We start from the raw sequence: 144179 nt of genomic DNA, 5'->3' as shown, positions 1-144179 counted from the left end.
CAGACAGAGAAAGACATATGAGCTCTATCAGCTCATGTATATGTGAAATCTAAAAAAAATAAAAAATAAATAAAAATTCAAAAACCTCCAAACTCTAGAAACAGAAAACAAAGTGGTGGTAGCCTGAGGTAGGAAGCGGGGGCAGACAAAAATGGGTGAAGATGGTCAAGGATAGAAACTGCTAGTTATAAAACAAGTCCTAGGTAATGAATGTACAACCCAGTGACTACAGTTAATACTACAGTATTAGCAATGGAATACTACTCAGCCATTAGAAACGACAAATACCCACCATTTGCTTTGATGTGGATGGAACTGGAGGGTATTATGCTGAGGGAAGTAAGTCAGTCAGAGAAGGACAAACATTATATGGTCGCATTCATTTGGGGAATATAAAAATTAATGAAAGGGAATAAAGGGAAAGGAGAGAAAATGAGTGAAAATATCAGTAAGGGTGACAAAACATGAGAGACTCCTAACTCTGCGAAATGAATAAGGGGTAGTGGAAAGGGAGGTGGGCAGGGAGTTGGGGTGACTGGGTGATGGGCACTGAGGGGGGCACCTAGTGGGATGTTATACTATATGTTGGCAAATTGAACTCCAATAAAAAAATTAAGTAATTAATTAAAAATAATAATAACACAGTATTAGATATTTGAAAGTTGCTACAAGAGTAGATCTTAAAAGTTCTCATCCCATTCCAAGAAAAAAAATTGTAATGCATGGTAATGGACGTTTAAACTTACTGCAGTGAGTGTTTCACTATATGTATATATATTTCAATCACTATATATATACATATTTCAAATCAATTATGTTATACACCTGGAACTAATATAATGTTATATGTCTATTATATCTCAATTAAAAAGTGAAAAAGAAAGAAATAAAGGAAAAAAGAAAGTAAAGAGAGTGAAGCAGGGAGGAAGGAAGAGGTAGGGTCTATTTATTCTCCCCTTGAAGGAAGAGGACTGGACTCTCTGACCAGTAGAATTGAGCAGAAGTGATGCCATGTCAGAAGTAATTTCTGGCCTCAGCTTTAAGAAGACAGGCAGCTTCTACCCTGGTCTCTTGGAAGCCAGTAGCCACGTAAGAAGGGCAAACACTTGGGGAGTATCATTCCTGTGAGAAGCCTATAGAGAGGCTGTAAGGACAAGACACCACATAGAGAAGAGAGATCCGGGGCAGCATCAGGGTGCCATCTTCAGGTCCCCTTGCTGGTGACACCAGGTGGATCAAAACAAGCCACCCAGCTGAACCTCTCTCAATTCCTAACACCTACAAAACTGTCAGCAAAATAGATTGGTCATTTAAAACTACTGAGTTTGGGGATGGTTTGTTATGCAGCAATAGATCACTGGGATAGTACTAATTTACCAAAAATGCTTATCTTGAACTTGGTATGCTTGTTCCCACATGACAGCCAGCTTTTCCTTCCGTCTGAGTTGTTGTTCTCCTAGGCCTTTGCCTAACCAGATCCTTCCAATTGAGGTTATAGAACAAAACCTCCAGCTTGGAAAGTCCTTACCTAACCATTCTATCTAAAGTGTGTTTCCCAAATATGCACACCTAAGTCACGCTTTATCCTATGGCCCTCCTAAAATTCCCTTTTTGTTCATTTTTTTACTAGTTGATAATGGGTCCCTCACCCCTTCAGGATATGGAGTTTTGACGTCTCTGCTTATTGTCTTATTTCAGTCACCCAGAACAGTGCATGGCATACATTAGATACTCAAGAAATATTTGTCTAAGACAAATTTCTTTTAAAATCTAACATTTCTTTTTAAAAAGAACAAGAAGAAGAAAAAGAAGAGGAAATGAGCATGTTACCAGAATAGTTGAGAAAACAAAATGTATCTCCAAGAGAAAAAGTTGTAAATTGTGATAACATGATGTTATAATAAAGCAAATAAAAGCTTTTCTCCCTTACTTGCCTGGTTCTTATGCTTCTTATGTTTCCAAATTAAGAATGTAAAGGAATGATTTAAAATTTTCCTTCCTGATTCTCCAGAGTAAGAAACTGGACATTAAAATATCATTTACAGAAGACATTACTCCATTATCGAGCAACGCTTCCCTCTTAAATGTAACCCATTTTTCTTACCTTAAGACTTCAGTTTGAAAGGTACACTAAGGTGATATTTTTGTTATGCGGAAACCCTGAAATCAAAGATACTACCACAGTGCCACCTGGTGACTGATTCTGATTCTGCGCATATTTTTCTATTGACATAAGGTGGGAAGAAAGGTATCTTGCACCTCAGGTTATGATATACATAATCTTGTTTGAGATACAATGATTCTGAAGTCGGTGATATTATTCTCATGTGATGGAGGACGAAGGGGGGGGACTGACAAACGTTCACAGATACCTAATATGTGCTGTATTAGGCAAGGCTTTTTCAATAATTTTTCTCATTTAATACTTAAAATAACCATGGGACACTGATAACCACCCTCATTTTTGTAAGTGAGCAGACTTGCACATAGTAATGTTCAATGTCTTGTCCAACATCTAGTAGATGGGATTTGGACCCAGGAATGCTGGCCTCCGAGCCTGTTTTCACTGTACTGGATAGCAGGATTAAACATCCTCGCCAAGGATGCTGAGCCTGTAAACTTCAGAGAGGAAACTCAAGGCCCAAATTTCTGAATCCAAAGTTCGTATAGTACTTTCTTTAAAAAAATAAAAAGATTTTATTTATTTATTTGAGAAAGAGAGAGAGAGAGCAGGAGCAGTGGAGAAGGGCAGAGGAGGGGAAAAGCAGACTCCCCTGCTGAGCCCCACATGAAGCTCAGGCCCAGGACCCTGGGATCATGACTTGAGTCAAAGGCAGATGCTTAACCGACTGAACCACCCAGGCTCCCTTGTGTAGTACTTTCAATGTCCAAAATACTTTTACATTCATATTATGTTTACTCTTCCCCTGAATGAAGTATATAGTTACTCTTGCATTCCAGAAGAAAGGGAAGACCCAAAAGGCAAGTGACTCGTCCACATTACATTAGTCCTCCTACATTAGCAGGTAGCCCACACCACACTTTTATCCAATCCCAATCCAATTATCTTCTCACTATGCTTCTTCATTTTAAATGACAGTGTAACTTAATCCCTGGTTACTGCTGACTTACCAGATTGCAGTCAGCAAGGAATCATCTGACACCTAAATCAAAATTAATTCTAATTTTCATATTATTAATGTTCTTATCCCTCTGCGTAACAATTTTGTTGAACTTAGTTCATTGGCCAGCAATACTTTGGTTAATATCCTCGTCTCAAAAACAGATACCTGTCTCGTGTTTTCGTAGCTCAATTGGGGAATTTAATCAATGAATCAATTCAAACTAGGTTAAGTAATTTGTTTCCACTGACTTGCTCGATTCTTTAATTGATTTTTATCAAATTGACCCGTTACATGAGTTGAGAAGATATAACGGGATAATTCAATTAATTTTAAATTTAGTAGGAGAGTGGGATTGGAGGGAGTAAACACCACCATTTGCTATTCTGTAGAAGAAAATTACACCAGTGGTAAATTCTCCAAAAGAGCTCCAAAAAAAAGGCAAATCCTGGCATTTGTTCATTCATCATTCATTCATTTTTTTTCTTTTGATCATTCAGTTAACATTAATTTTGTACATACTAAGTGCCAGACCTGTGCCAAGTAGATGGTAAAGAGGTGGTTAAGAGGAAGGTACAATACAAGAATACACCAGCTATCAATTTATTGCCTTTTTCAGATCCAAATCATCTTTTACTGACAGCTCAAGGAAAATATTTTTTGAAGACGGTGTAATGCCCAATTGTACCTATAGAGGTCGATGCAGAGACACTGCAGGAAGGAGGAGCTGCTTTTGTTCTTAAGCCTTTACAAGTGCTGCTTCTTCTGGTTCCTACCAAGAGCTGTTGTCAGCAGTGTGCTTGCGGGGTGCACAGGGACACGTTCCCATCAGCTCCAGCAACACCCCCAGGATGGGTATCCAGTGAATTACAGGAACCCTGCAGTCACTTCACCTGCATCGGGAAGGGGTGTTTCCTGCTTGCTGGTCTCTGCCTCCCTTCCAGTTGCTTCCTGCTTACCTAGCAGCTATACACCAGCCCCAGCCCAGAGTGACGGAGAAAATGCCTCCACAGAGTGCACTGCAGAGAAACCCTGCTTCACAGTAAATTTTTCTTCCTGAAATTACTATGTGGTTTCTTTCTTCTCATTGCAGCCTGACTGACAAAGAGGGTGGGAAAGAAACAAAGGCAGATAAATTAAATTAGACCTTGGTAGCTTTCATCGCCAGGTTTTTGTCTTAGCAGCTCTGTATTGTCTAAAGAATCCTGCTTTTCATTAATATTTGATATTGCTGATGGACTCAGGAAAAACACAAATGCTGGGAGCTAAAAAGAGAAACCCAGGTAAATTTTTAAAATTTAGCTTGGCACGGAATTCCTTATTGATGAATGGGGAACACATACTTCACGTACAACAAATGCTACACCCTGCCAAACGGGTGGGTAAGGGCATCATGAGATGGCAGCTCATGTACTCATTAACAAAGAAAATTTAACATGAAATACTAGAAAATGATAAATTCAAGAAATCTAAAATATAATCCAAAATCACCTCCCTAGAGTGAGAAGGGCCTTAAAAGACCACCAATCCAATGTTACCCAACTTAGGAGGAAAATCTGAGTCATCTGGGGATTTTATGAGGAATACAGCATCAGGGCCCTATCATGTAATGATATAATTGAAGTTTCTGAGAGGCAACAGAGCCCAACTCCTTCATGTTAGACAGGCCCATTGCTGACCTTTATGAAAGGCACCCTCTGCACCAGGCACATGATTTGGCAGGTGGAAAATCTAGGTTTTAATCTCCTCCTGCCCCCTCAACCAAGTTCACTTGTGCAGTGTGCAACCTGCAAAACTATACATGGGAGCCCTAATTTGCAAAACAAAAAAATTGAGGCCAACAAGATTCAATTTCATCCTTGTGCTAATTTATTCTCTGACCCATTCATTCACTCAACCATCATTTATTGAGTATTTGATATGTCAACTCTGTGGAAATAAGATAAACAAGACACGGTCCTGTCCTTAGAGAATGTGCCATGCATCTAGAAGATAACTTTAACAAAAATGCTCTGTTTATGCTATGGCATCTGATCTTCCAACAATGTGGAGAGGTAGGTACTACTAGTAATATTCCTGTTTTACAGATTGAGAAACAGAGGATAAAAGACATATTCAAAATAACATGCAAAATCCAGTCCTGAGATGCAATCAGAGCCCAAGCCCTCAAACCCCAGCACAGTTTGTTCCTTGATATAATATTGCCTGTTCTAGGAAGCCACAGTGGTGCCCTGTACCCCAGCCTCAAATGCAGCCTATCCCCCAAATTTGGACTATTGAAAGTCATTTTCGGGGCATCTGGGTGGCTCAGTCAGTTAAGTGTCTGCCTTTGGCTCAGGTCATGATCCCAGGGTTCTGGGATCGAGCCCCACATCTGGCTCCCTGCTCAGTGGGGATCCTGCTTTTCTCTCTCCCCTTCACTCCTCCCTGCTTATTCACTCTCTCTCTCTCTCTCTCTCTCTCTCTCTCTCAAATAAATAAATAAAATCTTCAAAACAAAACAAAAAAGAGCCATTTTCTTCCCTATTCCACATCCTTGGGCTTTCTTCCTGACTGGGGATACCTGTGTAATGGGCATCATTGAATGCAGAAGGCCTCTCAGTTCCAATTGACCACATTTAAGAATGAATGAGAAATTTCAGGGCAAGGTGGGAATAAATGGAAGTAATAAATGTGTGTCCTGCTCATGAGAAACATACCCAGTATTAATCTGTCCTCTAGCAAAAATTTTCTTTCTTCATAACACTAATCACTAGATGACTAATTCTGTGGATTGGCTTTTATCACTAAAATGTCAGCTCTTTGAGGGTTGCTATTTGCCTGTTTTGTTCAGTTCTGTACTCCCGGAAGGAGGACAGTGTCTGGTTCATAGCAAGTAATGGCTGAATAAATGAAGGAATGAAGGAACAGACACATTTTATAGAACCTATGCAGTCAGGTCAACCAAACCATTTTCTGATTTAGGAGAAAAGCCAAAAGCAATAGCAGTATGTAAATTTCAACAACAAGCCCATAAAATGCTCTAGTTTTAATAATGCAAACTTATTTGTCAGGAAACATGAGCATTTTCTTTCCAAACCTATATTTTTATAGTTAAGACATTTTTTGTTTCACTGTCAATAAAGGAAATTTCTTGCAGTGACACAACCGAGTTTATGGTCTGTTTCTTTTTATGTGGATGGTAAAAAAAAAAAAACAAAAAAGCAAAACATAAGCCACCACCATCTCATCATTTTGTACCATTCCGGTGGTCCAGAATAAACCATCCAAATCAAATGTGGACAGGATGAACATCATGCTAGTGATGCCTCACAGAGTCACAAATAATAAAGCTGGCAAAAATCATAAAGTATGTGTGTCAGTCTCATATTCTTAAATATGCGAGGAACTACAAGCCAGATTAGTGAAGGAAGTCACTGAAAACCACATGGCAAGTTAGCGTCGTGGCTGGGACCAGATCACATTTCTCAACAAAGATTCATTTCCTCTGTCGAGGTGCTCAGAACTAGAAACAGTATTGGGTATCAGTGGCACAAACCCACAGGAATGTGCTTGCATGGAACACTGAGGAAGAACAAGTGTGGCTCTAATTCATCTGCCCCTAATGAGCGTGCCCCTAGTCTCACGACTCAACTCTGGGATGAACCCATGTGACTCGAAGCTAAGTGCATCAGGTAGGTTTTGTTGCATAACTGCCAACCACCTCAAAAGTTAATGGCTTAAAGCAATAAACATGAATTTAATGCATGGTGCTGAGAGTCGGCAACTTGGGTTGGGTGCAGCTGGGAGATTCTTCTGGTCTCAGTTCGCGAGGGCATCAGCAGTCAGCTGCTGGTGAACAGGAAGCTCCATGTCTGAAGCTGGCTGGTATTCCAGCTGGGGTGATGGGAAAGATTAGGCCACATGCCTGTTACCCTCTGGCAAGCTCCCTGGGCTTGTATACATGGCAGTGGCAGCATTATGACAAGACAAGCAGCGCACGGCCTGGGCTGAAACTGGCACATCACCCCTTCCATAGCATTCCATGCTAGTCTACACTCAAGGAACAAAAGAAGGGATCCTATGTCAGTGGGATGAGCTTAAAGTCACACTCCAAGGGCATGGGAACAAGGCAGGAAAGAATGTGTGACCATTTCTGCAATCGCTCACATACCCTTGGCCCCTTGGCCCTCGGGTCTAGCATGCCTTCTGCAGGACTCTCAGCCAATCTGTGAGGATACGCATTCGCAGCTTTATTAGGTATAAGCTTGTGCCCAAATTAAGAGACCTTAAGAAGGCAGGATATTTAGAATGGAGAGAATCACCAACCCAATAGGGGAAGAGGGGTATGCAGAGTCACCCTAAAGAGTTATGTTGTAAACAGGAAGACCATACAGTAAAGTGCATGAGTCCTGGAGTCAGCCTGCCCAGGTTTGAATCTCAGAGTGAGATGCACCAACTACGTGACCCCACACAAATTGCTTAACCTCTGTAGACCTCAGTTCCCCTGTTGCAAAACGCAACGACCACAACAGTATCATTTTTATTTTTTTTTTTTCACAACATTATTATTAAATAGTGCGCAGGCTTCATACACAGGAGGAAGTAAATAAACATCAGTGACTATCAGCTTAGTATGATTACAATAAAAGAATGAGAGAAGTATTTTCCCTTCTATCCCCCCAGCATTTTTTTAAATTTTTAAAATTTAACTCTTAAAATATTTATTTATTTATTTATTTATTTATTTATTTACTTATTTATTTATTTGAAAGACAGAGTGAAAGAACACGTGCACCCACGCGCATGAGTGGGGGACAGGGCAGAGGGAAAGGGAGAAGCAGACTCCCCACTGATTGTGGAGCCTGACCCGGGGGTCCCTCCCAGGACCTCGAGATCATGGCCTGAGCCAAAGTCAGATGCTTATCTGACCGAGCCACCCAGACACCCGACCACCCCCAGCATTTCTGTCCTTCGAATCGGGGCAAAATCTGTTGTCTTGTGGCTATTGTCCACAAAAGGGAGAGCCCCACGGAGAGGACAGGTCAGTGGCCCAGTGAGGAGAGCAGTCAGAAATCCCAAAAGCAGAGAGTGGAGGAGAAAGTAGCACTTAGCCTCTCTTCCTTGGAGCAACCCTGGAGGTGGCAGGACCACCCAAGAACATATAAGTAGAAACAGGGGGCTCAACCGTAAGCCCTATGGCATCCAAACTTTCAGAAAGGGGCCTAGGAAAACCCAGCCCCCCAGAGGCTCAAAGGGACCACGATGAGCTATACCCAAGGCAGCCCTTTCCCCAGCTTCCCAACCTTGTGAATTCTGTGGGCTTCCCACACAACCCGGGGATGGGGCAGGGCTGCCCTGAAACATAAACCAAGCTACATTTCTTGCCCTTTCTGACAAGAGGGGAATGTGGCAAGCAAGATTTATTGATTTAGAGACACAGAGAAATGTAGATTGTTCCTTGCCCCACTGCTTCTTTACGATATTGGCCCATGAGTGCAATGCACCTTCCCACAAGAGCACAAGATCAGCTAACAAACCCCCAGGCTGGAGCACTGGCTAAGGGCCGTGGCGAGGTCCCAAGGCATCTGGATGTCCTCTGCCAGGACTGTGGCTGTGCTACATCCAACACAGGAAGACATAGCCACAGCCCATTCAATAGTCCTGCTCCAGGGGGCAGCCTTCTCAGGCTAGCCTGGAGATAGGGAAGCTGGGGAAGAACTGAGGGGTCCCCTAGAAGACATGGGTATAGGGACAAGTAAGCTCAAACCTTAGCTCAGCCACTTGCCTCATCTGCCTCCTCTCTGTGCCTCGGTTTCCTCTTCTGTTCAACCAAGATTGTATCCACCCTGCAGGACCATCATAACCAAGATCATGTACATAAAGACCATGGTGCATATGGGTTTGTGATCAATATTACCGATACCGTGAACAGTTTACAGGATTTCTCTAAGTAGACATGACATCTCAGTGCTGATCTCAGCAGACATAGATCTCTGCAGAGTCCAATGCACTCTTCCCACAGAAAACGAGAGCCATCCCTGTCACCTTTACTCCTTGGCTTCCAGACCCATCTTCCCAATGACCTGAGCTCTACAGCAGGCAGCTTCTCAGGCCTGGTTGTACTAGGTGCTCAGTAACAGTTTAAAAAGGGAACAAATGTTGATTTGTCAGTCCAGGATTTAAAGTTCACTGTCCCACAACCGGACAGAAAACTTTTATGTGGGGATCAGTACCACCAATCTCATAGGGTTGTTGTGATGGTCAAAAGAGATGATGTCCAGAATAAACTGCGTTACAGCCCTTGGTACCTCAGAATTTCCCCATAAATGATAGCCATTATTATCAATTATTAATAATTAATTTGTAATATAATTATTAATATTGTCATTAGTCATATCAATTGCTCCCCCCGATTCCCTCCCTTTGTCATCTTACCCCCACCCCTTTTGTGAACATTGTTAACCTCATGTCCTAGTGTTCAGTACATATAGATGCATCTTAGGTACATAGAGGTCAAGCAAGATTGATCCACAGGCCCTTGTACCTCAGTTTCCTTATCTAGAAAATAGAGATGATAAATCGTTGGAAAGATTAGTCATGGGAGTACCTAGCACAGCACTTAGAACAAGTTCACCATCGGCATTTTGATGATTCCTTTTAATAATTTCAACTCCTCCATCAGGTAATGCATCCCATGACCCTCTTTTTCACTCAAAGGCAAGCCCTCCTTCGTGGGCCTGTGAATCCTTCTATGATTCCCTGTTGCCCTTTATTTTGCCCCTATATTACAAAAACAAGTCATGCTTGGTTGCCAAATAAAACCCAACCATCACACATGATCTATTGCGACCCTTGCAGGATCCAGGCCAGGCATGGAACAGGACTGAAGTTGCTGAGATCCATGGGGTCAGCTCTGGAGACAGCAACTACGGACCCATTCTAGGTGTCCCCGAGAGGCACCCTGAGTCAGGCCAGGAGCCACCTGGGAAGGCGCATACCCAAGAAAAAGAAAACAGATGTACTAAATTGGAAATAGTCATTTCTGGAAAAGTCTCAGGCTGATGTGACTTCTCTATTTTGCCTGAAGCATCTTTCTGGCCTGGGGCAGTTTTGCAAGCCCTTGAAGGCATGTCTAAGCTTTCCTTTGCTTACAGCTTCTAATAGCGTTTCATTAGATTCTCTCAAGATCACCGGTGTGACTTTTCCTTTAACTCCAGCTCCGATTTTTGTCTTCCAGGCTTGAGTATGAGTTATGCTCCCTTCTACACCTGGACTAATCAGCTCCTTGAGTCCCCTCCCCCACGTAGCCAGCCCTCGTGCTGAAGGACCCACTAAAGGTATAAGCGTGTCAAGGGCCCTCTGCTAAGGGGGGAGCAGCTTTTCACAAGAACTAAATTAAGGTATAACATCCTTTTCCAAAATGAGAAAATCCTTATTAACCAAATACACACCCTAGGTTTTAATTTTCACTCTTAATTGTGAATTTGTTCATGTTAATTGCTCAATAAAATAAAGTACAATGGGTCACAGGATGTAGAATTCCTCTCTTCCTAGGCCTGCAACATCTAATTATTCCATTTGATATTAAAATCACAGCCTCTGCACTCAAGATTCCAAAACCCACCAGACTAAGCTAACATAAGACACTGGCATCCCCTAGATTCAGTTCCTGAAATTACATGTTTATTTTATGAAGGATAATTAAACATTTAACAATTACATTGTTCTTTTCTATATGCTTTAAATGCTTTACAAGCCCTGTAATCCTTGTAATAACCCTATGAAATAGGTATTATTAGCCACGTTTTGCAGATGAGGATAGGAAAGCACATAGAGATGGGGTCACTTGTCCAAGGCCACACCACTACTCAGTGGTAGAACAGGATTCAAATGCAGGTCGGCTGGCTGGCTACAGTGTCTATCAGCATAGCCATGACACTATATTGAAACTAGAACTTGGGTAGAACTCCAAGGTACTTGGGAAAATGTGAATTCCACCAGGACACAGAGTGAAATCCACCATCTCAAAACATGGAGTTTCATTGACCCCTGCTGGCCACCCTGACAGCGCAATCTGAGTTAGGTTTAGCCTTGAACCTTGGCGGGTAGGTCCCACCTGTTCTTAATCTTGGCTGAGTTTCTTCACCTCTCTAAATCTCAGCTTGCTGCAATGAGGATTGAAAGGGTAGTACTTGCAAAGCCTTAAAAGTAGTGCTTGGCACACTCTAAGAGTTCAATAAATATTAGCCCCCCCCCCCCGTTATTATTATCACTTTGCCGATGAGAACACTGAGAGAAGCAAAGGACTCCCCAGAGCAAAGCCACACTGCCGGCTGCATCAAGCAGGTTCTGCTAGAGCAGGTGTGACTATATCTTGCCATGTGCCCTTCCTGCCCTACCAGCTGGGACATGTATGCATTCTAGTAGCACACACATCAGGGCTCCCGGCCCCCAAGGAGCCCCTGAAGCCCATCAGAAAACAAGAGATTTGGAATTCCAGCCGTGCCCCCCAAGCCCATCGCCAGGCAGCATGTCATGAAAGCACACAGGTTTGCGGTCACCCATCGTGCCGTGTGCTGAATCGGTGTTTATTTCGAGGCAGCTCTGGTGCTGTGATGGTTGGAGAAAGCAAATGCCAACCAACAAGGGAGCGATGGCCACGAAGGCAAACGAACAGCCAGCAATCGATATAATTAATCTGTTGGAAAGCCAGGCACCAAACTCAAGTGGGTTTGCTGCCAGTTTGAAGCATTTATCTTAAAGGCTGAGACGCATTGAGTCTGCTGAGAGAACAAGTTTGCATTTCAAAGATGCCTTGAGGAGAAGTGGTACCCCGGCCTGCAAACAAGGTCTTTGAAGGTTTGTAATTCCTCAGCATCTGGCAAAACAATCGATCCATAAAGGCAGCTTAACTCTGTCAGAGGTATCCCCAGTGTGAGACGGGGCATCTTTTCACATTTGCCACCAGAGACCCCAGGAGTCTCCACCCACACGTTTGAGACAGGCAAGTGGATCAACCCAACAGGAGATTAGTGTAAGGACGAGACAAGGCAGTTCCCTTTCCCTCCTGCGTATATTTCTCCAGGGCTAACATCTTTAGACACAAGAGCCTCTGCCTAGGGCCCACAGCAATGCATTTAGAAGACCTTGAACATGTTTTAAATCTTTTTAAAAGAAAGGGACACCTGGGTGGCTCAGTCCGTTAAGCATCTGCGTTTGGCTCAGGTCGTTATCCAGGGGTCCTGGGATCAAGCTGGTGTCTGGCTCCCTGCTCAGCGGGGAGCCTGCTTCTCCCCCCCACACACACACACACCACCATTCACCTGCTTGTGTGGGTTCTCTCTCTCTCTCTCTCTCTCAAATAAATAAATACAATCTTGAGAAAATATATAAAAATGAACTTTTAGGTTGTTGAAAATACTTAACTACATGATGTTAGTATATGTATGTATGTTAATATATTTGTCTTTAGACCAACATAGTTGGAATGTGTGTGTGTGTGTGTGTGTGTGTGTGTGTGTGTGTTTGGTTTTTTTCTCAATGGAGAAAGGTGCCAGTGAAGGCAAAAGTGCTAAGGTCCCATGACCCAAGTTTCTCCAAAGGCCAAATGGACATATAAGAAAGGATAGCTATAATGGAGAAAGTCTTCAGTTTTAAAATGTTAAAATGAACAGAAAACAGTAAAGAGAGAGAGTGAGAGAGAAATGGCCCTTGGCTACTCAGGCTCAGGGCACCTGCACTGTGTGATGCCCACAGCCACCCCCAGAGACTCTGGCCCCTAAGGTGCATATTCCTAAATGAGGAGAATTCAGGAAACTCATAACGTTTTGACCCCCATTCTTTTTGGGGTCTCCTAAAGCAGATGCTGTCAGGATACCATCCATAACCTTACACCTTTCTATGGGCCCCTGCTGGTCTCTAACTGCTAGATGCTGAGTCTCTGTGCTAGAGGACTTTCTTTTTCTAGAACTATAGACAGTCTAGTTGCCAGTGTACCCAGCAGGCCAGAAATGCAGAGGAATTAGCACTCCTGCAGTAGCTCTCCTACAGGGACTCTCAGAAGTCAGTGTATAAATCCCCCAAATCCCTTACCCTTCAGGTAGGATCATTGTAAGGTATGTGTTTGGCAGTAGTTCCCAACTGAGCTTCAATCATGCATTGCCATTGCGGGTTTTAAGAGTGCACTCGAGGGATTAATATTAAAAATATATGAAGAACTCATACAACTCAATAGCAAAAAACCAAACCAATTAAACAATGGGAAGAGGATCTAAATAGACATCCCCCCCCCAAAAAAAGCTAACAGTTGGCCAACAGGTATATGAAAAGATGCTCAATATCACTAATCAGCAAGGAAATGCAAATCAAAACCACCGTGAGATATCACCTCACACTTTTAGAATGGCTATTATCAAAAAGACAAGAAATAATAGTGTTGGCTGAGGATGTGAAGAAAAGAAAACCCTAATTTACTGTTGGTGGGAATGTAAATTAGTACAGCCACTATAGAAAACAGTACAGAGGTTCCTCAAAATATAAAAAATAGAATCACCATATTATCCAGCATTTTCACTTCTGGATATTTATCCAAAGAAAATGAAGACTGTAACTTAAAAGATAATCTGTATCCCCACGTTCATTATACATTATTTAAAATAGTCAAGAGGTGGAAGCAACTGAAGTGTCTATTGATGGGTGAATGAATAAAGAAAATGTGGTACCCACATGTAATATTATTCAGTCATAAAAAATATATATGAATTATTGACATCTGTGACATGAATGGATCCTGAGGGCATTATGCTAAGTAAAGTAAGTCAGATAAAGACAAATACCATATAATCTCACTTGTAGTGGATTCTCACTTATTTATTTATTTATTCATAGAGACACAGGCAGAGTGAAAAGCAGGCTCTGTGCAGGGAGCCTGACTCGGGACTCGATCCCAGGACACGGGATCAAGACCTGAGCCAAAGGCAGACGCCCAACCACTAAGCCATGCAGGTGCCCCTCACTTATAGTGGATTCTAAAACAAAACAAAACAAAACAAAAACTACTAAGTTCATTGAGACAGAGAACAGACTGGTGGTTGCCAGAGGTGAGGAGTTGGGGGGAGGGGTGGTGGGAGAAATGGGTGAAGAGAGTCAAAAGGTACAAACTTCGAGTTATAAAATACATAAGTCATAGGAACATAACGTACAGCGTGGCAACTATAGTTAATAATGCTGTGGTGGCTTATTTGAAAGTTGTTGAGAGAGCAGATTTTAAGTTGTCAGACAAGAAAAAAATTTTTTCGACAATATATGGTGACAGAGGTGAGCTAACCTCTTTTGGAGATTATTTTCCAACATATGCAAATGTCAGATCATGATGCTGTACGCCTGCAACTAATATAATGTTATGTGTCAATTACATATCATAAAAAAGAAAATGGCACGATTAATTGGTTCACCCCTTCCCTGCATCATATCTCCACTGCTGCTACACCTCCTTCCTACATCCCAGATAAAAACTTGAACTCGAGTCCCCAGTTCAGTGTCTGCTTCTGAGAGAATCCAAAAACATCCCCCCTCAGCAATCAGCCAGTTTATGCTCAAGGCAATGTGACCCACAGGGAAGCCCACAGGAAGAAGACAGAGCTCACCCACTCATTCAGTTGTGGTTCACAGCCACACCTAAATGTCTCTTGAAACAGCCTGTCGGGGGGTTACCGCACCACCCATCCTCAACACTCAACTCAGGAGGATAACAGAGTTTGGGGTCTTAGGGAACAGAATGGCATTGTCTGAGGCCTGGGATCTTAGAATCATCAGCATGTTAGTAGGTCTCATGTCACCCTCGTCTCATGTCAAAGATGACTTAGCAGGACACCTGATTGGCTGAGTCGGAAGAGCATGCAATTCTAGATCTTGGTGTCATTAAGTTCAAGCCCCACATTGGGTGTAAAGATTACTGAAAAAAAAAATTAGTAAAAAAATATTACTTAGCACTAGTAAGATAAACAACCTATTCTTTGCAAACACAAGCTTTCCAAGTACTCAACATCTAAACAAGAGGGCATTCAAATATCTTCCTGAGAAAAGTCACTGTCTCACATATAAGAAAGCCCACTTTCCTTCCTCCCTTATGACCGTGGTGGTCAGCTGACTCCTTGTGTGGCAGACTTCTAAACTGATTATGTTTTCTTATTTTCTGTATTCTTGATGCTCTGGCATTTGAAACCTTTATCCTAGCATTTCCCAGGGTTAGCTAGTTGCTGGGGAGAGAAAAACAACTCTCCATAAGTGTAAGTGCCTTAGATACGCACTGTCAACTAATCCCAAGCCTATTCCCAACCATCTCCTTTATCAAATTCTCACACATCACGTCAATATTACCCCTGCCCCAAATCACCCAGGGCCAGGTACTCCATAACTGGGGACCACCACCATACTATCTAGTCCTCAGCTTACTCAGAGTACCTATCCTGCACCTCCCTATTTCTCCCAGTGAAAACCTCAGTAAAAGCTCCGAATCTTTCCTTCTCTCCTGCCTCCTGGCAGACCTGAGCATCTTCCCACGTGATGCTGCATGGCTTGCTGAGCCTCCTGTTCCCAGACATCTGTGACTTTAAACTTCCTTCTTGACAATCATGCCCACATCTGTACCACACCTGATGAAAGCAAATCTCTAGTACAATTTTTAGAACAACCCCGTTCGATGTCAACCTTTAAAACGGAGAATTGGCACAAGCAGCTGACAGTGCTGAGCCAAGTTAGGAAAACTCCCACACTCAAGTGGATTTTTTTTTAAAGCTTATTTTCCAAAAACTTTCCCTGATTTAATATGACAGGACAATTTATTGAGATGGTACGGGTTTTTTCCTTCTTTCGCTTTTTCTCCTATCTACCCAATTCTCATGTGTATTTCCTTGACTTGGAGAAATTTGGAAGAAAGCAGACTCTGCTTAAAGTCAACAGCTTTTGCCCTACTTTGTAAAAATTTAATCAATCGTCATTATTATGCTAGATGTCCCCAAGGGGGAAGGAAGGAGCCAGAATTCTGTCTTGAGAGTAGCAAGAAAGATGAAAGAGAAGCTCCTAGATGTTACGAGAGTTGCAACACCCCAGAGGTGACAGGGCACCAGTAGCACCCAACCTCTAGACCCAGCCCCAAGCTTGACAGCAGAGTCCTCAGACCATTAGACCAGTGAGCTGAGATGCAGAACCACTGTAGAGTAACCAGCATGGACGTGTGTTTTGGAACTGCCCAAGACCCTCCTGTCACTCAGGACCTTAGAAAGACCTCATGGTAGAAGCCACAATAATCATGAGATAAAACACACCTGTACCCCATGCAGTGGAAGTTTGGAGGGTAATTTAGATTAACTAAATAAAAAAAAGAAATTTGATAGGACATGCCAGAAGGACCGAAGAGCTGTGGCAAGCAAAATAAAGGCCCCCACAAAGATATCCAGGCTGTAATCTCCAGAACCTGTGAGTATGTTACATTACAGGCAAAGGGACTTTGCAAGTGTGATGGAGTTAGATCTTGAGATAGGGGGTATGACAGATTTAATTGTGCCCCTCCTCAAAATTCATATGTTGAAGCCTTAACCCTCAATGTGTCTCTATTTGGAGAAAGAGGCTATAAGGAGGAATTAAGGTTAAATTAGGTAATTAAAGTTAAATTAGGCAGGGCTCTGATGTGATAGGATTAGTGCCTATAGAAAAGATACCAGGAGGGAGTTCCCATTCTCTCTCTCTCTCTGCCATCGGAGGATACAGCAAGAAGGTAGCCATCCACAAGCCAAGAAAGCACTCTCATCAGGAACCAAATCACCTAGCACTTTGATCTAACTTCTAGCTTCCAGAAGTGTTAGAAAATAAATATTCATTGTTTCAGGCACCAGTCTGGTATTTTATGATGGCAGCTGGAATAGACTAAACCAGAGAGGCTATCCCGGATTATCCAGATGGGCCCAATGCAACCCAAGGCTCCTTATACATGAAAGAGGAAGCTCTTGCTTCCTAGGTCAGAGCCATGGAAAGAAGCAGAGGCCCGAGATATGGGATTGCTGGCTTTGAAGATGGAAGGAGACTGTGAGCCAAGGGATGTGGGCAGTCTCTAGACTCTGCAAAAGGCAAGGCTAGGGATTTCCCCCACAGCTTCCAGAAAGGACTATAGGCGGCCAACTTGGTACTAGCCCAATAAGGCCCCTTTTGGACTTTTGACCTCTAGAACTATAAATTAATAATAACCTGTGTCATTTTAAGCCATCAAGTCTGTGGTAATTTGTTACAAAAGCCATAGGAAATTAATACAAGAGTCAACCTGAAAGAGCTCTTAATGGCCAAACACGTAACAATTTGAACAAAAAAATAAATTGCGTGGTAATGGATTACAATTCAAAGAATAAAATAAATATATGAATTACAAGAGTCCATACTGGTATAAACAACTGAATAAATCAAATAAATGGGAAGAAGGGGTAAATCTTTCTTTACAGACTAATTCCAAATAATAGAAGTAGATAATTCTCTCTCCAGGTGGTGGACTTTAACCAAGTCCCTCTGGTAAGTGAGGACTCCATTCACTACTGGCTTCCAAAGAACATGTACGGAAAGGGAAAAAACAGAGACCTGGCAATATTACCCTCACAACATTCAAGGTGATCATTCTTGTGACTTAATCATGAGAAATGTCAAGCAATCCCACATGGAGGGAAATCCTACAAAACATCTGAGCAGCAGTACTCTTTGAAACTGTCAAAGTCGTGAAAAACAGGAAACGCTGAAAAATTCAGAGCACAGGAGACTAAGGAGGCACCCGGCTGAATGCAATGTGATCATCTGGATTGGATCCCAGGACACAAGAAGGCATTTGTGTAAAAATGGGCAACATCTAAATAAGGTCTGTAGCTTCATGAACAGAAAGGGAAGGGAAGGGAAGGGAAGGGAAGAGAAGGGAAGGGAAGGGAAGGGAAGGGAAGGGAAGGGAAGGGAAGGGAAGGGAAGAGAGAGATGTGTCAAACCTGAGTTTGTGGTTACAAAGCTCTACCAGCCACATAAACAGGAGTGAGAATGAGGTGGATGTTATAGTTTACTTTAAAGTACCACTTACAGGGAATCCCTGGGTGGCTCAGCAGTTTAGCGCGTGCCTTTGGCCTGGGGCATGATCCTGGAGTCCCGGGATCATGTCCCGGGATCGAGTCCTAAGTCCCCCATCGGGCTCCCTGCATGTAGCCTGCTTCTCCCTCTGCCTGTGTCTCTGCCTCTCTCTCTCTCTCTCTCTCTCTCTCTCATTAATAAATAAAATATTTTAAAAAAATAAAGTACTACTTACAAACTAACAGAGAGAAAGCTATGGACATAAGTATGCAAGTTATATTTTGTCTCCCCTAGGGACAGTCTATTAGCATTTAAAATGACCTAATCAGGAATCCACACCCCAGGGTGGGTGGGGTGGTTAGCATCTGATGGACTCTAATCAGAGATCCAAACTCTAGAAGCTGCCAGCTCAAGTGCTTCAAACATTTCTATTTACATCTGCTCTAGAGGATCATTAATTAGCAGATGAGATGTGAGAAAAACTTCTTCACTGATTAAATGAGTAAAGCACAGAGTATGTGGGAGGCTGGAAACACCATGAGACCCTCCATCCTTGGTAAACACAGGAGAAGCATCTGTTGAACCAGGCAGCTGAATGGTGTCTTGTGTCTGGAATCCCACTGGTCCTGTCTGTCTGTGTCCCACCTTTGCCTTCTGGTCTTTCTTGTTTGTGGCTGGATCTGATTAGAAAGTCTAGCTCCCCAATGGTCCTTTCACACAGGGGCTTGTCAAAGCACCTAAAAGCACAGCAGGCTGCAGGAAGCTCCCAGGACAGTGGAAGGCTGGTTTCATGGCCTCTTGCTTAGTAACAAGTGTGGCAGAGTTTAGAGGGGACATAATTAACCATCCAGAATTGAGGCAGTGAGAGGGAGACCTAGAGCCTCCACTTGCCTCTAATAATTGGACGCTCCAGATGGTCACCAAAAAGAGCAGGACAAGTGACTGATAAAATCAGTTGTTTGCCCAATAGGGATACGAGGGAGAAAGCAAGGGAAGAGGGAGAGAGAAGAGAAAGGGAATGAAGCTGGAAATGGAGAAAAAAGAGAGAAAGAAAAGGAGGCATGGAGAGGAGAAGAGGAGAGGAAAGATGGAGGGAAGGAAGGAGGAAGAGGGCATGTGGAGGATGAGCCTGGGAGAGAAGCACGTTGAGAAGGGATACTGACATGGCTACAGACTGGCCTCAATTCTTGCCCAGCCAGGGGGGATGCATCATGTTTGCTGAGCAGCTTTTGCACCCCTGCTTACTGCTGCTTGCTCCAGCTTTCTGTTTCCCAGGCACTGCTGGCTGCAGGAGGGAAAATTCAGGCCCATGATAAATCACCCTAGGCAGGAGTGCTAAGACTGACCAATGTTAACTGAGAAGAGCTTAATGGGGCAAAAATAGCACACTCCTGTCCCTACCAAGACCTAGAGTAGGGAGGGAGATGGAGGGCCCAGCAACAGCACAAGGGAGTCTTCAATCTTAGGGCCTGAGATATCCAGGCACTTGCCTCCTTAGGGGCACAACCAACCAGGGCCCCTTCCTGCCTAGGCCACTGAGCACCGAGAATCTTAACAGCAGAGAAGAAGACTATCCACCTCCTTCTAGTTTTTCAGAAAACAGCAGCTGGATTCTCTCCTCCTCCAGGAAGACCTCCTGGAATGTCCCTCCTTAGTAAATTTGCTCCAGCGCCTCACACAATTTGCCTTCTATGCTGCTTACGTAAAACACTTTCGGGCACTGAGAAAAGCAGGGATTTGGAAATAATAGCAAAATACTACTACTACTAACAACAATAATAGGTGATATGCTGCATATTAAGCACTCACTATGTGCCACACTCCATGACAAGCCCTGTCCACATACTGTCCCAGTCAATTTTCCCAACTTAGGAACCTAAGTATTATGAAAATCCTCACATTAGAGCTGAGGAAAACTAAAGGAACTGAGGTACCACACAACAAGGATGTTTCCCAAGGTCATGACTATGGGTAATGAAGCCATGATTCACACTCTAAGTCAGATCCTAGTTGACCCACTCCCTCCCAGGGTCACCTGGGACAAGGGACTTCAGATCTTTACACCTGGGTTTCCTCACTGGTCAAGCATGAGTAATCTATCCACCCAACTTGACTGTAAAGAATGACAAAAATAATAATAATAATAATAATAATAATAATAATAATAACAACATGTACAATGGGCCTGGTTGACCACCTGGGATGTGACAGCTCCTTAATAAAAAGTTGTCAAATAATGGGGATCCCTGAGTGGCTCAGCAATTTAGTGCCTGCCTTCAGCCCAGGGTGTGATCCTGGAGACCCAGGATCGAGTCCCTCATCAGGCTCCCTGCCTGCTTCTCTCCCTCTGCCTGTGTCTCTGCCGCTGTGTGTGTGTGTGTGTGTGTGTGTGTGTGTGTCATGAATAAATAAATAAAATCTTTACAAACAAACAAATAAATAAATAAAAATAAATAAATAAATAAATAAATAAAAAGTTGTCAAATAAGTAAATACACATATAGTGGCCACTGGTTACCCAAATTGCCTTGTGACATCTCCTAAAGTCTTCTCACCACATTAATTTTTCCAATCCTCATCGCTGTGGGGGGCATTAGTTGGGCTGCTGCTCAAGACACATTTCCTCAGTGGCCATCATCATGCTATGTCTTTGAGGGAAGTGATTCTTAACCTCCATGTCCAGGTGTTTTGGGGTAGAGGGAAGGGTGGTTTCTACCTAGCTCCGCCAGACCAACCAGAGCCCTCTCTTGAGATTTTTTTGGGCAAAATCTAGAGAAGATAAGCTTTCTGCTCTGACTAAGGAATTCTCATGATGAGAGCAGAGGCCTGCTGACAGCCATTTCCCCACTGTGCAGAAGGAGCCTGCACTCAGAAAGCGAATATAAAGCCCTCTTGCAGAGAGAGGCATGGAGAAACCTGCCAGCCTGTCACTAAAGTCATCACTAAAGCCAGCCCCAACCCATCCTCATTGTAGTTTGAGCCAACACAGACCCCTCTTGGACTAAACTAATTTAAGTTGCATCCTTGTTATTTCCAAACAAAAGAAAGTCAACTAATACAATCACTGAGCTCACTATTCATTCATTTATTCATTCATCCAACAGGTGTTCACTGAATGCTAAAAATAAGCCACACACTGTGGATGCCATGCAGACCTTGGAAGAGACACAGTGAAAGAAGTAAAGGACACAGGCTGTTTCAGCTAAATGCAAGAACACATGCTGAGCACATGCATATGTAATGCCTCATTTACGTGTGACAAGAACTCTGCCAAGGAGGTACTTTTGTCCCAGTTTTACAGATAATAAAACTAAAGTACAAAGAACGTATTCACTCTTGTGATAACAATAATTTTTTATCATTAGTTGAGTGTTTACTACATGGCAGGTGTTGTGCTAAATGCTCATATTTATTGATCCACTATATTTCACTGATTCTAAGGTGTCATCACTTATAAGAGACATTAACTGAAAAAAAAATTTTTAAATGTTAGACACTTGTTACAGATAAATTGTGTGTTTCCAAAATTCACAATTCACAATGTACTGAAGCTCTAACCTCAAAATATGACCTAATTTGGAAACAGGGTGACTTCAGATGTAATCAGTGAAGTTAACATGAGGTCACACTGGGGTGTGATGGGCCTCTGATCCAATATAACTGGTGTCCAAAGAAGAATGCCCCGTGAAGAGACAGACATACACACAGGGAGAACCCAGTGTGAAGGTTGGAGGTAGGTTACTACAAGCCAAAGAACTCTCAGAAGCTAAGAGAGATTGTTGGAACAGATCCTTCCCTGTAGCCTTCAGAGGGAGCATGGCCTTGCCAGTACATCGGTCTCAGATCTCTTAGCCTCCAGAACCATGACAGAATGAATTTCTGTTGTTTCAGCCACTCAATTTTTTGGACTTTGTTACAGCAGCCCCAACAAACTAATACCACAGTGTTGCTTAGAAGATGCCCTTGAATTATAAGATGTTAAAATGTCAGTCATCCAATCATGAAACAAGGTAGTTTGGTCTTCTCAACAAACCTACAATCTATCCCTATTTTACAGGTGGAGAAAATGAGGTGCTAGATATCTTACCCAAGATTCACAATATGCATTGGGAGAGCCAGGACTGAATGCAATGCTAGGTTTTTAAACAATGCCCTGTGCTACCCATCAGAGGTTCCCATAACCACACGTATGTGTACTAACACGTACATGTGCGTGCACACACACACACACACACACACACCACCCCTTCCTTATATCTAGGTACTCAACTCATAGACCATTTAGAACTACTGACAAAGTTACATCTCCAAAGAAGGATGACCATTTTCCCAAGAGGACCGTTCACTAACTATTCTTTTTCTAACTTCTGTAGCCAAAACCAATCCAGACTTTGCTCTTTGCTCAGACCGGATCTGTGTCTGCCAGTGTACACTCTTCCTTGAGTTCCAGGCCACATGATGTATCAGATCAGCACGGAGGACTCCTCAAGGGACCCAGCAGGAATGCTGATAGAGGCCACAGCTTGCCCCCTCTGTACAAAGAGTGGGACACAAAGTCCCCAAAAGGTTTCTAAAGGCTCCCAGATGGCTTAGGGGCCATTTGGGTCATGGTCTGGCAACCCCGTTAAATTCTGGCATGCCTTCCATCCCCTTCATCACATTTCCTGTGTTCTTTTAGTTCTCAAAGGCATCTTGTGGAAAAGGCATTTGTAACCCTCTTCAGAGATACTCTGTTTGGTGAGGAATGGAGAAAATGTAAGGACAAATTATTCCAGAATTTTTGTTTAAGAGTTCATTATAGGGACGTCTGGGTGGCTCAGTGGCTGAGTGTCTGCCTTCAGCTCAGGGTGTGATCCCAGGGTCCTGGCATCGAGTCCCACATCAGGCTATCTGCGGGGAGCCTGCTTCTCCCTCTGCCTCTGTGTCTCATGAATAAATAAATAAAATCTTTTTTTTAAAGAGTTCATTATAAAGTGCCATGGCTCCATGCAGACAAGTCAGGTCAGAAATTCGGTGACAGCAGGAAGGTGGGGTTGGCTTCCTTTGTTCCCCACCATATCCCTGGGGCCTGGTGTAAAGCTTTGCACACAGCAAGCACTCAATAAACCTCACAGAATTAACAAAAAAAGAAGGATCAAGGATATAAGAAAATAGAAGTCTAACCCGAGAAGCAGGACACAAAAATAAGTATTCATGAAGCACCTACTACACGATAGGGACTTTCCAAGGAGCTTCCCTACTTTTAAGGTAACCAACCATTCTGGCTTTCCCTGGCCTGATTGGGTTCCCAGGATGTAGGACTTTCAGGGCTAAAATCAGGGAAGCCCCAGGCAAACAGGGGCAAGTTGGTCATTCTACTTACATCATTTCCTTTAAACCTCACAGTAGTCCTATGATATAGATACTAGAAGCCCTAATTTACAGATCAGGAAACTGAGACTCAGGAAGGTAAACTATTGTCTAAAGCTATATGGAAGGTTGGCCATTTCGGCAAGATTTAAATCAAGATAGGTCTGATTTCAGAGACCAAGCTTACCCAATCAAACCATGACACAGGATTCAACCAACTTCATGACTTATTCAAATATCACCCTAGGCTCCAACTATGACAAAGGCAGTAAGTCTTAGCTTGCCAAACTTTAAGAACTTGCTAGAATAGGATAGAGCTGGGTTCCACACCTCACACTGTGCTAGTCTTCAATAAATACCTGTTGAATGAATGAACAATCAGTTGGGAAATCTGGGTCCATCTCCTTCCTCCCTGCACTCTACCACTGCACTGTAATCTGCTCTCAGGCCTCAGTTTCCCCAAGGCTTTCTGAAATGGAAAGATTTGGAGCCAGACTTTCAAAGGTGGTTGACTTCAGGCCAGAAGGAAAGAAGGAAACAGAATTCCAAGAGGTTAGAATGTCATGAACCAAGGCAGGAAGAACAAACAGATGGAACATATTCAGGAAGTGTGAATAAAAAAGAGAATTTGCCAGACTTTCAAAGGTGGTTGACTTCGGGCCAGAAGGAAAGAAGGAAACAGAATTCCAAGAGGTTAGAATGTCATGAACCAAGGCAGGAAGAACAGACAGATGGAACATATTCAGGAAGTGTGAATAAAAAAGAGAATTTGGGGATCCCTGGGTGGTGCAGCGGTTTGGTGCCTGCCTTTGGCCCAGGGCGCGATCCTGGAGACCCGGGATCGAGTCCCACGTCAGGCTCCCGGTGCATGGGGCCTGCTTCTCCCTCTGCCTGTGTCTCTGCCTCTCTCTCTCTCTCTCTCTCTCTCTGTGTGACTATCATAAATAAATTTTAAAAAAAAGAGAGAGAATTTGTATAAGAGCAATGGGCCCAAATGGCAGAAGATTCCAGGTGTCAGGAGGATGTAGATGATTCCCTGAAGCATAAGAGGACAGTGTTAGACTTTTCTCATTACTAAAATTTGTTTCTTGGGGCACCTGGATGGCTCAGTGGTTGGGCATGTGCCTTTGGCTCAGGTTGTGATCCTGGGGTCCCGGGATCAAGTCCCACATTGGGCTCCCCGTGGGAAGCCTGCTTCTCCCTCTGCCTATGTCTCTGTCTCTCGGTGTCTGTCACAAATAAATAAATAAAATCTTAAAAAAAATTTTTTTGTCTACTTTTTAATGAAAACAACATATTACTGAAGCAGGACATATACAATTTGTAAGTAACATACAAATACTGAAAGTTCTCAGGGCTTTTGCAATTGAAGCACAGTTAAAAAAACCTGGAATCACTGATTTGCCTAAGGGGAGTTTATTATTTTTTAAAAGCAGGGAAAATGAAATGGTCAAAGTTTCTACTATACTTCCTATTATCTTAAGCTTTACACCCCCAAAATTCCGTTGCACTTTTTCTCCAACTATCCAGTTACTCACTTTGCTATAATGTCTTAAGTTGAACTAGCCATAGATTTATGTTCATTCTGATTATGTACACAGTACAGTCAGTTGGGGTTTAATTTGAAAGGTGCTAGGCCAGTGGGAGCTGGCCTAGTACTGATCCCAAAATATTACCCAGCACCAAGGGCACTGATATTTTCTGCATTTACGATTCTTTTTATGTTTGACCCTGGAAAATGATATTAAAATAAGCTGTTATTTAGAACATGCTGTGTGCCAGTTGTGTGTTAGCACCTGGAATACAAATGAGAAAGAGAGAATGAAGAGAAAGAAGAGGGTGGATGAAGGTAGGGAGGTAGACTTCACTGTTTATGGGAGACACAGGCATGTGAATCTATTACTTACAATTCAATGTAATGAGTGCCTGATATGTAGTGGGTTTTTAGAAAACAGGATTGACTGAATGAGTAGGTGAAAAATTAGTTGAAATAAAGAGAAATAAGAAATATCTTAAAAGCCCAGAGGAGCAGGGCCTGGCTTGGCCTGGGCAGAGCAGGAGTGATTCATGGAGCTGGTGGCTGAGGGTGATCCATGAAGAATGACTCTGCCCTTGGGACACCTGGGTGGCTCAGTAGTTAAGCGTCTGCCTTCAGCTCAGGGCATGATCCTGGAGTCCCAGGATCAAGTCCCATGTCAGGTTCTCTGCGTGGAGCCTGCTTCTCCCTCTGCCTATGTCTCTGCCTCTCCATTTCCCTCCATCTCTCTGTGTCTCTCATGAATAAATAAATAAAATCTTAAAAAAAAAAAAAAAAAAGAATGACTCTGCCATGTAGAGGTGATCAGGGGACTTCAGGCAGAGGGAACTGTCACTCATCATCTGGCACTAAAAACTTAATTCCAGTCATCCCGGCAGGAGAAGGCCTGGGACAGGACCCATTTTAGGATTGACTGCTGGGGCATGTTGGAGGGCTGATGTTGCCTGGCTCCAGAGAGATGGAGGAACAGAGACACTAAGGTGGCAGACCTGGGAGAGGGGTGCAGCTTTGGGGAAATTCAGAGGGAGGGATGGGGAACGTAGATCCAGAAAGGAAGAACAAATCTGAGGCTTTGTTTTCTTTTTTAAAGATTTATTTATTTATTTATTTATTTATTTATTTATTTATTTATGATGGGGAGAGAGAGAGAGAGAGGCAGAGACACAGGAGGAGGGAGAAGCAGGCTCCATGCTAGGAGTCCAACGTGGGACTTGATCCCCGGTCTCCAGGATCGCGCCCTGGGCCAAAGGCAGGTGCTAAACCGCTGAGCCATCCAGGGATCCCTCCTTTAAAAAAAAAAAAAGATTTATTTATTTATTTATTTATTTACTTATTTACTTATTTATGATGGACAGAGAGAGAGAGAGAGAGAGAGAAATCTGAGGCTTTGCATTCAGCTTTGACAACTACCATCGAACCACTAGATGTCACCAAATGCAAAACCCACTGGAGACTCAAGAAGAACAAAGCCAGGAATCTTAATCCTTAAGAATTCCTCAGCTCAGCCCTGGGAAAGTCATAAAGCTAAGGAATGCTACACCCAGATCACTGTAGGTCAAGGATGACTAATTTTCATAAATGTCACCAAAGGAGATGCCACAACCTGGTGTCCCAGCATCTCTATCTCAGGCACACAGTATCTCAGAGAACCCCCAGGACAGCCCAGAGGGGCAGTACCACTAATCACCCCAATTTACAGGTGAGAACACAGACAGCCTGACAGTCTCCTACCTACTGAAGTTCACATAGCTAGGAAGTGGCTGAACTGGGACTGAACCCAAGTCTCTTGCATCTGAGCTTGTTCACCTACACTATGACATACTTCCCAAGACATGACAGGCTGTCACTAGCACAGTGACTCCGGCATGAGGCTCAAAAAGGCACACTGGAGCAATTCTTCAATTCATTGACTCCATGATTCTAATATAACTCTCTTCCCTTGGCTTTACAACAGCTAATTAGAACCAGTAGAATGGAATGATAGCCTGAATTACCCCAAACAGAACTTTTTGTGTTTTTTTTTTTTAACTTTTGACATATATTGTAATGTTGCACTTCATTTGTAGGAGGAGGGAGATGTTTTGTGTTTTTGAGCAGCCTATTCAGCGTCTCAATGCTGTTTGGTGTGGGATACCACTCATGTGAGGGTATATGTTGTTTGACACAGGAAATGTGTGAAAATGTAGATTGATAGAGAGAAGTAGCATATTAGGAAGCCTACCACCCAACCGTCAAAAGTCGAAGGACAAGAAGAGTTTGGAATGAAGTGTGGCCCTGCTTGTACCAGAAGAGAAACTGGAACATCCCGACACCAAAGAAGTTTTCAGCGTGCTCGTTTCCTCATTCAAACACTTCCTGGGAGCTCCAAAAGTGGTCAAGCCATGCCATTGCCTTTACGGCCAGTCCCCACAGGGGAGAAGAACTTCAAGTGAATAATAACAATACAACACATCCAGTACTGTATTTGAGACACAAAGTGCTAGTGGAGGGGGAAAAGGACAGAGGAGAGAAAAGGCATAAAGGACAATGACTTTACAAACCACTTCATCTACAAAAGATGAAGAGAAATTCGGGTACAGAAGGGAATGCCAATCAACAAGAAGGGCAGGTGCAAAGGCACAGGGGCACAAAGATATAAAAAGTTCACAGGATGGCAGAAGTTCTGGTGTGCCTGGTGGACTGGCAAACTTGGGGAGAGTGGGAAGCTGGAATGGAAGGAGGCTACAGGGGTATGTACGCAAGGGCTACATTTGGTGCCACTAGCCACTAAGCCCTTGAAGTGGGACTGGTCCAAATGGAAATGTGCCACAAGCATAAAATACATAGCAGATTTTGAAGATTTGGTCAAAACAAATAAAGTAAAATACCTTAATATTTTTACATTGTTTTCTTGTTGAAATGATAATATTTGGGATATATTGAGCTAAAAATGTATTAATATTAATATGCTCATTTTTAATTTTTTAATGTGGCTACTAGAAATTTTAAGACAGTATATGTGGCTGGCATCGTAACTCCACCAGTCAGTGCAGGGCTCATTCAAGCATGAGAGCATCGAGTGGCACCATAAGGAACATGGACCTCATCTTGCAGCAGGAGAGGTTTGCAGCAGAGAACTCAGTTCCATGAGGGTTTAGAAACACCCTGGGTGGGCATAGATGGGAGGGGTAAAGCCGGGAGGGCACTCGGTGCCATTATAATTTGCTAAATCAAAAATGTTTAGGTCTGAATGAGACGGAGAAAGGAAACTTGGGAGAGCTATTTAAGAGGAAGAAAAATACCTGGCAGGTTCAATTTAGATTACTGCCCTGCAAAAAGACAGTCCTTTTCGGGGGAAATTCCTACTCCTCACCAAATCACAAAACCAAACTCCCTAGAGCACAAAGCTGAAAAGATAGCTTTCAGGGCACAGGAAAATACAGTGGGAATGCTTAAGAGAAAGACTTACTCCTCTTTCCTTGTTAGGGATCCAAGAGAAAAATCCAGCCTCATTAGGCTCCAGACAGCAATACTCAACAGTGTGTTCTTTTATGCATCCCTTCAAGGCTGCTGACAGGAAAGACTGTTGCCATGGAAACAGGCCCAGCCTGGAAGCATAGCGGGGCAAACACAGACAGTCTCATAGCCTGCTGTGTCCACAGAGCTGACCAGTTGGTAAATATTACACCAGGCACATACCGGAGACACAAAGCAAACAGTAAGTCATCCCAATGCTGTGCTGGAATCATTCCACGAGGAAATGTTGAACTTGGAAACTGTGTGGCTTGGTTCCCATGTTACACAAAGGACCATCTCCCAGTACAACAGGGCTGACAACGGGGCGTCTCAACATTTTGCCATGGCTATAATGAGTATCTTGCAGCATGTAGCCTTCCCAGGCCATAGGCACCAGCGGCAAGAAAGATGTCGAGTTATTCTGGGGAGAAGTAGAAAATCAGTGGGCAAGTTACCTCCCTCTTTCTAGGAGTCTCAATTATATTTACCTTTAAAATGGGTATTATCTACATGTTACAGGGTCATTGTGAGCATTCAATGAGATCAAACAGGTTAACAAGTAACTGCGTAGGGATGCCTGGGTGCCTCAGTGGTTGAGCGTCTGTCTGCCTTTGGCTCAGAGCGTGATCCCATGGTCCTCAGATTGAGTCTCGCCTCAGGCTCTCCACAGGGAACCTGCTTCTCCCTCTGCCTATGTCTCTGCCTCTCTGTGTGTCTCTCATGAATAAATAAATTTTTAAAAATAATAAAAAAATAAGTAACACTGTAACTGGTATACAGTAGGTGCTTAATAAATGTTAGTTTCACTTCCCACTGAAATGTATCCATATGTGTGACATCTAGAACTAAAGATATTCTAGCCATGGCCTGAACACCATATATAACCATATATGCTATCCATATGTGGAACCATATAACTATCATCTCCTCGTTTTAGGCACATCAAGATTTCTGTCAAGTAAGCCTAAGCTGCCTTGACTTTTTCCGTACCTACCACTGAATAAAACTACACTGACTTTTTTTTTCCTTGTTATTTTTTACATTAACTGCAGCTGAACCACATCTCCTACATTATTTACCAAATGTAACTGATGAACTGGATTCATGTTCTGGACTTGTCAACCACCCCAGTTAATCTCATTTTATTAGACTGATGCCATAGCTCTAGTCTAGCAAGATGATTTGAAAGGTGTCCTCTGTCCTTAGAGATCTTACCGTCTGGAACAGTGTTTTCCAAAATGTAATCTCTTAACCCCCTGAATTAGAATTTAAAATTCAGGTTCTAAGTGGTAAATGAATTTTATCTATACTAATAAAATTGGGTATTATCTTTAAAAATAATAAAATGTAGGTTCCTAGGCCTCATCCTAGATTTATTCTGTGTGAACATCTGGAAGTTCCCATTTTAGCAAACTTCTTAGGTGATATTCATGACCAATATGGCTTGAAAATCAACTCTCCTTCCATTCTTTTTGTATTCCTTAATCAGTTCTTGGACCACTTGTCTTGAAATCTTCTGGATGCCTGTTAAAGATGTGGTTTATGAACATCACCCACATGTAGGAGTCAACCTCTGGACCCAGGAACCAGCAGATGTAACAAGGTCTCCAGATGATTCTTATCAACACCAAGGGTTGAAAACCATTGGCCTGATGAATGATAAAGCAGCATGCATAAGAACTGTCTGGAGAGCTTATTAAATCCTGAGCCCACTTTTAGAGAATCTCAATTCAATAGGTCTGGAGAGGGACCCAAGAATTTATATTTCTAACTATCTCCCAGTGGTACAGATGCTGCCAATATACAGATCACACTTTGAATAACATTGTGTAAAACAGATATTATTCTATGTATTTAAAAATATACTTATCCATAGGGGCACCTGGGTGGCTTAGTCAGTTAAATATCTGAATTCAGCTCAGACCATGACCTCAGGGTCCTGAGACTGAGCCCTGCATTAGGCTTCCCACTCATCAAGGAGTCTGCTTGTCCCTCTCCCAATACCCCTCCCCCTGCTATTGCTCTCTCTCAAATACATAAATTAAAATATATATATACCTATTAAAAATCTATAAAAATTCTATGGAAACAAAAATGGCCAAGCCTTTAAGTTGTTAACGTCTTTTAAATCTCTTTTAATCTAGAAAAATGGCCGCCAACATGGATGTTTTGGGGTTGTGTGTTAAATACACATAACTTGACCATTTTAATCATTTTCAAGTACATAGTTCAATGGGTGTTTAGTACATTGACAATATTGTGCATTAGTCACCACTATCTAGTTCCAGAATGGTTTTATTTCCACAAAAGGAAACCCCGTACTTATTGAATAATCACTTCCCATTCCCACGTCCTTTGAGTCCCTGATGACCACTCATCTACTTTTTGTCTCTATGGATTTGTCTATTGTGGACATTTAATATAAATGGAATCACACAATATGAAACATTTTGTGTTTGGCTTCTTTCATTTAGCAGAATATTTTCAAGCTTCATCCCATTATAGCATGTATCAGTACTTTATTCCTTATTTTGGCTGAGTAATATTGCATGGTATCGATATACCACATTTTATTTATCCATTCATCAGTGAGTGGATATTTCTATTGTTTCTACTTTGGGCTAGTATGAATAGTGCTGCTATAAATGCATATGTACAGGTTTTTGTTTGAATGTTTGTTATCAATTCTTTTGAGTTTATATATATAAGTGAAATTGCTGGGTCATATGATAATTCTATGTTTAACTTTCTGAGGAACTGTGAAATTGTCTTCCATAGGATACATCATTCTCCATTTCAACCAGCAAGTATAAGAGTTTCGATTTCTCCACATCCCACCAATACTTGTTTTCCTCTTTCTGTTTTGTTTTCTTATGGCCATTGGGCACGAACTGTTCTCTCATTGCGGTTTTGATTTGATATTTCCCAAACAACTAATGACATTGAGCATCTTCTCATGTGCTTACCACCATTTGTGTATATTCTTTGGAGAAATGTCTATCGAGTCCCTTGCCCATGTTTCAATTGGTTGTCTTTTTTTGTTGAGTTGTAAGAGTTATATATTCTTGATATTAGATCCTAACCAAATACATGATTTTTTTTTTTTTTTTTTTTTAGAGAGAGAGAGGTCGGGAGGGGGAGAGGGAAAGAGAATCTTAAAGCAGACTCCACACCCAGTGCAGAGCCCAGTGCTGAGCCCAGTGCAGGGCTTGATTCCACAACCCTGAGATCATGATCTGAGCAGAAATCAAGAGTCAGATAGTTAACTGACTGAGCCACTCAGATGCTCCCAGATAGATCATTATCAAATATTGTATCCCATTGTGTTGGTTGACTTTTTAATCTCTTGATAGGCCATACCCTTTCAAAGATTAATTAAATTTCAAGGTGATAGCAGTACTATAGAAGTTAATAACAGACAAGGGTTTGGAATGTATCTAATCAAAAGCTTTCCAAAGAAACTGAAGTCCAGAGAGCTACAGTGGCTGTTCTAAGGTCTTGTAGAAACTTACCAGTACTGGAAATTACTTAAGGAATATTCAGTCCACTCTCCCAAATTCAAAATACACATGCAAACACATGCACACACATATGATACCATTTTACATCTAAGATATTAACATCCAACATGCACATGCAAACACATAGACACACAAATGATATCATTTTATGTCTGGGATATAAGGGGCACTACAATATACCCATAACATATTACCTCTTCTCAAAAGTGAATTTCCCATTAAAATGGACAATTTTCCATTAAAATTCTGGGGAAAGCTTGTAAAGAGAAGTAAAATAAGTACTCATTCAGTGGGAATCTGGGATGACTTTATTTTGAACGCTTCTTATAATTTAGGAACTATTTTTGTTTTTATAAATGTGTTACCTACTGGGGAAATGGGTTAATAACCATAAAGCAGGTGTATCAACTGCAAATAACCACAAGCACCAAACATGTAGCATAAAATTTTGAACCCAAAGGAGTAAAAGGTGAAAGAGCTAACCTGCTTATTGTACAACCAAATGTAACTCCTGCCTTTTTGTGATGCCTCTTAAAATACCAGGCATACTGGGCACCGGGGTGGTTCAGTGGTTGAGCATCTGCCTTTGGCTCAGGTCATGATTCTGGGGTCCTGAGATCGAGTTCCACATCAGGCTCCCAATAGGGAGCCTGCTTCTCCCTGTCTATGTCCCAGACATATGTCTATGTCCCTGCCTATGTCTCTGCTTCTCTGTGTGGGTCTCTCATGAATAAATAAACAAAATCTTAAAAAAAAAAAAAAAAAAAAAACACTAGCCATACCAAACAAAAGGATAGGATGAAATAACTCCATTGACTGTGACAACCCTCACCCAAGCCACTGGTTTATGATTCCTATGTAAAATATTCCTTCCTTCATTTTGAAATAAACTAAATATCTTGGTACCTAATCCTCTAAAATCCAAGAACCAAAGATGAAGAAAACAAAGGAAAACAACCAAGTACTAAATGAGTGTCTATTAGTTTCCAGAGCTGGTCCATTTACTAACTTCAATGGTGCAAAAGTGGGGAAAGGGTAGAATTAGAAAGTACAATGCTAAGATGCTTAGCACAGTATCATCAACCCCAGAGGAGCAACAACTAGCTAAAATTATGTATTCATTCATTTCCCACTTCTTTCTCAAAAGGATTTTGGGGAAGCCTCCAACAAAGAGTTTAACAAAGTTACTAAAATAAGTACTTAAATAAGTACTAATAAGTACCATGGCAAATCTATATAAAGGAAAGGGGGGAAGAAGCAATATGAAACACAGTAGTTCAGATAACAAAAATCTATGAGCAGCATCGAATTTGGCTGTGAACTTCCTGGCAGACAGGGGGGTGGGTGAAGGAAACACTACATAATTTTTAGCAATTGGGACTAGTAATTTTTCATGAATCCTTAAGAAAGAAAAGGTTTTTCTTAGTGGCAAATCCCCAACATTCTTAAATAGTTAAAATGTTTCCTAAAGGTTTAAACATAAGGATTTGATAAGTGCTTCTAAAAACTTCCAGTCTACCGTTAGTCCTTTCCCCTAATACTTTGTGGTAGTGAAGCTGATGCAAAACAGACAAACACACACAATAGAAAACTGCATTTTGTAAGAGAAGACCACATCCTGGGAGTCTTGTGGGAGGACTTGCAGGGCTTACATGTTTAGTCACACATACCCATCCCCAGTAGGGCCAGCCTCAAATATCAAGAACAGTCTACACTATACATCTCTGGGAGTTAAGTAATTCCAGAATCTTAGATAGCTTCCCAGGAAAACAGAATGGATAGTCTCCAAGTCAAAAAAAAAAGAAAGAAGGAAGGAAAAGAAGAAAGGGAGAAAGGAGGGGAAAGGCAACTCCTTTTTTGGAGAGGCAGAGCTGTGGCTGAAACACAGAAAACATAAACCCTTGGAAACAATCCAGTTATATATGTTTCCTAATAAGATGATGTCTCTTGAAGAAATAGGCTATTCTGTCGCCAATGCTTGGTGAACTAGCAAAGGAAGAGGGATTCTTCAGAGGGAATTGCTGATCATGTTAGCTAATAAATCCAACAAACCCTGGAAGATTGTCACACAAATGTATGTGAAAGTGGGAAAGAGGGAGAAAGTGAAGGTTTAGCAGCAAGAAACGACCATGGTCAAGTGGAGTTCTCCATTCTGTGTCTGCCTTCTAATTCTTGGCTTAGAGTTACCAAGTCATCAACTCTAAGGGATTAACCACAATAATCATTGAGGGTCCTTTACCAGAGGCAGAAAAAAAAAAAAATTCAAGTTAGCTTAAGCAGACAAGGAATTTCCTGATAAATAGAAATCAAAGGAAAATGGGGAGAAACCAAAAGGCCCCAGGAAGACAGAAACCAAGGCATCTATGATCATTCAGGTGCAAGAAGTCAGGCCCAGTCTCCTGTGTGCCTTTGCCTCATCATCGCTCAGCTAGAGTGAAATTCCTGGGTGAGAGAGTCTGGGTCAAACATCCATCCACTGGCCAGGAAAACCAGATCACTCTGACCCCTGGTTCTCTCTGTGTGACGGTAGGGGGTATTTTCCCCTCTGTAGACATTTGGCACTGTCTAGAGATATTTTGGGGCATCCAGAGATTATCACAACTAGGGACACTGCTAAATATTGAACAATGCACAGGAAAGCGCCTTCTGACAAAGAATCCTCCTGCCCCAAATGCTAATAGTATCAAAGTGGAAAAGCCTTGATCTTGACTGATGGGCCCGACAGGAATGCAAAAGGGATATTTTCTTAACAGAAAGTTTAGGTGTATAGAGGACATGACCACTGCTCCATCCAGATTCCCCTGAATCCCTTTGGCCAGCTCCCTTTTCCCCTTCCCAAGCTTTGCTTTTCTAGCTCCTACCTGCATCTTCCTTCATAGGACAGTCCTTGGGCTGCTGGAGCCACTTGTGAGCCAGACAGCTGGAGTGCCTGGGAATTTATATCTCTCATTTACTGGGGCTGGTGAGTAGGAAAACTCAGCTCTCTTGCTTCAAGTGCCATCTACAGTCCAGAACTCCCCTGGGACCAGGCTGAGGCTGGGACTTTGCTGAGATTGTACATTTGCTTGGCATGTCCTCCTGCTCCAGACCTACTTCCCACTACCTTAATGAGTTCTCCTGGGAACACTTTCTTAATAACTCATTTGTACCCAAATCCCCTCTCAGGGTCTGCCAAAAGGGGAACCTATCCTAAGATAAGGTGCTATTACCAAAAGAAATGGGCGTAGCGGAGATTGCTAGACAGTCAAAAGCAAAAGAGACCCACCATAATGATGCAAACTTCTCCTGGGTTTCCAGCTTTCCCCTCACTACAGAACAGATTACTGGGTGGCCCAAGTGCATGGGCTTTGCAGTCAAGCCTGGGTTTTGAAACTTCCATGTGCCTTTGGGTGAATCATTTCCACAGTTTTCTCTCTTTTCATCTGTAAAATGTGCATAATGTTAGGACCTACCTCACAGGGTGGTCTTAAAGATTAACAGGAAAGAAGAAGTATTTATTCTGGCATGGAGTCCTTTATGAATACTCATCAAAGACAAAATTTGTAAAGTAGTGAGCACCTTCACTGTTTTTATTTTAAAAGCACATGGTAACCTTTTGAAAATCAATAATAATGAGTGAGAGAGAGAGTGCGAGCCCCAACTTAGATGGAATTCCATCTAGGGTGCTTTGTAGGCCACCTGTGATTAGAATTACATCTTCACAAGCAGAAGCAGAGATTTAAGGCTCCCAGGTACCTTCTAATCATTAACAGGCTGACGTGTTGTAATCATTACTAGTATCTATAGCAAAATGATCACTGCAGCACAGCATCAGGCATAGTACACATGGATGGCTGGAGAAGCAGCCAACCCACCCAGGTAGGAAGAGAATATTATGTAGAGAGAGAATTATTATGCTTCACCACAAAAATAAGATGGAGAAAGGTACAGGATAAACCAAAATGTAGAACGCTGGGGAGGTGAATTGCCAGTTCTTTGTGTAAATTAAAGCAGCTATAGTGTAAGGTTTAGATGAATGCCTTATGAATGAATATATAAGAGATTACTAGTCTGCAAATAACAAAATTAGATGTTTGCAAGCAGCAGAGAAGAGCAGAGAAGAGTAAGCAGTCTTCACAGATCTGCAAGCAAAGTCTTTCCAGTGCATTGAAACCAAACAAAAGATATTAACAGCACCCTGGAATGGGGTCAGAAAACTGGACTCAGGTTGGGCAGGGAAGAGGAGCTCAAACAACTTGTTTCTCTGCCTTCTCTGTTGTTTGTCTGGAAGTGACATTAAGGGCTCACAATGAGGTTAAGGAGATGCATTCTTCTAAGGTTATGGAACTGCCTGGTGCACAGCCACTAGCCACATGTAGCTATTTAAATTTAAATGACCCAAAATTAAGCAAACTTAAAAATCAGATCTTCTGTTCTATTGGCTTCCTTTTTTTTAATTTTTAAGTAATCCCTATGTGCAACATGGGGCTCAAACTCACAATCCCATGATCAAGAGTCGTATGTTCTACAGGCTGAGCCAACCAGGTGCCATCCTCCCCACCCACCCACTCCCCTGCCCCAAAACTCCCCACTCCAATCATTGGCTTCTAATCCCAGCTCAATGACCTGTTTAGATAAATCACAACCCCTCCCTCCACCACCTCAGAATCTCCTTAGGTAAATAAGAGGAGCTGACAAGGTTTGTGAGATCTCTCGTAGCAACTGTATTGTCTGTTCTTACAGTCTGTCTTGGAAGAACAACTCAGAAGGAATTATCTTTTAAGTGATGGATAGAGCTTATATATCTGAACATTTGAAAGCCATGTCTGCCTTCAGAGTAGAATTTCTTGCCTCTCTTGGCTCTTGGGGTCCTGCCTCAGCTGTCCCATTCAAAGTCATGGTCTTCTGGGAGCAGCCCATATCCAGTGACTGAGGGAGGTGGGATAGAAGAGCCTGGCCATTTCTATACTACACAGGACAGCTCCAATAGGCAGTACTCACTCCTGAGCTCCCCTGGGTTGAGGAGACTTTCTAGAGCCTACAGGGCAGTTCAGCTTCTTTCTCTGTCCAATCCCATCGCTCCCCATCCTTTGGTGTTGACTTCTAACAAACATCATGTATACCAATAAACGTCTCAGGGTCTGCTACCAGAAACCGTGCTCTGTATCAACATGGTATATCAGAAGGGTTAGGCCGATGGTCAATGTGGACAAGTAGAATGAACAGATTGTGTGGAGATTTTATGATATAATAATAGCAATTAATATCAATTGTAATAGCTGTCCAGAAATCGCCCCACCCAACCCCACTTAAGTTTCTGTGTCTCTTTTTCTACCATCAAAGATGTAAAAACATATAAAGAGACAGGATGTGTTAAGATCTGTCTCTCCCTTATACACACACACACACACACACACACACACACACACAATGTGAAGTGGGACTTTCTCTGATTTAGCACTTAAAATGTACTAAGAGCTTTATATCTGTTCAATTTTAACCTTCACAACAAATGTGGAAACCAAGGCTCAGATAGGTGAAGTCACTTTCTCAAGGTCACAAAGTCCGTAAGTATCAGAGTGAGGATTTACACACAGGTAAACCCCAACATCTGTGCTCTTGGTCTCTGATGGCTCAGAGGCATCAAGGATCCTCACCACTGGTGCTTATTCAAAGTAAACAGGTTCTCTCCAGTCAGCACCCCCACTCCCAGCCATACTGTAAAGATGCAAGAGATTAAAGGTGTTGTTAGAGAAGGAGAGAGGGGGAGGGAGAAAGGGCAAAGGAGAAAGACAAGTAGGGAAAGATAGACAGAGATGGCTGGAGTTGCCAGTCAGTGGTGCCTACAAGTAAGGGGAGTACAACCTCTGGATTTCTAGGTTGACACCTGCTCAGGAAATGGCTAAGTCACTCCTTCCTTTGGCAGGGAGAACAGAGAATGGAAGAGGGAGACTAGGCTGGAAGACAAATGTAAGTGAGTTTCCTGCTGGTTAGGAGCACACCAGTCTCTGCTAGAAGCACTTTTGACCTGAACTAACTCATTTAATGCCCTCAACAGTCGTATGAGATAGGCACTTTCTAATTCCCATTTTGCAGGTGAGAAAAGTAAGGTACAGAAGGGTTAAATGATTCACCCACAGTCACACAGCAAGTCAGTGTTCCTTGAAGTTTCCTCCTGAACCAGTAATTACCTTAAGTTCCCGTGACTAGGAATTACCATAGTAGCACATAGTGCAGTCATGTTAGTACATAGAGGAATGAAAGGAGCATTGTATTAGGAGTTAGGAGACCTGGTTTTTTATCTCACCTCTGGCCCTAGCAAATTCTGATCTTGGGCAGGTTGTTTTTATCTCTCAGCCTACATTTCCCATTTATAAAGTGAAATAATTGCTATAAATGATGAGCTCATACAGCAGTTGTAATAGTAGAAGTAGTAGTAGTAGTAGCAATATTAAAGTAGAAATTGTAGTTGTAGTAACAGAAAAAGTAATCACAGATGCAGTGGTATTAGAAGTAGTAATAGTAATTGAAGTAACGGTGGTGGGACATCTGGGGGGCTCAGGGTATGATCCCAGGGTCCTGAGATCGAGTCCTGCAACAGGCTCCCCATGGGGAGCTTGATTATCCCTCTGCCTATGTCTCTGCCTCTCTTTCTGTGTCTCTCATGAATAAATAAGTTTTTTTAAAAAAATAAGTAATGGTGGTAATAAAAGTAGTAATAGTAGTAACGGTAGTAAAATAGTAGAAATCATAGTAGTAATAGAAAGAGGAGGAAAAAAGGAGGAGGAAGAGGGAAAGAAAGAAATAGTAGTAGTAGTAATAAAAGAACTAATACTACTGAAGAAACTACAATACTAACAGTAGTCTAAGGTAGTAGTAATAGAGTAAAAGAAAAATAGGGGTAACAGAAGTCATAGTAATAGAAGTAGCAGTAGTAATAAAAGGAGTAATAATAGTTATAGAAATATTAGGCAGTAGTAATGGAATAGTCACTGAGGAAGAAGAGGAAGGGTGGAGGAGGAGGGATAAACCCTCAGTGATGACCTCCCATATGCAAGGCACTGTGCCAGGTATGCCGTGTGCACTCACCCCTCACACCTCTCTTGTTATATGGCTATGTGTTGTGAAGCCCACACACAGATGGAAAAACTGAGATTTGGAGACATCAACCTGTGCAAAGTGGAAGAAGAGTTTGGACCGTGCTAAGTGCCCCCCATCAACCAGGCTGCCTCCGTAGGGCCTCCCATGTACTTCTCCAGAGATTTTCAGCTTTTACAGCCCTCATTCCCAAAGTCTTGTTACGTCTAATGATCTGAACCTCCTGTCCTCTGATTTAGAAGGAAACGTAGTGCTAACTTCCTTTAGATAAGGTTCTTTATAAATATTTTCCATGAAATGCCCTTTTTGCTTTGTTTGAAAGATCAGCATGAGACTGGTTGTCACCCAATATTCTGTTGACATTTCCTTTTTAAAGAACATAACATACATTCTTGGGCTGGACTCAAACATTCTTACATTTTAGGGTTTTTTTAATACTATTTATGGAAAAACATAATCATTGGAAATGCTAGGTGGAAGCCCTGAGTTCTTTCTTCCTCTATGATGAAGGGCATAAAACGTCAGCCCTCTACAATGCTAGAATTACTCATGTCTCCATCCCCAGCCCTCAGGACTGGCATAAAGCTCCATAATAATCACAATTGAGAACGTGATTGAGCACCTACTATATTATGGATGCTGAGTAAAGCATTTTATCTGCATTTGTTTCTATTAATTCTCACCATAACCTCATGATATAGGGTGTTGCCATCAGCCCCATGTTGCAGATGATAAAACTAAAGCTCCCAAGCATTCAGAAAATCTCCCAAGGTCACAAGTAAGTGAAAGAGGAGAGATCTTAAACACAGATCTGTTTGAATCCAAACCAGGACTCCTAGGCTGACTAGGAATAACTAGAAATAACCAGCTAATGGGGACTTAAGTAACTACAGAGAAACTGAACACTTATTCAGCAAGTGACCCACAAAAAAAAAAAAAAAAAAAAAAAAAAAAAAAAAACATTCTGAAAGGCCATTGGCAGTACTCATCTAAGTAAGATGGGGGAAGAGGGCTCCATGAATATCTTCACAGTCATTCATTGTTTATTCAATAAACATATACTGACCATCTGGAACATAGAGCAAAACCCTAGGAACTGAGGATACAATGGGAATCAATATGGGACTCTCCTGGGAGCTCATAGTTGAGAAGGAGGCAGCAAGTCAATAGCCAATTACAATGGGAGAAATGAAATGCTTAGGCTAACCCAAGGAACCCTAGTAATCTGCAAGGGTACTCTGATACAGCCTCCTAGGAGGAGGGTAAGTATAGTCAAGGATGGTTTCCTGGAGGAGATGACACTAAATTGATATTAAAAAGACAAACACGGGGTGCCTGAGTGGCTCAGTTGGTTAAGTATCTGACTCTTGATTTCTACTCAGGTCATGATCTCCCGCTCATGAGATCAAGCCCCATGTCAGGCTCCATGCTGAGCATGGAGCATGCTTTAGATTTTTATTGTCCCTCTGCCTCTCCCCTCCACCATGTCCCTTATTCCTGCATGCATATATACTCACTGTCTAACAAAGAAAAAGAAGAAGAAGAACAAAACAAGTCAGCCAGGGGACTGAGGTTGGCTACGGAAACAGCAGAGAGAATAAGCAGAGAGAATGCATCAGTATTTACTGAGCAACTGCATCTGTTAGAATCCTTTTGATTGTGAACAACAGAAAACCCAATCCAAAGTCTTAACTAATAAGGGAATTTATTATTTCACTCATGAGGAAGTTCAGAGGACCCATATTGAGTTAATTCAGTAGCTCAATGATGTCACCAAGTACCAGATTTTTTTTCCTGTTTTTGTTCTGCCATTTTCTTGCTACAGTTCCCGGTGTCTCATACAGAAATAATATCCATCAGAAGAAAAGGGGCTTTTCTAGTCCTGTTTTTATTCCTAAAAATGCCTCCTCCTCCAGAAGATTTCCCTTCACACATCACTGAACAGAAATTGGTGACATGCCCCTTATAATTAGGCTAAAATGTGGTTTAAAAAAAGAAAAGGAAAAGAGAATTGCTTGGACTAGATCCACCATGGGGAATGGAAAAAGTGTCACCATGCCTGACCCACAGCTCTATGGGGAAGGGCAAATGTAAACTATTAGGAGTTCTGCCTGCCAGGAAAAGTGGGGGTAGTGAGAAATGGATATGGGTCATTGGTACCATGGTGATATGTCTGGCACACAGTAGGGGCTCAATAAATGTCTTCTGAATGAGGAAAAGGAAAAACCAAGTTGGGATGGTTACAAGAGTTGGAGCAATAGAGTGGCTATGAATACATATTCAACACAACTCTTTCAGTTGCAAGAAATAGATATCCAGTTCAACCTAGTTTTAGAGAAGAATAAATTATATTTACTGGTCACAGAACTGAGAAATCTGGGATTATACTGGCTTCAGGACATGGATGGATCTAGATATTCAAGTAATATTTTCAGGAATCTGTCTCAATTCCTCTCTTGACTAGGTTTTTAGCAGATGGACAACAGGAGCCGCAAGCCCAAATGCTCCCAGCTCAATAGCCCCATGAGAAAGAGGGTTCCTTCCCCCCCGCCCCCCATCTTTCAACACCAGTCCCTGATTTGATGCTCAGTGACCTGGCTCAGATCTCATGTCCATCCCTGACCCAATTCCTGTGGCTGTGAGGGGGCTGATTGTCAGTTCCAGGTCACATGACCACCCTATGGGAAAGGAGGAGGAGTGTGGGTAGTCAGAAGTAAGGAGCAGAAGAGGACATGGAGGCAGAGCAGACACAGGACAAGGGAGGGGATAGAGGCTGGGAAAAGGATATGACTTGGCTCCCTTTCTATTGTTCCCTCACAGCTTCTACCTGCTTTTTCTTGGATAAATAAGAAACAAATGGACAGTCTGTACATTTCAACACTCTCCTCTTCCTGCTAAACAACAAAAATTACTTCCAAGAAACATTCCAAACCAAGAATGAGGTAGGTAGATAGGAAAAGAAGTTCATGTTTAATTAATGGGAACAGTCTTCAAATGATCTCAGTGGTAAAACCTCATTTCATGTAGGTTTAGAAAGGGAACATTCTGGAGATTATTAATGGAGTTTTGTTTTTCATGGCTACAGTGAAAATAAAGGGGGAAGCATAATTGGTGCCATTCGGTTAAAATTTGGCAATTTCCTCACTGGCAGATTTGTTCAGATGTGAAAGGGTGGGGACAGGGCCAGGTCAGGACACGACAAACACAACTTATCCATTTGGGAAGGACTTGGGTTGAACACGTGAGTGGTTTCTATGTAATTTGGAACCCACAATACATGCACTAATTTTAGGAAGATTTCCAACATGGGGCCCTCCTGCATGAGCCTCTAGGAAGCAAACATCACAGCCACCGGGAGTGATCACATGACAAACATAAGCACACAATGCAATGTAGGTTTGGTTGTGATATATTCTTTGGCCCAATTTTCTCACCATAGGCCTTTGTCCTTGCTTATCTCCCTACCCGGAATGCCCTTCCCTATGGCTCAAGGTTGGTCTTCAGATATCAACTTAAAGGTCACCTCATCAGAAGGATCTGATCTATGATCTATTTCTTGTGGTACTCTTTAAATTTTCAGCATCTCACTAGCTAATACACATGTGGTTTGTTGAAATATCCGTAGACTCATTTATGTTCTGGCTCAAGGATAGCCTCATATAGCTAGGGTCCCTGTCCAATTTTGGCTGCCAGTATATAGCTAGTGACTCCACCAGAGACTGGCACAACATTAACACTCAAATATTTGTTAAAAACATGAAATGGTTATCCCTGGCCCCTCCCTCCAACACTTAACCTAGATAAGGGCCATAGCAGACTCCCTGCTACTTTATCCTTTTATGCCTCCAAACCTTTGCAGAGTTTCCTTCTAGTGGAGTCATGCCCTTCTCCATTGTCATACCCTTGGACAACCTAATGAACTCCATTCATTCTTCGGGGCTTCAACCAGTGTTACCTTCTTTCTGTAGCTTGCCTCAGCCCCAACCTCAGCCTGTGACTAGAGTAGACTTTGCTCCTATCCCACCTGCACCATCGGTGCTCCTGCTCCCCTCTGGTCTCACTGAAAAAGGTGAGGTTATAGAAAGAGCACAGACTCAGAATCAGACAGTTTGAATACTGGCTCCAATACTTACTGGCTATGAATGGATGCTTAGGAAAATGTTTAGCTTTTCTGGGCCTCAGTTTCCTCATGTGAAAAATAGAGATCATAATAGCATCAATTAACACAATATCTGAGAAAACTAAATGAGGTCACATACATAGACAATGTCCAGTCCGAGTACTTCACATCGTTTTAGAGTTCTAGAAGTAATCACAGCTATTTGTGGATCTGTGCATATCATAGGTTGTGAATTCATCAGAGGAGGGATGACATGCTGCTGTTCTTTGTAATTTTTTTTGTCCTTCATGTTGCCTTGAACATAGTAGATGCTCACTCAATGTTTGCCCAATTAAATTAGATGCCATTCCAACAGGACCAGACCCAGATATTCGAGTGGCTTCTGTACCCCTTTTCCTTGATCTGCAGCTATCCAGAGAAAGCAACCCCATATGCCTTATGTGTTAGGCAAAACTTTAAGAAAAAAATATCACCAACCATGAGAAAATAGTTGTACCCCACATTCCCACACCAAACAGAATTGTTTTCAATCAACTATCTAGTCTGCACTCTGCCCTTCTAACCCATGTTTATTAGTATGAGCAATCAAGAAGTTACTAAGAGAAATTGCACGGAACAAGCAGGAAGTAACATTTGGTTGTTATGAGTGTCTCTAAAATGGATGCCTCTTCACACTCACTTCTTGAGTGGAGGTTGTTTCCCTCCAAAAGTTCAGAAAACACAAGATTTACCATCCTAACCTTTTGCTGCCTAAAATTGCCAATCCTTCCCTTGTTCAACTTCAGGGACTATGTTAACTTTAAGATCCTGCCCACAGGGCCACAGAGGAGCCAGACATGCCAACAAAATATTATTTGCTTCCCTGGTTTCTGGTGCATTCGACAGGAGCCTTTAGCTCCCAGAGTCCCAAGACTGCAAATTCCTGTCCCAACCCATAACTTCACTACTTACCCTGGCACCAATCATTTTCTCAGACACGTAAGGTGGCTCCAGGACCTCATTCCAAGTTCTGACTATGCTTTCTTTTTTCCAATATTGTGAATGTGCTTCTTTTTTTAAAACATATTTTTCTTGGAAATATCTGTATGTCCTATTACCGTCTTTCATACTTTGCTGGAGCATAATACACCCCTTGGAAAGTCAACCACAACTGATTAAATGGTTTTAATATATATATTTAACAGGAAGGCAATTAGCTATGCTATATAGTTCAAAGATGGTAGCAGTGTTGGGAGGGAAAGGCAGTGATGTGTGTGAGGTCACAGATGTGCCATCTGGGACCATTCTTCATTCAGCAAGTTGTCATTTACTTGGAACATTTCCTCCATTCCATAGATTTTAGGCATGCTTTCTGTTCAATGGGAAAATGGAAGGAATAGGTCATTGAGACCTTTCATTTTTCTCATTCTTGTCATATAAACATGAAGAAACTGCCCTCTCTAAAAATGCTGCTAAGTTAGGGCAGCCCAAGGATATTTCAAGCCTACATTCTGGCCATTTCTCTGTTTTATGTGGCTTCCTGCTCTCACATCTGATGAAAATAGTTCTTTCCATGGCAACACCACATAGAGAGATATGGTAGGGTCTTTTTTTAAAGCAATACTGTTTATCTTGAAACTGAACAGAATTCTCCTTTTTCTCTCACTCCACAATCACACCAGTGTTGGCAGGCTCTCTTGAGGGCATGTGAGGACAGCTTAGCCATCTTTACCAAGGATTGCAGTTCTTTCTCTAGTCCTCCATAGGACATTAATCCTGTATACCTGTAAATAGTTTTTAACTTTGAGTGCTAAAGTCCAAGTTCTTAGTTTGATGTTCAAGGCCATTTTCACAACTGGCTCTGTCTGCCTGCTTCTACATTTTCATATCCTAACACTGACTACATTTTATTTCACATACTAACAATACTGAGGTGCTAACCTGGAACCCAAATGCACCTGAACTTTCATGGTCAGCCTGCCATTATATCACAATCAAGTACAACAACATATCACCTCCTCCCAACATGCACAAACTTACACACACATATACATAAATACATAGACACTCAAATCTCTTCCTTACAACATTCAAACAGTAAAGCTGAATTATACTTAAGGTCTGTACAGAAATATTGAAAAGGGGATTACCCTGTATCTTTTGGCCCTTAAAATTCCTTTCAAAATATTTCCTCAAAAAAAATTCCTTAAAATTCCTTTCCCCATTGTAACTATCAACAGTATCTCTACTTTATGCAAAAACTGAATTTTGAAAACAAAAACCGTTCTCCAACTGAAGTTAATTCTTTCTCCTCAACCTATACTCAGCTCGTATACCTACTGAATAAAACAAAAACCAGGCAGCTAGATGAGAGGTTTCAGTGATGTCAGATCATTAGGCAAATCCTGATAACCCAGCATCCTGGGTGAGTCTCAGAATGGAAACACTGGGTGCTTGCTGATGCCTAATTCATTCACTGTATAGAGTTCACAAATGAACTGTGCAGCTCTGAATCCCGGATTGCATATGCTGCTCACCTTTCTTCGAATGCCCTTCCCACATTGCCTATCTGATGAACTCCCTAAGGCCTTAAGACTCAAGTCAAGAATCTTTACTTATGAGAAATCTTGGTGATTCCAGACATGTTTCCTCATACAAAGGAAAAAATGGAAGTCCCAAACTGACCAACCTGACTTAGCACTGTTATATGATCCCTGGGTTTTGTACTTGCTGGCATATCTCTTTGTCCTATTATACCATAAATTCCTTAAAGGGGAAGTCTTCCTGTCTGAATCTCAGTTCAGCACAGTGCCTAGCACATAGTATAAAAAGTACCAGTAAATGTTTGCCAGATGAAATTTTATTTTTACCATACACCTGAGATTGATGTGGAGTGGGTGTATATATTAATAGGTATTACAGGGGAAACTCCTTTTGTTTTCTGAACCACTAGGTGTGTTGCATGTGTGTTCTAACAACTTTCTGTGCATTAATTTGATCATCATAAGAATCCTATGAAGTAATTTTACTATCATCATCTGCATTTTTCAGATACTGAAGTTTAAATTTCCCTTCAGTAGACTGTATTGTTCAAAATAGTTGTCTTCTATACTACAGTGCCCTCCCTGTAGGTGAGTTGTATGCTCAGGCATGGCTATGTTGCTTGCTTTGTCCTATGAAACATAAGAAGTGATGTGTGTCATTTCCAAAGCTTTAAGAACTAGTACATAGTTTGCTTCATCTCTTTTCCCTCTGCCCTATGAGTAGCTTCTGTTCCATCACCCTGAGTCCTAGAGTAAACATGATATGGAAGAGAAATGCAGCTAACCTGTATGCCTATAGATCACAAGCAATAAATAAAACTTTGTTCTTATAAGAGGCTGAGATTTGAGGGTCATTTGATTACCTCAGAATAACCTAGGCTAAGCTGACTAATGAAATCCCCAAACCTGGTCGTTTTTTATGTTCTCATGGTAGTGAATGAGATTAACCTCCATCTATCTGCACAACCATGAATCTGGAAGTCATCTCTGGCACCTCCTGTCTTTTCCACCAAAAGAGTAAAATTAAAATTTTTAAAAATCCCAAGTCCTGCCAATTGACCTTCCTAAATCTCCCTGGAATGGTGTTGCCTCCAGTTCTCTCTTCATCTGCAATATCATCATCTTAGGTCAAGCCACCATCATCTCTCCCCTGACAGTTTAAATGATATACCTGAACTCAGTCCCACGTGCAACCTGCCTTTTCCTCCCTCCATTCTTTCCTCCACAGATGCTCTGTTACAATGACAACATCGATCACATTACTATGGTGCTTAAAAATCTTCAGCGCTTTCCCACTGTTCTCAGAAAACTGAGCAATATCTTAATTTGGCATCAAGTCCCTCCATGATCTCTTTCTTTCTCAGCTCCCCAGTCCCATTCTATTCTACCCTCACTTAAACTTAATGATCCAGCTACTCTGATCTTCTTTCCACTCTTTTTTTTTAAATATTTTATTTATTTATTCATAGAGACACACACAGAAAGAGACAGACAAGCAGAGGGAGAAACAGGCTCCACGCAGGGAGCCCAACGTGGGACTCGATCCCAGGTATCCAGGATCACGCCCTGGACTGAAGGCGTCACTAAGCTGCTGAGCCACCCGGGCTGCCCTCTTTCCACTCTTAAACCATGTTATCTTCAACCTTAAGGCCTTACATATGCTGTTCCTTCTACCTTGAGTTCTCTCTCTACTACCCACCATCACTTTCCATCTCACTACTCAAATGCCACTTTCCTGGGGAAGCCTGCCATGACTCCAATAGTTTGAGTCAAGCCCCTTAATTAAATGCTTTCATTGGTCCCTGTACTTCCATAATATTTTTCACAGTTGCAATTTTAAATAGTATTGTTTTATGAAGCTGCCTCTCCAACTAGACCATAGGCTTTGCATTAATAAGAATCATGCCCAACTGATGTTTTAACCTGGACACTCAACAATTCCTGAAACATGGCAGATGACCAAACAATATTTGATGAATGAAGTAATGAATGAATAAGTGAATAAAGTCCTTTTTCATTTGGATATTCTAGGGCTCCCAGTAATGCTTGAGAAATACATTGGTTTGCTATGCCCTCTAGCAGGAATTAAAAACAATCCTCCCCATTCAATTGTTTGGGTTAGAAAACTCAAGGTAACAGAATAGTAATATTTTTGTCAGTGTTTACAAAGGTAACATATAATCTCATCACTTGGGCTCCCTGATCATGTAGATAAAAAGCTAAATTCAGAATTTCTCTGGATTCAGGCCCCGGACCTAAAGCAAATAAGATGAACATGAGTACTGACAAATAGGGTTAGGACTCTACAGTCTCAAAGTTAAGTTGGTCATCAGCTAAAATGGACTGTTTGTCTCTTGGAATGTGTACAGATGGTGACCAGAACGGAGCACTGGCTGATATTTTCCCTTTACAACTGGCCAGGGCTTTGGGCATCCCAGGGGCATGGTCTGAGCAGTTTCATATAAACAGTACCAGAGGCCCATAGGAAGGCCCCTGTGTTTTTCTAGGCCACTGATCATGACACTGGCTGTGCCACTGCCTTACTGATGGTGGTCAGAGGGAGAAGGGCTGGGCCAGCTGACAAGAGATGCTCTGTGACCGGCTAGGCTCTGTTTGTTATTTCACAGAGTTCCAACTTGCGTTCTAGAAAACAGCCTTATTGACATTCACAGGACAGGGGAGTCCAGGTATGAGCAGCATGGTACAATGGAAAGAAACCAAGTGTGGCTCATTCTCTTGGTTTCAAATCCCAGCGGAACTACTTACTAATGATTTAAAATTGGGCGAGCCACCACATTGCTCTGAGTCTCAACATCTTCATCTGTCAAATGAGGAGCAGAGGAGGGATAATTCTTTTGCATATGAAGCACCTAGTGTATAGTAAGTACTCAACAAACATCCACATCTTCTCTTGATCACTAATCTTTCCTTCAAGTACGTTCAGAGTCATATCCTCAACTTTTATCTTAATAAACTAAGAGTGATTCTCTGAACCTCATAGTCCCATCCTTGCTTTAATGAAAAGGACAAAATATTTTACCTCCTTTAGAAGTATGACAATTGGGGGTAAACTGTGTGAAAACCAATGGAACATTATATAACATTATATGTAAATACTAGGAAACATTTTTCTATTGCAGAAGCAGTAATATCAATCTCTGCCTCTTCTTGGGTGCCTCTTAGGAGCCAGGCACTGAACTGAGTGATTTGTAACCCTGCTAGTCATGTGAGCTTGGGCAAATTATCTAGCCATACCTCAACTGTATCTACTGTAGAATAAGAATAATATTAACACCTCCATCATAGAGTTGCTTTGAAGATTAAGTTAAATACTCTATTCCACTTTGAATAACTTGTGACTGTATGCATATTACATGGTAAATACTGCTTTCATTCATGAGCCTGCTGGAGCCAATCATACTGTCTCTCAAGAGCAGATTGTGTGCATTTTCTTCCCAACTCTGTGCTTAGTGACATCACATAAATAGTTTGAATCAGTTATAGTGAACATATTTAAAATAAGGTCACTGGAAAACACTACAAATAACGGCTTTTTATTTTCAGTTTTAGTTATTATCTATCTACCAGCATGCCACTCCTATCATTCTTTCTATTTTACTCGTGTAGGACATGATGCTCCTGGAGAGGTTAAGTGATTTACCCAAGGCCATGAAGCTATTAAATAGCAGAGTTAGGAGTTAAATCATGTCCATCTGACACCAAACCCCATGGTCTTTTCCACAATAAATATGTTGTCATTTAAAGTAAAGGAAGAGAAAACAATGCTGATTTTTAATGGGTTCCTTACATATCATGAGGTCCTTAAAATAAAATTTTCTGACCTATTGTTTCTAAGTTATCAAACATCTTTTTTTTTAAGATTTTATTTATTTATTCATGAGAGACACAGAGAGAGAGAGGCAGAGACACAGGGAGAGGGAGAAGCAGGCTCCATGCAGGGAGCCCGAGGTGGGACTCCATCCCGGGTCTCCAGGATCAGGCGCTGGGCCGAAGGCAGCGCTAAACCGCTGAGCCACCCGGGCTGCCCCAGTTATCAAACATCTTTATGGCATTTACTTTTATTCTCTACTAGCACTACACAACTGTTAATTCATTAAATCCTAGTAACAGCCTATTAGGTTGCTTTTATTGCCATCCAACTTTACATCTGAGGTAATAACTGAGGCAGAGGGGAGTTAAACAACTTGCTCAGGGTCATGCAGCAAAACAGATTCAACTGCAAATACGCTACCTGTAATCTATGTCCTTCTCTATGATGCTAGACTGTACCTCTATGTTAACAAGAAGCATTTACTTCACAAAATCTACTTCACTCCTTTGCCCTGGGAACTTGGTAGAATTTTTTTTTTCTCCTTGAATCACAGAGAAAATATTTATGGATGCCCTACAATCACACCATGGGGGCAGAAGTCATTTTGCATGAGTGGCCTAGCATGTGGAATTCTTCAGCTAACAAAATTCTAACTATTTCATGAAGCTCCACTTTGGAGCAATCCTTTATGCTGCTGAGAGTTGTTGGCTAAAGGCCCTGAGAGAGGAGCCTGAGGTGGTACATCAGAAATACCTATATTACCTTTTTAATTTTTTACTATAGAAATTTTCAAACATTTGCAAAGCAAAAGAAATGGATCCTTGACCCAAGGACTGATTTCTTTCCCTAGTGAACAACTAGAGAGGGTTCAACTCCCATGTTTAGGAGGTAAATGAAGTAAATCCATTTATGTTCCAATTCCAGTCACTTCTCCCCAAGCCCACTGCTGTGACCTTAGCTCAAACTGATGGCGTCATAGCCTAGAAAACTGTGGCAGACTCCTGATGGGTCTCCTCATTTCCACCTGTGCTGCCTTAAACTCTATTCTCCATAAAGCAATCATAGTGAGCCTCATAAAGTATAAATTACACTATGTAACATCCCTATGAAGCCCTCCCACCACCCAGTAGCTGCCCATCACATAAAAATCAAACCCAAACTCCTTGCCATGACCCAGAAGACCCTGCAAATCAGCCCTCAGCCTATTTCTTAACCTCATCTCCTACTATCTCTAGCCAATGAGCTTTCCTACAGTTGCTCAAATAGGCCAAATTCTTTTTAACCTCAGGGCCTTTGCATGTGCTGTTCCCCTACTTTGAGGGTTTTTTTCTTCCCAGATGATAATATGGTTGCCTCCTTGCCATCACTCCAGGCTCAACTCAATACCACTTCCTCAGAAAGGCTTCTTTGATTGCCCTGTTTAAACCACTGTTCTATCACTCTCTGTCCACATCTTATTTCCTTCATAAAATCTATCACTAGCCTATGCATTTCTTTATTTCATTATTATTATCTCTCTTTCAGCTAAAATGTAAACTGCATGAGAGCAAGGACTCTGTCAAGTCCACTACTGTTTCTCCAGTGCCTAAAACAGTGCCCATGACCTGAGAGGTGTTTGTTCGGCCAATATTTGTTGAGTGAACTAATAATAAGTGATGAAAATGAATTATGCAATGATGATGACCATCACTCAGTGTCAGACAGTTTTGGAGTTCCTTTCCCAAAAGGGAAGATTGTTGGAAAAATACCTTGTGGTGACAGAAACAAATAGAGGAAGAGGTTTCCAGAACTGAATGACATCCCATCGGAGGTCCTCAGAAAAGCAAAGTGATTTCAAAGACCAAGAGGTACCTATCATTCTGCCCATACTATATCTTCAGGTTGGAAAGAGAGTGTGAAAGAGAGATGCTCCTGCTAGTCCTTGTGGTGGGACATGGAACTTGCTTCTAACCAACTGAATATGGCAAGGGCAAGGGGGTCTTTGATCCTCTTTCTGATGTGTCATCAGAAAGTTAATAGCAGCCTAATGCTACATCACCTACGCCATTCACTTCATCATGTAAGCATTTTACCAGCTCATATCATCACAAGAAGAAGAATAAGTATAATACAAGATAATGTGAGAGAAAAAGAGACCACAGTCACATAGCTCTTATCACAGTAGGTTGTTATAACTGCTCTACTGTATTATGAGTTATTGTTGCAAATCTCTTTCTGGGCCTAATTTATTAATTAAACTTTATCACTTATCACAAGTATATATGTATAGGAAAAAACATAGTATTGAACCCTACATCTACTCTCTGCAGTTTCAGGCACCCCCTGGGGGGTTTGGAACACATGCCCAGCAGATAAGGAAGGACTACTACTGTCTATTTTAAGAGAGATCAGTTTGGGGGGAAGAGAGCTCTCCACTTCTCTCAAGCCAACTGTGAGCAGGGCTGCCCTACGATACTACAAAGATCAGACAATGAGAGAGACACAGAGGACAGGATGTTCCAAAACAAGATAGAAAGGACAGACAAGAACAAGTTTGAACGGACAAGAGACATCAAATTAGAAGAGAAGGAAGTAACTGGCAATAAGCATCATGTTGTATCCTCACTATCTCTGACCCCCAAAGAGTACCTGCAAGTCTTGGCTCCAGGCAAACCTATCTTCACTCACTCCTGCTTCTGATCCTGCTGCCCTGTTGTGTGCTTCTCACTTACAAGCCTGAGTGGCAGCAGCGCCAGGATGAGAAGCAGCATCCTCTCTGTGGGAGGCAGCTGGGGACTGTTTGTATTGAGTGGATCATTCACTCTAGAAGCTGAGTACTTCCCCCCTGCCCCCCAGACTCTCAAACTGCAATTAATTATCCCTAGAGTGCTCTTCTAGGTGGGGTCACGGCAGTGAAATGCCACCCAGGCTCTGCCCTCAGACACTGAGAGAGGCAGCTTGTATAACATGCTAGCTGCCATGGTGCAGCCCGGGCCACGCAGGGAAAGCTGAGGTTACCCTGGCCATTGGCACACAGCTTCCCTTTGTGGAGGATGACACTTGCTACAGGCATGACAGAAGCATTTGTTCTACATGTCAAATCCTGTCAAAAGGGGAAATAATGTAATGAGTGCTTTCTGGGTACTCAACATTGGGGATCTGGCAGTTTTCAGCACTGAATGAGTGTCTGTTGTGAAATACCCTCTTTTCTCAACCCCAGTGAATTCAGCTGGCTTGCACCATAACAGCATCGGCACCCCTCCCCTGTGCAGGGATGTAGGCTGGCCCGAGCTTCCGTGCCCTGACTGAGCACTTGCTTTATGCCAGATGTTGTACCAAGTGGTTTATAAAAATCACCTTAATTCACCTACTAACTCTGCAAGGTGGTCTCCTCATCCTCATTTTGCAGATAAGAATAGTAAACCCAGGGAGTCCAGTTCACATAGTTGTTAAGTAGACAGTCAGGGTTGGAATCCAGACTCAGAAGCCAACATTTGCATTCTTGCTGTAAACACGATGGAGGCTTGTTCATTCTATTAATTGTCACTTTATTATTAACCTCCTGAGGATAAAGACTAGGTCTGTTCTCTCCCTGGGTGAAGTTTACTTGCGTTGTATCATCTAGTCCTCTCAATGTTAATGTTATCCTCATTTTACAGATAAAAAAAGTAAAGCTCAGAGAGGTTAAGGAACTTGCCTAAGATCACACAGCTAATAAGCAGTAGAGCCAAGTTTGAACACAAGTCTGATTCTAGAGTCTGACTCCCTAACCAGGTGCCCATTCCTTAGGTTATGGGTATCTATATATCCAACCATGCCAGCTGAGAGGTGGTTACCAGTCAGGAAAAGAGCTCTCTAAAGAACATAGATTTCTCAAAGTCACAGGAGACACCCTGGATCTCTTTGAGACATGTGACTTTGCTAGCATCTGTATCCATGGCAACCCCGAAGCTTTAAAAACACTTTGGTCATGAACTCTAACCCCTCATAGAACTGTCCTGACCCAGCCTTTGGAGCTCACCTTTGGAAACATCACGAATGAAAACCATGACAACAGTGGATTCTGAATGAGCGCCTATAAAAGTAAGTCACTTCTTGGATGAGAAACAATATTAAAAATGTATTCCAAAGGGTCACATTTCCCCAGCCTGAAAATATCCAAAAATGGAGATAAGAGAGATAAATCGGAAGAAACAGAAAGATCGTATTCTATGATAGTTTTCCCTTCATTAATCCTAATTCTTCATGAGCTTGGAGAGATAGAGAAGTTTCCATGTGGATATATCAGGGGCTCCCTACCTTAACTCGTATCCCAATAAGCCATTTTTTTATTTCTAAAAACCTGTTTTTTCCTTTTTGGTTTGGTTCTGTATGCCTAGCATCTATTCTCTCTTCTGAGAGCATCATTCCAATGTTCTTGGAGGGGAACTACCATCTCTCACGTGTGTTCCAGGGTGCAGGAGAGGAGAACTCTAGTCCCAGTCCCAAGGGCATCTGATGTACATAACCCCACTCTCACCAATGGGCATGTTTTGTTGCCCTGGCCACAGGGAATTGGTTCAGGACCTGCTCACAGCTCAGTCTTGGCCACAAAGAGAGCCTGCGGTTTCTGGGGGAACTACTGGGAAGGGCAGCTCTCCCTTCCCCTGCGTGTCCACAGCTGCAGGACACAGGGGCAGGCTGTGACAAGGACCCTGCCTGAGAGGGAAGCTCTAAGGTAGGATGGTGGGTGTGTGTGTGCGGGGGGAGACTCCTGACTCTTTGAACCTCTTTTACCAGAGGAACAGGTGTAACCTCAGCTTTCCCTGTGTGGCCAGACTGGTGCCGTAAAAAAAAAAAAAAAAAAAAAACATAGTTTGGTTCTTTGAAAATGGCTACCGAAAAATCCTAATCCTAATATTAATATTAATGAGTAGAATCCAGGAGAGAGGCACAAATGGCCACTCCCTATCCTAGGGCACTGGACAAGGAGTCTAATACTAACCATGTTCCTCCTATGTCCTACACTCTGGGCCAACACTTCTCTTATTCTGAGGGCAACTATACTTGCTTGCTTCTACCCAAGGAGTCCTTCTTCCTGGAATAAATCTCTCTGCTCATTTCTATTAAGTGCCCTCCTACCCATCCTGCAAAACTCTCCATTTCCTCCTCCTCTAGAGTTAGGAGTTGCCTCCTCTGGGCTCTAAGAGCACCAGCCCACATTTCTGCAGTCACCTCTACCATATTTTCTTGTTTTGTATCTGCCCATATGGTGATTTTTTTCTTTATTATCAAATTAAGAGATGTCCAATGTTTAAAAAAAAAAATCCTAACAACACATGAGGGAATGAGATAAAAAGTGAGATAAATTCCAGTGTCTCTCCCTTGAGGTAAACATCATGAACACTCATGAATCCATTCAGACAATTCCGATTGTACTACAATAAAATGTTGGTCCCAGGACATGTGAACTCTCTCTCCTAGGACAGGGATTCAGCTCCACTCCTTCTGCAGTGGTACTGTGGGACCATTCAGCCTGCGTTCTAGCCCTGGCTCAAACATTTACTAGCCTGTGACTTGGGACAAGTTAATTACACTCCCTGCACCTCACTTTTCTCATCTGTAAAATGAGATTTATAGTTGTCACCTATCTCACCAGGTTCTTGTGAGCATTAAGTGAGTTAATATATTTAAAGCACTTAGAACAGGGCCTGGCACATGGTGAGTGCTATGCAAATGTGTACCACTTCTACTGTTGATCTCTATCTGCAGTGTCTAGCTCTAAACAAAAAGTTCTGAGTACAGATGCATTTCTCTGCCGTAGGCATGTAGTTAGATGGACTCCATTGTTCCTCAGGGAGACTTCTGGCACTTTCTCACTGATATTTCCTCCCCATCGTAGGATCCACCCTCATCACCACCCCTATTTATTGAGTTTGCATCATGGGTCAGGGTGTATCTTATCGCATTTTACCCTCCTGATATTCCTATAAAAAAGTACTCATAAGTATTCATAATAGCATTATTCACTATGGCCAAAAACATGGAAGCAACCCAAAATGTGGAAAAACTTGGATAAAGTTCCCACAACTAGTAAAAGGCATTGAACTCAAGCATGTTTGATACCTTAGCACACTATCTGCCCAGTGTGCCTGGTGCATTGTAAGTGTTTAATAAATACTCGTTGGGTGGACAAGATAATAGAAAGCTATTGTAACGATATCCTTAATTTTCCCTCTGCTATGTTTAATCATGGCTTCCTGGAGACAGAGATGGCAAATGATAATTAAGAAAGAGTGAGAAAGATGTTAGTACTATCCTTGTTCACTCCTGGCCCCCCAAGTCCCAAAGCAAGCAAAATCCTTGGAGCTGCCAGTCAGACACAATGTTCTGAGACCACGCACACCACACTGTGGACTGTACAAAGTGGAGTGCAGGCAAGTAGGGGACAGTCCCTCCCCAGCACATCAGCCACATGGGTTCTTAAAAGCAATAGGAATCAAAAAAAGATGGAGGGGTGTCTGGGTGGCTCAGTTGGTTGAACATCTGACTCTTGGCTTCAGCTCAGGTCAAAATCCTGAGCTGGTCATGAGATGAAGGTCATGAGATGAAGCCCAGCGTCAGGCTCCACATTCAGCGGCGTGTCTGCTTGAGATTCTCTCTCCCTCTGCCTCTCCCCTCCCCTCAAATAAGCAAATCTTTAAAAAAAATGATGGAGATAGTCTGACGAAAAGCTGCAAGATAAGCTGTCACTACAGATGAAGAAAGTGAAGCCCACGACACAGGGACTAATTCAATGCCCTCCAGCCCATTGGTGGTATAGCAGGGACTAGAACCAGACCTCACATTTCAGGTCCACATACTCAGCAGCAGGAAGACAGTGTAGCCCTGGAATCCTCAATATATACAAGGTTAAATCAGTCCTCCATGAATAGCTGCGTGGTCTTGAGCAAGTCACTTACTCTCTAGGGCACTCAGTTTCTCCACTGATAAAATGCAGATATTAAGTCTTTTATTTGGATTAATAACAAGAACATTAAAAAAATTTAGTAAGCAAAATACAGCTAATGCAATAGAAAAAGTAGGCAAAAGAAACAGTTCACAAAGAGGAAACACAGAGCCAACAAAGATATATGAATTGATATTCAGTATCATTGGTGATCAAGGAAATGCAAATCAGAGCCACAATGGGAGATAAATTTTTATGTCTATTAGCTCAGAAAAAATTTTAAACCTGACAGTTCCAAACATTGCATTGGGCATAATCTGAAGGTTCTCTTATACATTGCCAGGAAGTGTGCAAATTGGTGCAACCATTCAGAAAAACTGAGACACATAAGATTGTTCAAAGGTCACACTGTTAACAAGAGCAGAAGTCTAGCAACCACCTAAAAACTCATGAGTAGAAAAGTGAATGAATAAACTATGGGATATTCCCACCGTGTGATCTTCCAGAGCCATCACTATGGATAAACTACACAGAAGTATTCAGTTTGATGGATCTCAGCAAGGTATCACATTGAAATTGTGTCTAGCCTGGTAAGTAGCCTTTTATATAAAGCTAAAACAATTAAAATGAAATGTATGCATGTATCTTTATAACACACATAGATAGAATTATATGGAGAAAAGCCAGAGGGTGATAGAAATGGGGCTCAGGAAAATGGTGGCCTCTGGGATGAAATGAGAGAGGAAGCTGTACACACACATGTGAGTCCGTGTTAATGTCTGAGCTTTCGTTCTAAGCCCAGGGTCATGGGTGTTCATGGCATTATTAAAATATGTGATTCTGAGCATGTGTCATGAATCCAGAGTCACTGTCCATTTAATTCTGGGAAGCTAAAGAGCAATGGTGACAAGGATTCCTTCTTGGTGGAGTTGCTGTGAGGATTCAGAATGGATGGCCCGGCTTCTGGGCACCTGCACAGTAACATCCAGCTCCTAGGTGGTGGTGGTTATATGTACTTGTGGCTCAAAGCAGCTTCAAGTGAGCTAAAGAAAACAAAATTCCTTTCACTCCGACTCCCTCTGCCTCATGGCTCCCCTGATTTTGTGTATCAGTGCAATCTTTCCACCCTCTTGGGCGTCTTGCTTTTTCAGATCACACAGCTCTTGTCTGGTAAATAATAACCACTTAACTTCCAAAATCTTCAGCCAATGTTCTTTGAAGAGTAACCTCTTCAGAGCGCTGGGACATGCTTGCACTACCTTCCCTTCAGAAGGAACTCTCATAGCTGGGTCTCTGACACTGGCGTCTTGAAGGATTTCACATGGCCTGGACTTAGGTTTAAAAGAAAAACTGGCTTTCAGTAGAGGTGGGGGGAGGTGAGTACCTTGTTGACACTGCTCCCTCACCCGGCTGTAGGTAAGAGTTTTCTTTTTCCTCCCACACAACACAAGGAACAGAGAAGTCATTTAAGCCTTATAAATACTGGCAGGCTCAAAAAGCAAGTCGCCAGTCTTAAAAACAAGTCTCTGTTTCCTTTGGCTAATCTGCAAATCCAGTCATATTTTCAGATAAGAAGGTAAACAGAGGGTGGAGGAGATTAAGGAGGCCTGTCTTAGGCTAGTATCTTTATAGAGAGACTGCGAGAAGAAATGTTACTGGAGTCTTTCCCTTTCAGGGAAAAGGTTAGTAGCCAAGCCCAGAATAACCCCCAAACCTAGGAGGGTAGTAGAAATAGGCACTTCTCTCTCTACCTTCAAGACAAAACCAGAACACCAATGAATGAGGTGCCAGACACACTGGTGCCAGAGCCCAGTCTCAGGGTTTAGAGGCAAGGAATAGGGTGGAAAAGAAAATTGGTAGAGTCTGTAGTCTGTAGAACTGCCTCTACCCACTATTTAGATGGAATGGCTGCCTGGAGGGGTAACAAGTCCCCCATCTCTTAAAAAAAAAAAAAAAGAAAGAAAAGAAAAGAAAATCCATGCCTTGTGGTAAGCCTCTCTTAGCAAGGATGCTGAGGAATGTTCTCCAGATGGTAGAACCAGATCAGAAGGTTGAAGCTGGAGAGGTAGGGAGGACAGGATGGAAACCCTCTGAAACTAAAGGCAGAAGCCAGCAGAACTCAAGAGGTGATAAGTTCATGGCTTTATGGCTTCTATAATATTCTCAAAGAAACATGTGACCCTAAGAAAAATAACGAACCAATAGACAAGGTGATCTTTAAGGTTTCTCCCCTAAACCCCAGGATCTAGGATCCCTTAGATCTCAGAATTCAGAGTAGGGTACAAAGATATTCTCTAAGATTTAAAGACGGATCCCTATGTGGCATGTGAGGTCCATGAAGGCAAGGATTTCTATGAGTTTCCTTCACTGTTTTGTACCACCAGCATGTACAGCAGTGGCTGCCATGTAGTTGGGAAACATTTGTTGATTAATGTGCATGAATGAACCCTAGTCAAAGCCTCTACTTCTTTTCCTTAGGGACCCCTGAACAAATGAGGTCTCATCTGGCTGGCAGTGGTGATCCCTGGGCCTCAGCAAATGCTCATCTTTGTACCTTATCTGTACAAATTCAGAGTCTCCCTCATAATTCTAGTGATAATCTCATCGGAAATCTAATGTCAGCTCCTGATTACTCAGTCTGATGGGGTCACCCTGAAAACCCCCACCCCAGCTCCCACTCCTAGACTAGAGATAGAGAGAAAGGTGTTCGCTGTGGCCCTGGATGCCAGCTTCATAAAAGGCTTCTGCTGCCCTTGACTTCAAGCCTCCCCATGTTGCTGATACCGCAACCTCATTGTGTTGATACTGGTCTCTAAGGTAAAGAAAGCTTTTCAGGGGAAATGTTTGGACCTGGAGATTCCTGTTTGCTCCAGGTGTGGGCTAATAGCCAGAATAATGAGCATTTTCATTCATTTCCTTTTAAAGAGCCACTGATAATGTAGCTAAGTGGACAGCTCCAAACCATTCCTACTGGTCAATTACCAAAACAAGTTTCTGAAATACAACTGATACTTCCTACCTCTGTGGAATTTCACCTAGAGGAAATGCCAAGAGCTATATCCTTTTGAAGGCCCCAAGGTCTTGAGGGGAAGAGCAAGGAGAGAAGGAGAAGAGGAGTAGGGTAGGTGAGAAGGGAAGAGAGTGACAAACAGCAGAGGCTAATCTGAATTGTAATGTCCACTTTTATAATGGCCTGCCACAAAGTTAAGCCTGTTAAGTACATTAGTTCATTAAGCCCTTTTGACAGCCCTGCGCGAAAGATTTTATTTATCCCATTTTAATTTTTTCTAAAGATATTTTATGTATTTGAGAAAGAGTGAGAGAGAATGTGTGTGCAAGCACTGGGTGGGGTAGTGGGGAGGGGCATAGTGAGAGAGAATCTCAAGCAGACCCAGCACTGAGCACTAGCCCACTGCAGAACTTAATCCCACAACCCTGAGATCATGACCTGAGCCAAAATCAAGACTCAGATCCTTAAATGACTAAATCACCCAGGCACCCCTATTTACACCATTTTAAAGAGGAGAAAACTGAGGCCCAGAGACTTGTCCAAGGTCACCCAGCTGAGCTATGACCGAGCTGGATTTATACTAAAGCCTGTGCTCTTAAGCACCATTTTGCACTGCCTCTCTTTATGTCACAATTCTGCTCCTTCTACTCTTTACCATATGTGTATCCTTCATCATTATGTGAGGATGGTTTGAGTTATACTGTGACTCAGACCTGGAGAGAAGAGAAAGCAAGCCTATGACACAAGGACCTCATGGTGGTTCTATATCAGTGGATTGTAGATTGTAAAAGTTAGAGATGGAGGTGGAACTTTGGGTAGGCCAGTGTGCTTGACCAGGGCCAGGGCAGGGTTTGAAGTGGGGGAAGACCATGCCATGACTATGTGTTGGAAACAGCATGCCAGTTGTGGCATGCCAACCCCCAACAAGACGGACTCTGCTGTGTTAAGGAAACCGTCTGGCCCATGGCATTCCCGGAAGGGGCAAGCCTGGCAAATCTCAACCTTGTAACCCAGTCTGGGAAGCTGGCCCCTGTTGGGTTTGGCAAGGAGGCATTTATGACCTCAGCAGGAGAGAATGAAGAGTGTCACTGGTTTGGAAAGGAAGAATCTATTGCACCAAGATGACAGCTGGGCCATCGCACAGAAGGGCTTGGCAGTGTGTCTGGGCTACCTTTGTTTCTGACACATGTGGTATAACCAAACTGGAGTCAGGCTCATCCATGGCATATTGGGGCTTAAAGCTCTGAAAATGATCCCTATGAATCTTATTACTCTAAGTGTGGTCCACAGCCCTAGGAGCTCGTCATCCACCCGGATGGAATCTCAGACTCCACTTGGACCTGCTGAATTAGAACCTTTAAAGTCTGAGAAGCACTGTCTTAGAGTCTGCCCTGACCTAGGATCAGAATCTCTGGAGCCACATTTCTCAAATCTAACTGACATAGAAACTCCCTGGGTCAATCAGATACAGGCTGAAGTCTGAGAACAAATACAGGAAACCTTTGAAATGTCATAAGGACATCAATGGGGCATTTTTAAAAATATTTTATTTACTTGAGAAAGAGAGAGAGCATGCACAGAGGGAGAAGCAGACTCCCCACTCAGCAGGGAGCCCAATGCAGGCTCGATCCCAGAACCCTAAGATCATGACGTGATCCGAAGGTAGATGTTTAACCAACTGAGCCACCCAGATGCCCCTCAAATGGAGTATTTAAACCACAGCTTTCAGGTGCTTCTCCAACCCAGTAAATTCCCTTTGAGACAGCATGGAAATTATCATCTCCTGATTTGTGGTCCACCTACTTCTAAAAAAGGATTCATGACTGATTATGAACGGAGCAGGTGGTCAGCAAAGCAGCGTAACAAAATGGATTGCAGGGAAACTCCATAAGCCCACAACCCACTAAACCCTTTTCTCCACATCTGGGGTATTATAGAGCCTAAAATCCCACTGCTGGGTTATCCTTGTGCTTCTTTTTAAAATTACAAGTTTCTCTTGGTGGAAAAGGCATATTTACATTAAATTGTTGATGACTTTTCAAAGCCTGCTTTCCTGATGGCAATCTGTCAGTAAGTCCTGGCATTCTATCTCCAAAGAAAATCTCAAGTGTGCTACTTCTTTCCACCTCTGCTGAGCCATTGTGTCTCATTTGCATGCCTGCCAACAACTTCCCAGCTGGTCTCTCTATTCCTACTTCTGTCCCCTCTGATCTCTGTTCCACACAGCTCTCAAAGCGGTCACTGAAGGATGGAAATCTCATCATGTCATATCCCAGCCTAAAGCCAAAAACTGCCTGTATCAGTTTCCTTTGGCTTCTGTAACAAATTGCCACAAAAGTGGTGGCTTAAAACAACAAAATTTATTATCTCACAGTTCTGGACTGGAAGTCCAAAATCTGTATCACTGGGTTGAAATCAGCACATCAGCAGGACCATGCTCCCTCTGGAGGCTTTAGAGGACAATGTGTTCTTTGCCTCCTCCAGCTCGGGGAGGCTGCCAACCTTCTTCAGCTTGTGGCCACATCACTCCAGTCTCTGCCTCCGTGGTCACAGTGCCTTGTCCTCTTCTGTCTGTCCACTCTCCTGCCACCTCCTTTTTATAGGGATACATGGGATGGCACCTCCCCATCTCAAGATCCTGAATTTAATCATATCTGTACAGTCTTTTTTGGTCATATTAGAAAACATGGATAGTTCCCACACTAGGATGGGCTATCTCTGGGGATCATCAATCCACTGCACTTAATAAAATCCAAAATCTGTACCGTGGCCACTAAAGTCCCATGTGACCTGGTCCCTACCCAACTTTTAGAGCCTATTCTACTCCTCTTTCCTCATTTTTCTGGCCCACCCCTCCAGTCTGCTTTTAGATCTTCAAGTATGTGCCTACCACGGAGACTTTGCTCTTGTTATTTCTTTTGCCTGCAGTGCTACCTCTCTTGGCCTCATTTGCTGAATGAATGAATAGATGAATGAATGGATGGATGGATGAATGGATGGATAAATGAAAAAGTGTCTTTTTCCTAAAAACTCAGGAAACAAGATGGTGGGGAAAGTAGAGACAGCAGCATGGGTAGAAATTAACTTCATCTACATCTCAGTTTTGCCTAGAAAGTTGTTTGGCTAAAGATGCTTCCACCTACTCTTTTTTCAATTGCCAAATACCTCAAAATACCCACAGCTCTTAGGCACTTGGAAGCTTCCTAGAAAGGAGTAGCTTTAAATGGTTGTAGCCAAGTTAGAAAGTTGGAACTGGGTATTGATAGGAATAATGTCACATGGAAACATCCCCTCTCTCTCCTTGTTCTGAAGAAACAAGACAGTCCTAGGTATACAAAGCTATTTTGACTTCCAGCAATGATTTTGATGGGGTTTCTTCTTCTAGTGGTCAATGAATATTCATTGTTGATTTTAGTAGCAATTTTACAAAGGCCACCGCTAATGGCTGCATCCTGCCCTGGAGACAGTATGCCTGCCAGTGGTTAAATGACCTTTAATTATCTCCTGCCTCTGAGAGAAGGTCTATCATTAAATGGAATTTCTTGCACACTATTATGATGAAAATGTAAATAGAAGTTCTTTCTGCCCCAGAAAGGAGTCTGAGTTCTGTATAGTTATATAAATTAACAACAGTCACTACATTAAATGTAGTAGGTGGTCTAGAGTGATCAACACACTTTCTTCCAGTTTTCCTGGGTCTTTCTCCACTAGCGCAGTAAATCTTGAATCACAGGAAACCCCTTAGTCTCAGATACACTAGGACTACTGGTTGCCCAAGTGGTAGCTAAAAAGCCTATCCCTAACATTTGAAGGAGCCAGGGTAAAAAGATACTAGTAAAGGCCCATGAGTTATGTATCTAAATATATAGAAGTTATAAATCAAACTAAAACACTGCCCAATAAAAATGTTCTATCCTCCTATCATGACAAATATCCCCAAAACAACCCGGAAGGCTGGGTTTGAGTTCCAAGCTCTTAGACTCCCCTCTGGCTTCTGGTCTGTCTCCACCTTCCCTTCCTACTCCTAGCTCTACCCCTTACCCCAAGAGGTCTTGCTCCATCCTATAAGGAACTACTTCTTGGTTTCCCCCTGGGGCCTAGAAGTAAACTGTGACAAGGCCATTCTTGGAGGAAGAATGGCCTTAGGGCAGAGGACCACCCAGTTCTAGAAATGGGATTGGAGCCATTTAAGAAGAGAATTCTGAGGTCATAGAACCTAAGCCTAGCCTAGAAGGGATAGGTGGCCAGAAGAAGGAAAAGAGTGGAATCTACAGGACAGGAGTCACTCTTTCCGGAGTCTAAAAACCATACTGGAAGTCACCACTCTCTAGAGTGTCCATGAAATTAGAATATGTTGGATAATTTCCAATTTCCAATTACACCACCAGGTCCTTGTGGGCAGAAGGCTAGAGTTGTTCAACCCAGAGAAATAATGTCTGAACAAAATGTTATGGATGCCCTGAGACTGTTCCTAGAAAGAACTGAGGACCTCACTAGAGAAAACAAAATTACAGTACAGTACAGCAGAGAAAAGAAGTCACGTAGCAAAGAGGAAGAACTACTTAAATAATGGCTCTCTTACCTGGAGACTGATAAGAAAAGTATCTGCCAGAGAGAAGAGACTGGGAGCTTGAATGTCATCCTTCTGAGACCATGCTAAGGCAAGATTTCTGTTTTCCTTCAGGGGATTTACTTTGATTGATGATGCAGATTGTGGTCCAAGTATCAGTAGGTAACAAGTATTGCAAGCTAAAAATGACTTGTGTGCTCTTGTAGTTTTGTTCATATGAGCATAGTGAATAGCAGGCAGCCAATATTACATAATTAACAGCACAGAGGTGATATGATGATATGAGATGGCAAAAAAAGATCATGAAAGTAGAAAATACTGATGTCCTGTTTAAAAGTATCATGTCAGATAAGTTAGGTTTAGATAATATCTCTGCAATTTACTAACAGTGAGACCATAGGTGAGTTACTTCACATATTTGAGCCTTGGTTTTAATTCCTAAGCAAAATTGGGATCTAAATACTACATGCAGGAGGTCTGGGGGGCTCAGTCGGTTAAGCATCTGCTTTTGGCTCAGGTCATGATCCTAGGATCCTGGGGTCAAGCCCTGCATCAGGGCTCCCTGCTCGGCAGGGAGTCTGCTTCTCCCTCTTTCTCTGCCCTTCCCCTTACTTGTGCTCTCTTTCTCTCTCAAATAAATAAATGAAATCTTTAAAAATAATAAATACTACATGTGACTAGTATGAGGAATAATTGAGATAAAGCAAATAAGGAACCCAACCAGTGTTTGTAACATTTTGAGTATTCCAAAATACTACTTCCTAAGGGGAAGAAAAAAGATGGTAGTGGTGGTGCTGATGGTAGTTGCAGTATTACACTAGTAGAGCACTACTACTTGATGTCAAGAAGAAGTAATACCATTGTATACCAATATGGGATATAGGCAGATTAGCTGGATTCTGAAGCTCCTGGTTCTTAAGTCTAAAAAGGAGATTCTTTGATGATAATTAAGACATCGGGCAAAAGAATCCCTTTGAATAAGGAGGTGATACATGGACTAGACCTGTGGTGATTGCAGAACACCAAAAAGAACTGACAGGGAGACACATGGAAACATGACTCACTCGTGGCTTCATTGAGAATACATGGCAAAACTCAGCAAGTGCCAATGAGCACAGAATCATCTCCAACCACGTGGGAGACACCAAGAGAAGCTGCTGAGGGAGCTAACCATCGTACTCACAGTTGCACAGACTCAAGCTGAGTCATCACAGCAATTCAGTAACATCTCAAGTGATAGAAGACGGATCACTCACGGGCAAGCCTGAATCACCACCACTACAAGCAACTATTCTCATCCCCAGCCAAACTTAGGTACTACTCAATGTGTATATGAATCATTTCTAAATTAAGCATGAAGATTTCCAAATTATCTCAACATGATCTAACATCTGGACAGGAGATATTTATTATTGAGTTGGAGGAGGGGACATGAGGAGAGAGAAAAAATAGAGAGAAGGCTATGTTCTCTAAGAAAACTATTTTCTTTTGAAATATGGAACTATTTTTGCAAAAAAGACTGACTCATTTTATTTTTTTAATCACCAAAAAGGAAATAGAGTGTGTGTAATAGACTGCTTTACACTAAATAAAGACATCATGTGGACATGAGGCTTTCTAATTTGGTTTTATATTATTCTAACTGCATTAAAAATGTACACATGAATATAAGATTGATTCATTTCTGGGTTGGATTGCCTAAGGTCTTTCTGCTGTTACAAATAACTTCCCGCAAAGCTTTCTCATGCCTTCTGGGATGTAGGAACGTAGTTCACCCCATGATGCTCTCTGACCTGGTCACCCCAAGTTCTTGTTCTTTTTCCCATGGGCTGTGAGGCTCACTGAAGAGCTCTTGATTCTTCGGGAGGACACCAGGTAGATCCAAAGGCTCTCCTCACCCTGACTTCTCAATGTCTTTTGTTACAGGTTTTCTACTTCCTGGGCTCAAGAATGTTCTTGGTTATTACCGTGAGCTGTAGAATCAGACAGACCAGGATTCAACTCTTTGCTCTGCCACTTCACCCTATGTGACCACAGACAAGCTGTTTATCCTTTTTGAGCCTCAACTTCCCTGTCTGTGAAATGGGGATACTAAGTCCTTAACTCAGGAAAGATTAAGTGTGACCATCTTTGTAAAGGACTTGGCTCAGTGGCTGGCTACATGGCAAGAGCTCCCACAAATGTTAGCTCTTATTCTTTCTTACAGATGAGTGCTAGGAATTATGTATTTAGACATCCAGGACCTGGAATCTGATGCTTTAGGCAATAGAAAACTGTAATCTCTAGCCAAACTGAACTTCTTTTGCTTTGGGGCCCATGCTTTTCCTATCATAATGCTCCCCATTCATCACCTTTTGTTATAATTGCTTGTTTAACATCTGTTTTTTCCAGGAGAGTAGATTCTGTGAATCTTTTTTCACTGCTACACGTCTGATACCCAGCCCAGCTCTTGGTATAGAAAAAGATGTCCAAAAAATATTCATTGAATGACTGAAAGACTGAACAGCCAATGGACCAATGAAGTAACAGACCAAATAATTGCTAGAACCACAGACCAAACGATGAATGACCAACTGAGTGATTCAATGAATGAAGGAATGAACATATGAACGAATGATGGAGACTGGTCATGTAAATTCAACTGGATATGAAAATATTGTCCTAGCATGACAACAGATGAGACTACTAAATATAGGATTTTAACTTGGAAAATGTAAGGTCTTTAGGGGGATATATAATACTTGTTTTTGAATATCTTAGAATTCAGTTCTTCCTCCACCCCCATCAATGATAGGATGGGTGATAATACACTACTGGAAAACATTACTCATTCCACACTCACATGGCCCTCAAATTGCACATCCCTCCCACTCTCCATCATGAACCAGAATCTGCTTGACAGTTTCTGGCCTCAGCGTGTCTATCTATGTCAGATGACATCATGGCCCAACCATGTGTCTTGGGCTGTGAGAACAACTTGGGGAAATCAACAAGAAGTCCCAGATCTTTTGATGCCTAATTTCTGATAACTAAGAATCTTTCCTGAAATCTCCCATCCACCCCTTTCTTCTTGGTGAGCTCATCTTGTCTTTCCAGAAAGGCTGATCAGTGGCAAGGCATTGCTGGACTTCGTCAGGGGGATTTGGTGTCTTCATACCTTGTTCATCAGCCACAGGACACACTCATCTTTCAAGAGTTCTGGAATTCTGCCCATGAATGTCTGAACATTCTGCTGCAATCCCAAAGGACCTCTTAGAATGTACATGTTTAGTCACAGAAGATCCAAGCTGTTTTTAAATTAAAACCTGCCTCGAATGAACATAAAATGACCAGTGAGCTGTATTTTGACTATCCTCCTAAGAACCTTGTGACTGTAACAACACAAATGGAACAGTCGTTAATGCCATTTTCCTGGTGTAAGGGAAGGGGAGAGACTACCAAATGCAGGCTAATGAAAACCATAAAGGTCACTAGGAAGATTTTCTAAAAGAACCAAGTGTGATGGCTACTTGCCTGGAAATTAGTAAATAACAATTATGCAGTTACGACATCTTTTCTATGTCAGGCAAGAGACTGCATACTTTCCATACATCAGCACATTTAATCTGCCTGGAAGTACTATGATATTGGTATTAATGCTTCTATTTTACAGGTAGGTAAGTTGAGTTTCCAAATAGGTGCCCATGCAGGGATGAGAACCAAATGTGCCTGACTTCAAACCTGATGCTCCTACCCCTCCAACAGGCTGCAACACAGCACCTGAGATAAGGAAGGCATGACTGCTGACAAAGTGGAATGGAACTGTAGAATATAACTTAGGCAGGATAAAACAGTACTTGAAGTCTAGAGGGGAAAAGACCTTGTGAACACATGACCAACAGTTTTCCAATAGATCAACTGTCATCCTATAAGAAAGGGAGAGCCCTTCCAATAGATCACAAAGGCTGGAAGGAACAGGTAGGGTCTAGGAAGACAGATGGAAGCCAAGGTGACACAGAACTTTGTAACAGTGAGAGATGTTCACAACTGAGAGAATGAGTTCTTGAACACGGGAAGTGTCCAAGCAGAGGGTAGGTGCCAAAACAGTGGGTGGTATACCTTTGAGGTCCTGGCCCTCTGTCTGCATTGGGTAGATGTCCACTAACCATCTGAGAAGTTTACCCCTGTTTGTGCCCAATCACCATCTGCCACAAGCATGCAAGTAAAACCATGTCTGCAGAAACAGTCTAACACAAGTTTTATCTCCCTGAGGCTACAGGAGGGAATCGTGGGAACTGCTACTCTGAATCTCTTTGTGATAAACAAGGAAGAACTGGGGGACATTGGAAGGGAGAGAAATCTTGGGAGAGGAAGGAAACCATGGGTATTACTTTGTGCCAAGCCATGGGTTGGGTGCTTCACACTTGCTCCCTCATAAAGCGGGGTGCTGCCGTTTGAAAGTAGGCCTGATCATTTCCATCCTATATGGCTAATAAATAGGATATAACCAAGGCTCAAACTCAGATATGCCTGACTTCAAAACCCTCATTCTTTTCTCAATGGTTTGCTGCCAAACCCAGTGAGGGAGTTTGGGTAGGATATTGAGAGAAGGTGCTTAGGACAGGTGGATTTGGATGAGCAGAAGAAGAAGAAGAAGGCTGCAGAACGCAGTAAAACACAAGAGAGTAGGTCAGAATTTGATGCTCAGGCAATTTAATCACTGAGCAAAGCAGGCAACAGAGAGGAAATGGATCAAGCCAGACATCATCTCCTTCACAATGCATTCTACTTTTGACCTTGAACCCAAGCCATAGAACTGGTTCCAAATTATGAGTGATACAAGTTCTTAAATAGGACCTCAGACATTTTAATCTGAACAAAACCCACATATGTCAACTTTGCCCCTAAGGGTAATATACAGAATATACATTTTTCCCCAGAGTATCCCATGATTTCAATATCCCATAAAGAAATGTTACCAGGTAACATAGGTTCATAAGGCTTTGGAAAATTAAGATGCCAAGATGGTAAACAGAATGGAAAGTGTGATAATGAGAAAAGATGATAATAATGGCTTTAACTGTATTGATTTTTATCTCCTGTCTCCTGGGAAACAGGGGTGCTACAATGCTCCCTTCAATCCCTGGCTGTTGGGGTTGAATAGAACTAATTTTCTTCCATTATCTAGCAAATACAAAGTTATTCCAAAATAGAATTTTATTCTAAATGGTCCCCATTATTAGATTGTTGAGGGACACCTACAATTAGACCACAGGTGTTAAGTGTGTATGTGTGTGTAGTCGAGGGGCATGGAGGGAGGTTTATTTCTATCATAGGGATCCAGACCCTATGCTGTGGGAATTAAGTGTCCTTAGCATATCCTGGCATGTGGCGAAATGAGCCATTCCTAGGGCTCAGTCTGCTGTTCTATAAAATGGGAATAAGACCACTTGCCTCAGGAAGATGCCCAGAGGATGCAATAAAATTGTCCTCAGGCAGTCATGTTGGTGTTAGCTCAGAAATGGCACTTGGTACCACTCATCCTCAGCATGTCCCTTGAAGCTGGGGAATTCCTCCTTTGATAGGCCAGCATCAACCCACCACCCAACCTATCCAAGCTAGCCCACCTGTCTCCCAATCCTCCTCCCCCAAAGATCAAAATCATTCTTACACTGGGAATTTAGAGCTGCAATAATGCCCCTTTATCCTGTCCAAGAGATTTTCTCTTTAGTAAGTCATACCAACACCTCACTCCCAGTGGAACACAACAAGTATTCTGATATACCTTGGCTGCAAAGTACATGCAGGTCAGCAAATTAAAATGATTCAAGAAGGCCCACATCAGCAAATTGCTCCAAATTCTCCAGTGTCTCACATTCAAGCCTCATACCCAAAGATGCAAAACTAGATCAATGTTAGCTGGAACCCTGGCATGGGAACAGAACATTTGGAAGGGCCATCAGGCTTAAAACAAACGTTTGCATATGACCCCACATTCATTCCTCACAATGAGCCCTATTTTGACACAGGAGAATACCAAGGCACAAGGGAGTTATATACCTAAAGTCACTGTCAGTGGTCAAAGAATTCTATGGTCAGCCTTCTCCTCATGACACAAGAGCAGCCAGCAGACTTGCCCTAGTAAAGGTCCCCAAATTTCTGTCTTGTTTCTCCTAGCACCTCTAACTGATTTTCCCATTCTAATTAATTGCCAAACTCAAATCATTTTAACAACTTCACATGCAAGAAGCAGAAGAGACTACAAGAGAAACCCACAGGGCGCTCTATATCTCAACAACCCAGCAAACGCCACACTGAGATCATCTCTAAAACCCACCTTGCTTCTGTATGGGTCAGGGTGCTGGCTAGAAATACTTGAAGGGGTAACCACAGGAAGTTTAATCAAGGCACTATCAACGAAGAAGAAAACAGGGTTCAATGAAGCCATGTGAGAAGATGCACCCTGAGGCCAGTGACAGCAAGAGGCGAGACCACCCCAAGGCCTAAAGGGGCCATGGGAGAGAGCTGTCCCCAGGTTCACAGCAGCTGTGACTGGAGGTAGAACAACATGACCACCACCTCCAAAACCCAGGCCAATAGGGAGGAAGAGGAAAGATTAAATGTGCTCCTCCCTGATCTCCTACCAGTCTCCTGCTCCTAGGAAGACAGCACAGATGCTTAAGCAGGAAGTCCGTGCATCAGCCTACCAGGAACAGAGCTGGAGGAGGAAAGTAAAGAGCAGATCTGGAGAGAAACATGGAAAACATCCAGAGAAATCCTGAAAGGTGAGGAGCCCTGTCTCCCACCTTTGTCCAAGCTAAGCCCTATTGTAAAGCCAGGCATCTCATGAGTGATCCCAGTGATCCCTAACTAAGGAGCAGCTTAGATAACCCAGCAGAGGGGATGCCTGGGTGGCTCAGCAGTTTGGCGCCTGCCTTCAGCCCAGGGCATGATCCTGGAGTCCCGGGATTGAGTCCAACGTTGGGCTCCCTGCATGGAGCCTACTTCTCCCTCTGCCTGTGTCTCTGCCTCTCTCCCTGTATCTCTCATTAATAAATGATTTTTTAAAAATCTAAAAAAAAAAAAAAAAAAACCCAGTAGAGCTTCATTCTCTTATCTGCAAATATGCAAATAGGAATAATAATATCTACCACCTGGGGTTGTGTCAAGGCTTAAATACATAAAGTTACTGCCTGCAAATAGAAAATACCAGGTATTTTGTTCACTGCCTTCCTGGTACCCAGAACGAACACACACACACACACGCACACACACGCACACACACACACACACACACACAATGGATAGGCTGAATGTAGCATTAAATATTACACATATGGAAATGAAATGTGTAATATGGCTCCTTGGTAAGAGTAGGTGCTGCTTTAAAAATGACACATGCAATACAGGTGACTTACTGCCCCAGGAAGGTTTAAGAATTGAAGGGAGCAAAAGTATTTCTTTTCAAAAAGGGAATGTTGATAGAATTCATTTCCTCACCAGTGTGAAACTTGGTAAGCTTCCTTCTTTAAAGCTAGTAGGACAGAGGCAGAGGCAGAGATTTCTCTCTGACTTCTAGTCACTGTTGTAAAGAGCTCGCCAGACTGGGTCAGGCCCACTCAGGAATAGTCTATCTTTGGATTAACCTGTTAGAGACCTTAATGACATCAGCAAAATCCCTTCACTTTGAACATAAGACACAACATACTCATGGGAGAGAAGCCCCACCACCTTTGCGACGTCCTGTTGGCTAGAAGCAAGTTACAGGGACCTCTCATTCTCCTAGGGATTGTTACACGAGGGCCTGGGTCATTGAGGGGACATCTTAGAATTCTGTCCACCACAGATGAGCATGTGGATGTACTTTGAAAGGGAGCAGGAATAAAGATTATTATCCTGATTTTTCAGAAACTCAGGGACTCTTAAAGACATTGCCCAAATCCCTGAGCTCACCCCTGTGACAGAGCTGAAACACATGCAGAGATTTTTCTGGGTCTAAATCTTGTGCTCTTTACATTCTCTTGTTGACCTGGCAAAGAAGGGAATGGCTCCATTGCAGAGTCAACTATGATATATATCTGATACTCAGAGAAAATGTATCACTTGCTCCTACTAAATAATAATACATTTGAGTTGCAAGTGGCCTTAGAGATGATGGCCAGCCACAACATTTTAGCAGAGCTAGGATCAAAATGTAGGGCTCTGGACTCCTGAATGGATAGATTCTCATTGTGTCCTTCATAGTCTCTGTCAAAGCTGGGCTATAAGGCAAGAGAATGCTTGAATTCAACAACCATGTTTTGTTTTTATCCAGATGTTTTGGTCTCATAAGCAAAGCCTTTCTTGATCTAGGAAGCCCACCCAAAAATCTGAAGAAAATTAGATAGTCATTCTAAAATTAAAGTCACTGTAAGAATGACAGGAAAGACAAAAATTTAAGTTGTGAACAATTCACATATACATGGTATAAATGTTGGGTCAAATTGATACAAACCAAAACATATAAGCATATCAGGGCATATTTAGGTCAATTAATATACATTAAAATATACTATATGGTTCGGGGATTGTTTGTATCAATTAATACACACCAAAATATACTAGGTGATTCATGGATTATACCTACTTTTAAGTGTTGAGTGTTTTAATATCTAAAAAAATCATAATCAAATAGAAGCCATCACTCATGTTTGCATACTAAAACAACTAAGCCGCACTTGCTACAATGTAACAATAAAAGTATCATCATTGGAAGCCATGATTATGGGAGATTTCCTAAAGTGTCTGATGTGAAGCCAAAAGTTCTTAGTTCATGGTTTGCTTGGTTTCTTTCTAGCTTTGTGACTTTAGGCAAATCATTTGTCTTTCCCAGTGCAGTGCTTGAAACAAAGTAGACCAGACATGCAGTTAGTGGTTCTCAGACCCTCAGTCTTTCCACTTGATCATGAGAGGTTGTTAGTTATGAGCTAGGTCTCTGTTAATACCCCCTTGGGTGTCCTTGCTGTGAATTAAACAGTAAATCAGATACTGTCAGCCCCCGGTAGAACCCTACAACTGCTCTGTCCAATACTGTAGCCACTGGCCACAAGTGACTACTACGCATTTGCAATGTGGTTGATCTCAATGGAAGTGTACTGCAAGTGTAACTCGTACACCAGGTTTCAAAGATACAGCACCAAAAAAAGAATGTAAAACATGTCAGAATGGGAATCAATCACAGGCAGAAATGACATTGGGGATACATTGGGTTAGGTAAGATGTATTATAAATAGTTTACCTGTTTCCTTCTACTTTTTTAAAATGTGGCTATTAGAAATTTTTAAATTATATACTTGGCACACATTATGCCTCACTGGAAAGTACTGATCTATAATTCCCCCACTGTTCTCAGAAAAGAATTTAGCCTCGGTAGCAGGGTGTGATCCAGTCACTGCCTACTTCTCTGGTCCCCTTATGCTTTCTCCCTGTCCCTCATTACCCTCCAGCCACAGAAACTTTATGATCTCTCATAAGGGGATCATAGAAAGGGACACAGAAAGTCTGTACCCACCTTAGGGTCTTTGCACTCAGGATTCCATTCTTGTGAAATGTTCTTTCCATGGCAACTCTACTCATAGCTGACTCATTCTCCCTTTTCAGGTCCTCAGCTCATATGACCTCTTTAGTCAGGCTTTCTGGACTACCTGATATGAATGGACCACATATCCAGTGAATCTCTGCTCCCTTTACTTCCTCTAAGGCACTCACTTCCATCCTCCATATCCTTATCTAATTATCTGTTCACCTATTTAATGCCTGTCTCCCTCCACTAGAATCGAAGCTGCGTGAAGACAGGAAGCTTTCCAGTCTTATTCATGGTCTATCATAGCCTCAGCTCAGGGTCTCCTAACCCACTGTAGTTCTCAGTTCAATGTTTGTTGAATGAGTGAATGAATGAATGAATGAACAGTGAAAAGGGCATGTAAAGGAGTCAAAAGTCCCAGTTAGGATAAACCCATTGATAATGACAATGACAACAATACCATCTTCCTTCAAGTGCTTACTTTTCTCCCTATAGTCAATCCTTAAGATTCATTTGGGAGGTAGTATGGTATAATTGAAAGGGCCACTTACTGGCTGTGTGACCTTGGATAGAGCCCTAGACTGTTCCCAAATCTCTACCTTCTCCCAGAAAAATAATTAGAATTATTTTGGAATAATTAGAATTATCCTGTGATGTCTTGACATTCAATTAAAAAAAAAAAAAAAGGAGAAGAAGAGGCCCAGAGAGCCCCAGTGACATTTATTAGACCAAGACATTCCTTAAGGGAAATGATTCCTTTATTTATCTGAGGGGGCCCCCAGCACCCAAGACTCTGACTACAGGTCCTCTGGAACATCTGGCTCAAGAGTAGGGTTCAAAGAGTCCGCATCTTTGGCCAGGAAAAGAATAAGTACTAGCAGGGACTGGGGGGTGCCTTTCTGCCCACAACAGGTTATTCTCCAGAAAAAAAGAGACTGGGCCACCCCAAGCAGTAGCTCCTGATTCTCACATTCTGAAAAGAGTCACTATATCTGCCTCCTTAATTGACACTGGTGCCAAGGGTAACAATAAGGAGGGGAAGGAGGTCATGAGTTTCAAGCTATACGATGTTAAAGTTAATAAAATTAGAATTATTCCATGGAACCATAATTTCTCAAGATGGGGCAAGAAGGGTGGCTGGAAAAGGAGTGAGAAATGACTTCACTGGGAAGGCTTCTGCGCAGTTTGCAAGGGATAAAGCATGTCTTTGTTATTCTTCTGGCTTCTGTTCCTATACCTCTGAAATATGAAGGCTTCTGGCATGACATCCCAGTTCATCACCATTGTTCCAAGGGTTTGCTACTGAATGGGCTATTCACATGGAAACCTCTTGGAGGCCAGGCTTCTGTTGGCCACAGTTTATTTACACCCTGGTTTAATGTGCAGCACACCTTGGAAGTTTGGACAAACTAGACCACGGTACAGCATTGCACCATCTCTTCCTAGTCCTGCCTGCCTGCTCACTGCTGATTAAAAGCCAGAACCCCACCCTCATTCATTCAGCACACACGTTCTAAGTGTCTATCACATGCGAGGTGTTGGGGCTACAGCTGGGAGCAAGCAAAACAAACGCCAATGACAGCAGATCCATGAAAGAAGAAAAGGGGAATCACAACTGGAAAGCCCTTTCCAGGAATGTGAAGAAAAGGAATCAAGATTTGGGTTCATTGATCAAGAGTTGGGATTGCTGGGGATGATGGTGTGTCAAGAACTGGGGATCTCTGGGTGACTCAGCAGTTGAGCGCCTGACTTCAGCCTGGGGCATGATCCTGGAGTCCCAGGATCCAGTCCCAGTTGGGCTCCCTACATGGAGCCTGCTTCTCTCTCTGCCTGTGTCTCTGCCTCTCTCTCTGTATGTGTCTCTCATGAATAAGTAAACATAATCTTTAAAAAAAAAAAATGGAGGAGGCTTTAAGAAGGAAAGAACCTCTGATAAGAGACAGAGTCCTAGAGGGACACCTGGGTGGTTCAGTGGTGGAGAGTCTGCCTTCGGCTCAGGGAGTGATCCTGGAGTTCTGGGACTGAGTCCCACATCGGGCTCCCTATAGGGAGCCTGCTTCTCCCTCTGCGTGTGTCTCTGTCTCCCTCTCTCTCTGTCTGTCTGTCTCTGTGTCTCTCATGAATAAGTAAATAAAATCTTTTAAAAAGAGAGAGGAAGGAAGCCCTAGAATGTGGCCTGCAGTTCTTCCATCCCCCCAAATCAGTCACATGAAGTACTCTGGGACCCCACCCCTCCTTCAGTCTCCCTGCAACCTAGTTTTATGGTAGGCCCCCTGAGCCCTGCTTTCTGGCAGGGGGTGCTGCCAACATGAGTTTTAGGACCGAAAACCTCAGGAGAGAGCAATATTCCCCCAGGATAAAAAGTGGGGCTTGGTTCTCCACCTAGGCAGGGAAAAGCACCCCCGGGGACCCCATGTCTGGCTCAACAGAGACGTGGCTGTATAGGTACACAACACTGTGAAGGAAGATCTTGCTGAGACTGTCTTAGGGGACTTGTTATGTGAGATGTTGTCAGACCCTTCACCCCAAGGAGGTGAAAAATCCACAGATGGAATCCCGCTTGTCCAGATCTCGACAGCCTCATCTATCGAGTTTAACCAGAATTTCCTGGCTTATGGCTTCTTGTAATGCTGTGCCTCTTCTCCCTGGGGAAGTTCTCACTCTCATCCACGAACTAAGATTGATTGATTGATGGAAAGATTTTATGTATTTATTCATGAGAGACACACACACAGAGAAAGAGAGGCAGAGACACAGGCAGAGGGAGAAGCAGGCTCCATGCAGGGAGCCTGACGTGGGACTCCATCCTGGGACCCCAGGATCATGCCCTGGAACAAAGGCAGATGCTCAACCGCTGAGCCACCCAGGCTGCCCAGAACGAAGATTTAAAGCCTTGCTGAAGAGCTCAACTTTGGACCAGTTACCCTCTCTGAGCCTAAATCCTCATGTGCCAAATGCAATGGAGTATCAGCATCAGCATCATCATCATCAGGGTCCCAGTAACACCGGAGGTCATTATGCAACTGGAGAGAAGACGCATATCTCAGCGCTTAACAAACCAGGACTGTGTTCTCCTCGCTGAATTGGGAGAATTTACACGAAACCAAGGTATGCGAGGCAGATCAATAATCCACAAGTATTAATTAATTGAAAAAAAAAAAGATCCTAAGTCAGTGGACTCTGCCCTCCCGGCTGGTGACCGGAGGACCTGGTCGGTGCGGGCTGCACAGCACCTGCCTCCCCTCCCCCTCGCCCCGCCCCCCAGCACAAGGCAGCAAGAGTGGGAAGGGGAACGCGGCTCAGCATTTATTTTTGGAGCCAGCTCACTAAAAATACCCCCGCCTCCCGGTCTGATCACTCTCCCTTTTGACCTGAATGGATGGCGGGAGCCCGGCGGGCCTCCCCACCCTCTGCCCGATGCCCTTTAAAGGAGAAGGGCGGGGGCGCGGATTCCTGCGGCTCCCTCGACGGGCGCAGGCGAGCCGCGGCCGCGCGGGCCGCACCGGGCAGGGCAGGGCAGGGCAGGGCAGGGGCCGCACTGACGTCAGGGCAGCGCTCGGGCCGCCGCGGCAGCCCGGCCCGGACCACGCCCCCGGGGCGGAGAGCCGCGCGCTGCCATTGGCCGGCCGAGCGCGAGCGCCCGCGGCGATTGGCTGGCGCCGTTTGCGAGGGAGTCCCGCTCTCCAATTAAAGGGCCCCGCGGCGCCGGGCTGCGCGCAGAGCTCCCCCTGGGCGCGAACTCGGCCCGAGCCCGCGCTGTGCCCGCGCTGTGCCCGCGCTGTGCCCGCGCCCCTGCCCGAGGAGCCGGGCGCTCGCCGCTGCTGCCCGCGGGAGATGGCGAAGGTGGCCAAGGACCTCAACCCGGGAGTTCAGAAGGTGAGCTGCGCTGTCCGTCCGCATTGCCCACGTCCTTGCTTTTCCCCGCGTCCCTCCCGCAGGCTCGGCCGCGACTTACCTAGACGGAAGGAGCAGGAAACGCGCTAAATTCCAAGACTTCCCGAGAAAACAGAACACTCGGGAATACAGACTTGAGCTAACAGGCGCACCCACCCCAAAACTTACTCTTAAAAGCCCTCGTGTAGAATTTGCAAAGGATCTCAGTGCTGCCGTGATGCTAATGACAATGTTACTTGAATTTTCTTTTTGCGCTTGTTTTTATTGAAGTCCGATTTGCCAACATATAGTATAACACCCCGTGCTCATCCCATCAAGTGCCCTCCTTCCTCGGTGCCAGTCACCCAGCTGCCCCTTTCCCCCTTCCCCACACCTCCCCTTTCCCAACCCTTTGTTTGTTTCCCAGAGTTAGGAGTCGCTCATGGTTTGTCCCCCTCTCTAGTTACAATTTACATAAAGTAAAACTATTAAAGAAAATAGTAATCCTGTTGTCTGTAGGGAGAGGGAAAAAAAAAAAAAAACTCCCTTCTCCTCTTCCTTCCCCCTCCCAGGATTGAGGTGGAGAGTAAATATTTACTCACAAGGAATCTCCCCTCTTGCTGTCATCCTGTTTTGTATTTTGCGCTCACACACACACACACACACACACACACTCTCTCTCTCTCTCTCTCTCACACACACACACACACACACCAGTTTCTTTAGTTGGTGATGTTGGCCATGGCAGCAGTTCCAGCACGAGGGAACTAATTTCTGTCCCCAGGGTCTGCACGTTTCCCTTTCAGGAAGGGCTGGCCAGGAGCCCAGAAGGTCATGGGTGAATTACTGCAGGAGGGGCCTGTGGCTTCAACACCCACCGGCTACTTACCTTGATGCAGTCGGGAGAGGGCACAGGCCAGAGGCATAGAGGACAAGTGAGCTGGAAGGGAGCAGAGACACAGACAGTCTAAGCCAATGGAGAAACTGAAGCCCAGGGTTAGAAACTGAAGCCCAGGGTCAGAGAGCCCAGAAGACCACAGAGATTATTAAGGGAAGCCTTGGGCACGGAAACCCTGGCCCTGCCACCTTTTAGCTGCACTGTCTTGACCAAGTCACTTTTCTGTGCCTCAGTTTCCTTGTCTCCAGTTCTAGGGATGATAGATCGCTCTTTTCTCCAGCAGCACTAGCAACGATAGTAAGCTGGATTGGATTGATCTCCCAAAGCAGTCATTTTTAAACTCTTGCAGGGCAAAGTCCTCCTGAGACCTCTGCCATTACCTGTGGAGTAGAATGAGAGGAAAACAAACAAACAAACAAAAAGGAATAAAGAAAGAAAACAACAAAACCCAAACATATGTCAGAATCAAAATAAAAGTGCAAGCCATGTAACTTTGAGGCACGAGTTCCTGCATCTGATTTATAGCTGCACGTTACACAGCTGACTTTCCCCAGACTCCCACACAGGGTCCAGTGTACCCTTCTGAATGTGTACACCAAGTCAGACTTAATCAGGGCATCTCTCTGGAATGTACCATGTCCCATCACATTTGCCAGACTATTTGGAGAATCAAGTTCTCTCTCCTTCTATGGAATTCGTACACTTTAGACCTTGGTATGATACCTGTTAATTTCCACCTAGTGGCAAGTCATGCATGCACTGCTTTTGTTTCTCTACACATCTTTCTGAACCCCTTGAAGACAAACCTTTCTGGTTCATCTCTGTTCCAACAGAGCATACCGTACACAGCAGGACTCAATAAACTACCAGTGAACCACTGAATATCCGTCCAGCTAAGACCTTAGTGCTCGCGGACAGTACATTTTGTACATGAATGTTTTTTAACTTGTCATAGCACGAGGATATTTGTGTGTCTGAACTGCCTTCCCAAATTAAACTGAGGTAAAAGAGTTTGGAGCTAAAGGGGCAAAGCCCCACTGTCCTCTAGAAAGTCAGATGATTTGGGGGTGGTTTTACTACAAACTGATTGATAGATAATGTGTGAAGTAAGACCCAGTACATGGAAATCCTCCTTCTTACTGAAAGCCAAAGCCACCACTTGGAGGAAGCCTTGTTTTTATTTTCCTTTGCATCGGAGACTGTGATTATCGGGATTAGAGGTGGAACATGTTCTCCTTCTTGTCACCCTCCAGTGCCAACTTCCTTGGCCTGCAAAAGGTTTATTTTCCATTTAGATCCAATTACAGGCTTAAAGAAAGAATGTAGTGGGTAGAGATGAAAGGGTGTAATTTTTTTTTTTTTTTTTTTTTTTTTTTACTTCTTGGGACTGTGGCAGTGAGGAGGACAGTCATCACTATGTAGATTAACCAATGTCTTCAACTCAAAAAGTCAAGGCAAAGGATGAGAGTGGGGGAGAAGCTCTCCTTGCTTAACATTATAATAGTGATTGAACACCGTGTCATACCCAACAGCATTCTAAAAAGCTTTTATTCCATATTTACTCTTTAAATCTACAGCAGTGGGGCGATTTTATAACATTTGGCTTCAGGATACATAATCACACTTAGGCATTTTGAAACAATTTCATAGACTCTTGGAGCGACAAGGGGCCTATTTACAAAATGAGAAATGGTTTAAAATGGCATACAGACTGTCTCTACTGCCCTACCCCCAAGGGGAGGTGTGGTAGGGGGAATCCCTAGCAGCTGGAAGTTATAAAAGGTCTTCAAGAGAACATAAAATCCAAAACCTGGAGTAGCCTTAGAAATTGTCTAACCAATCCCAGACAGACTGAGATCACATACCTAGTTAGTGGCAGAGCTTAAAAACATTACCAGCCTCCTCTCATCTGTGCTAAGTTAAATGCTCCCAATGGCTGCTCTTAAGCCATCATTTGTTTTTCTATTGGGAAAGGCTTCCTAGCACAGAGAGTTCCCTGAGAATAGTCAACATTCCTTGGTAATAAAGGGCCTGAAAGGCCACATGCCATTTCTTTTGGTGGAATCAACTACTACTGCAGTTGTGTTCTTCTGTAGTGTTTATTAACCATATTTAAGAGTACTGGTACTACTATCAAAATAGTGTTTGAACCAGATAGAGGTTCGTACCCTATCCTAGTAACTCTACCACTTACTACCTGTGTGCTCTTGTGTATTAGCTAGTTAACTTTTGAGTCTCTCCTTATCTGAAAATTGGAGAGACAGTAGCAGCATCTACCTCCCAAGGTGTCTGTGATCATTAAATGAGATAGTACATATAAAGAGCTCAGCCCAGAAGCTCTCAAATAGTTAGTTGTTATTGTTGTTGCTGTTATTATTATTATTGGTGGCAATGGCAATGGTATATATTATGATGGGTGTGTGAACTCTGAAAGGAGTCTTTTGGTGAATGAAGGACACACTTTTCTTTATGACTATCCTATCTGAAGAGCAACTAATTTCCATTCAGCTGAACCAAAGCCAGTTGCTCCGTCTTGATGAGCTGAACATTGGTCTTATCTTCATTCTACCCAAACAGATACAAAATCTGCTCACATGGAACAGAGATTACCAGTCATTTCACTCTGGAGTCAGTTTTAGGCCTGGAGGGGGCATGGAGCTCTTGTCACTTTTTAAGCAAGGATACTGAGGCCCAGAGGGGTCAAGCTCCTCATCTGAGATTGCCAAGATGTGCTGAAGCCCATTAGGCTCTGCGACAATACAGCCCTGTTGGCTGCCAAAGAGCCACTTGCAGGAATTTAGAAAGGACTAGAACCAAGAGATCTAAGAGCATGTTCACTGTTGACTGCATGTGTGCCAGTGGCCTGGCTCCAAAAGGTCTGTTTTTCACCCCTTAACTCAGTGTCAAAGGAGCATTACATGATGGTTCTAAGTGCATTGCCAGATTCAGCTGGGTGTCTCCCCACACCCTTCTCTGCCTACCCTCCCTCTTGACTTTCCTGTCCTCAGCCCTTCCTGCCTTCACCTCCAGTTCCTGCAGCGTGCAAAACTGCTGGCACATTGCCTGAGAGAGCCGATCCAATATAAACACGGCTCCTCGAGAATGTCGTTGGCTCCCTCAATCTTAAAAATATATTAAGCTGTCATTTAGAGGCCTTCATAGCCAATGCATTGGAGACATGCCCATAGGTGTAGAAGCACGTTGGCCCGAGAGAGCCTTATCATAAAAGAAAGAAAGAAATTATCCAAGTTCTTAAAGGATCTCTGAAAACAGATGCTGAAGCCATTACTTTGTAAGTTACAGATGCTTGTCGTGTTGTGCAGACATGTGTGAATATGTGGGGTTAGGGGCTGATGAGTGGCTTTCACCAGTGCATCCACCTCCTGGGACGATAGGAGGCAGGGAAAGCCCTAATCACAGACCATCTCTAGGCTTTACTCTCGGCCATCTAGGCTCCAAGACCTTCTCCTAGCCAGGGTTTACACACCACTCTATAAGCAGGACAGTGGGAAAAGGACTTTGGTATTTTCCTCTGAAGATCCTATAGCTTGATCTTCTCAGTATATTAACTGGCCAAAGGTAACAAGGAAGAAAAAGAATAGGCTGAGTCCAGCAAAAGCTGGGGACCAGGAAGGAGGGACAGTGTCACAGGCTCACATGTGCATCTTACTTTCCTACCTCCATGTCCGCCACTCCTGGTGAGGAAAGGGTAAGGACCAGAGACGTGAGGGAATAATTCCTCCTTCAACCCACTGGAGTCAGCAGGGCTCCAGAAGAGGTTTTTGATTTGACCTTGGAAAGGAGAATCATTTTTTCATTCCAGCTTGGACATTCAAAATAGTGTGTGAATAATAATGTGGAAATCTATCATGATGAGTATATCTCCCCAGTGTTCATCCAACACCATTTAAACATTTATTATGAGAAAAGTTTTCTGGCAGTGGTTGAGTCATTATAATAACTGTTGGCATTTCTTTACCAGGTGACTTTGAATAGGTCACTTTTCCTAGGAAGTAGCAGACCTTGACTGAGAACCTGTCTTCCTTTTCCCTCCAGTCCACTAACCTTTCCTATACAGCAGGCTATCTCCCAAATAACAAATGATTATGGATAAACAGGCCTAAAACTCTGTTCCACTGAAAGTAGAATTGTGGAACAGCTTTTCAGGACAACCAGAAGGGAGACACAGCTGTTGTTCTTTAAGTGCCTTCCTTTGGAGGTACCCACCCCTCCAACACACACACATACCCTTTTCATTTGCTTATCGGGAAGAGGATTTGGCTGGCAGCTGCCATGACCTTAGCAGGTGCAAGGCCACCAACAACTTCTACAGGAGTCCTTCAAGATTATGATAGTTCCTTAACTTCACATGTAATCTTTAAGATGTCCTAAACCCATTCTTGGAGCTTTGTACATATCAACGGCATGGATCTGCAAAGGCTCTAGAAATGCTTTCTATGAAGCTTTTATAGAAAAGCATTGAACAAGAAGTTGGGTCTCATATGTGCACTGAGACTCTTTCAGTAGCCAAAACTTAAACTTTGTATCTAGGCTTAAATATTTGATGTGGAAATTTGGTGGTAGCTTCACAAAAACAGAAACAATCATACAATTACAAATCTTTGTCAGACTCCCAGATCAACTCTTCACTCATTGTCTGCTCTTTTATATGAGGAGCAAGCCCTTTTAGGTTTTTTCTCAGAAGGGACCTGTTTGGTTATTCCTTTTACCATTTGTTTGGACTCTTGTCACTGAAGGGCTTTGCAGGAAGAGTCGTCTGTTCTCTGCTAGCATAGACAAATTCAAGGAAAGACCAAAGAAAGGAAGGAAGGACTCTCTTGAGTACGTGCACAGTGCTTGGCCTTTCTCATATCCCATTTGGCCTTAAGGACTACCATACAAAAATATGAATATCCTTTCTACACATGAGTAAATGAAGACTAAGTTAAGTGATCATATGATGGCAGGTTAAATCAGGTCTTCACTCCGATCCCAAAACTTAAGCTCTTTCCACTCTAAGGAAAAATAAGAAGGCTTTTCTCAGAAGTAGCAGTCTGGTAGAGAGAAGCTATGATTATCACTGTGAGCTATCTACACATTAATAGTCTGATTCGGGAATTGCCCAGCATTTGCCAAATGTTACCAGGCGTTTGTACCTCTCTGGTATCTCTCGGTCACTACTAGGTATATGCTGTCACTCACAATAAGTCCAAGCCATTTCCAGATACAGAACAAGGGCTTTCTAGATTTCTCCTAGTTCTGGCTTTCTTAGAAGTCTAATAGAACTCAAGGAAGGAGGCTGGTAGAGAGACAATCTAAGGAAGCATACAACAGTATCCTAAAATTACTGAAGAAGCAGTGACCCTTGACCAAAAAAATAAAAATAAAAATAAAAAAATCCTAGAGATCCTAGTCTGAGAGCTTCCAGGAAATTCTAGCCTGGGGATAAGCTTGGCCTTTGGAATGTATCTCTACATGCCTGGTCAGCCTGACTCATGGCCTACCCAATAACACGTGAATCAGGACCAAGCAAAACACAGCCAAGCCCCCACCAGGACACGCTTTAAAAGGAAATAAGATTGCTGAGGGGGAAAAAAGGAAAGGCTCCATTTGGCAAGTCACTCTTTGGAAGGACAAAGGAGTATTGGGGTCCAGCCCATGGCGGCTGTTTCAAATCCACATGATCTGTTTATGGATTTTTTTTTTCTCCTTGCGTTTTAAAAGATTAGATTCTTTATAAAATTAATCTTTGGAGAAAAATGCAAATGACTCGTTATTTAAAAGAACTGAGCAGAATCTAGGGATCTGCTTGGTCAGTCCCTTTGTGTTACTGTTGGGATATGGGGAGAAATGCCATATCCAAAATTTATATGAGACATAACTGAAAGATACACTGATTCACAGCATCTTTTATGAATGCAGGAGAAAAGGATATGTTCTGTATTCTGTTGCTTCCATGCCCAGAGTACTCTAATTTCAGTCAACTTCATACCTTCAAACTTCAGAAGGTCAAGTTAAAGTTTTGGCGATGAACTTTACTTTGGCCACCAGATTTAGAGGCTAATTGAGAAGTGGTTAAACACATAGCCTTTGCAAGCATGGAGATCTAAATGTGACTCATGGTTCTGCCATTTGCTAGATCTGCAGCCTCTGCCAAGTTGCTTTTCCTCTCTGGACCTCTGGTTCCCCGTTTGAGAAAGAGAGTTAACAATAGTTCTACATCTAAACAATAGTTAGTGAGATAAAGCCTGTAATGTGCCTGGATGCCTAGTAAGTGCTCAGAAAATATTTCCTCTTGCTCTTACTGGCATCCCCTCTCCTCAGTACAGCACAGAAATCCCATAGGTAGTTAAGCGCTGGGGTGTGGGAAACCAAGTTCAACTTACCTACGTCACATCACATGTGGCTTCTAAGATATCAGATTGCAGGACCTTCTCTTTGTAGCTAAACTTAGACTTAGCCATAAATATACTCAGGCTGCATCATATGCAAAATTGTGACAATAGCAACAATTTGCTTTGGGTGGCTGGTTGCCACACTTCTAAAAAGCAACCCTCCCTCTGCCTGAGACCAGTCCTTGGCCCCAACCGTTTGATCGTGGACAGGCTTACCCTCACCAAGCCTCAGACATCCTGCTTATTAATCAGGATAATGGTCACTCATTTCTTCATTTAGCAAATATTTATTTAGCATATATCATGTGCCAAGCATTGTGCTGAGTGCTGAATACAAGACATGAATAAGAAAGTTTTGGTCCCTGCCTTGTAAACTTGAGTCAGGTGAAATTAATTTCTCATAAAAGTAGGATAAAGGCCAAATAATGTCAGTGTTCTGTTCTATGAGTCTGTGTATTCCTTGACCACCTGCAGCACATGTGCATGCACCCTCACATCTACATACCTACTAATTCTCCTTTGCTACCCACCTCATATTCCCCAGGATGCACACATCTGAGCCATACCCAACCCCAGTAATTTGTACAGTGTAACAGAGGAATGAGTTCACACTGTTCTCCCAGTTTTTACATTTTTTTAAAGATTTATTTTTTTGAGAGAAAGAGCACATGAGCGAGAGAAAGGGTGGAGGGAGAAGGAGAAGCAGACTTTCTGCTGAGCAGGGAGCCCTGATGTGGGGCTAGATGTGGGGCTTCATCCCAGGACCCTGGGATCATGATCTGAGCCAAAGGCAGACGCTTAACCAACTGACCACCCAGGAGCCCCCTAGTTACTGCACTTTAAACAGGATATTTAGTGACAAAGAGTCTGAGGCTGGAGGGACTATTGGCAGCTCTCAGGTACTATGGTAACCAGCAGCCCCTTCAGCTGCCTTGCAGATATGGTGGTAGACAAACTGTGCTCAGCCTGTGTCCTCAGAGGCAGCCTAACGCCCCAGGCTCTGTCCTTAGTGGTGTTGATGGCAGGGGCACCAAAGGACAGGGACACAGGGAAAGGGTTCTTGGATGGCTAACACCCCTATAACCTGCCCTCAAGAAGATAGCATCTATTTGGGCTGTATGACTAAGTGGCATGTCCAGGTACTGATTCATGAGGCTGACTACCAAGGTGACTGGCCTGGCTGATCCACTGGCTGCAAAAAGTGGAGGGAAAGTGGATCCCAGCCCTGCCCTCATCCTGGAGGAGAGCCACCCACCTGCCAAGGCATTCCTTTGCTCCCCACCCCGCCCTGGCACTGTGACCAGCCAGTCTCCTTGCTGAGTGGATCTGGTCTGAACTGGGGGGGGCGGGGGGGGGGGGCGGGAATCAGCATTTGGGGGCTTAGCTCAGAGGAAGTCGAGGGAATTTTTTACATATTCTTAGCAGATAGAAGAGAAGTTTTTAACTAGGAATCTGTGGATAGAATTGAAGGTATCAAGGACTGTAAATGAAGAAAAATTACACCGTCACACACCCAGCCTCTAATGGATTCAGCATTTCTTTCAATTGTGAATGAAGGCAAAGCCCTGACAACTTAGCAACCCCTTGACTTGTTTTCTTTTTTAACTAAATAAAGCTATTGTACAAGACATTTACATTAGAAAAAGATAGCTGAGTATGAGCCCTCTGCCCTTGATACCAATGGAATTCTGATACTTTCTTGTCCTATTCCCGCTGAGATAGATGTCAAATGTACCATTTATACTTGTCCATATTCTGAAATCACAGTAAATGCACTGCTAAGTTCTGTTAATTAACTTAATAAAGGCATGTATGTCACTAAATTATAGATCTGTTTTTACATAGTGGTACTATTTCAATAATAGTGGTTTCCTCTGTAATCCTACCTATTTTATGTATTTAAAACACTGTTCTGAGAAGGGAGGCTTTCATGTCAGACAAGAAAAAGAGCCCAAATATATAAAGACGTCTGTCAAAATAAAGCCTCAGCAGTACTCTATACACATATACACAAATATGTACATATATAAACACACATATACACATACAGCTGTAGTGGGTTGAGATCTGAGGCTCTTGGAGCAATCTGGGTTTAAATCCCAATTTGGCTACTCATTTCCTGTTATCTTGGGCAAGTCACATTACCTCTCAGCCTCAGTTTCTTCATCAGTAAAATAGGCCTAAAAGTTATTGTCCTCAACAATAACCTGTTAAATTCTTAGCACAGTACTTGACAAATAATGTTGTATTTTATTTTTTTAAGATTTTATTTATTTATTCATGAGAGAGAGAAAGAGGCAGAGACATGGGCAGAGGGAGAAGCAGGCTCCATGCAGGGAGCCCGACGTGGGACTTGATCCCAGGTCCCCAGGATCAGGCCCTGGGCCGAAGGTGGCGCTAAACCGCTGAGCCACCCGGGCTGCCCTAATATCGTGTTCTAAACATGAGTTACCATCACTATGAATAGAGCTAAGGAGAACGAAATGGTAAAGAGAATAAAAACATTACTGAGACGAAAATTCTTCACCTCGAATTTGGCACACACAAGAATTTAGCTCATGCAAACATTTATTATGTGCAATTTTTATATGCCAGGGACTAAGGGACTAAGCTGATAAGTGGAAAAAGGAAAAGGAAAAGAGTCTCAGAAGCTGATGGTTTCAGAGAAAGAACAGCCAGTGTGGCCATCAGAAAATGAACAGTTCCTAAAGACCTTGATCAGAGGTACCAGTATAGAACTGAAGGAGGTTAGAAGAGGCAGTACTTAACCCTACCTGGGAGGTCAGAGGAGGCTTGCCCAGGAGGCGACATCTGAGCTGAGTGTTGAGAGACAAGGATAAATGAGCTGTTTGGATCAGGTCATGGTCCAGTTTTATGCTTTCCAAGTCTGGCACGTATATTCTCCATCCTACCTGACTTCTAACTTAGGGAATATCATCCATCTTAGACTGTGGAGAAATACATTTCCATGTATACATCTATCCCCACATATGTATCTTTTATTTTCTCATCTGAGGACTGGCTCCTCTTGCTTTTCAACCAAAACACTTTAGAGTGATGAGGATAGCAGGCCCTGCAAAACTGGCACACAAAGCTTCATGGCAGTGTCTTGAGACTCTTCCAGTTCCAGCAAAGGAAATCCAACAAACTCACCCCCATTGAGTTTGAATTTTTGCAGGAAGATTTAGACTCAGATAACTGAGAATACGCAATATAAATGGTAAGAAAGGAACACACACACACACACACACCCTGTGAAATTCAGCACACCGCATGTGTGAGCAGAACATGAAAACAATCCAGAACAAGACAGGGTATGTATTTATGTGCCCCCAAGTTTTATTCACCTTCAAACTCTGAAGCCATAAATGATATTAAGAGCAAAAGAAATCTCGGGTAGGAATCTTTAATGAAATAAGAGAAAAAAAATCAACTTTTGAAATATGGAACTTGTTTAACAAGATACAGAATCTTACATCGAAACAATTCCTTTTGAACAGCGCTTCAGATTTCTCACTTGGTCAGACAGTGTGAGTTCCTTGTTGCCATGTGTTAAAGCAGGTGAGGCTTCAAAATGAAAAACACATGGTTTGGGTGTCAAAATGCCACTGGGAAGATTGTTTTTGATTGTTCAGTTGTAGATGGTGTATTAAAAAAAAAAAAGAAAAGAAAAGAAAAAGAAAAAAATCCCAGATAATTCCCTGTCAGTTATCTGGAAAATAAAGTTGTAAGAATCATGCCTGTGTTTGCAAGGACCTGAGAAGAGGCAAATTTTGATGGAAAAGCTGTGTTTCCTTGAGTCTGTCCTCCTACACAGCCAACATGCCTAAACAGCTCATGGGGAGAGACACCCTGTAATAAGATTCACAGTAACTAGAATGACTGTCGTCACCTGCCTCTACTTTTCTTGGATCCAGGCCAGGGTTGGGGCCACCACAAGAGAAATCATCATATACGTATTTGAATAATGCTTGCACTATATATTTCAGCAACTACAAATAATTTTTAAGAGGTAGGAAGGGCTTTAGTTCCCTGGATCCACCTCCTTATTTAACAAAGAAGGAAACAGATCTGTCTTGACCTTGTGACAAGAGCTGGGATAAGAGTTTGAGGTATCATAGTATTTCAGGTTCAAAAAGGCTTTTCAAACTCTATTTTGTTCAGCTATCCCATCCATAAACATGAGATGAACTAGACAGGACAGCCAGATCCTCTGAGAATGCTACTGACCAGCACTCGCAGCTCCCAAAGAGATCTATTTTTTTAACTCCTCTAAATATTAGTTCTTTGTTATTGTGAGCTAAAATCTCTCTCTCTCTCTCCAACTTCTTTCCATTGCTTCTATTTCCCTAGCTCCTCAGTTCAAGGATGCAGTGACCACTTTTTCTAATGTTCCAGTTCTGGTAGCTGACCAAGTCCTCTGTATTGTTCAGGATTAAGGTCAAAGCACCTGTTTCCTGAGTTAGTTCCTGCCTTCTGGGAGACCTAGTGTCAGCTTTTAGCTGAGTGAGATAGCCAACAGACAGCCCCCAGTTTTTGTTTTGACATAAGCTCGGTGACTCATGCCACCTTCTCCATCTGAGCATATTTACCTCTCCTTCTAATCTCACCCAGTTGGGAAGGCCACTTCTATGCCACCGAACTATCCTATTTCTTGGAGAAGAGCTTTTAAAGTACAAAAACCTGGCAAAAAAGAAGGGGATAGGCATCTCAAAAGCACTAAGAACTCCAAACCCATGTCATAAATACTCATGAAAAATCATCACTGATCCACAAGTGAAATACTTGATTTATAAAGAATTGGAGGCAGAGGGAGATGATAAGAAATCAGAGAAGGCTAAGAAGGTAAAGAAGAAAACCTTGATAAACAGAGGTAATATATTTTTTAAAAGATTTTTAAATTATTTACAAACTTGTCATAGTTTATTACTATATGGAATGCTAGAGCAGTAAGAGAGCAATGTAAATCGTATATCCTGCTGATTTTTCCATCTGGAAGGGATGTTCAGAAAATAAATATGAAGGCTGGTCACCAAAAACAACTTGCTTTCATTAAATGATGCCACTAAAAAAGACAATCCACAAAGAAAATATTCACAGTACATATATCAGACAAAAGATTATATTGAGAATATATAAATAACTCCTTTAAATCAATTTTTAAAAAGCAGTCCAATTTTTAAAAAAATAGGTGGGGATTTGAACAGGCATGTCACAGAAGTAGATGTCTAGATGGCTACTAAGTGTAAGGAAAGGTATTCAATGTTATTACTCATCAGAAAAACACAAAAGCACTGGGAGACAGCATTACACCACCAGAAGACTAATAAAATTAAATACTGACAGTAGCAAGTATTGACAAGGACATGGTGCAGCTAGAATTCATACGCTGCCAGGAAAAATGTAAAATGTTACAACCACTTTGCTGGGGCACCTGGGTGGCTCAGTTGGTTAAGCATCTGAGCCTTGGTTTTGGCTCAGGTCATGATTTCCCACATGGTGAGCTTGAGCCCCCTGTGGAGCTCTGCACTCAGTGGGGAGTCTGCTTAAGGATTCTCTCCCTCTGCTCTTCCTCCCCTGTGTATGCATTCTCTCTCTGGCTCTCACTCTCTCTCTCTCAAATAAATATTTAAAAAACAAAAAGATACAACCACTTTGGGAAACTGTTTGGTAGAGACAAATAATCCTGAGGAGGTGGAAGTAGAGAGAACATGAGGGCAAAGGACACAAGACAGACATGGAATAGAGTACATGAGACCAGCACCCGTCAGTGGGATCCCTACCCATGCAGCTTAATCTAAAACCTTCTGACCCATGGACCAAGATCAAAACCAGCATGGTAGGAGTGGGGCCAGAGACATGGGAGGGAGACTCTTTGGCAAATTTAGGAAGAATCTGGAGATGAAAAGGAAATGAAAGTGAGAGAGTTGGGGGAAGGCACCATTCCAAACCAGACTCTTGAATTTTTAATGCCTGGTCCCACGTTTAATTATCTTCCTGCAGACTCGCCTACAAAAGGATTGGCTTTAGGATGGTGGCTGAGCCAAGCCTTGATTTGTTTCCTTCCTTCAAACAACTGACTTAAACCTTCATCTGACCCCAGAGGGCCCCCTCTTTCTGGCTGGAAGTTTCTTGAGAACAAACTGCAATGATTTCCATGGTCTAGGGCGGCAGTTGGCTCAGGTCTCTGGACAACAGCAGCCACATCTCAGGAGAGTTGGCCCTCCTGAGAGACGAGAGCCAGCGGGACAACTGAGAATTGGCTGAAGTTTAGTCCAAACCACTCATAGCTCAGACCGATATCGACTTTAAGTTTCTAGTCCCTGATGAATATTTATACCAAAATAGGGCCAGTGGAGAAGTTCCATCTGTGTGGATTTTAAGAGTTTTGCCTTCCCTCAGCCACGTTGACCAAACTCAGGAAAGTAGCAGAATCATTGCCAAGTACATACTCTTTGAAGTACAAGAAATTCTGAGAAGGCCCTGGACCCATCATATTTCTTCTCATCCTGAAGACTTAGATTTGGCACTCCTTTTTTAAAAAGTGCTTAATATCACCACCTCTTAGTGCTTTATAATTTTAGACTAGCCCTGGACACTATGAACACTCTTTTGAAAGAGTGGATAGTCTCTTCAAAGTTTTGCTGAGTGAAATTGCTTTGCTGGTTGATATTTTCCCCATCTTTCTAAAGTCTGGATGGTCCAGTTAATCACTTTAAGTCACCTCTTTACTTTGCTAGTTGACAAATAGCCCCGAATTTCTCTTCAGTTTTATTAGTCACTCTATACTCCTCGGAAGCAAAAACACCAAAAATTTTATTAAGTTCTGCCCTTGATATGAGGGATTAAAATAGAAGCTCTGCTCTTCTACTGGATATATTAACTCCACTTATCAAGCACAGGCCATGTGCCAGGCACTGTGGTACATAGTTTTTTCCTAATGTTTACAGAAATTTCATTTTACAGATGAGTAAGATTCAGATTAAATAAATTGCCTTGGTGACATAGCTAAATGATGAACATGAAATAAATGTGGGTAATTCAATCCACAGCTCTCCCACTTCCCTCTATGCCATTTCTTATCTATATGTAACATGTTTGCAGGGTTCCAGAAAGATGGGCCATGATAGGGAGTAGCCCTCAGGCTCAGACCTTTTAAAAGACAATAGTATTAGCTGGAATGTAATGATGTTTCATATTTGTCATATTTTTTATGGTTACCTTCTGTTTTAATGTTTTAATACATTTATGGTAAAGGGTTTTTTTTTTTTTCAAGAAATAAGTTGTTTTTCTTTTTTTTTTTTTAATTTACTCTAAGGGAAATAAACAATCACACAGATGGTATATTGAGGACAGAATTCATGAAGGAGCAACATAGGTTTTCCTGAACATCTAATACTTGTTTATCCCTAATCTGTATAGTACTTTTCAGTTTTCTCAACATCTCATATGCAGTGTCATATTTGATTCTCACAGCAGCCCCGTGAAGCTGGTAGGAATTATGATCCATTTTAAAGGTGAAAAGAAATCGAAGTTCAGAGAGCAGAAACTACTCACCAGGGTCACATGGGTAGTGATAAAGTAGCCAGGGCATAGGTTCAACTCCTCAAGCTCCAACATGAACGGTGCTCCCCCAGTGCTCTGCCAGCAAATCATTTCAAGGGCAGAAGTGGATAAAGGGATATTCCAAAGCAATGAGCCAAGACCAGAAATGCCATGGAAAGTCCACAGAGCTTAACGACTCTCACAGGCTGGCCTAAGTTTTCACAATTTCCCAGTGCTTGTATATATTCTGTTTCATGGAGAAGCCTGTGGTTGCTACATTCTGAGTTGCTCTAGAGAAGTCTGATTTTCTCTATCTGGTGAGTCACCTTCCAGAAGTTTCAGAAAATGGCTCTCCCATCAGAGGAGCATCTCCTACCTTCTGGGATACACCCCAGAAGGGATGGTACAAACTAGAAATGGACCCCTCAAAGAGGAACAGCTGGATCCTGCCCAAGAAAAAGAACATTTCTTTCCATGTCTACTTGCCTTGAACAACTGACCAGAATGCAGACCACAGGTCTGGGTGACTGGATGGGCAGGAATACCATAAACAGAAGAGAACCAGTGGGTTTGGTGGCAAAGAAGGTAAGATAGCACTTCTGTCATACGAAAAGATTCCAGGAACCAAAAGCATTCCTGGAGATAACAATGAGAGTCAGAGGGAATAGCTGAAGCTATTTGCATACATTGATGCATAAAGGAGAAGCATAAGATCCAGTTCTAGAACCTTACAGGGGAGGAGAGAGCCATTGAGGAGGGCTGAGAAGGGTTGGGCAATCAGGGAAGACTAGAATTCCAGAAACTGCAGGAAATCAGGGTGAGTCTTATTTTTCCAGTTCTTCCTGTCGGCATCAGCCTCAGATGAAGAATATTTATTATACTTTAGCTTTTAATGTAGCACTGAAGAGGCATTGGTTGAAGACAAAAATGAAAGTTACAAAAGAAGCTAGTCAAACACATGTTCACTGAGGAGCTACTACTATGTGCAAGGCAGTCTGTGAGGCACTGCTGATACAGCAATAAACTAGATACATAGGGCCCCTGCCCCCATTGAGCTTACAGTCTAGCAGGAAAGAATGTCATTAAGGAGTTATATTCAGGATTAAATAAGAATTAAATAATTACAATTATGATGGGTACTACAAAGCAGTACAAAATACAGGGTTTCATAAGACAGTGTGATGGGGTACCTGAATGATAAATAAGAGTCGAGTATAGGGAGAGAGAAATGTTCAAAGCAAAAAGAACTACATATGGGCAGACTCAGGTATACAGGAAAGTGGCATCTTTTCTGGGGCATATGGTTAAAAGAATAATCCTAAAATTATTCAAGAGATAATTTTCTGGAAAGTGACTTGGCTTCTATAGTTCTGATTTTGCATTCTAATTGTGTCAGATGAGCTGCAAAGGTGAGACCTTGAAAGCAAATTATTTGCAAAGTGAATGACCATCTGCTAATTGCAGTTTCATAAAACTAGGCTTAGAAAAATTTGACCTAAATACTCTGTAAGGTGTTTTCATTTAAGAATCTGTGATTTCCTTGTGTCAGATTTTCTTAAACATAGAATTCCACTATATAAAGTATGTGCAACTAGTTCATTATGGAGAAAGCTCATTGGGGGGAAAATCAAGGAAAGGATGAAATATTTGAAAATATATTTAATGTTAGTTTGAAAAACATACGATAGTGAAGAAAACGAAGAGGAAAAATAAGAAGGGTACTTCTGTTTTAAACCAAGAAACCATCTTGCTAAAGACATTCGAAACACAGTAGTTTCTTAACATCAAGGCACCAAAGTTGGCTGAAGGAAATGTGTGTGTGTCTCAAAGCTTCTACTCCCATAAATTCACCTAAGAATTTATGTGTGAGATTCCCAGCAGGAATCATTTGCATAAGCAAAGCCTTCATACTTTCAGTAATAGTGCCGTACTTTTACATGGCACACTTCCTATTACCATATCAAGATTCAGATAAGCAAGATTAAAAAAAACTTCCAACTTGGTTTGCTATGTCTCTCCATTTCCAAAATTAACTCCAGTAAAAGTGTGTTATCCTTAGATCAGTAATGCTGCAAGAATTCAGACACATGCATACACACACACACACACACACCAAATTAATATCCTTATAGAAAGACATTCTTAAGACATTCAGCCACTAAAATCAGGAGTCATATAAAACCAGGGAGGTATAATAAGTTAAGTATTGCCAGCCTCAAGCCCGCAGTCTTCTAACTTGAGGAGGAGTCTACTAAGGGCCGAAACCTAAGAACCGTGAAGCCAATTAGATTTTAATTTCCAAGTATGGCCTGAAGGTATTAGGCCTGGGGACACCGACAGCCTGTTCTCATTTAGGAAATGGGGGAGGGGAGAATAAAGAAACCCTACAAGGACTTTATTTTCTTTTATCTTAACTTCCCTCAAACCACTTGGTAAATCTCCGATAAAATTCCCAAGAGGGCTGGATAACTTCTGGCTCTGAGTGAGCCTAGTGGCTTTACTTACATCTTCCCAAGAACTGGCAGGGCTGATCCATGAAAGAAAAAAGACAAGTTTAAAAAAGATAGCATTGGAGCCTCTGGAAACATTTTGGCAAGAAATGCCAGGTCCATTCTTGCTCTATGGAAATCCCTTTCAGTGAAAACAATGCCCATACTTTGGGAACCTGGTGGTCTCAAAAGAGACCCATAAAAAGTCTGGATGTGGGGGGAGGTAGAAGGACCCTCTCCCCAGTGACTTTTTTTAAAGAAGCAATGCACCCCTCAAATAATGGGCTGACTTGTCTAAAAACAGGCAATTCTCAAAAACAGGAAAGAATGGTTTTGTCAGTCTGTGCAATTCGCTATTCATGTTAGCCTGGGCAGCATCTGTAGCTAGTTCAAAGGGAGCTGGTGTCAAAGAAAAATATCAGTTCAATCCTAAAAATCCTACCACTTCAGCCAGCAGGGTCCGTTATACAAAAAATTTGTGGACCTGCTTTGTACTCAGCCATGGGTACCCATCAGCTGTCAGCAAGAAGCTGGCGGCATAGAGGCTGATTTCCTCTCTTTTTCAGTCACCATCATTTTTGCTCTACCAAAGGAAAGTTAAAGGAGTCAGAGTCCGAGCAGGGCCTGAAAACCTCCTGCATTTTCCATGCACTGCCATTACACAGATGCAGTCATCCAGCCATTAATCGCTTAATTTTGGATTTGGAACTTTCTGCCTCGTTCCATATTTCTCCCATTTCAAAGTGACCCCAGCCTTATCACCTTGCGAAGATAAGAGATATTCTACGAATATTTCAAGGCTGCCCACCTTCAAGGGCTCTGGCCAGTGCTAAGCAGGAAAGGAGCCCAGCCCTGTGAATTGTCACATGGAATCTCTATAGCTCCTCCATCCAAATGTCCCTCACGTCAGGCCTTTCCAAGAGCCACAAACCCTTGGAAAATGTACTGATTTGAGTCGTATTGCTTCTTTGCCTATTTTTGATGAAGTGCTAAAAATACAAGAGTAAAATTACCAAAACACAGACAGAAGGGAAGAAAAGTGGGCAGTAATCCCCTATCTTGGCTAGCAGAGCACTCACAGCGTCTGCTCCATTATGCCAAGTAATGATGTGGTAGGAGGTAGACATTACTAGCAGACTTAGCCAACCAGGCCTGACAACAGGGGGGAGTATGATTGCAATATCTCGCTCTAATCGGGAGGAGATTATACAGGATGTGGCCAGTAAGGATGGGTCAGCTGTTGCCCACAGGCAGGCTTCCATGTGCCTACTCTGTTCATGGCCCTGGGTCTGGGCATTCCTGCTTTTTTGGAACCAGTCTGAAATCAGTGAAGGTTGGATGAAAGAGACAGGAGGGGGGATAGAGAGGGAGGCAAGAGCACGGTCTTAAACAGAGAAACCTTTCATTTCATATTTCCCTTTCCACATATGGATTTGCTTTTCTACTCAGTTTTCATAGCTGGATTAACCCTTTTCATTCACACATGATGTGAATCTCAGGAATCTCCAATAATTTCCTTACCTGGAGGGGAAGACAGAACCAAACAAATGATTGCAAGTATAGAATTGTTCCAAAGAAGGCTGCATGTGCATGCATATGTGTGGATGTGTGCACATGTGTGTGTGCATACAGGTGGATGGGTGTATAATAGGTCATACATGGTGGTTAGGAACTTAAAGGGGAAAGCTTCCTGAAGAAGTGGTAGGAGGAACTGGCTAGTGGTTTCTAGAACTTCCCCAGGGGCATTATTCATCAAGAAACCTGAAGAGAAGGATTAGGATCTATTTCAGGGATAGTGGGTTGGGGAGACACAGGAGCAATAGGCCTCTTTCACCACGCTTAAGGGGCCGGGCCGACCAAGCATTCTGCTAACTTTCCACACACTCTAGAGAAGCATGTACTGGGATTCTGTGAATTTGTTTCTCCTTGCTGGCAGCTCTGATTTCAACTTAATTCTATGTATTAAACATGATGTTTAGAGGAAGAATAGTAAGAGGAAGAATAGTAAGAAGAACATGGTGTATTTTGCCCCAAACACAAATTCTCCTACAGTCATGCCTGCACAAACTATCTTGACAGAAGAGAGAGAGAAAAAAAACACACATTTCTTATAGAGAGTAAGAAGTACTCTTTTGTTGGGCATTTGTTCAAAACTTTGGGACACCAGACACTCCTAACTAACATCATGGGCTAAATCCATCAGACTAATTCTTCCAACCACAGCTGGTCCATGGAATCAATTTAATACACACAAACCATTTAATAAGAAAGATAATTGAATCTTTACCCCGAAATACTGACAACTCAAGCATTTCTGCCATCAGCTCATCACCCACCAAATGTTTTCCTTTTCTGTTGCTTTAAATAGGATTAGTCTTTAAAAACAAAAAGGAAAAATAACAAGTTTTCCATCCATAGAATTCTGAATACGAGATCAGTTGAGCTAATTTCAATTTGTTTAGTCTGTGCATTTTTATCCTTATTACACAATTCGGGAAAAGGGTATCTAAGTTGAAGTGATTTCCTTATATCTGTGCTTGTCCAGACAGAAGACTAGAAATGCCCAAGAAGCAACCTTGTGGGTAAAAACAGTAGATTTGGACACATACCCACACGTGTATGCATGTACATCTGCACACACATCCATGTACACACACAGTCCCCTGAAGAATACTTGTGCCCCCAGATATGACCTCTGATGTTGACATGGTTTTTGTTGCTGGCTTTGTGAGACTTGCTATGGTTTTACGAGGCGCTTTATCCTAATTTGTTTCCCTGGCTAATTTGCATGGCATTATAGAAAACTTAGATTAGCCAGTGCAGAATAGAAATTTGAACAAGACCGCCAGCAGCCAGTTCTGCTCACTCCTCTGACTGGTGTACTGTATTCTAAGCCAGCCATCTTAAGGCCGGGTGGGATAAAAGAACCCCCCAGGATTGAAGCTACAAGCCCCACTTTTCAACTCCTATTTGGGGAAATGGTTTTCTTGGCCACAGACTGAAGCCCTGGCTTGAGACTTCCCCACCCCGCAGTACAAGCATCAATAGGGGGGAGAGTGAGCCAGAAGCCAGAAGATAAACACAGAGCAGTAGTTGTACCTAAGATTGGAGGGAGCAAGATTGGGAACACCCATTTTACATGAAAAGAACATAAATATACATTATGGAATAGGATGCCAAAAGTCCCCCTAATGTAAGAGCAAACAGATTAGAAAGAGTCTGTGTTGTTCACCCAGCATCCCAGGGTTTCTGGGCCCCCATCCCTACCTCTGGTAGCATACAGGACCTGTCACAGGGAGGGCTTATGTTCAGGAAGGGCAGCAAATATCACTTTGACGTTAAGGATGGACAGTTATTGTACCGGTTAATGTACTGATTTCATTACTCTATTAAGATTTTTTTCTTTTAAGATTTTATTTATTCATGAGAGACACAGAGAGAAAAAGAGAGAGAGAGGCAGAGACATAGGCAGAGGGAGAAGCAGACCCCATGCAGGGAGCCTGATGTGGGACTCGATCCCAGGACTCTAGGATTACGCTCTGGGCTGAAGGCAGGCGCTAAACCGCTGAGCCACCCAGGCGTCCCTGTTAAGATTTTGTAAAGCTGTTTGGCAGCTCATTCTTTCAGTCATTGAAGAGCTTCAGAAAATGGAAGAAGTAGTCCAGACTTTGTCAAAACCATAGGGTTTTTGAGTGGGAAAGTGAATGTAAGGCCTTTCATTATACTTCCCAGCAAGGTCATTCTCCAAAAGGATCACGCTTCTTAAAGTGGCGGGGAAGAGGAGAGACAACGTTCCATGGTGCAGCTTGTGACCTTCTGGGCCTTCGGTGTCCTAGGTTGGGCACTTCTGTCTGGCAGGACTTCTCAGTCCATACCTGGGCCCCAGGGTTGGGAAGGACCACCTTTGACCTCAGGCCTGGCAAAGGATCTCAGCATCAGTGTTGAGTCCCTCAGGGAGTCAGCCGGCCAGTGAAATTTAGAAGCAGAGGGAGGGCTGTTGTCTCCCTTCCGTCTGGCTATTAAGAGAGTTTCTCCTGCATTTGGCATGAAAGCCTGTGATGTGGTTTTGTGCCAGCGAAGAAGGGACCAAAATGAAATAACAAAAGTCAGTCGTGCTGTAGAAACTCATCTTGTAGGGAACAGTGGCCTGGAGGCAGAGTGCGGGAGGAGACATCAAACCGATGCACTGAGACCCTGAGTCCAGGTTGTGGTGGCTGAAAGTACAATGGGGAAACCCAGTTGTTCCCAAATTCGTCCATACACTAGAATCCTTCGGAGAACTTCCAGAATGACCGCAGCCCTGCGGCTCCTCCCCAGTGATTATGGCTAAATTGCTCCAGTATGCAGCCAGGACTTTGAAAGTGTTGAAATCTCCCCAGGTAATTCTAATGTGCAGACCAGTTTGGGAACCGCTGATGTGGCCCCTTGCTCCTTAAAGTGTGGTTTGTGGACCAGCGGCAGCAGCTTCACTGGGAGGTCTGTAGAACTATGGCCTATCAGGCTCATCCCAGGCTTGAGACCAGAACCTTCATATTAGTTAGATCCAGGCTGATCTTTATGCTAATTAGAGTGTCTGATTCATTTGAGCAACGCTGCCTCCAAACACACACAGACCAGGCCAAATCCCTCTAGTAAACTACAAACTCAAGGCACAGTCTTATTCTAATTCCTGGCACTGACTGCATTTGTAATTCTACAGTCGTAGGAGCTCTTTGAAAAATAAGTGTCAGGGCCCCAAACTATCAGGGAAAGGGTTCTCGGCATCACTGATTGTGCAGTGGTTTAATTAAAATGGAGATTGCGGGTCCAAATCTAAGCACCAGCACTTTAATTTGACCTCTTTGAATAGTTCTTAATTAGGGAGACCAACTCATCATGGTTGGTCATCATGGTTTGTCCAGAGCTTTCCCGGTTTCAGCACTAAATCAGCCTGACATTTGGGCTCTGATTCAGTCTCAGGCAAACCAAGACAGTCCATTTCCCTTCACTTACTTCACACACAGCCTGGGGATTCCAACAAAGATCAGGGGGGTTCTCAGACTTCACTTGTGCATCCACATCACCTGAAGGACTAGAACAGCAAATGGCAGGGCCCCCACACTGAGTATCTATCTGTGTTAGTGAGTCTGGGGTGAAAACTAAGGATTTGCACTACTCACCAGTTCGGAGGTACCTCTCAGGGACTACACTTTGAGAACCACCACAAGACCCCCTACCTGAGGAGGTATAGTATTTGGCTGAGCTCAGGCATAGCCCAGTGACTAGAGAACCGTAAAGCCTAGTACTGGTTGCAGCTGTGACTAATTGTTTTTATTATGGAAAAAAGATGGGACTTCCTGAGCTGGTCCCTAAAGAGTGGGTGGAGTTGAAGCTCTCTGAGGTTTACATGAATGTGAGCAAAAACCCCAGTGTATATTTAGGAGAAGTGCAGGAGGCTCAGGTGATTGGAAAGAGAATCTGCATAGAAGTAGTAGAGGATATGGAAATAGAAACAGATAAATTTGGACCACATCATGGGAGCCTGGTGACATCTAACACTCAAAAACGTTTATCCCTTTGAAAGTAGCTCAATACAACTTCAAAATGAGATGGGTGCTAGTATCCTTGATATAAACAAACTATTAAGAGTTGGGAATAAACCCAGATATGACTTGCTTCTTGGTTATGATGGTTTTGTTCTTTTTTAAAGCGTTAAGAGTTTCTAGAAGACAGTTCTCAACATCTTGTCTCCCAAGCCACTGTGTATCCAGTCATCTGGAGGCCTGGGGTTGGAGTGGGAGCTCCAGCTCCCTGGTCTGGTACTAAGTGTACGTGACCACTTGCCCTTCACTTGGGCTTCTAGTGAGGGAAGCCAATGTCCTGGTGCTTTTCTCCCACAGGCATTGCTTGTGGTTCTGATTCACTTTCTCCTCTGGCTACTGCCTCTTCAGCTACCCCTGAGGCTTGTCCATTGCCTTGAACATCTGTACTTTAGTTTATTCAGCAGAACAGAGTTGGATGGTAGAAATATTAGGACCAAGGTGATCATGGCCTTGTACTGCTGCCCCCAACCCTAACCTGAACCTCCCACTCCTATAGACACACTGTCCCGTCTGTTTGAGCCCAACTGGCCTAATGCCCAGAGTCAAGGCTAGACTTGTAGGAGGCAGTCTGAGGTCTGGAGACTCCCAGTGTGGTAGGAAATCATAGGATCTGGATTCCAAAGACATGAGTGTGAATTATGTCCTGAGCATTAGCAAATCCCATCAGTTCTATGAGCTTGTTTTTTTTTTTCATGAGCCAAATGCAGAGTGTCTACATCCTAAAGTTGTTGTGAAAACCAAGTGAGATAAGGAATGTAAATACACTTTGTAAACTGTCAAGTGCTATACCCTCGATGGAAAGCACCATAGCAGATGAGATGAGAGCACAACTCTGAAGTAAGACCCACCTGGTTTCACTTCCTGGCTCCATCACTTACTAGCTATTGGATCCTGAAAAAGAGGCTTAACCTCTCTGGGCCTGCCTCCTCATCTGAAAATGAAGTCACTAAAAGTACCTCTCTCCCACAGGGTCATCAACCATAAATCTTATGGAATGCTTGGCATATGCACGGCACATAAAATGTACTCAATAAATGTTAGCTACAGTCAGAATCATTAAGAAAGCTATAACATTTTTGCTTAAAGGCCAGTATAGATGAGGGTAGAGTTAGGAGACCCCACACACACACACACACACACACCTTCCCCATAGGAGCGTCAGTCTAGACCATTCAGAATAGACAAGTTGCTTCTCCTCTGTCTGTCATGCATCCTTTGTTGATTGGAAATAATGATGCTACTTCACAGGTTGTCATAGGTGTTCTGAAAGAGAATGCTTAAGTAAGTAAAATCACTCCACAGATTGTCAAACTGTTAACATTTTGGAGTTGTTGCTAGCAGTAGAGTAGTTTCTGGCAGCATTGTTTTCTGTTTATGATGGCAGTTCTTTTCCAAACCTTCTCATAAATTTCACCTCATTCCACCCTTAACTACTTCCACTCCACCTTCTCTCCTTGGTGAGGAGGAAAGGGTTTGTTTTCAAGTAATAAAGCATGTTGGCTAATAATCTTTAATAACACATATGCTTATAGAGCTTACCTGTAGAGGCAGAGTGATTGGATTGGAATAGAATTTAGTGGCAATATTCAGAACACCCTAGCTCAGAAAGCAAACCCATAGATGATCAGGAGGGCATGTGATGGTGTGAAGATATAATTTTCAAAAATGTAAGATCGTGACTCTTATGCAAATATAAAATGAAACTTAGCAAAAGGTTTATCTAATTCATTAGTTAATGAAGTAAGATATTTAGACCAGTTCAAAAATTATTTTAGGGGCTGGGTATTTATAGGCAATTTAATGTTAGGACAAGATTTATGGGTTAGGTACATAACTAGCTAATGTCTAACAGGACAAGAAACCATAACCTTCATCTGTTTCAAAAAGACAAAAACTCCTTATATTTGTATGTTTACCAGACAAAAATCTGGTAACATGTAGCCTCACCAAGTCTTGGAGTAAAGCAAAGTAAATTTGCCTAGATAATCCTTGCAGGGGGTGCAGAGCAGGGGCCAATGTCATTGCCACCATATGATACTGAGAGGACATGCCACCCACTTTTCTGCCTTACACTCGAGTTTTGGATAATTTTTTTAACAATGGTAAATATTTTACACTAAGAACAACCTTTTAATCTGACTTGCTGCTTACAACAGCCTGTGGAGGCAAAAAAGGGGCAGGGAAAACCCATTTTGCAGAAGAGGAAACCAAGTTACATATGGGAGAACTCTCACGGTCTAATCCCAAGTCCCACATTCATTCCTAAACTCCAAATGGCATCTCTCTTTTCCCTTCATCTCTGTCCTACCTTGTTCTTGGTGACATTTCCCCCCATTAGACTTCCCCTGGGGGTTCACCTGGAAGAAATGCTCAAAGTGGGAAGGAGGCCTGTTGCCCCTGGCCCATGTGTCCCCAGGGTTCCTGGCCTGAGCTGAGTCCTTTTAAGTCCCTGACACAATTCAGTTCCACAATATCCCACTCTCCCGAGCCAAAGAAAATTGTCAAAACATGTTATCTTCCCTCAGGAAAAATGATAGAATAGATGTTACATTCCAGGAACCCATTTTTTAAAGTGATGACTCCTTTTAAGCTCTTCTGTTTTCAGCTACTGTGAGCCACTGTGAGCAGCCACTGCACCATCTTTCTTTTGAGACGGTGTCCACATCAGAGAAACCTACTGTTTATAAACCAGAATATCTTGTTTGAAGCACTGTTTCTGGTTGATGTTTTCCTCTCCTTAATAAACAGGATCATCATTTTCTGTGTCCGACATAGCTGGGTCTGTCTGGCTCCTGGATGAATGACATGCAGGGGACAAATGGCTATTTATTGTGTTAAGCAGTCGGCCAGGAAACTGGCTGCAAGTGTGGCCTGATGGCCCAAATCTGCTTCTTCCTTGCAAGGCCATTTATTTTTCTCTCCCACGGACTTCTATCGCCATGGAAACTGTCCCACTAGCAGGATGGAGACTAAGGCCAACTCTCTGCTTCCTGCACTTAGAGAGGCAGCACGTATACACATGAAGCAAAGGAGACAGTAAGAAAGTATATGAGGTGTGGAGTTAGAAAGTAGTTCCTCTAAAATTCCTCAGAATTCTCAAGCTGGAGAATTAATTTTTTTTTTTTTTGAATGTCTGAGTCAGGGCCTCCCAGACCATTTACACAAGGTGTGCTGACAAGAAGAGTAGACACTCCGTGCATAATACATGCATGCTAAGCCCTATCTCTGCAGCAACCCATTTAAGCCTCACAGTAGCTCCACGAGACAGGTTGGCTCTTATTATCCCCACAACCCAGAGGGAGAAATGGAGACTCTGCAAGTCTAGTCACTTGCCCAAGTCCAGCAGAAGAAATGAACAAATTTAGGACTAATATCCAGGCCTTCTGACCCCAAAGCCTGGACCTCCTCACTTGAAATAGCTGCCTATTCTCTACCTCTTTTCTTCTTCTTCTTTTTTTGAGAGTTTATTTATTTATTCACGAGAGATACAGAGAGAGAAGCAGGCTCCCCGCAGGGGCCCCGATACAGAACTTGATCCCCGGGCCAGGATCATGCCCTGAGCCAAAGGCAGATGCTCAACCATTGAGCCACCCCAGCGTCCCTCCACCTCTCTTCTTGCTCTTCACATAGGCTGGCCCCTGAGAGGCTCTGAAAGCCACTTCACATCCCGTGTCCACCATTTTTATTTGATCATGTAATCCTTCCCACTCCCAGCCATCAACAACCACTTTGCGACATCTCACAGAACAAGGATTCTGTGGAACAGGATTCCAGCAACCTCAGTCCAGGCCAGTTTTCTCATCTTACAGAGGAGCAACTTAGGCCGGGGGAGGAAATGAGTTGCCTCTAGCTGCACAGCTAATAAATGTCAGAGCTGGCACCATGGAGCCAGCCCCCTGCCCCACAGGCCTGTGCTCTGCTGTGCTGTGCTGCCTTACATCACTATTTCTAGCCAAACCCTGAGCCAGCAGTTCAGCTCTCCGGCCAAGCATCAGGACTAATCCCCTTATAGGATGACTGCTAAATCAGACACTTGTTAGAAGAACAGCGATGCTCGCATGCAGGGTGCTTTGGCCTTTATGAAACGCTTCCACACAGCTCTTCTGTTTCCAGGCTTTGCTCCCTCTAGGTCCTTCTGAAATGATCCAACAATGAAGCCTTATTCATAAGTTGTATACCTTCCAAAATAACTGTTGAATCGCTCAAACATTAAGTGTGAAAGGATCACTGTGTTTCAACTAGTAGAATCCAAGGTGACAAGAGGCAGAAGCAGAACAAGAGGTGGAAGCTTGCGAGGTTTCATATGCCAGGGTTCTAGAGAACAGAGTTCTACCTGTGAATGAAGGCTCCCCAGCTTAGGATGATGAGTTTTGACGGGGGGCATCCTCTCGTTTTTCATTTTTAACAAGAACCTAGCACTGACCAGGCACAAAGGTGAACATGCTCTCTTTCAAATATGTGCAGCATGGCGCTTACTCTCCAGAGCTGCGAATGTGTGTTTGAACAGTGAAGCCCGGGAGGACATGGTATAAACAGCAGCTGTCAAGTGGGAGATGGGAGCTAGAGTCATTGTGGGAAGATCTGAGGTACAGAAGAGAAATATTGTGAGGAATAAGTGTGTCTTTTCATGTACTTCTTTGGATTCTAACAGTAGCGATGAGGATGGTCTCACAAGTTCCACTGCTGGTTTTTCCCCCATTTAAAAGCAAAGGGAGTAAAGGAGTAATGCTCAGATTGCAACATCCCACACATCATGCCCTTCTGCATCTTTTTCCTGTGCACATTTTCTCCCTTCTAGAAATCCCTTCTCTGTTTCTGTCTGCTCTTCTTGTATAACCCCATCCAGAGTCACCTCCTCTAGGAAGCCTCCCTGGACTTCCCATACGGGTTTCTTCACCCCTTCCTCTGTGCACCTACAGTCTGTGTGCAAAATTACATCAGCTCCCATTTTTTTAGTACCCAGTGTGAATAAGCACTTTACATATATCATCTTCATACCCATTTGACAAGGAGACTGAAGCCCAGTTAGTCCAAGGCCAGTATGGCTATTAAGTCATGAAGCTGGGTTTGGAATCCTGGTCTCCCAGGCTCCAAAGTCCATGCCTTTCTGCTACACAGTGGGCAGTTTCCTTTGCTTCAAACTTACCCTTTCAGGAGCAAGTGATAAGTACGTGTTTCTCACTCGGTCTCCCCCTTGTCTGTGAGTAAATCTAGGGTACACCCAAGTCCTATGATGTATCCCTATGCTAAATAAATAGCTAAATGAATCAATAGTCTGTTCAGTGAGGAGCTTATGCCTTGTTCTTGATAAAACCATAATACATGTACGTAACTGGAGCAAGTCATCCCCGCCCCCAGTGGAGAAATAGGTAAGTTTCTTAGCCAGCAGATCCACTGGCTCTCCAATTTTAATGTAATACGAATCTCCTGGAATTTTGTTGAACTGCAGATTCTGAATCAGAAGGGCTGGGGTAGGACCTGAGGGGCTGTGTTTCTGGCAAGCTTCCTGTGATGCTGCTGATTTGAGAGCCATCCGGGCATTTGGGTCTCAACACAGCAGCGGCAGCAGCTGGTGACAAAGAGTAAAACCTGTCCCATGTGTTGTTCTCCTTTCAGAGGACAACCAGTCTTGAAATGCTCCTGATTTTCCATGTTTTAGCAAAATATTTGTTATGCTTTGAGCTGTAAACATTTGGCAGCGTGAACATTTGTGTCTGCCTATAGCTTTGGTTTAATCCCACCCTATCAATAAATCACAAATAAATGAGGGAGAGGAGTCACTCACTGGAAGATTCCATTCCAGTGACAAGTGGACCAGGGGAGCTGGTGAATGTGGAGGAAGGAGCAGATGATCCCTCGCAGCAGGGGGTTTCCAAGGGAACCCTATGGGCTTGCTGGCAACAGCTCTGAAAGACCCCGCCTCGGTCCATTTTTATTGGGAAGGGCCCCACCCTTCCACATTTGCCTGCTCTATGGCTACTTTCCCAGCTGGTCTTCTCCATTCTTGGTAAACAGTAACTGATGGCTTATTCATCTTGAGCCCTTTGAACCCCACACAATCCCTTTGCTGGCATGCCAAGTCTTTTAGAGGTCAAGCATCCCCGGTCCAAGACATTTGGAAGGAAAACACCCTCTTTTCTGTCTTCTTTTCCAGATGTCCCTGGGCCAGCAGCAGTCAGCAAGAGGTGTGCCTTGTTTGAAATGCAAGGGGACGTGTTCAGGCTTTGAGCCACATCCATGGAGGTAACAGAGTTTGTCAGGAGAGGCTATGCCTGTCTTCATTTCTTGGCTGTCCTTTCTGGGAACCCCTAGTCATTCTTCTCTGCTGCGACTGCTTACAATGCATGCGTTTCAGGGAGGACTGGCTCCAGAGTGAATGTACTCCTGCATGGCCCAATTCAGAAATGACTGAGAAGTCCTTGGGAGCCAAGATGAGAAAGGAGTTTAGTGCTTCACTCACCATTTCAAGGTGGAGGCCTCCAAGCTCAGCCCACCAAATACCATACTGGGAAGATGTGGGTACCTCTTAATTGGTGCCTGGTCCTCTCCAGATTGCTCTATCCTGGGGTTTGGTGCATGTGCTTGATCCCCCTGTACTATGTTGTTGCCCCTTTTGTGACCTCAGAGGACCCCAGGCCAGAAATAAAAGTCACTGTGTCCCTAATACTTTAAAACCAGGCCGCAGTATACTCATACCCACAAAGGAGGGCCATAAGATACAGCTAGACTTGGATCTGCAGAGTTTTTCTTGTTTTTCATTGAGGACTCTGAAAGCCAGAAGTAGGGCTGCCATACTGCACAGCTTCCGGGCACTGTTACCATCAGCATCTATGTGGGTATCGCCCACTGGATTTGTGCAGGGCACAGCCTGTGTGACTATCCCAGCAGCCCTGGGAGAGACAGCCTAACCTCTGTAGGGCAAGAGAGCAAAGAGGGAGTTTTTATCTCCCCTGCCAGAGGGTTTCCTTGGACATTCAGTGGGGGAGCACAATTTGGGAGGTAATTGTCTCAGAGTTGTTGACTTCCATAGTGAGATGGCAATTGCAAAAACATTTGTTGAGCTGAACCAAGTCTCTTACATTTAAACGTTGAAGTAACCTTGAGCAGTAGGGAAAAGTTTCTCCATTTTTCAAGTCAGGAAACCAAGAGGGGGTAGCAGGGAAACATGCAATACATGGCAGGATTCAAACTTGGGTCTTCTTGAACCCCACACCATGTTCTCAAACACTCACCAGTCCTGTGTTTGTTCAAAGCACGAGATTATTCCTTGACTCTGTTCCCTGACAGTCCTCAACCTCACAGGAGCTCATGTGGTCTTCTGGATGCAAGGGACCTTCAAGGTCGTCCAAACCCCACTCCATCCCCCGCACAAATTCCTCCCACAGCGAACACACTCCCCTTTGGGGGAACACCCCACGCATCTATTCTGGCCATTTGAGCCCTTTCTGGTCTTGAGGAGAGTCAGCTTCCCTATCATTTCACCCCCTGGTCCTGAATCTGCCATCAGGGTGTCACAGAACAATGCTGACTGCTCATCAGCTCTCCAAAGACAGCTGGGATACCTCCTTTTAGACTCTTTAAGGCAGGGGTTAATGTTCCCCAAAAACACCCACTGACTCAGTTCAATGTTTCCCCCTCTAAAGGATCAGTCCTTTGCTGCCTGTTGTCTGACATCTGAAAAGGGTCATTTAACATATTTTGTCTGGTTTTCTAGCTGTTTATGGCAGGAGGGCAATTCTGAGCCTGTAACCAGGAGTTGGTTACCAATTGGGGCTGTAACCAGGAGTCTCAGCATTGTTTTAATCTCTACATTCCCCCACCATTCTGCAAAGGACTTGAACATCAAGTGAATTGATCCTTGAGAAGTGCAGATTGTAGCCTCAGGTCCCACATACCAAGTGTTGTCTTAGTTTGAATAACTTTAATGGAGACCTGAATTCAAGCCACATTGGAACAGTGTGAAACCATTTTTATGCTCCAGTTCTCATACATTTAGTAGTTTTAGTATTTGAATAACCAAAGTGACAGCCAGCCTGGTTTAATGAGCAAGTCCCTCGACTGATAATCACAGGACAAGTTAACCTCCTCACTCTGCTTGAAACAAACACTTCCCTTCTGTAAGCCTCGCCTTTCCCTTCTGAAAAATGGGGATGCTAGAGACAATATGCTCTAGGCTCCACTCTGGCTTCGCAATCCATAGTTTGAGGCAAGCTATCTGTCATCAAATTAATGATTGACACAGCAGAATTAGAATGATACTAGTATTAGTGGCACAGATGGTAGAATTACTTCGAAGGGTACAGAGTGAAGGCAAGAGCAGACGTTCATGAAACAGCAAATCATGAAAACAGAAGGGGAGGCTCCCCTAGCAGCCTGCAGCCTCCTGCTTCCCAGATGGACATGCCAGGTTCCCTGGCCTTCTGAGCCAACCTCAAGGTGCTGAACTGCTCCTCAGGGCAGAGGGAAACACATGTCCAGGACTCCAGGCTTTTCAGAGAGAGCCCAACAGAAAGTCTCTTCCTTGCATGCAGAGATTCATATATATATATATATATATATATATATAATCATAATCCTAATAGCTTTAATTTTTTTTTAATGCTCACTGGCTTCAGTAAATAGAGAAAAACCCTGCTTTGAGGGAAGGAGGGGACATAGTATGAAAAAACTGAGATAATAGTATGAAAAATGGCTCTTGAGATTACAAAATTTTACATTCTTCAGGGGTCATTCTTTGGATCACCCTGGTGTCCTCATTATGGCACCCCTTGTGATGAGGTCCTGTCTCCATGCCAGCTTAGGCTGCTGCCCCAGGAATTACATGTTAACTCTGCATCTTCTCCCAGGGGCAGTGGATCTTCACTGATCTGAGTGAGCCTAGCCCTCAGAGCTAGGCTTCCTCTGCTTTCTGAGAGACAATCTAGAGAAAGTCAACCAGAGCTGCTTAAATTTCTGAAAGGAACCAACTAGGGACTCTGGCACTTTGATGTGCATCCAAATCACCTCTGAACAGGATTGCAAGTATCCCTGTCCAGATCCAACTCCAGACCCATGGAATCTGACTTGCTGGGGCCAAGGTAGGGCATCTCCAAGTTTACCAAGCTCCCCAGGAGATTTAGGTGTGCAGCAAAGTTTGAAACTTGTCAAATAGACCAAGGGTCAGCTAACATCCTGTAAACAGTCTCTTCATAAACATTTTAGGTTTCACAGGCCATTTGGTCCTTAACACAATTAGTTAACGTGGCCCTTGTAGCATGAAAGCATCCATAGACAATATGTAAATGAATTAATGTGTGTATGTTCCCATAAATTTCTATTTCAGGAGTGAAATTCAAATTTCATATCATTTTCTTGTGTCATAAGATAGTAACCTTTTGAATTTTTTTCAACCCTATAACGATGTAGAAACTATTCTTGCTTCACAGGTTGTGCAGAAATAGGTGATGGGCCAGATTCTGCTAATGGAATGTAGTTTGCCAACTCCTCATACCCACTAGCCCTCTCGCTGTCAGATGATAAACTTGACCATGGGCCTGTGTTGGGCTAGTGTTCAGGATGAGATACGAGCCCAAGGCTTTGCCTTTTCCTCCATTGCTGGTAGCCTAGGAAGAATAAATAGCTGTTTTAATACTATTGAGGATCTTTCTGGGTTGTGTCTGTGTCCCCTTCAGTCTGAGTGCCCGGAAAGAGTAGAGTAGGGCTAGGAAGGTGTCTTCCTCATCCATGGAATCCCAGCAACAGTGCCTTGCAACATGACAATATGAATAAAAGGAGAAATAACACTGACACAATTTCAAAGAATATCTCATATCCGTCAACATTTTCCATTTTGAAGTGTTTTGCATTTGCCACATCTCTAATAGCATCCTGAGAGTCTTATTTAACAAAAAAAGCAAACGGCAGCTCCTCCACCCAGCTCCATGCATGGTAGGCAATGGGGCTCAGAGGATCTGATGGGACACCAGGCTTTCCCTCACTTCCTTCCTCTTCCTCCTACCACTTCCTCCTCTGCTGTTGTCACTCCCCACATGTAAACCAGTGGTGCTCTCCCCTATGTTGGAGAAACCGTCTCCTTCATGCCTGGCTCATAAAAAGGAGAGGAAAGGGAATGTTTATTATTAATAAAATGCCCCAATTCTATAAAATAAGCAACCCCTTCTTATGAGGACCAGAAGAAAAAACTGCTTATTTTTGCCCCACATCATCTTTAGGGTCATATTCTGTTTTGGAGTACTGGCATTATCCTTGAGCTCATCGATTTTACCATTTCTCAAATTGTAACCCACTGAATGTGAAACTGGACTACAAGCTTCTTGCATTAAAAACAAGAATCAGCCTTGCACTGCAGAAATGTAACCTGCTGTGTCCCACACTTACCACACTGAGCCTCTTTCCATGTGCCACATACCTACATACTGGGGGAACTGGTCCACATCAACAGAGCCACCCCAGAGCATATGAAACCCTCCTATGGCCCAGCCTTACAGTTACAGTTCTGTTGATTTTCTCTCCCTCCCCGATCCCAACTGTGCACTCCTGGAAGGTTGCAGTGGGGCCTCCCTCCCTTTATATTAGACAGGGGTTTCTCAACCTCAGCACTGTTGACATTTTGGACAGGCTAATTCTTTTGTGTGGAGGGGGGGCTATCCTATATATTATGGGATGTTTAGCAGCACCCCTGGCCTCTACCCCACAGAAGCCAGTAGCTACCCCATTGTGACAACCAAAAATGTCTTCAGACATTGCCACATGCCTCCTCGGGGTCAGAACTGACCTGCGTTTAGAACTACTGGTGAAGAAAAGGAGGATTCCTTCAGGCATCCCTGGCTGTGAAGCATTCGTGCTACTGCCCTGACCTCTCTCTTGCTCGGGCCTGCCTCATCCGTGTCGCAGGGCTTGACGTTGCTCACTTCACTTATTAACAAGTTTTTAAATCTCATGCGTGAGAGCAGCCATGATACAGCACGCCTCAGGTGTCAGGCCAGAAAGGGAGGGAAGTGGTTTTCCTCTATATCTTGAACCCTCTGGATTTCAAAACCTCAACAGCATGGGCACGAAGCAGCCAGATGCTGTAGTCTGTAATTGTCAGAGAGAAGCATCAGGCTTTCGAGTGAATTTGACGCTTCCCCCAGGATGCTTTTCCTTCTCTCGGCCTCGCAGCAGAGCCTTGCCAGCAAACATCAATCTCTCCAGCCTAAGGGGTTTCCTGAGCTCATTCCCTTCCCCCTGGGTCCTATCCACCCATTTTTCGAAGAAAATTTCCAGCTGTGTTCTAACTTCAGTTTGAGTGCTAAAGAGTGAAAGTTGTTGAAGCTCCAAGGCTCATGAATCTTGGGAGACCATTTCAAGATTTCCTTAAAGCAGGGGTCAGCAAACTTTTTTTTTTACAAAAGACCAGATCATGGATACTTTAGGCTCTGTGGGCTACATGGTCTCTGTTGCAATTATTCGAGTCTGCCTGTTTAGCTCAAATGCATCCACAGACAATATGTAAATGAATTGAGCATGGCTATGTTCCAATAAAACTTTATTTACAAAACCAGGTTGTGGGCCAGGTTCAGCCCACAGATCATAAAGACTCCTGCTTTCAAGCATCTCTAATGAATGAACCAACCTTTGCTGTCATAATCACTGTGAGTAAAAATGTGTTGTTCTTTTTACCACCAAAAGTCATATCCCACATTCCCGATAGACCGACTGATGGACAGTCTCCTAAACTCAGTTCCCAACTCCTAAACTCAGTTCCCAATCCCAAGGCCTTTTGGTCTCAGGTTACCATTCATCTGCTGCAAACCTTTCCAAGTTACTAAAGTTAAACCTTGAACTTGCTTTCAAAAAGGCAGATGCTACCAGCAAGAGACTCTGCTCCTCTTCTCTGGAGGTTGATCTCATTTGTCCCAATTAACCTCCCACCCCAGGAAAATATGCAAGTCATGCAAATGCAGCCATGAGGATCACTGCTTGAGCTCTGAGCTGGAAGACGATCGGAAAATTGGCCGCTTGCTGATGGACTCCAAGTATTCCACCCTCACAGCCCGGGTGAAAGGTGGGGACGGCATCCGGATTTACAAGAGGAATCGGATGATCATGACCAATCCCATTGCCACTGGGAAAGATCCCACCTTTGACACCATCACCTATGAGTGGGCCCCCCCTGGAGTCACCCAGAAACTGGTAAGACAGCATCCTCCAACCAAGGGGTTGTTCTCCTATCCATGTAAATGTTAGCTATGCCTGAATTTCAACAAGGTAGGAAGAAGGCGAGATGATAGAAATGATAGGAATAGATATGATTCTAAGCCCATTCCTGCCTCACTATGTGATCTTGAAGTGAAAACTGTCTAGCCCTTGGTTTTCCTCATCCAGGAAATGGATAGAAGTGTTTCTGAGAATTATAAAGGGCCCTTCCAGCTCTGGTACAGGGTCATTCATGGTTCCCTTTGGGCTCCCCATTTCTGAACAAAGGATGGTTTGTGATTCCAGACTCTCAGAGTGCTTGTCTTCATGTGTGAGATGTTCATTTTTCCTCAGAGTGGCCTGGGATATGCCCGTTGCAGGCCTGTAGTGGAGCACAGAAACAGTCCCCTCTTTTCTCTAACCACTGAGACCTCTTGGGCTTGAAGGGAGAACTGAACTAGCTTTACACAACCCTGGGGAAGAAGCACCCAGAGAAGGACAAGGTCCAGAAAGAGAAATGACTTGCACAAAGTCACATCCTGGCTGCCCACTACAAAAACCCATAACAAGTCCCCATGCACAGGCCTCACCCCAGACCATTAAATCAGAAGCTCTAGATTACAGGATCAGAATCAACAGATACGGGTATTTGACTCCTCAGGTAATGCCGCACGCAGCCACCTTCAAGACCCCGGGGACCAGACCAGTGTCCCTCAAATTTCAACAACCTTATACATTATCTGGACAGCTTGCAGAAATACATCTAGTGAGCTTGGGGCTGGTCTGAGACTCCACACTCCTAACATGCTCCCAGGTGATGCTGATTCTGCTGGCCCCAGATCATACCTGCAATAGCAAAGGCCAAGGTGATTTCTACAAGTTAATGAGAGTAAAAAAGTCCTACGATTTTAGGGATGCAAGCCTGGCATTTAATTAAATGTCTTCTGGGAAAAAAAGGAGAGGCTTCAGAGTCCTGCATGGTCATATCCCCACCACAGGCTCCCCAACAGCCGTGACCCCTTACTCATTACCTTACAGTGCCCTGACCTTCCTCTTCCCTGCTCTTGGATGCTCTAGGCTTTTGCCCTTCTCAGGGACTTTGCACTTGCTGTTCCCTCTACTTGAAATGTCCTTTTCCTGCTCTTTGCATGGCTAGGTCTTTCTGACAGGTCCAAGGCAGGCCTTCCCTAACCACCCAGTCTACAGCAGATGCCACCTATCCTCCAGCTACATTTTTTTTTAAGATTTTATTTATTTATTTACTCATTTATTTACTCTGTGTCATGAGAGACACAGAGAGAGAGAGGCAGAGACACAGGCAGAGGGAGAAGCAGGCTCCATGCAGGGAGCCCGACATGGGACTCGATCCCAAGTCTCCAGGATCATGCCCTGGACTGAAGGCAGCGCTAAATCACTGAGCCACTCAGGCTGCCCTCATTTTTCTTTTTTTCTCTCAGTTCTCCAGTGTTTCTTAGAAGCTTTGATTGCAAGCTATGGTTGTCTTATGTATGTCTTTGCTTAGTTATCATCTCTCTCACTGGAGTGAAGCAAGGCCCCAAAAGGGCAGATGCCATGCCTATCCTGTGCCCCATCCTATCCAACACCTTGCACCATGCAGGGCACATAGTAGGCTTGATGAGTATTTGTGCTACGTCACCCTCCTGGCCAGTGACATTCCACATGTGGTCTATGGACCAACACTGTGCCATAAAAATCCTGTGACTGGCCTACAACGAGAGGTACAGAAATTGAGAATAAATGTTGGGGAGATTTAGTAGCAATTGACATCCATGCCTGTGATCAGAGAACTCCTCTCACTGAACAGAATTCCACTATGCTCAGACTCATGTGGGAATCTCATGTGGCATGAGCTACATTCTCATCTCATGCAGCGAGCCCACAAATCATTCTGCAATAGATGGAAAAATCAATCAAAAAAACCTTCACCATAGAGAGTCTGAGCAGCACAGCTCTAAGCTATAGCTTAAGTGAGGGAAAGATGGGGAAATCCCTTCTAGATCAAGTGGAGACTGGCAAAGTTACTTTTTTAAAAGCTGTACTTTTTAAGAAAAACATTTTAAAAGAATAGGTCAGCATTTGTGAGCTCAGCCACCATGTGAAGTAGGAATTATTTTACGGGTAGGGAAACACCGCGTGGTCAGTTGGCCTTTACCAGTTGCAGGGGCTAGACAGGGGCAGATCCGGGCCAGAGGGTGGCATCCAACAACAGCAGTACCAGGACATGCTGGGTGGCTCCAAACGCAGATCTGCCTCCAGCGCCCAGGTCTGGGTAAGCCATCACCCAGGTCTACAACATGTCAGTGGAAAGTAAAGCAGGCGGCTTGTAAAAGAGCTGGCTGTGGACGTCAGGAACTGGCTGGTGAAAACCCCAAATGCTTTGGCCCCAGACTAATCAGAGGAAGGCATCGTCAGGCTGTGATTAATGCTGGCTCGTAAAACCACATGGTATAAAGGCCCCTCTGTCTGCCCTGCATCTGGCCTGCCTGAGCAAGTTGCTCTGAGATTGGACAGTTGTCCCTTCCCATTCACCCTCCTGATGTTTGTTTAATTACCAAGTGATCAGGACTGATTATATTTTGGAAATGGGACTGAATCTTCCTGTCATCCTTCCCAACCAGAATGAAAAACAGAGAAATTCTTAAGCCTTTAAGGCTAGTAACAATAAACCTAATGGCTAATATTTACTGAGCATTTACATGTACCTGGCCCTATGCTAAGAGCTGTACTTGCATGGTCTCATCTAGAAAATTCTAACTGTTAAGGATATATACTATTACTATACTTATTCACAGAGGGGGCAACTGAGGTTGAGAGAAGTGACACAGCTAGCTAAATGTCCCATCACTGGCTTAAATGGCAGAGCCATCCCTTGGACTCAGGCCTCCCTGACTCCAAAGCTTAGGCTCTTGGCTATGAAGCCAGGCCAGGAGAACCAGACATATAGGAAGAGAGGCAGGAAAATAGCAGGTACCTTGGATTAGCACTTTTAAGGAAAGCTCCTAAGAATAGGGAGGAACTTGGGCAGATCTTTGAAGGCTATCCAGGATCTGGGGGGAGGCAAGGAGGAAAAGATGAAGGGAACCAGCATCCATTGAACATTCTGTAGATGACAGATAAAAAGATAGATCATCAACACCTTACCACTCCCTATATGCATCGTAACCCCATTTTACAGGGGAAAGTCTTTGAGGAGCCTACGCAGGTGTGGCACTCATACCTCATCCTCTACTCTCATGCCTAAGGCAAACATGGCTGGTCAATCAGGGCACTGTCTCTCGTAGTGCCTTCATTGGCCTCAGAATCCTCGACACAACACTCCAAGTGGCCACTGTTGACTAGGATTGACATGTAACACGAAGCCCATTTACCATCCTTGCCTGACAGCTAGAGAAGCAGAAAGAACAGGCAGGATTGGGTCTTCCAATTCCAGAAATCCATGTGTGTCCTACTGCCCAACCCTTAGAATAAAGTACCTTTTCCACTTTTCTCTCTGCCCTTTGATTCCTCTCCTGATGAAGCCCGATTCTGGGAACCACTTCACCCAAGATGTCCCAGCCAGACAGCAAAACACCAAATGACTCAGAAAGGTCCTCATGAAAACCTTGAAACCTAAACCAACCTTTCCTAACTGCTCCAAGAAAAGGTCTCTTGCTAAAGGTTTTGGAAACATGACCTTAATCAGCTTCCTGGAGAGATTCCTGAGAGATTCTGTTACATGCTCTGAGAGGCGCAGGCAGCTGACTCTGACCCAAACCTCTGTCCCCATCATCTCCTTCCCAAGCCCATGCCAAACCAACAGTAGTTGTCTGAATGGTGTATCGAGATGGACTCTGATACCCTCTCCTGGGTCAATGAACAGCATCTGCCGCAGGTGTGTGTGACTAGGATTCTCGGGCCAGCCAGGCAAGGCATGCCATCACAGAACACATGCCAGTGGCAGCAGGATGCTATGGTACCCAGCTGGGTCTTTGAGCTGCCACAGGAACACTAGGTTCCTGGGAAGGAACACTCACTGTCTCCAGGAATCCCTGAGCTCTGTGGGCTATAGACACCTGTAGCCAGGACAGAGCCATGAAAGGACATTTAATGTAGGGATCAACAAGCAGGTGGCTGACACTTGCAGAAGGCCACTGCTGCGGGACTTCTACCGCAGTGTTTATTTGTAAAGCTAAGCAGGAAGGGATACCTCCTCTTACAGACTAGAGTCATAGCCATATCCAGAGACTGGAGAATCATGGCACAAGGCAGTGTTTACACAGCCTCTTCACTCTGACAAAGACCAAAGGAAACCTCCCTAGAGATTGAAGGAAATTTTTTTCTCTTTGCAAATCATTCATCTCCTAAAGAAGTAGTACACACATGCATGAGACCCAAGCTCTGCTGAGTACAAAATCCCACAGATGCATTGTGGGAGCTTCAGGAGGTTCCTTTTCCATGCCTCAGTTTCTTGAGGGGTAATATTAGTTCCTTACTCCTAGAGGTTCTGTGAGAATTAAATGGGTTAGCTTGTGTCAGGTACCTAGAAGGGCGCCCAGATCATAGGAAGCACCATGTAAGTGTTAGCTACTCCTACCATGCCTTCGACCACTCATCCTGCAGGAGTCGGTAGCCTTCCTAGGAGAAGAAATTGTGCTCCCATGAACTCAATCAGCCATGCAACTAGATCTGCTTCAGCACTTGGAATGAGTGAGAAGTTGGCCATCTGAGTGCCCATTCTGGCACAGTGAGCATCGCTCTTGTTTCTACTTCTCCAAAATCCTTCCATAGATCCTGGGAGCAGGGCAGTCCCCACACACGAAATAAGAATGACTGGGGTAGTTATTTGTCCCCCACACTGTCCCTAACCCACATCCCCAGGGCCCTGTGCCCTGCCCCCGGCCTGTAGGCTGCTGGTCCACTGCTTTCCCTGTCCTCTGATGGTCACATCCTGTCCCACCACCACCCCCTATCTCCAGATAGGCCCCAATCCTCAGATGTCCTGCTTCACACACACCCAGGAGGACCTACTAAAGCGCTCACTTCTAGGCCCTTTACAGACTCCTAAATCACAGTCCAGGATGGGCCCGGGAAGGTTTTTCACAAGGCCATCAAGTGATTCTTATGCACCCCAAAGTTTGAGACTAGATTCTTAAGACCTACTTGCTTGGCATGTTTGTGCTGGAAGCTACCTGCAGTTTTATACTGAGCCAGGGAAAAACAGCACCCCATTTTCCCAAGACAGAGTCAGGACTCAGCCCTTCCCAAACATGTAGTCAGCTGTGTGGCTCCCTGGCACTTTCATCTGTTGGGGTTCAGCATCTTGGCCTCTTTGGCCAACCCGAATCCATGTGCTCCTTGAGCCACTTTCCTGAGCTGTAGACTCGGGTCAGTGCTACTGCTTCTCTCTCATAATAATGGTAAGGACTGAGTAAGGGCACCACAGACTTCTCACAGTGGTCAGGACCCTGAAGATCATGCAGTCTACCTCGAACTTTGTAGATGATGAAACAGGTCCACGGGCACTGGGTACTTTTTCAGTCTTACACAGAGAACAGCAGCAGGGCAAGAGCTAGAAACTCAAATTTCCTGGTACCCCAGAATTCTGTCCACGCCCCACCCCAGGCCATCTCCTGTGTCTGGCGAAAGCACCTAGAAAAGTACTGGGGACTGTGTGGATGAAGGGATAGTAAGAGGGTGTGCTGTGAGCCCACAGAGCCAGGAGGCAGCTCAGCCAGGTGATCCAGGATCTAGGACAGAGCCTCCTAGGGACCATCCACAGCCACCTCTCACTTCATGAGTCCCACAGGAACCCGGGTCACCTGTGTCTCCCTTCTCTAAAATTGGTCTTATCCAGAATTCATTTATTATGAAACTCAGCAAACCAGGCTCTGGACTCATATACTCCTCCCTTACCCTGCTCCTTATAACATCAGGCAACCAATATGGTTGTTCATTATGAATTATTGTATGACTTCCCATGTTGAGTAACACAATTCAATTCCAAAATAAGTCCAGCCCCAAGCAATGTGATATGGGGCAGGCAAGTTCCAGGAGGGTAAATATGGCAACGGCCACCCAGGCAGTAGGAATCACGCAACCTGGTGGGGGTGTAAGGGTCATAGGCAGGGACAGGCATGGAAGTGGAGAATAGTTGTCAAGGATAAACAGTTCTCCTTTCACACTTTCTCATGCTCTGTGGCTTTGACCTTTATCTTCCCCAATTGTCCCCATCCCTGGTACCCACCCAAGTATAAGGTTACTGTTCATTTTTTTAAAAAAAAGCCAAAATTGGACAGTTATCTATGGACATATTACTATTCATGTGGTTACCAGTCATAATTGGTGTGGAAATGTTATGACCTTGATGCCTTATCAATTCATTCTATTAGAAGGTGCCTTGGCCTGTTTTTAAATTAATAAACGATGAAATACCTTATGCCTATCATTTTTCATCTAAGAAAAGCAATTTTAAACTAGATTGACTCTTTTGTTTTTAATTAGGAACATTGCCATTAGGTGAATGAAATAAAAATGTTTGGTGTTGAAAGAAACCAAACCTGTATTGCAAAGCCAACAAATCTAAAATGAACACTGACTTCAGGTACACATTCTCATCCAGAATGTGAATCTGTGACAATGTAGAGGAGAGTGAAACTTATTTAGGCCTCTCTTGGGTGTTGCCAAATTCACAGCATTCCTGCCTTGACTGTCCTCGGTTCTGCAGAAAACCTGAAGAAGCTGGAAACTGTTCACCAATTCCACATGTCTGCTTGGGTACCTGAGAATCACAGTAGCTTTATCTCCTCCCCACCAGGGTCTGCAGTACATGGAGCTCATCCCAAAAGAGAAGCAGCCAGTGACAGGCACCGAGGGTGCCTATTACCGCCGACGCCAGCTCATGCACCAGCTCCCCATCTACGACCAGGACCCTTCTCGCTGCCGTGGACTTCTGGAGAATGAGTTGAAAGTGATGGAAGAATTTGTCAAGCAATACAAGAGCGAGGCACTGGGCGTGGGAGAGGTGGCCCTCCCAGGGCAGGGTGGTTTGCCCAAGGAGGAGGGGAAGCAGCAGGAGAAGCCAGAGGTCACAGAGACCACCGCCCCAACCACCAACGGCAGCATCGGTGACCCATCCAAAGAATATGTAAGTCTCTCCCATGCCTTCTGGTGTGGCTGAAACCACCAGGCCCAGGGCTTGCAGGGTCAGGGGGCCAGCTCCAGGCTTTTTCCTGTTGGTCATGCATTCTTTCATACATTCAGACTGCCAGCAGCTATTTGGTGCTCCTTTACTCTGTGCACTATCCTGCAGAAAATAACATAAGATCACTGTGCTTGAGAGGCTGATCATCCAGGGCAGGTCCAGACTACCAAACTGTCACAGCTTAGAGAAAGGGCGTCTAACCTTGGTTGGGGTGAGTGTAGGCTTGGAGGAGGACCTGAGGCCCATCCTGGCCTGGGAAGATTAACCAGGACACATCCAGATCTTCAGGCTTTGCAGGGAAGACCTGTACCACCTTAAAGAGGTAAGCAGGTAAAAAAAAAAACAAAAACAAAACACCTGAGTTCCAGAGAGTGCTGCGGAGCCAGAGGCCTGAACTGAGTCCCATGTGATTGAAAGCACGGTATGCTGGTGGTGTGGGGACACGAGGCTGGCAAGGTCAGGAGGGGCACGCTTCCTGAAGAGGCAGGCCATCCATTCATCATTCAAGTATTGACAAGGCTGTACTGCCCACCAGGCCTTGGGAAATCAAACAAGCAGAGGATACTGTCCCCATATTGGAGAATACTGTGGATGTAGGACTTCCCTCTGAGGGCCATGGGAGACTATGGCAGGCTTTCAGTGGGAGATGTCATGGGGTCTGAGCTGGGCTTGGGAAAGTGTCCTCAAGCAGCGTGTGGAAGATGTGCTGTAAGAGAGTGAACTACTGGGGGCTGTTTGAGAAAAAATGAAGAATCCAGAGTGTCTGGTGAAAGCCTCATGAACTGGTTTGTCTTAATCTGTCCCATAGGAGGTAAAAGAACTAGCTTGAGACAGTGCCACAGATGGCTGATGTTTGCTGTTTCCTGGCCTCTGGCCCCCTTTTGTCCTCTGCCCCTATCAGCCAACTGGCGTCGACTGCCTGTATTTGATATTTAGACATAAATGTCCCAATATGTGAAGCCCTCGAGTAAATTACCTGCCTTTCAAATTATGTGACAGGCTGGCAGTCACCTGTGTGAGCCAGACATCCCAGAGAAATGGCAGCCCCAATGGTGCTATCACTACATTCGGAGAGGACCAGTCTTGTCATCCAAAACCTGCATCCTGCAACTCTAACCCCCATTTGTTGGCACATTCATTTGGGATTGCCATCCAGTGAACTATGGCCTCATACTGTTAATCTGAGAACTTTTTTTTTCTGAAAGATTTTATTTATTTGAGAGACAGCACAGATGGGGGGAGGGCGAGAGGGAGAGGCAAAAGCAGACTCCCCACTGAGCAGAGAGCCCAACACGGGACTCGATCCCAGGACCCCGAGATCAGTACCTCAATCAGACACTTAACTGACTGAGCCACCCAGGGCCTCTAAGCTGAGAACTTGAAGACAAAAGAACAAAACTTATTTTCCCTACCACAGATTTGGCAATGATGTTGAAAAGACCCATTTCTCAAGAAGAATGCATGTATCAGCAACTTAAAAATTTAGATTCAGTTACCATGTTTCATAAACGAGTCTCCTCCCCATCCAGCCCTCTATCCAAATAGTCATTTGTCCTTAAAGCATAAATACTACATAATTCCAAATTGGACGGCAATCTCTTTGAGTCGTTGTGACATTTCCCAATTGCCATTCCCAGGAGAGAGAGGCTGATCTGAGATCGTATTTTATCCTTGACTCAGCCCCACATATTTGTACAACATGGGAGTGGGGCAAAGGTGGCCTGAGACCCAGGTCTCTGCCTACCGTCAAGTTTAAGAAGTAGTTGTGACAGTTTGGAAGTACATAAACAGCAAGATCAGATAATAAACAGAATCAAAGGAAGCCCGTATTGGTTGGGCTGGGCTGGCTGGGGAAGACAGCCTTCCTCTTCCTTACCCTAACCCCAGTCTTGTTTAGATAACACGTTATGTAATCAGTGGCTTCATGTCTGTATGCCATGTATTTATGTCACCTCTAGGTGCTGCGGGCTTGTCTTTTTCCTCTCTGTATCTTCAGCAGGTGCCATTGATAGAGGTAGTAGGTGCTCAATAAATGTGTGAACCATGAATGAGTGAACAAATGGATGAATAAGTGAGTGTTCTAATAGAGCCTCGAACGATGGGGGCAATTTAGATGGTCAGGATGATGATGGGATCCAAGTTCACATTTATTCATTAAGCACCTGCTCTGAGCCAGAAACACCGCCCACTCTTTCAGGGTCTTTGTTTATTAATTCACACAATTGCCAAGAGGGTGAATTTCACCAACCCCATTTTATGGGTGTGGAATCAGAGATTCAGAGAGGGTAGGTAACTTTTTCCAAGGTTCCCACAGTTTCTAAGGAGGAGAACCTGGATCTGATACTTTTCCTACTACGTGATGCAGAGTTATAAAACCCTGCTTATGATCTGTTCCAGGAAGAAAGAAGCCTGGGTGCTCTCATTTAATGCGCTGTTTATCTCCTTGAAGCCAGGGAGTAAATCCTATAAAAGTAGCTAGATAGACATAGACCATAGGCAATGTGTCCCCAGCAAACCCAAACTTAGTTGTGGATGTGTGTTCCCTGGACTGCTTTGCCTTACCCCAGTGAGTGGCCAAGTTAAGTAGACATGGGTGCTGGCCATTCTGTGTGCTGTGCCTTCTGTTTCTCATAAAAGGGCAGTGTAGGACAGTTTACCAGAGCCAAGCATCAGGCAGGAAGCCTGATTTCTGCTCCCCTGATGTGGACAATAAACTTCGCCAGAAGTGGCCAGGGTATTCAATTTGAGAACCCAGATATGGGGAGGAAATTGTAGAGCGCAGACTGACACCCCAGATCCAAGCAGTGATTTAAGGGGGAAAATGGAGGCAAAAGGAAGGACATGGGAGACCTATTTTCCTAGAACTACACTGGTGACATAGCCGCCCTAAGAATGATCATTATTGCTATCATTAGCAGCTACCACTTGGCAGGCTTTCTCTGAACTAAGGGTAGCGCCAAGTATTAGAGTATCTGATTTAAAGCTCCCAAACCCACCCCCAATGACTGGAAGAAAAGCTGTAGGATTTGAACCACCATCCGTCAGACCCCAAGTCCATCTTTCCTGTTGCCCAAAGCTGGTTCCTTGAAAAGCTAATGGATATTAGGTCATAAACTTACATGGCCATGTAAGTTTGGGAGACAGAGTGACCAAAACTAAATGGGTTTCTTTGTGGTAGGACCTCTGAGACCCTCCAGTGAACTGTGGCAGTGGTTCTCAAACTAAAATCACCTGAAAGGCTAGTTAAAATCCAGAGGGCTGGGCCCCACCCCAGCTTAGTAGGTGCAGGTAGGGCCAGAGAATCAGCTTTTCTACTGAGCACCCAGGCTGATGCTGGCACGGGTCTGGGGGCCACACTTCAGAGAACCACTGCTAAAGAAGTCAAAAATAATCTTACATATAGGCTCAGGAAAAATGACATCACCAAATTCGTATATGGTGAGGATCGAAGAGATGACAACACAGGCATTTTCTAGATGTATTTGGCCTCCTGGCTTAGGGAGTCCAGCTTTGAGGGCATTGTGCAGCACTCTCCCGTTCCTTGAAAGGTCCACGAGGAGTTCTGGATTTATACACTGCCTTACACCCCACCCAATCACACTGCTCAGCAACCTACGGCCACAGGCTGCCTTTCCTCTCTGCTACACTGCAGGATGGCTCTCCAGCCTCTGTCAGCCTGTTACAGTGATGTCCTTCCTCAGAGATCTTGGGAGGGGCCCGAAGCTGGCAATGGCCAAGTCAGGCTGTCCAGTCCTCCTCACCAGGCTGCTCCACCAAAATGTGCTCAGAGGAAAGGGTTATCCAGACCAGAGGAGCACTATTGCCAGAAGCCTTTTCCAAATCGCCCATGTGGAAATGCCCCCACGGACTGAGTTAGGGGTGAGGCCAGGTAACAGTGGGTGGGCCAGCCCGCTTGTGGGAACTGCACCCTCTGAGCCCAACTTACCTGGCACCTGGGCTGTGCAGCTATTCATATCAGTACAGATATGCACCCAGCTTTCCAACTCCAGGTCTGTATAGGCCTCCCCGCCCCCAACAGGATGGTTTGTTTGATGAGTTAGTTGGATGAGCAGTAGTGTTTGGAGTCACCCACAGCCTAGCCCAATGAAAAATCTGGGGACCCCAGGTCTGCATGCCAAGAACAATGAGTGGAAGGACTTGCCCATCACACCCCAATCCCACCCACCATGAGTTTTTATGGGTTTGGAGGGCTTCATAGGGCTCCATGGCCAGAGAACTGCCAGCTCCAGCAACCTGGAACGTTCACTCCAGAATGGCAAAGCCCCACGTGGCTTTCCAGCCCTCTGCTCCCCACCACTCCCACCTGGATGGAACCTATGAGCGCCTGGGCCGCAAGGGCAATGACCTCAATGCTCTGATTGTTAACAGCCCCACCAAACCATTTCCCCCTTTAGAATGCTTACTTGGTATTTTCTCAGAAATGAAATAGACGGATTTCCTGGGCATGGAATTTCCGCCTCTCCCTACACCCCAAACTTGTAACTGAAGAAAGAGGAAAGAAAGCCAAAACCTAACACTCAGTGTAATCTCCACCCTTAGGATTTATCATCCTTGCAGGGTGCCCCCCACCCAGCCCCTTCCCCGCAGCACCCCTCCCACCGAGGGCCGCCTTTCAGATGGAAACTTACAGCAGCTGGCTTGCGCAGCCTGCCTCCTGCCCCAACAAGGGACATATTTGTGGGCAAGGCACTTCCAAATCTTTGTGCAGCAGATGTTTGGCTTGTGGGCTCAGCAGGCTGGCTCTCCTGCCAGCCCCTCTCTGGGAATTTGAAACCGGGGCCCCACCCCCACATCCTGAGACCTGCCTGAGCTAGGGGACCCAGGCCAAAAGACCCAGAAAATCACCATAGTTACCAAGCTTCTCAACATCTGCCTCCCTCCTTTACAGCGGAGATATTTTAACGACATTAAAGGAATTTCTTTCCACAGAAAATTCCCTTTATCCCACTTTTTTATGCTATAAATACTTTTCAATGTTGCCACGGAGGCTTCACAAGCATCTTTTTTTTTTTTTTTCTGGAGTGGGCTGCATAATATTCCATTGACTAAAACAGGAGCTGGCAAATTTTTTTCTGTAAAAGGCAGAAGGTGAATATTTTAGGCTTTGCAAGCCATACGGTCTCTGTCACAACTACTTGCTCTGGCCTTGTAGCCCTAATGCAGCCATAGATGGGATCTAAATAGGTGACTATGGCCATATACCAATAAAACTTTATTTGCAAAAACAGGTGGTGGGCTGGATTTGGCCCATAGATGTAGTTCGCTCACCCCAGAACCAGAACACTATAGAAGATGGTTATTCGCTTTTTATGAATTACTTTGGTTTTATACAACTCCATTTGCTAGTATAGGTAAATAGGGTGATGATGATGTCATCTGCCATTCCTTGACTGTCGAGATTGTACCCAGAGCTATGCCAAAGGCTTCACATAGTCCTGTTAGTCCTATTTTACTGAATCCTAAGAATTCTTTTAAAAAAACATAATTTCCCCTTTTTCTAGTCATCTAACTTGTGAGTAGTTAAGCCAGAACTGGAAGTAAGCCCTGTCTTACCCTAAACCCTACAAAGACTCCAGCAAATGGAAGCTCCTATTTCCATAATTCATGTGTAGCTGCAGGCACTGCACATGGCCATTGCAACATGGATGACCACACGTATGGCTTTTTCCTTTAGTGGGAAGACAGTCCTTGCCAACACACTTGTCAAATCTGGATTTGAGAACACCCTAGGCTGACAGCCTCTCTTCTAAGGGTAGCATTTATTAAGGCTCCCTGGCTCTGTGTTCTCCCTTTATCAGATAACCAATGAGGGAGATTCAGTTAGAAATGCCAAACATGCTACCTTGCTTGGCAGAGAGCCACATGTTCAGTTATCTGCCCCAAGAAGAAGCATGAGGTGAAACAGTTGGCCAAGAACCGTGACCACCATATGTAGAGCATCTCCTATGAGCCACGGCCTGCCATATGTTCCTAAAGAGGAAACTGTGGCACAGAGAGGTGGGTGACTTGTCTAAGGGCTCACAGTGTGATGAAGCAATGGTACAGATCTCCTTCCAAAGCTCACCACCCTAACCACTGCCCGCAGCCTGCCCAATCTGTACTGTGAAGAGTCTCAGGGAGATGACAGTGTGAGGGAAGAGAACACACGAGTCTTAAGATGCCAAAAATGACACTGAGCCAAAAAAGGAAAGAAGAAAAGAAAAAAAAAAAAACAAGAAACCTTTGGGATACATGAGGCTGCAAAGCAAAGATGGTGAATAATCACCATAAGAGGAAATGGGGAGATGCTGTTTATAAATAAATTGTTGAGTATTTGTGTTGGAAAGAACCCAGTGCCTGAATTCAAGGCCCTTGTGTTAATATTTACTGTATTGTAATAGTGAGATTTTCACAAGGCACTCTGGGTTTAGACTGAGTAGGCCTTTGGATAAGAGCCTTCCAGAAAAGAACAGAATGATTGGGATAGAGCTTCTGGCAACCCCAACAGAGAGATTATCACTGGTCCAGAGAGGGTTCGGCCTATCTGTTGATCCTTCACTCAAAGCCAATACAGCTCCGTCCTTAGAGACAGTTCTCTGGCCACGTAACTCTTGGCTACTGTCCCTAATCTACTGTTGCCTAAAACACTCTGTTTCTCGGTTACTGTCATTTCTGAAGTCTTAATAATTCTGTGTGCCCACATTGGATGTTCTTGTCACCTACTCCTGCATGTCAAACCTCCCCAAGGCTTAAAAAAGTAATATCTATCTTGCCGACAAATCAGCAATTTGGGCAGGGTTGAGAGCCACACTGCCCATGTGGCATCATTGGGAGCAGTTTGCAGGCTGGGAGCTGGAGTCTTTTGAAGCTTGTTTTCTTACTGGTTTGTGGCTTTGATGCTAGGAAGACACTAACAGCTGGACTGGACCAGCCAGGGAGGGGCTCCAAGGGGCTCTTCCCCTATCTCTGTGTGGTTTCTCCACATGGTTGCCCTGGCAAAGAGACCTCAGGATTCCTTTCCTGCCTGCCTAGGACTCCCAAGGTGTGTATACAGAGAGGGATCCCAGTGGAGGAAACTGTTGTCTTTTATGACCTACCTCAGGAATCTGTAACATCCCTCCCACTACATTCTGTTCAATAGAAGCAAGTCATTAAGGAGGGACCACAATCAAAGGAAGCGACTTTGACACCTCTTGGTTGGAGAAGTGTCCAAGAATTTGCCAATGTCATTTCCACACACCATGACCGAGGGAACCCCAACCCTTCAAAGTCTTAGCTTCTGAGACCGCTAAATCTAAAATAGTGCTCAGCTTTCTCAAAGCAGGTGTTTTTACAGATTACAAAGGCCCAAAGTACAGAATTTTCAAACCCTTTCATTTAGACCCTTTTCATTAAGAATCTCTGACCATTTGAACAGGGACAGGGCAAAACTTCAGTGGCGCAAGGACAAACTACACGTTTGTTCCACCAGTGAAAGTTTTGCACCACACCTCCTCCCCACAGAGGGGAATAGCGTGCAAACTAAGCTCTATGGCAAATGTTAGGAAGATTCTCAAGAGCAAGCTCCGAATTTAGACGGTTGAGAGTATGAATAAGAACCAACTAATAGGCTAATGATAAGCATTCTCTCTGCCTCTTAACATAGTCCCAAGGGACTTTTACTTGGCCACACTATCTCCTTCATAGGGAAAGTAGCCTGAGAATGACCACACTGGGCTTTCTTAAAAATCGTCTAGAATTAAAGCATCCCAGGAATTCAGATTGGCTTTTGCTGTAACTGAACTGAATTGGTGGTGTCATTTTTGCTGAGTTTATTTTTAAGGTCATTTTAAACAGTCTATAACCATGGTTTTCAAAATGGTGCCCTGACCACACCAGCATCCCCAGGAGCCTGCAGATTCCTGCATTTCATCCCAGACCTATCTGGATCAGACACTCCAGGTGCGGGGCACAAATCTGTTTTAACAAGCCCTCTGGGGGTGCCCAGCAGACTCAGCTCTGAGAATCACTGTCTTACAGGGGGTGGTTTGGGAGAAGGGATTGACTGTCCGTCAGCCTGGGGGAGCGAGTGACAGTACAATTCACACAACTCTATCCTCTGGCCATGCACAGATGGAAAAAATGAAGATGGGAAAAAACAAAGCTCATTGACGGGAGGAATAATGTCCTGTCCTGTCAATCTATGTGAACATGGTGTTATGGAAAGAAACCCCAAAGTCCAAACCAAAAGCACATCCTGCCCTCAACATGTCTTTCTCATCTTGGGATAGTGATTTAACCCTTTGAGCTACAGGTCTTTCATCTATAAAGAGAACTTGAGTATGGATAATTTTAGGTAATTATTATTGAGCCCTAAGAAAGTCCATTAACTCTATTATCTCATTTAATCTATACAACTATATGATATTAATATTATTAGTATCCTCTTGATGAGTGAAAAAACTAAGGCACAGAGAGGTTGGGTAACTTGCCTAAGGTCACACACCTAGCCCGACTCTCAATCATCCACTGCAATTTAGAAATTGTTAACTTCAGTACCAAAGATGTAGAATAAGTTTGTGTAGAGAAAGGTAGGCCCAGGATCTTAGGAGCCAAGCAGGCTAGGCATTCTGACTCTTGGTTGCCAGCCTGCCCCTGGGGCCTGAGGAGCCACTAGGCTGAAAAGCCAGGACACTGTTAGATCTACTATCCTTTGAGATGACAAGGAAAGCACAGAAAATAACTCAGTGGCCAGAGGAGGAAATTGGTTCCTGACACATGTTGACAGGGCTCATTACTTGGACATCTTGTTTTCATAAAATGGCAGTGACACTGTTTGCTTTTAAAGGGCTGGCTACTGGTAGTAACGAGGCCATGAGCCAGGGATGCTGGGGGAACAGTGAGGGAAGGGACACTCCTCATTGAGGGAGACACTTGAGACAGCACTTTCAGACGCAGTGAGGACCAAGCTCTGCGGGCACAGATCTCTTTCCCTTCCCCCCTCTGGGCTGCGGCTGTCACTGGAATTATCTCCCTGCAGTGAGAACCAAACACAGTGTTCCCAGCCTCGAGAACCAGTAATGGCTCCCCATTACCTCCAGAAGTCAAAACCATAACCCAGGCTCATGGTCCCCCAAACTGCCTCTCTGACCTTCCGTCCCCCTGTTTCCTTTTGTGGGTTGTGGGTGCCTTCCAAGGGTCCCCAGACACATCCAGATGCATTTATACCCCCTTTCCCTGCTTCCACATTAAGCAACATCTGGAAATCTGGAGTTGGAAGCCCCGCTGGTATATCACAGTGATGCCCAACTAGGTGGTGGATTGACATTAAGTCCCATCTGCGTGGGAATAAAGGGGCTGGAAATTTCGTCCCGTGAAACTTAGAAAGCCAGTCAGACAGAAAACTCACTTGGTACTCATACAGCGCTTGCCAAAGAGTTTACACTTCCCAGCTGTGCTGAAAGGATAGTGAAAATAAGTCAATGATGATTCATCACTTGTTTTTGGTTTAGACCCTCTGATGAGCTCCATGGGAGCTGGGACTCAGTCATGTGCAGGGGAACAGGGTTTTCATTGTAGTGAAGGACTCACACCATTCATTCTTGGGGGCATAACTGAAACAAGTCCAGCACATTCTAAGGAACACTGTCAGGCAGTCCAGATTAGTTATCCAAATACATGTTTTATCTAGCCATTCATTCCACAACACTATGCTTAGGGACCCCTGTCAGTACATGGGCGTTCTTTGTCGTTTGGTTCTCTTTCCCTACTTTTCATCATCACAATTCTTATTTCATCCTCTTCGTATATAAGAATATATATTAAGTATGTCATTCAAGTCTATAACTTAAGAATACCAAGTGTTTAAGCTCTTAACATATGCCTGCTCATCTTGGCACGACAAAATAATGTTTCTGTTTGGGCTGATATATAATTGGTGCTTAGATAAATTTCTCATCTAAAGCCAGGGCCTGCAAACATTTTCTGTGGCGGGCCAGGTGGTAAATATCTCAGGTGTTATAGACCAAGAGCCAAAACTGATATCATATAGGTACCTCATGTATCAAGAGAGAAAACAAATTTCCACCAAGTTTTCTATTTCTGAAATTCAGAATCTAATAATATCATTAAGCCTAGATTTCTGTAATACAGGTTATATTAGTCAGCTCAGGCTGTCATAACAGAATACCATAGACTGGGTGGCGTTAATAACAAATTTATTTTCTCACAGTTCTGGAGTCTAGAAGTCCCAGATCAAAGTGCCGGTACAGTAGGTTTCTGATGAAGCCTCTCCTCCTAGCTTGTACATAGGTGCCTTCCTTCCGTGTCTTCACACAGCCTTTCCTCTGCGCATTCACAGCGAAGGAGAGCAGGTGATTGGTCAACACAGTCCTATCTGACTAGGGGCCCACCCTTATAACCTCATTTAACCTTAATTACCTGCTAAAAGTCCTATGGCCAAATGCAGTCACATTGGGAGTTAGGACTTGAACATAGGAATTTAGAGGGGCACAATTCACTCCATAATTCAAGTTCATTAATGAGAAAAATGGAATCCTTTCTAGGAAGAAAACGTTTCACTGAATTGGAGTTCGAATGTAAAATCCATTCTTAGCTGGTGGGTCTTAAGAGGCAGCAGCCAGGTTTGGCGGTGGCTGCAGTTTGCTGATTCCTATGCACAGGGTCGTAGTAAGAAACTCGGCTTCCAAGTCAAGCTTGGCCCATGTTCAAATCCCAGCTTTGCCTCCCAGCTGTGCATTACTGAGCAACCACTGAACGTCTCTGAGAGGGAATGTCTGGAGGGAAATAATGATTTCCTTAAAAGGGAGCTGAATTAGAAGGGGGCGTAACTCTCCAGGGTTTCTGTAAGGGGTATTAGTAAGGAGCATGGAATCCTGAGCATAGTGTTGGACACAGACCTCTCTTAAGGAAATGATAGCACCACCATCAGCATCAGCATCACCAGAATTTTGAGGAGCAGGAAATAACTCCAAAATGACTCAAAAGATTTGATAGATTTAATATGTACTCTGGATAGCATGTCATGAGAGAATGGCAATTAATTTCTGTGGTTTTCCTCCCGATGTAATCATGGCAATGACATCAGATCCCAGCCAAGGGACACTCTACAAAACACCTAACCAGTACTCCTCCAAACTGTCAAGATCATCAAAAACAAGGGAAGTCTAGGGCACCTGGGTGGCTCAGTTGGTTGAATGTCTGACTCTTGGTTTTGACTCAGGTCATGAGATCAAGCCCCACATCCAGGTCCACAATGAATGTAGAGCCTGTTTGGGATTCTTTCTCTCCCACTCCCTCGGCCCCCACCCCTGAGCTCAGGCTTCTCTCTCTCTAACTGCCTCAAAAACAAAACAAAACAAAACAAAACAGAAAACAAGGGAGGTCTGATAAATCACAGCCAAGAGGAACCTAAGGAGATAGGAGGACTAAATGTAATATATCCTGGAATAGAAAAAGGATATTAGGTAAAATCTAAAGAACATCTAAAATAAAGTTGAGACTTTAGTTAATATTAACATCAGTATTGCTTAATTAATTGTGACAAGTATATCATATTACTTTAAGACGTTCAAAACAGAGGAAATTAGGTGTGGGGTATATGAGAACTCTCTGTATTATCCTCACAGTTTTTCTGTAAATCTAGAACTCCTCTAAAACTTAAAGCTCACTAAAAGATAATTATATGTGTGTAAAATATCCATTCAAAGTGCAGGTGATCCAGTGGGTTTTAATGTAACTAGGATGGAAGGTTGATATGGTTCAGACTCCACACTGACTTTGGGGAAACTACCACTTGTCCAGTTTTGATACAATATCCATAGTTATATGGAAAGGCTCTTAAAATATTCCTCCCTTCCTTTTCCAACTTCATACCAGTGTGAGGTCAGATTTTCTTCATATATTTCAAAGAAAACAACATATTGCAAAAGATACAAAGCTACAGCAGCTGTGAGAATCCCATAGTCCTCTATTGAGCTAGTCATTAAAGAGATCTGCAAAAATACAAAGCAGTGCCTCTCTCCTCACTAAATTTTTCTGTTTGGGAAAATAGAGTTATTTTTAATTGCGACTATTTATGATAACACATTGGTTTATGATTTTTAAGTGAATTATTAAGTAATTACTTAGTCTTATATTCAGTTTTAATTTTTCTTATGGTAAATCTCAACAGCTATTACCTAAATGAGCAAAAACTGTTTGGGGTTCTCAGTAATTTGTAAGAACCTAAAGAGTCCTGGAGGATAAAAAGTTTGAGATTTGGTGAGCTAAACTACTAGTGTTACTCAGTCCTCACAGTAACTTATGAGGTAGGCCTTGTTATTATCCCATTTTGAAGATGAGAACACTGAGGAACAGAGAGGTGCAGTAACTCACTTGGAGGACCCTCAGGAAGTAAAGTAAACTCCCTCAGGAAGTTGAGTGGAAACTCAAACCCATATCACAGTGTCCTCTGACCCCCTTGCATCCCTGGTGTCCTCCTCCCCTTCTAGGTCTGTGAGTTCTGCAAGGGAGTGGCCCCCGCCGACAGCCCTGTGGTCTACTCAGACAGGGCAGGCTACAGCAAGCAGTGGCACCCCACCTGCTTTGTGTGTGTCAAGTGCTCCGAGCCGCTGGTGGACCTCATCTACTTCTGGAAGGACGGTGCACCCTGGTGTGGTCGTCATTACTGCGAGAGCCTGCGGCCCCGGTGCTCCGGCTGCGATGAGGTAAGAATCAGGGGGCTGGACAGTGTGGAGGGTACCCCCGCTACTGTGGGACGGGACCCGGAGGCCAAGGGAGAGTGGCTTCATGGGTGATAGTGATCCACAGATAGGAAAACTGAAGCTCAGAGCTCTCTTCCTGCACTCAGCCTCGGTTTCCTCATTTGCAAAGTGGGGCAGAAATTAGTTTGCACTCATGGGGTTGTTTGGGATGGGTCAGACATGTCATTCTTGTCAAGTTTTTTTTAGATTTTATTTATTTATTCATGAGAGACAGAGAGAGAGGCAGAGACACAGGCAGAGGGAGAAGCAGGCTCTGTGCAGGGAGCCCGATGTGTGATTCGATCCTGGGACTCCAGGATCACGCCCTGGGCCAAAGGCGGATGCTCAACCGCTGAGCCACCCAGGCGTCCCTTCTTGTCAGGTCCTATCCTTGGCATGATGCCTGGCACTTAGTAAGTGCTTGGAAGAACACTCTGGGATGAGGGGTGGGTCCCAGAAAGCAGGCTGCTCCACTCAAACCTGGCTGTGCACAATTAGTGGTGTAGTTACCTAACTCTTGTGCCTCAGTTTATCACTTATGAAATGGGAGGAAAATAGGCCCATCCCAAGGGGTTGCTATGAGGATAAAATGAGATAATTCAGGAAAATGCATGGCACAGAACTTGACCAAGTAATTCATAAATAGGAGCTACTAGTAGTCTTATAAGGTAATATAATATGATGTGATACTGAAACATTAACTTAATACAATAGAGATGCTATGAAAAGGGTTTGACTCTCCAATATGAGTTCAGGCTAGAGAAGCTCTAAGACACATTAGCAGTGACAGAGTCTGCATGCCTGTGACAACGGGAAACTCACTACCTTAATCACTAGCACAAATGAGGGTTAGAAACTTCTTCATTTTGAGCCAATATTTGCCTCCTCCCCCTGACCTTCCACATGTTGCTCTTCATATGAAGTTAAAGCCCTACAGCTATCTTACCTAATAACTGTGTTGTCAAGTGAGGTTAAGAGGGGAAAGGACTGTTAGCAGGCCTGTCCCACAACCTCATTTTTTTTTAAGATTTTTAAATTTTATTTATTTGAAAGAGAGAGAGAGTGCATGAGCAGGGAGAGGGGCAGAGGGAGAGAGAGCAGCAGGCTCCCCGCTGAGCAGGGAGCCCGACACAGGGCTCCATCCCAGGACCCTGAGATCATGACCTGAGCTGAAGGCAGATGCTTAACCCAGTGAGCCACCCAGGTGCCCCAACCCCCCACAACCTCATTTTTATGAGGACAACAGTATAGTTAGAATCACAACATTCCATCCATTATTAAGGACTTACACTGGGTCAGCCATTTGCTCCACATGTTATCTGTGATGTCCCATTTTCATCTCACAATAGTGAGAGATAGTCATTATCTCCATTTTACATTTGAAAAGAGAGCAGCTCAGAGAGGCCAGTGACAATCACATGGCATTGGCTGTGTCTCAGTCACTATGCCAAGTACTTCCTATGTAGTAACACGTGTAGCATTCATAAAACCCTGTGGGATGAGTAGTATTTATATCCCCATTCCACAGGTTGGGAAACTGAGGCATAGAGAGATTAAGTAATTTGCCCAAAGTCATGCAGCTGGTTCCCTGGTTCCTGTTGGACCCCCAAATCAGAAAGCACATTTAATAAGTATGCTGTTCTCCTCTTTTTGAGCCTCAGGGATTCCTCAGCATATGTATACATATTCCAAAGTGTCACTTTATTCCAAGCCCAAGTGACCCCATGTGACCTCACTGTTGAAGACTGGCCATTGGCCCTTAGCTGTCGTTGGGCTGTCTTCACTGGGGTATATAATCCTATCTTAGAACACAACTGGGTTTTGAATTTGGGCAAAAGGGTATTAAGAGCTAGATAACTAAAACCCGCCTGTAGCAGAGAATTTTTTTTTCCCCATCTAAGAAGCTAAAATGCAATCATGACCTATGCCAAATATTATACTTGCTGCCTGAGATTTAGATCAGTATCCTCCACTGATACATTTGAGGTCAAGACGAGATTGGAGGGGATCCCTGGGTGGCTCAGCGGTTTAGCGCCTGCCTTCGGCCCAGGGCACGATCCTGGAGTCCTGGGATCAAGTCCCACGTCGGGCTCCCTGCATGGAGCCTGCTTCTCCCTCTGCCTGGGTCTCTGCCTCTCTCTCTCTCTCTCTCTCTCTCTCTCTCTCTGTGTCTCTCATGAATAAATAAATAAAATCTTAAAAAAAAAAAAAAAGACGAGATTGGAGGAGGAGGAACCTCCATTCTACAGCTAGTCCTCCATACACTGTCTCTATGGGGGACAGAACCTGAGTCGTGCATCTTCTCTGCTCCCCTCCCCAGATTATATTCTCAGAGGACTACCAGCGCGTGGAAGACCTGGCCTGGCACCGAAAGCACTTTGTCTGCGAGGGCTGTGAGCAGCAGCTGAGTGGCCGGGCATATATCGTCACCAAGGGGCAGCTTCTGTGCCCAACTTGTAGCAAGTCCAAACGCTCCTGAGGGGCCTGCCCATCCATCCACAACCGGAATCCACAGGATCCCACCAAGAAGGAAGGCCAGGTGTGCTGAAGCCATCCTAAGGGTCTGATGTGACAGCAGCAAGCAACAAAAACAGTGATTTTCAGCAGGAATATGTATATACATATATACACACACACATACATACATATATTCTAGGTTGGGTGGTGGTAGGTCCCTGAGGATCAGTAGTTGCAAAACCAGAAATGTTCTGAGAAGTCTTAGAATGGAGTTATTTTGTTGTTGTTGTTGTTTCCCAGCTCCCGACTAAAGACACAACTGGCATCCTGCAAGGAATCTCTAGGAGTTTCCCAGAATACAGTTCTGGGTGATCAAATCACATAGCTGTAGAATGTGCGTGCTTTCTTGTGAACATGGGGGCTCCTCCAAGGAGCAGGCTGGGATCCCAACAATCGTTTGTGGCCTCCTTTTCAAATGGAATTTGAATTTTAAATAAAAACTTTTTTGGCATGATAAACGTATCAATAAAAGTTTTATGTAGTTCACATATGACCTGATGCAGTTATTTACACAGTAGATAACTACCGTGATTTCGTGGCATCCTGCGAGCCCTGTGACCCTGAGTGCAGGTGGTGGCAGGAGGTGCCGTAAGTGCCATTGTGCCTCTATGTCAATTGGTCTCATCAGATTTGAGAGTGTAGGTCCTCAGGGCAGAACCCGCGTCCCCCTGATCATTGGCAGAACGTGTCCGATTTCACGGTACACCAAAAAGCAGCCCCCCAGGAGCTGGTCAGCTGCCCTCACAGGTAATGAGTGAACTCCTCTGGAAGTAAGACCAGGTAGACCTTTGGGAAGCAGCCACATGGGGCCACCTGAGCTCAGCCAACGGGTGCCCTGTGGGACATGGTGACCAGTGTGGGCAGTACTGAAAAAAAATATGGGGTGTTTATGAGAAATCTCTCTGCTTTTCAATGTTGCCAAGTGAACACTGAATGAGCCAAACAGAATAGGTCTTGGGCCAGATTTCTTCTCTTTTTATGGCCTCTCTGAGCATTTGCAGCTCCCAGATTAGTTTCCTTTCCACGACTTCTAAGAAAAGGAATCTCTTTTTCTACTGGGGATTCAAAGACAAAAAAGACATGAGTCTTATGAGCTCACAGCCCAGTCACCCATGGCTTTCGTTCGTTTTTAAAATTCCCATCGGTTGCCAAGTTTCTTTCATTTCCCCACCCAAATTTCACCCTGCTCATCTCTTACCTACAATACCCCGACTTCGCACGTTTGACCAAAGCTACTGCAATTGCCTGGTGATCTTCTGTTTCCAGCTCCTCTCTCCACCCACCTGCTTCCCTGTCCTGTCCATCACGGCAGAGAGAAGCTTTGGGTGTGTCCTCTTCCTTACCTACCTCCATGGCTCCCCAGTGTCTCAAGTTAAGAACCAAGACCTCCCCTTGACATTTGAATCTTTCCAAAGTCTGGCTTAATTGTCTTTCTGACCTTGGAACTCTGTTTCTCTTTATTTCCATTTCCCTATTTCTCCTAGAGACTCACCAACTGCCTTTGATCAAGCCCTCTTCTGTGCTTCGGCTAGTTCTGTGCTGGTTTCTTAAAGACCAACATCACCTGCTGAAACTCCATCCTATAAGGTGCTTCTCAAGCATAACCTGCTTCTCAATCCCTTTCTGGAAGCACCAATGGAGTATTCACTCATTCGTTCACTCACTCACTAATTCGTTCTGCAAAACATCCACTGGGCATCACAGAGTTCCATTACCCATGCTGAGTCCAGGAGATAGAGTGTTCACAGGAAGAACACTGCCCCCGCCCCCTGGATTTTACAGTCCGTGGGGGAGATGGGCCTTAGGCAAATATTCCTACAAGTCGATGTAAAATTACAGAAAGGGGAGACAGAAATTACATGTCTCTAGAAAACATATAAAAGAGATTGGACCTAGTCAGGGATGTCAAGAGAGGTGCTCCTGGAAAAGCAACACTTGAACTGAGATCTAGAGGGTAAGTAAACTCTGAGCAAAGAGGCAAAGGAAGATGGTTAAGGATGGATGCACAGATGGCATGTGCAAAGACCCTGTGGCTGAAGTGACATCAGTTTATTCAATCCCTATTTACTAGTGTTGGAAATACAGTGGTGCTGTGGCTCGTGGATGGGACTAAAAGAAGACTAGTGTGTCCTACAGGGAGGGAAGATGAGAGTGGGGCACAAGAGGTGCACCAGTTTTGTGGGCAACAGAAAAGACCAGTCTCTGGGGTGCCTGGGTGGCTCAGCGGCTGAGCACCCGCCTTTGACTCAGGGCATGATCCCGGGTCTGGGGATTGAGTCCCACATCGGGCTTCCTGCATGGAGCCTGCTTTTCCCTCTGCCTGTGTCTCTGCCTCTCACTGTGTGTCTCTCATGAGTAAATAAATAAAATCTAAAAAGAAAAAAGACCAGTCTCTTCTGTCCGAGGAGAAATGGGGAGCCTTCAAAGAGTTTTAAGCAGCGGTGGTAATGACTAAACAGATTATTAGATGCATGCATCTAATCATGCATCTAACAGAGGAGAGATCCTCTGTTAAAACCCCAGCATGATGCCTAACTGATTTTGTCCTGGTTTTTTTGTCCACACCCCCAGATACCACCCAGAGTGGGCTCCTACCATCCCCGTGTCTACTAATGACACCCCATGCTTCCACCTGGAACACCTAAATCCTCTCTGACACTCCCTTCCTGTCAGATGGGTCACTCAACACAACCTTTTCACTCCCATCATGGCTTTACCCCCCTCCCCAAAGCCATATTTCACCTTGAACATTTTCTGACAAGAGTCTCCTAGTGAGTCTGCCGACCATGAACTCATCCTCTTCACGCACCGCCCATATGAACTGCTCAGAAACAGGCCTCTCCTAAAACAGTCAGGGGCTCCCTGTTGCACACTTCTTAGCCCTTACAATCAGGCTTCTTAATTTTCCTGGCCCCAAACCACCTTGCTTCCTGCTCCCCGCTCAGAAGCCTGGTGAACACCTTGTGGCCCCTTTACATGCTCTGTGCTTTCCCTACCTCGGCACCATTGCTCAGGTTGTTCCCTTTCCCTGGACTTCCCTGCATTCTGTTCAACTGCTGCCCCTGCTGTGGGACCACCAGGGCTGAGCAGCATTCTGTAGCAGAACTGGAAGGTGGCATGCTTTCAAAGGCTACACTGTTAAACTTGTGCATGATTTTATCCCTCATTCAGCAAAAAGAGCCGCCATTCCCATTCCTCCCATTATCTGGGAAGATTTCCCCGGCCTCACCCTCCCCTCTGGAGTGTTTTAGGTTCATCTGTCCTCTTGGAGTATCCCAGGCTCTCTGAGATCATTGACGGATGCTACTGTGCTATAATTATTACTTCCTGAAAGGCTCCACCTATGAATTTCTTGAGAAGGGTAGCCTCACTCTTTGGTTCCCCAATCCTTACTGGAGCACCTTGCACCTAAATGCAAGGACAAGCAGCCTAGGGCTCTTGAAGGACCCATTGTTGCCAGTGGCCCTGGGCTCCCATAAAAAAGGGCATGTGATTCAGTCCTGACCAGTGGGGCTTCTCCACTGAGGAGCTGCTTAGAAACGTTTTCTTCCTTAGTGGAAAGAGACGCTTTGGAAGAAATAGCCCTGCCTTTCCCCACCCCCCCTTTAAAAAAAAAAAAAAAGATTTTATTTATTTATTCATAAGAGACAGAGAGAGGCAGAGACACAGGCAGAGGGAGAAGCAGGCTCCATGCAGGGAACCCGATGTGGGACTCGATCCTGGGACTCCAGGATCCCAGCCTGAGCCGAAGGCAGGTGCTAAACCGCTGAGCCACCCAGGGATCCCCTTTTTTCCCCCCTTTTAATATAATTTCAAACTCACAAAAAATGTTTCAAGAAGAGACAAAGAACTTTTCTTCTTGAACCACGTGAAGATGTGGCTGACACAATGCCCCACCACTCCTATTTGAATGTACAATTCCTATGAACAAAAACATTTTTCTACATGACCACAAAACAACCATCAAAATCAGAAATTAACACTCTACATTGAATCCTCAGATTCGCCAGTGTACCAATAGTATCTTCTACTACAAAAAAAGCCAGTCCAGGATTACGCATTGCATTTAGTTATCTTGTCTCTTTAGTGTTCTGTAATCTGGAAGTGTTTCTCGTTCTTTCCTTGACATTTATGACCTCGACATCTAAGAGCCACTTATTAAGTAAAATGTCCATCAAATTGGGTTTGTCTGATATTCTCTCATAATTAGATTCAGGTTATGCATTTTTAGTGGAAATGTCATGAAAGTGAGGTTGTGTTCTTTTCATTATGCCCTAACAGATGATACAAGATTTGTATTTGTGCTATAAAGAGTTGATATTAATTTTCAACATGATTAAGCTAGGTTTTTCCTTTGTAAAGTTACTCTTTTCCCCTTTGTATTAAATAAGCATTTTGTGGGAAGGTGCAGGCCTATGCTTGGAGATACTAGATACTGCAGGTTCAGTTCCACACCACTGAAGTATCACAAATAAAGTATCACAAATAAAGTGAGGCAAATGAATTTTTTGGTTTCCCAGTGCACATTAAAATTGTGTTTACACTATACCATAGTCTATTAAGCAAGCAATAGCGTTATGTCTAAAAAAACAATGTACAGGGCAGCCCTGGTGGCCCAGCGGTTTAGTGCCGCCTTCAGCCCAGGGCGTGATCCTGGAGACCCGGGATCGATCGAGTCCCTCGTCGGGCTCCCTGCATGGAGCCTGCTTCTCCCTCTGCCTGTGTCTCTGCCTCTCTCTCTCCTCTCTGTGTATTCTCATGAATAAATAAATAAAATCTTTTTAAAAAATAAATAAAAAAACAATGTACATACCTTAATTTAAAAATACTTTATTGCTAAAAAGTTAGAACCATCATCTGAGCTTCTAGCAAGTCATAATCATTGATCACAGATCATCATAATAGTAATAATGAAAACACTTGAAATATTAAAGAAATTACCAAAAGATGACACAGAGACATGAAGTGAACAAATGCTGTCAGAGAAAAATAGCACCGATGGATTTGCTCACTACAGGGTTGCCAGAAACCTTCAATTTGTAAAAAAATAAAACAAAAACACAAAATAATATCTGTGAAATGCCATAACCAAAGTACAGTAAAATGAGATGTGCTTATATTTGATATTATGTTAACATCCTGTACCTCATCAACATGCCACCCTTTGCTTCTAAGTATCCATTGATGTTTCTTGATGGAATTAATTAATATGATAGCTGCCAAATGTTGATTTTTCTAATCAAGTCATCCCTTCTATGTTTATTAGTTAGCATTCTACTATAAGGAAAACCTCTCTCTTCTATTTATTCCCTTATTTATATCAATTTGAAGATACAGATTTCTATTTTATTAAATCACTTACAAGCTAACAATATCATTATTTATTTTGATGCTCAACCACTTATAATCTAATACTATCGTTATTTATTTGGATGTTCAAACTGTCCCAAATTTGGCCGAAGAAAACTCTTTCAAACTGGCTATGTCCTTTTGACATGTCACTACCATTCTTTAAACAATTTTAACATTCTGGCACAATCAGGGGTTCACGGCTCATCTTGTGTTTTCTTTACCCCAGCTTTAGAATCAGCAATTTCTCAAGGAAACCCCTCGTCCTAAGTGAGGTGCAGTTGGGTTGAACTCCTGGTGCCACCTTAGAACCTTGAGGAGACAAGTTACCCAGCCAGTAAACTGAGGATGACAGATGTGAGAGTCAAACATAGCCTAGGTACTTGGTTAAGTCATCTAGCCAGTGAACACGCCCCTGGGCCTCTTGTTACATAAGATGATACATTTCATTATTCTTTATATGGGGTGAGACATTGCCTCTTTGTGGGACATATTTCCTCATCATATAGTTTCTCATTAATGAGGTCTTGTTGATTCTAGCCAAAAATAACATGAATGATACCAAAAACTTTTGGGTGCATTACATACTTCTGAAGCCATTACACTCCTTAGTTCATTTGGATTTTTAATCAAGTCTGTCCCATGGGGACACAAGTGATAGTGGCATGAGTGCTTGACTCACTGGGTTATCAGAGTTTGGCTTCAGATGTTTGCAATCAAATACAAGAAATTTACATAAAAGACAAGGCTATGCAAATGCTAACATTGGAGGTGATGCTGTTAAAGGAAACAGTGTGTTGGCTCTTTTCTCAACTGCTATTTATATTTGGTCAGATTCTACTAATTTAAAGCCAAACCATCTCTTGGTCTGATTCTCTCTGTTCTGTAACAGAAATGAGAGGCATCAGCATAAGTGGTTTGAGTTTGGGACAACGTTGGTTCTTGAACCACAGAAAGGATTTGGACAGAATAAATACTTTTGGGACACTATTGTTGCAAGTGAAGGAACTCCAATTTAAACCAATTTAAACAAACACAAAAATTAGAGGGAATCTACATTTCTAGTCAGAGAGTTCAAGAGGAGCACCAATGTCAGGAACAAATGGATGTAAGAATTCTAATTACATAGTGAAGAATTTGATTCCTTTCTCCATGTTTCACCTCTGGTTCCCTCCACGTTGGCACCATCCACAGGTAGGCTCACTTAGATGGTCACAGTCTTGGCCACTAGCAGCAGCTAGGGTCACTTTTGCCCTTGGAGCTAGTAAGCCCAAAGAAAAGGGACCATATCTTTCTGGGGATTTCTGGGAATGACTCTTATCAGCCCGATGTGAGTCATGTACCTATGCCTCCACCAATCACTGTGCCAGAGGACCAGGGTATTGTGATTGGCAGTATCTCCATCCCCTGCCAACCAGCCAACTGCAGATGGAAGAGAAGGGATTCACAAAGGTAGCCACAAGTAAATCACCTAAAACGACCTCTTGTGAAGAAAAGAAAAAAAGTGAGAGAGAGGCCCTGTTAGAGCTGGAGGTAGGGGAGAAAAAAAACCTGCTGGGCAAAGTCAAGCTGTTCTCTCCAGAGAGGAAGGGTGGATAAAACAACAGGAGCAAAGCAGAGAAAAGGAACAGTCTAAGAAGTTGGAAGAGAACCAACCCAAGGAACCTAAGGGGCTAAGATTATCCCAGGATTGGGGAATGCAGGTTCCTTCGAGGCCTGGGAGGAGCTGCCCCAAGAGCAAGGATAGAAGCCAAGTCACAAAGCTCATCTTGAACTAATTAGCAAGCCACTAAAACTCTCATTTGTCTTGATCTTTATTTAATTACTGGCAAAAAAAAAAAAAAAAAAAAAAGACAAATGTTTTTAAAGGCCTAAATAAAATGGTATTCCCTAAAGGAAATGTCTAAAGGGTTTTATTGTGGCCTTTTTTCTTAATTCTGTGAGAGATGATGGAGACTTACTAAACTGTTTTTATGGGAAAAGTTTAATAAATGTGAAGGATGTACTTCCATGAGTTCAAATATGGAAAGTTTTAAAATAGAAGAGTGACACAAACAGCTAATGATCCCAATATGTTAGATTATGCAGGCTGCTGGCATAGGTTCTGGTTTTTAATCAAATATATAAATTATGAAATATTGTTGCAAAGAATCACAAGCCTTTGCCCTACAAGGGAATGGTTTGTGCTTCAGATGACAGGAGAGCTCTACGAGTTCATCTTCAGCTGATAAGCAGGGGAGGGAGAAAGAACAGACAGGCAGGCATCCTTAGCTGATGCCAGGGGACCCTGTGGTGCCAAAGCTGGACAGAAGAGCATGCTCCAGCCAAAACCCCAAGCCACGCAGGAAGGTATCCATTCAACACATTGCCTGTGTGGTCCCCTCTGCAGGACGTGTTTGTGACATCTTGGGCCAGAGTTTGCAAACACTGTGCTTTCAATACTTATTCCCACCTGAGTGGTCAGCATTCCACCACTCTGCTCCCAGGCTCGGCACAAGCACTCCCTCTTCCAGGAAGCCCTCAGGGATTCTTTCCATGTTCAGAGTCTCAATCATGTGAGGGATTCAGCCCTTGACCAGACTGCACTTGTGTCAGACTCTGTGCTTTGTCTTCCAAGCAACAGGCCACTCACTCATTAATTCATTCTTCATTCATTCATTTACTCAGCTCTTGTTACAGCCCAAGCACTATGCTAAGGCATTAGAAATACAACAACAGACAAAGGAGACATGGCTCCTGCTGTGAAGGAGTTAAATCTATCAGAGGAGAGGAATAAAAAACAGACAATTACCTACTCAGACAAGAGGGCATCCAAGCCCAATCGAGCCTATATCTCTTCCCAAGATATTCCCCAGGGCATATTGCAATAGGCCCCTGGCAGCCTGGTCCTTCCCGGTTACCCACCAAATAGATTCAACATGTCTGGCAGCAGAACATCGTTACTGACAGCTTGGAGCTAGAGGCCTCCACTCTAATCCCGCTCCAGTGTGTCGCCTTAGACAAATTGTTTCACTTTGTTCCCAAGTTTCTCCATTATCCTCAAACGGGGATAGTAATAGTATTTCTTATGGAGCTGCTCTGAGAATTAAAAGGGTTTTGTGCATGTTTAAAGATTGAAAACAGCTCTTGGCACATAGTAAGTGCTCAGTAAGTATCGGTTATTACCATTATTGTTGTTTGTGTTACCAGACAGTGGACCCTGGAAGAAGATGACTCAAACGTAATATCCTCTACTCTTGGAAACAGCAATTTTTAAAAATTTTGTTCTATTTCTTTTTTTTTTATTTATGATAGTCACAGAGAGAGAGAGAGAGAGAGAGAGAGAGAGAGAGAGGCAGAGACATAGACGGAGGGAGAAGCAGGCTCCATGCACTGGGAGCCCGACGTGGGATTCAATCCTGGGTCTCCAGGATCACGCCCCCTGCCAAAGGCAGGCGCTAAACCGCTGTGCCACCCAGGGATCCCCTTTTGTTCTATTTCTTTTTTTTTTTTTTTTTTTAATTAATTTTTATTGGTGTTCAATTTACCAACATACAGAAAAACACCCAGTGCTCATCCCGTCAAGTGTCCACCTCAGTGCCCGTCACCCATTCCCCTCCAACACCCGCCCTCCTCCCCGCTTCCACCACCCCTAGTTCGTTTCCCCGAGTTTGGAGTCTTTATGTTCTGTCTCGCTTCCTGATATTTCCCAACATTTCTTCTCCCTTCCTTTATATTCCCTTTCACTATTATTTA

The 144179-nt window shown here is 43.6% G+C and overlaps 1 protein-coding gene across 2 annotated transcripts; it reads left to right on the top strand.

Annotated features, from left to right (window-relative positions):
- The first annotated feature begins 77366 nt into the window (after positions 1-77366).
- On the top strand, positions 77367-135581 carry LMCD1 (LIM and cysteine rich domains 1). 2 transcript variants are annotated; one of them, XM_026016925.2, is made up of 6 exons: positions 77367-77551; positions 106612-106700; positions 112376-112631; positions 119449-119778; positions 132327-132542; positions 134899-135581. In XM_026016925.2, the coding sequence occupies exons 1-6, from the start codon at positions 77510-77512 to the stop codon at positions 135055-135057; spliced, it is 1092 nt and encodes a 363-aa protein (XP_025872710.1). In that variant the 5' UTR covers positions 77367-77509; the 3' UTR covers positions 135058-135581. The 2 variants fall into 2 exon arrangements, with proteins under 2 accessions (XP_025872710.1, XP_072576454.1); XM_072720353.1 differs by lacking the exon at positions 106612-106700 and having other exon boundaries at positions 77396-77551.
- Positions 135582-144179: the final 8598 nt, after the last annotated feature.

Source organism: Vulpes vulpes, chromosome 9 (genome assembly GCF_048418805.1).
Source record: "Vulpes vulpes isolate BD-2025 chromosome 9, VulVul3, whole genome shotgun sequence".
NCBI classification, from domain to species: domain Eukaryota; kingdom Metazoa; phylum Chordata; class Mammalia; order Carnivora; family Canidae; genus Vulpes; species Vulpes vulpes.
Note: the sequence above shows the minus strand (reverse complement) of the source record. Positions and strands in the feature narration are given on the sequence as shown.

Coding starts and splice junctions, on each gene's coding strand:
- LMCD1 (XM_026016925.2), top strand. CDS start 77,510: ATGGCGAAGGTGGCCAAGGACCTCAACCCGGGAGTTCAGAAG. Junction 77,552..106,611: donor TCAACCCGGGAGTTCAGAAG/GTGAGCTGCGCT, acceptor CTTCTTTTCCAG/ATGTCCCTGGGCCAGCAGCA. Junction 132,543..134,898: donor GGTGCTCCGGCTGCGATGAG/GTAAGAATCAGG, acceptor TCCCCTCCCCAG/ATTATATTCTCAGAGGACTA.